The sequence below is a fragment of the Podarcis pityusensis genome (genome assembly GCF_964106645.2).
Source record: "Podarcis pityusensis genome assembly, chromosome: 10".
Lineage (NCBI taxonomy): Eukaryota > Metazoa > Chordata > Lepidosauria > Squamata > Lacertidae > Podarcis > Podarcis pityusensis.
In genome coordinates this window covers 6,572,040-6,713,313 of record NC_138035.1, presented here as the reverse complement: position 1 = coordinate 6,713,313, position 141,274 = coordinate 6,572,040, and the positions used below count along the sequence as shown (strand labels likewise).

General features: G+C 46.9%; 5 protein-coding genes and 1 long non-coding RNA gene across 8 annotated transcripts; 3 read left to right on the top strand and 3 right to left on the bottom strand.

The window, feature by feature from the left end:
• Positions 1 to 1,914: 1,914 nt before the first annotated feature.
• Positions 1,915 to 18,048, bottom strand: LOC308486431 (carboxypeptidase A1-like; the record flags this gene model as incomplete). Its single annotated transcript, XM_081023275.1, has 11 exons — positions 1,915 to 2,216; positions 3,358 to 3,442; positions 4,994 to 5,193; positions 7,074 to 7,164; positions 7,295 to 7,405; positions 9,293 to 9,394; positions 11,115 to 11,216; positions 13,085 to 13,183; positions 13,921 to 14,055; positions 17,012 to 17,093; positions 17,984 to 18,048. The coding sequence occupies 11 exons, from the start codon at positions 18,046 to 18,048 to the stop codon at positions 2,029 to 2,031; spliced, it is 1,260 nt and encodes a 419-aa protein (XP_080879401.1). The 3' UTR covers positions 1,915 to 2,028.
• A 6,571-nt stretch (positions 18,049 to 24,619) lies between these two features.
• On the bottom strand, positions 24,620 to 47,088 carry LOC308486393 (carboxypeptidase A2-like). The gene is made up of 11 exons (XM_081023210.1): positions 46,921 to 47,088; positions 43,671 to 43,752; positions 35,300 to 35,434; positions 34,378 to 34,476; positions 32,902 to 33,003; positions 30,772 to 30,873; positions 29,041 to 29,151; positions 28,801 to 28,891; positions 27,878 to 28,080; positions 25,920 to 26,004; positions 24,620 to 24,851 (listed from the first exon to the last, which is right to left on the bottom strand). The coding sequence occupies exons 4-11, from the start codon at positions 34,447 to 34,449 to the stop codon at positions 24,664 to 24,666; spliced, it is 954 nt and encodes a 317-aa protein (XP_080879336.1). The 5' UTR covers positions 34,450 to 34,476; positions 35,300 to 35,434; positions 43,671 to 43,752; positions 46,921 to 47,088; the 3' UTR covers positions 24,620 to 24,663.
• Positions 47,089 to 50,829: 3,741 nt separating this feature from the next.
• Positions 50,830 to 55,675, bottom strand: SSMEM1 (serine rich single-pass membrane protein 1). Its single transcript, XM_081023272.1, has 3 exons — positions 55,355 to 55,675; positions 53,882 to 53,939; positions 50,830 to 51,427 (listed from the first exon to the last, which is right to left on the bottom strand). Exons 1-3 carry the CDS (start codon positions 55,550 to 55,552, stop codon positions 51,000 to 51,002), a joined length of 684 nt encoding a protein of 227 aa, XP_080879398.1. The 5' UTR covers positions 55,553 to 55,675; the 3' UTR covers positions 50,830 to 50,999.
• A 36-nt stretch (positions 55,676 to 55,711) lies between these two features.
• On the top strand, positions 55,712 to 57,883 carry LOC308486515. Its single transcript, XR_013991116.1, has 3 exons — positions 55,712 to 55,802; positions 57,502 to 57,544; positions 57,640 to 57,883. It is a non-coding gene; the product is annotated as an uncharacterized lncRNA (long non-coding RNA).
• Positions 57,884 to 58,614: 731 nt separating this feature from the next.
• TMEM209 (transmembrane protein 209) lies at positions 58,615 to 79,552 on the top strand. Of its 3 annotated transcripts, none has more exons than XM_081023002.1 (15): positions 58,615 to 58,678; positions 61,852 to 61,991; positions 62,532 to 62,590; positions 66,134 to 66,265; positions 67,535 to 67,776; positions 69,120 to 69,324; positions 70,086 to 70,261; positions 71,469 to 71,540; positions 71,743 to 71,839; positions 72,139 to 72,264; positions 73,298 to 73,395; positions 74,284 to 74,398; positions 75,255 to 75,352; positions 76,432 to 76,505; positions 77,551 to 79,552. In XM_081023002.1, exons 2-15 carry the CDS (start codon positions 61,855 to 61,857, stop codon positions 77,603 to 77,605), a joined length of 1,686 nt encoding a protein of 561 aa, XP_080879128.1. In that variant the 5' UTR covers positions 58,615 to 58,678; positions 61,852 to 61,854; the 3' UTR covers positions 77,606 to 79,552. The 3 variants fall into 3 exon arrangements, with proteins under 3 accessions (XP_080879128.1, XP_080879127.1, XP_080879126.1); XM_081023001.1 differs by lacking the exon at positions 58,615 to 58,678 and adding an exon at positions 61,507 to 61,755; XM_081023000.1 differs by lacking the exon at positions 58,615 to 58,678 and adding an exon at positions 61,507 to 61,769.
• A 5,926-nt stretch (positions 79,553 to 85,478) lies between these two features.
• On the top strand, positions 85,479 to 138,722 carry LOC308486231 (uncharacterized protein). The gene is made up of 20 exons (XM_081022792.1): positions 85,479 to 85,601; positions 93,414 to 93,575; positions 94,652 to 94,779; positions 98,251 to 98,359; positions 104,821 to 104,937; positions 107,001 to 107,062; positions 109,210 to 109,344; positions 110,530 to 110,715; positions 112,588 to 112,690; positions 113,880 to 114,021; positions 115,547 to 115,730; positions 119,083 to 119,182; positions 122,016 to 122,134; positions 125,511 to 125,548; positions 127,972 to 128,084; positions 131,328 to 131,476; positions 134,106 to 134,200; positions 135,119 to 135,197; positions 136,069 to 136,177; positions 138,155 to 138,722. The coding sequence occupies exons 1-20, from the start codon at positions 85,547 to 85,549 to the stop codon at positions 138,226 to 138,228; spliced, it is 2,259 nt and encodes a 752-aa protein (XP_080878918.1). The 5' UTR covers positions 85,479 to 85,546; the 3' UTR covers positions 138,229 to 138,722.
• The last annotated feature ends 2,552 nt before the right edge of the window (positions 138,723 to 141,274 follow it).

Below are 141,274 nucleotides of genomic sequence, written 5' to 3'. Positions count from 1 at the left end.
CAAGCCTAGGCAGTGTGTATGGAGGTCCTGGGCTGCCCAGATGACAAGACCCCACCCTCGATTTCACTGATGTGGTCCAAAATATCTCTTGAGATGCATTTGTGTTTGGTAATATATAAGAAAAAATTAAAAATTGTCCAGTAGCACCTTAGAGACCAACCAAGTTTGTTCTTAGCTTTCGTGTGCATGCACACTTCTTCAGATACACACTTCTTCAGATACACACTTCTTCAGATCTGAAGAGGTGTGCATGCACACAAAAGCTTATACAGTGGTACCTCGGTGTCAGGGAACTGCCATCAGTGCCGGAGGGAGAGAGAGAGCTCCAAAGGGATCCCAGAGAGCGTCACGGGATTGGGAGAGGCAGCCCATCTTCTGGGGAAGGGAATCAGCCCAGCTCCAGTAGAGAAGGGGGGCAGATGGAGGAATCTGAGAGGGAGTCACAGGACTCCTTGCCTGGGACCAGCGGGGGGAGGAAGGGTCCTCCGCTGCCTACGCCTTCCTTGCACAGAAGGCTTCCGCGCAGGGAAAGTAGGAGGCGACTGGGCATGAAAGAACTTCTTTGCTGGAAGAAGTTTAAGAAACGCCCGCTGACGGATTCTGCCAGCGATTGAGACAGCCACGGGTGAGTGGCTGTCCGGACAGAAAAGGTTCACTTAGGCAACCCAGCCAGGTGTGGGCACCGGCTTACGCACGAGCAACCCCTTGAACCACTACACTCGGGTAAAGAACTTAATTCGTTCTGGAGGTCCGTTCTTAACCTGAAACTGTTCTTAACCTGAAGCACCACTTTAGCTAATGGGGCCTCCCGCTGCTGCCGCGCCAAGATTTCTGTTCTCATCCTGAAGCAAAGTTCTTAACCCGAGGTACTATTTCTGGGTTAGCAAAGTCTGTAACCTGAAGCGTCTGTAACCTGAAGTGTCTGTAACCCGAGGTACCACTGTACCAAGAACAAACTTAGTTGGTCTCTAAGGTGCTTCTGGACTATTTTTTTATTTTTTATTTTTTATATATTTCAACTGCGTCAGACCAACATGGCTACCTGCCTTGTGTTTGGTAAAATAGGGATAGGGGTCCTCTTTGAATGACATCCACTCTTACATAATCTGATAACAAAATGGTGCCTAAGTGTTGAGTGTTTGCAGACAGGAAACGCCCACCCTCCATTTGCAAGTTTTCCCAACAGTGACCACACACAGGTAGTCATGTAAAGGACTCCTGAGCCACTAGCCTGAAGTGAAGCATCCTTTGGAGTTATCTAAGGCTGCTCTGAGTGAGGAGCCTTGCTAGCACAATAGCAAGGAAACTCTTCCATGGAAAAGTTCAAAAGGACATTCCTTTCTTGGCTATGATTCCTGCATTGCAGGGGGTTGAACTAGATGACTCTGGGTCCCTTCCAGCTCTACGATTCTGTGATCACTCGAATTCTTTTGATTGAGAAAAGTGAGCATTCAGGGCATGTGTGTAAATTGGAAGGGCTTATTTGTGAGAGTAAGGCAGTTATTTGTGAGAGAAGGCTGATCGCCGAAGAATTGATGCTTTTGAATTCTGGTGCTGGAGGAGAATCTTCAGAGTCCCATGGACTGCAAGAAGGTCAGACCTCTCCATTCTGAAGGAAATCAGCCCTGAGTGCTCACTGGAAGGACAGATCCTGAAGCTGAGGCTCCAATACTTTGGCCACCTCATGAGAAGAGAAGACTCCCTGGAAAAGACCCTGATGTTGGGAAAGATGGAGGGCACAAGGAGAAGGGGGCGACAGGACGAGATGGTTGGACAGTGTTCTCGAAGAGACCAGCATGAGTTTGACCAAACTGCGGGAGGCAGTGGAAGACAGGAGGGCCTGGCGTTCTCTGGTCCAGGGGGTCACGAAGAGTCGGACGCGACTAAATGACTAAACAACAACAACAACAAGGCAATGGAAAAGCTACTTCTGTACTCATTCCAAGTGTTTATTATGTATTACCAAGGAGGCTCCTGTGTGTTAGTTGCAAAGTTGTCTCCTGAGACGACAGCCTCCTACTTTTGGTTCTAATAGGGGTGATCTCGTGTGTGTTCCATGATGACCATCAGGGCCAGCCATGTCTCCTCAGCGGTGGGGATGATTTGGCTGGCAGGGAGCATGAACCCGTAACGGCCCGTGTCTCGCAGCTCAAAAGTGTACGAGTATTTGATGCCTTGTTCGTAGGTCCAGTCGACGGTTCCACCACTTGCTTGGTCTAGATCAAGGAAATGGGTACACAAAAGAAAGCAACCGCATCACATCTCTTCTATACAACTCTTGCTACTCTTCCCGTCTGGAAAAGTTTAATTTCCGTCCTGTGCATGCTTTGAAACTCAGCGTTACTGCTGAGGTTCTGGTTGAAAGTAAAGGGTAGACTCTGTTAATCCTCTTTAATAGGCAGCTTGGCATCCAAGCTGTTCACAGCTGACATAAGGCTTGGACCCAGTTCAGCACACCTGCTTAGAGGGGGGACTCTGGGTTGTTTGCTATCTCATCTAGGAATACATTTGACTTCAGAAATAATAAAAGTGTGATGCCTTAAGAAGCACATTCAACATTCTAAAAAGCAAGTGGGTTTCTAGTCTTCATGGTTATGAATCAAACCTGGATCGTGTAGGAGAGACTTTTAAGAGAAGCTTTTCAAAGCCAGAGAAAGTCAGATGTTTCTGGTATCCAGAGGATGGGAATTTCTCTCTTGGGTCTTCTGTAATCCATCTCTCCCCAACCAAGTCCCTTCCACACGCTCCTTCTAACCTCTTTTCTCCTAGCAAAATGTCAGCAAATTAAGCGTTACACAGGAATCTCTAGTTTTTCACCCGTACAGAGCAGCCACATATGAATCTTGCAGGCGTAGCCTAAATGAATGCGGTTGCATTTGGCCTAAAAAAATTTGTAGAAAAGACTTATGTCCAGGAAAGCCATATTTTGTGAATAGACCATACTGTGTACTGTAAATACCAGATCTGTCCTGATTCCTGCTCATCCATACTCAACAACCGCTGCACCAACAACTGGCCCTGCCAGTCTTCAGCCAAGTAGCACAGCATATTAACGGTTCGATGGTATATCACCTGGATAGCTCAGTTGGTTAGAGCATGGTGCTGCTAATGGCAAGGTCGCAGGTTCAATTCCCGTAAGGGACAGCTGCCTATTCCTGCATTGCAGGGGGTTGAACTAGATGATTCTCAGGGTCCCTTCCAATTCTATGATTCTATGATGTGCATTGGAGCATCACCAATACTGCAACCTCCATAGAAAACTATACTCTAAGAGAAGGTAGAGTTCAATTCAAAATAGTTGACTGCCCCCTGGCGGCTTGGAGGACCACATTTGTTTTCACAAGTTTGGTCACTTACAGATGGTGGTGATGATGCTACCATATCTGTATTTGGTTCCATGGAGAGAAGTAAGGGCTTCGACTGCCTTCTGAGCAAGAGCATCCTGGAAGGGAACAAGGGGCAGAAGAAGAGGAAGAAAAAGTGAGATCTAGAAAGGTCAAACGCGTGGGATGAGAACTGCTACATAACAAAGGTGACCTAAGAGATGCAGGCTTGTGGGGAGAGAATTGACCCCCTTCAGCGGGTGGCGCTGTGGTCTAAAATCACAGAGCGTAGGGCTTGCCGATCAGAAGGTTGGCGGTTCAAATCCCCGCAGTGAGGTGAGTTCCTGTTGCTCTGTCCCAGCTCCTGCCAACCTAGCAGTTTGAAAGCACGTTGAAGTGCAAGCAGATAAATAGGTACAGCTCCGGTGGGAAGGTAAACGGTGTTTCCGTGCGCTGCTGTGGTTTGCCAGGAGCGGCTTAGTCATGCTGCCTGCATGACCCGGAAGCTGTACGCCGGCTCCCTCGGCCAGTAAAGCAAGATGAGCGCCGCAACCCCAGAGCCCTCCGCGACTGGACCTAACGGTCAGGGGTCCCTTTACCTTTACAGTGGTACCTCGGGTTACATACACTTAAGGTTACAGACACTTCAGGTTACGGACACTTCAGGTTACAGACTCCGCTAACCCAGAAATAATACCTCGGGTTAAGAACTTTGCTTCAGGATGAGAACAGAAATCGTGCGGTGGTGGCACGGTGGCAGCGGGAGGACCCATTAGCTCAGGTTAAGAACAGTTTCAGGTTAAGAACGGACCTCCAGAACGAATTAAGTTCTTAACCCAAGGTACCACTGTATTTTAATTTCTGCACTTTTTCCTTACACAGTTTTCTCCTTTCTGTGCTAGGCCAGCTCCCTCTTTCCCTACAGGAAATGTTTTCATACTTGAAGTCCCTATCTTTGTATGTCCTTCTGCTTTGGTGGTACTTCGCAAGAAAAAACACACCTTATATTCTGTCTCCCAGGTGTGCTTCTCTTTCTTCTTACCCCTCTTGTTCTAAAGAGGTCACACTAGAGACAGCCCCATCACTTTGGGTTTCATTCAGCTGCTGTCAGAAGTGACAGCTTTTTAGTACAGTGGTACCTGGGTTACATACGCTTCAGGTTACATACGCTTCAAGTTACAGACTCCGCTAACCCAGAAATAGTGCTTCAGGTTAAGAACTTTGCTTCAGGATGAGAACAGAAATCGTGCTCCGGTGGCGCGGCAGCAGCAGGAGGCCCCATTAGCTAAAGTGGTGCTTCAGGTTAAGAACAGTTTCAGGTTAAGTACGGACCTCCGGAACGAATTAAGTACTTAACCCAAGGTACCACTGTAGTTCAAAATGGCCAGCTGAGGTTTTATCAGTGATGGGAGACGGTTCCCTGATAGCTTGGGATTCCTTCTCCAGCTTTTGGAACGGGAAGTCCATTGGAGAACACCTCCAGTTGAGTGGTGAGGTGGAGGAGTGATTTGATCTTACAAAGGCTGAGCCTTTTGGGTTGGGGTGTGGAGTTAGCTGAAATGGGGATTCAGCAGGAGCGGCACAAGTTGTCCCCTCTGGGGGTCTACTGCTGGTTCATTACACACGGATACCACGTCCCTAAGGGAGGGGACTGAGCCATGGAGTCCTACCAGCTCTGCCTGATCAGCTGCTTTCTTGCTGGTGTAGCCATAAGGATAAAGGAGAAGCTGAGAGTAACTGTGGATGGAGACGAAGGCTTTGATGTTGCCATGACTCTTCACAAAGTCCACGATGGCTTTCACTTCGGGCTCAGAGTTAGGGTAGGGTCCACGGTAGGTCTCGGTGCAAGGATTCCCGCTGGATCCAGCCTCTGTAATGCACAAAAAAAGCACTGTTTCATTGGTTGCTGTAGATCAGGAACAATTCAGATAAGGCACTTTGGTGATACAACCCTTCCATAACCCGCTGGTTTGGACATTAAAAACCCATTAATTGATAAGGGCAGGTCTACGCGATAAAGTTAAATGTTGGTTTGAGACCAATATCATGGCTCACTCATCCCAAGTGCTTTTTTTCTTAAAAAATGTTTAGGGGTACTCTCATTTTGACTCAAGAAAATCACCATTTTTTAGTTCAAATCAGGAGAAATAAATACAGTAAATGGACAAAAGTACAAAGATTCACAAAATGTTTAGGGCAACCTTTCTCAACCTGTGGGTCCCCAGATGTTGTTGAACTACAACTCCCATCACCCCTAGCTAGCAAGGCCAGAGCTCAGGGATGATGGGAGTTGTAGTCCAATAACATCTGGGGACCCACAGGTTGAGAACCGCTGGTTTAGGGGTCTGCGTACCCCCCAGAAAAAAGCACTGCATCCTCCCAATCACGCACACTTCAATTTTTGGTAGAGAATCATAGAACAGCAGAGTTTGAAGGGACCCTGAGGGTCATCTAGTCCAACCCCCTGCAATGCAGGAATCTCAACTGAAACCTCCATGACAGATGGCCACCCAAGCTGGAGAACTCTAGCTCCAGTCTAGGAGTCTGTGGCTGGAAGTTTTGCATTTTGCCATAATGAGTTGACAGGAAACTGATTATGGTGAATGGTTGGACACAGAAGAATGGTGGAAGGAACCAACTGGGGAATCCCCAAGGGTGTTGGGTCCTGCTTGAGGTTTTCCAGCAGGCATCTCAGTGGCTTCCATGAGAACAGGATGCTGGACTAGATGGGCCATTGGCCTGATCCCACAAATGCTTCCTGTGTTCTTAACTGGAGGCTGGAATTGAAACAATGACCTATGTGTGCTCTACCTCCAAGTGATAGTGCTCCACCCTACATCAGCATCCCAAATTAGGCACACGTAAGGATGTATGGAGGGACACGGGTGGCGCTGTGGGTTAAACCACAGAGCCTAGGGCTTGCCAATCAGAAGGTCGGTGGTTCAAATCCCCACGACGGGGTGAGCTCCTGTTGCTCAGTCCCTGCTCCTGCCAACCTAGCAGTTCGAAAGCACAAAGTGCAAGTAGATAAATAGGTACCGCTCCGGTGGGAAGGTAAACAGCGTTTCTGTGCCCTGCCAGAAGTGGCTTAGTCATGCTGGCCACATGACCCGGAAGCTGTACGCTGGCTCCCTCAGCCAATAAAGTGAGATGAGCGCCACAACCCCAGAGTTGGTCATGACTGGACTTAATGGTCAGGGGTCCCTTTACCTTTACCTTTAATGATGTATGGAAGTGAGAACTGGACCATAAAGAAGGCTGATCGCCAAAGAATTGATGCTTTTGAATTCTGGTGCTGGAGGAGACTCTTGAGAGCCCCATGGACTGCAAGAAGATCAAACCTCTCCATTCTGAAGGAAATCAGCCCTGAAAGCTCACTGGAAGGACAGATCGTGAAGCTGAGGCTCCAAGACTTTGGCCACCTCATGAGAAGAGAAGACTCCCTTGAAAAGACCCTGATGTTGGGAAAGATGGAGGGCACAAGGAGAAGGGGACGACAGAGGACGAGATGGTGGGACAGTGTTCTCAAAAAGACCAGCATGAGTTTGACCAAACTGCGGGAGGCAGTGGAAGACAGGAGTGCCTGGTGTGCTCTGGTCCATGGGGTCATGAAGAGTCGGACACGACTAAACAACAACAAATCATTTGCCATGGCGCATTGGATCCCTTCAGACAATCATATTTCGCTCGACCTCACAAAGGTACACGCCTCCCCATCGGGGTGGGGGATGAGGAAGCAAAAGCCTTTACCTCCAAATCCTGCGTCCCAATTCCTGTTGGGGTCTACTCCGATGCAGGATGACCCGCTGTTCTTGGACCTTGTCTTCCTCCACATGCGGTTCTGCAACAGCCAGGAAAGGCCCATCAACAAAGTTCAGAACTTCCAGAGCTGCTTCTGAAGCTAAATGTTGGTGGTAATTCAATCTACCAGCTTCATTCTGAACACAGAGGCTTGAAAGGGAAAGAAATACCTTGGAGTGGGTGAAGGCAAACCCATCTGGGTTTGTGACAATTTCTAGGAAGATGTCGAAGTTGTCCAGGATGGAGGTCAGGGAGGCATCCTTGCCGTAGCCATCAAGGATCTGAACAGGATGAAAGAGAAGGGCTTAGGGACAGAGCCTTGGAGTCCGTCATCATTCGTAGACAGAGGTGTGTCTGGCTTCTTCAGACAAAGACAAAGACACACTTTGTTTCCACCCTTCCGTCCATCTTTCCTTTCTTTCATTAATAACCCACCATTTTTTTCCTCCAAGGAGCTCAAGGTGGCAGAAATGGTTCTCCACCATCTAATTTAATTCCAACAACAGCCCTGTGAGGTTGGTTAGGCTGAGAGGGAGCGACTGGCCCTAGGTCACCCAGTGAGCATCATAGCCGAGTGGGGGAATCTGAGCCCTGGTCTCCGAGTTCCCAGGCCAGTGCTCTAACCATTACACCACATTGGCCATTGACACCTGACAGGTGCATTTCAGGACCCACCCTATTCTTCTGACTGTTCTGGGGCTGTTTTTAATTCTGAATTCTACATTCTTGCGACCCACCCTGGGACCCGCTGTTGAAAGCAGGTAATAAATGCGGTAATAATAAAAATAATAAATAATATATTTTTCAATTTAGTCTGTGTTTGCTAAGTAGTGAGCATCTACTCTAGACGAGAAATGTGTTTGTTATGGTTGGGAGAAGGACAGCACAACTGCAGATGAGATTAATTTCTCCGGAAGACCTTTGATTTGATTTATTATTTTGATACTGCTTTTCTGACAGCACCACTGAGCTCAAGGGAGCTCAGAATTATAAGAAGGCGTTAAAATTAGCAATCAGCATTCCCATAAATATAATCCTATCAATAAACACCACAGTATGCAAGTAAATCAAACCATCTGTTCAAGTAGTTCAATACAAACATATAATACTATTTTCGTTATATGTTGCCTATGTATGTCAGTTGCTGTCCTGGGCTCCTTCAGGAGGAAGAATGGGATATAATCTGAATGAATGAATGAATGAATAAATACAACTAATAATTTATGAGAGATCAAACAGGTCTGGAAGCCTTGAATCCTGTGACTGGCATAAATATAAACCAACCAGGATGTATTTGCACTTTTTGATAGCCAGCTTCACTCTGGATTTCCATGTGAAGAGACCAAGGCAATGCAAGACATGGAAGCTGCACTCCTTCTCTCTCAGAATCCTGGTGCCCCCCTCTGAGATTCCACACCAAGTCTATCTCCGCAGCCTTGAGGAGTAGAAACTTCTAGCAGAAAATAATGACATTCTGAAGATGTTGGGTTCTGTGCCCCTAGTACATGAACACATTTGGGTGCATGCACACCATTTAAAACCCACCCACACCCAAGAATCTTGGGAACTGTAGTTCACGATGGTGCCAGGAATTGTAGCTCTAAGCAGGAGACTACAGTTCCCATGATTCTTTGGGAAGGGTGCTTTCAGTGGTGAATATGCAGCCACGAAGTTGTGAAATCCTTACAGCATTGGCATCTCTGAACATGGGCGGTTCATTCTTGGACGGCGGTTGCCGATGGAGCTCTGAGCCCTTCTTCCTCCATATGAAATGTGTGCCTCTGAGACTAAATTGCAGCCAATACCTTCTTTGCAAGGGACGCGGGTGGCGCTGTGGGTTAAACCACAGAGCCTAGGACTTGCCAATCAGAAGGTCGGCGGTTCGAATCCCCGCGACGGGGTAAGCTCCCGTTGCTCGGTCCCTGCTCCTGCCAACCTAACAGTTCGAAAGCACGTCAAAGTGCAAGTAGATAAATAGGTACCACTCTGGCGGGAAGGTAAACGGCGTTTCCGTGCGCTGCTCTGGTTCGCCAGAAGCGGCTTAGTCGTGCTGGCCGCATGACCTGGAAGCTGTACGCCGGCTCCCTCGGCCAGTAAAGCGAGATGAGCACCACAACCCCAGAGTCGGCCACGACTGGACCTAATGGTCAGGGGTCCCTTTACCTTACCTTCTTTGCAAAGTAGACTCCACTGGCTTGAGTGACCCATTCTCGGGAGTGGATACCGGTGTCGATCCAGATTGCTGGCCGGTTGCTTCCCCCGGTGCTGAACTGTGCGGAAAAAGGAGAAAGAGAAATCTGAATTCCTACCTTCTCCTCCACGAGGCTGTCTCCAAGTCTGATGGGCCGCACCTGAACAAGGTGACCTCTGGCAAGTCCACTACCACCCTGCCAGCTGTTGTAGCAATGCCCCAAGAAGCTGGGGAGCTGGGTCTTGGGCATCCTTTTAATGACACACAATGACCGGGAAAGTGACACTGGGATTCAGCTACGTGTGTGCCCCTCAGCCGTCCCAATTTGAACGGGGCATCCCAGAATTGCAGAAGCCATCCTGGCTTTGGACTGGATCCTGGAATGTCCCATTTTTTGATCAAGCGCTTTTTAACGGAGAAACCTGAAGGCTCCCTTGGACAAAAAAATGAGGACACCAGCCAGGAATACCAGAGCAAAACAGCAGCCAGTAGGCTTGGTCTTTATTGAAGACTGTCGCAACAGGACTCCCACCTGCCACAAGGTGGAACAAGATGGAAGCCCCGAACAAAAGAGAACCCAAACTTTTATTAGCTGCTAATCCCCATGTTACGCCCCCCCCAAACTACATCACTCATACATCACGGTTACATCATGAAAGGGGAGGTCTGGTGGCAGGAATCTGAGCATCCTGGACCCTGCCCCATGGTTCCCCTTGCCCTCCACCAAACACCCATCCAGTGTAACAAAAGAGATATTTACATTTCCCTATTTCCCAGCCAAGTTAATCACACCCTTTTGTCTTCATCTGGGTTTGTTATTTCTGGAATGGCTACCTGTCTGGCACTCAGGTATCAGGATGCCAGGGATTATCCCTCAGACAGAGGGGCTACTGAGTAGCTGAGCTCACATGTCTGTATGAATTTCTGAAGTTACTTGATTGGATTTCCTGGGGAGCCTGGCTAGTCTTTTGCAGTGATAAATTCTTAGTTCCTGGGCCAGGTCACAGCTCACACCCTATTCATATCTTAAATGAGCCCTTAAGACAGGCTTTGTGAGGAAAGAGACAATGGGGAGGTTTCCCACTTTGACCTTGCAGAGAAAACATTTGCTCAGTTTAGGAATCAAAATGGTTCCGGGTTGGTCTTCTTATGCTGATCTATATACGTGCTTGGTTATGAACATTTATGAACATTTCCGTATATCTAAGACCTCAAAATTCCTATCACAGTATGAAACTGCTCGGCTGGTGGTGTGTGAATTAAGGGAGCCAAGGGCAGCGACCGTACAGCCATGGGCCTGCAAGCTCCCTAGGAATGTCGCGTACTGAAAGTGGCATCTTAGCATCCAGGCCTATAAATCTGAGCACTTTGTTAAACCTCATAATTCCCTAAAGCAAGTTCTTTGGAGCCTGGGGGCACCTTTGAAAAATCTAAGGAAATGTTATGCATGCCACAAAATGCCCATTTCACAGAAGGAGAATCGGTGGTGCTTGAAACACACACACACTCTCGAAACAACGGGGGACACACACCCGAAAACCAACCTCCCCAAAAAAACAATTTCTCAAAACATAAAAATTAGGAGGGACAAGGGTCCCGTTGAATGCCAGAAGGAAGTATTTGAAGAAGTCGGGGTGGCCACAGGTGCCATGTTGGAGACCCAATATTTAAAGGCCGAAATATTAACACATTATATCCGTATGTGTTAGAGATGTGGGAGTTCCACCTCCTGCATGGCGTGGGAAGGTCAGGAGTGGAAATTGATGTTTGTTTGTCCAAATGCCCCAGAAGTGACTTACCTTCAAGATGTTGATTGGTCGGCCCTCGTAACTCTTCCCAATCTGGATTTTACTGACCAGTTTGGGGTTTTCTCCCACCAGGAGGTCCATGAAATCGTAGATCTAGTGGAGAGAGAGAGAGAGGGCTGGAGTGAAGTGTGTCTGTGTGTGTCTCAGTAAAAGTCTGTGTTCTGAAATTCTGTCTCAAGAAAGCAACCGTCAAGACCCCAGGGGTCCCTGAAATGAGGGCTTTATTTTTCATTGTGAAATATACTCGGAGTCAAGAGTGGATTTCATGCTCTTTATTCAGCTCATAGGGGTGAGGAGGAATCGAAGTTCCCCCAGAATGTCTGCTTTATATATATTATTTGCACAATGGGCCCCACGTGATTGGCTAATTCCGGGATTCACCTGTAGGCCAATCAGGTTGTGGATTCACTTCCACCTGGAGCTGGATTGGGTGGCTCCTGTGGACCAGTCAGACTGCTGCATTCTGGATCCTATTGTTCTAGGGCCAATCAGACTGCTGCCTTTTGGATCCTATTCAACTCAGTACATAACACATTGTGTTCTACATGGCAATGTTAGTCAATTAAATTGTGGGGTGGGCTAACTCACCTGACTTGCACATACCCTGTGCCATGGAGTGGAGAGACCATTAATATACACACACACACACACACACACACACACACACACACACACACACCATTGATGACAGCTGCTATCTCTTCTTATTTATTACATTTATATACCATTTATAGGGACGCGGGTGGCGCTGTGGGTTAAACCACAGAGCCTAGGACTTGCCGATCAGAAGGTCGGCAGTTCGAATCCCAACGATGGGGTGAGCTTCCGTTGCTCGGTCCCTGCTCCTGCCAACATAGCAGTTCGAAAGCATGTCAAAGTGCAAGTAGATAAGTAGGTACCGCTCCGGCGGGAAGGTAAACGGCGTTTCCATGTGCTGCTCTGGTTCGCCAGAAGCGGCTTAGTCATGCTGGCCACATGACCCGGAAGCTGTACGCCGGCTCCCTCGGCCAATAAAGCGAGATGAGCACCGCAACCCCAGAGTCGGCCACGACTGGACCTAATGGTCAGGGGTCCCTTTACCTTTACCTACCATTTATATACCACTTATATCTTTCAATGAGTTCAAGGTGGGTGAGCCAGTTCTGCACTCTTTCCCTCTGGACTATCCTCCGCAGCTTGAAAAGCATCCCCCTTGTTTGATGACATTTTGATAACACTTGCAAAAATTTCCACCTATCCACTACCATTGCCCTCGCTCGCTTGCTCTCTCAGTTGACTTTGCCCAAGGTGATGTCACGAAGTAACCACCCCTGATTGGCTATTTACACATCCTATTCACTGTGTGGTCTCTGATTGGCTTGGACTGGTGAAGTGATGAGCCTAGGAAGCAATGCCCTCGCTCTCAAGTGGCTTGGTTAACCCTCAGTATTTTCCCCACATTGGCAAACCTGTTTGACTATATAGCACAGGGGTCAGCTACCTTTTTCAGCCGTGGGCTGGTCCACCGTCCCTCAGACCATGTGGTGGGCCGGACTATATGGGGGGGGGGGATGAACGAATTCCTTTCCCCCACAAATAACCCAGAGATGCATTTTAAATAAAAGGACACATTCTACTCATGTAAATACACGCTGATTCCCGGACTGTCCGTGGGCCGGATTGAGAAGGCGATTGGGCCACGTCTGGCCCCCAGGCCTTAGGTTGCCTAGCCCTGATATAGCATAGTCATGATATCATCCCATCCCGTCCAATGAGATTACAAGTTCAGGAAGCAATAAACAGGAGAGGTGAAGTGTAACTAAAGTAGCAACAAAAAGTGATAGGTATTTCTGCTATCAAAGCATTAGCTGGAAAATCTTTTTACCCTCTCTCCTAAACCCATGTCTTTGCTCCCCATACAAAATAATCACACTGAAATGGGATATTTGCAGTTACAACAAGTATGCATTTATTTCACTCACCTCATCCAGATTGTGGTAAGAAGCATAGTTAAATGTCTCAATCGACCGGGGCATAAAATGTTGGCGGGACATGAAAAGCTTCTCCTCATCCACCAGTGACTGGAAGGGACAATGGGAAGAGTCAGGGAGGAGTGGGGGTTGTTGGAGAAAAGCACACTCCCTTTTCTTGAGTTTGTAGCTAATGCACATATTACTTTAAACCACATGAGCCCATGGTTTGTCTAGCAACCTAGCCAGCACTTACTTGTGAAATCTCTAAGTTAACTCTGCCCCTAAAAGCTGAGCCATTTTGTGGTTCTCTCTTATAACCTTCAAATAGTTCCTGCTCCTGCATGAATAAAGCCTTTGAACTCTCCCAGTGGAAACGGGAGTGTGTGCACAGCATATATCTGAGGTGTCAATGATTTGGACAGCATACACATAATACTTTTAAAGCACACCTGAGACACATTTCCCCCCTCAAAAAATTCTAGGCACCATAGTTTGTTAAGGGTTGCTGGTGATAGATAAACTATTGTACTCAGGATTCATTGTACTGTGTACACAGCCTAGGTTAAAGAGGTTTGTCACCAGCATGATAGTGGTGGTGAGAAGGTAGACTCAGTCAGGGAAAGGTGCCTGTGAGGGGAGACCTGCTTGAGGTCCCTCAAGAACCAGCAGCCGGCCCTGGTGTCAGGTCTCAGGGCTGACAACGCACAGGTTTATACAGCAGGGTCAACCCTACCATTAGACGGTGGTAGAAGTGAGGTCTGGAAGGACAGAACTGGGCCAGGCCTTGCTTTGCAGGCCACACGCACCTGCACCCGTTTCCCTTGTCATCTGGGCAGGTCACTGACCTGAAGGTCCTGGATCATGATGGAATAACGGATGCCATTGGATTCCAGGAACACCTTGACTCCTTGGAGGCTCTCAAATGGGACACGCACGTCTATGGGGAACTCGGAGTGAACTGGGTGGCGCCAGAAATCCAGCTGGAGGAGAAAGGTATTAGTTTAATATATGTCTATGGCCTTGTGTTTTGCAATCTCTCCTGTGGTGCAATAATGTAAGAATTGCCTTGCTGGCTTTGGAACCTGGGGAGCTGCCTTATATTGAGTCAGACATTGTTCCATCTAGGTCAGTATTGTCTGACACTGACTGGCAGCAGCTGCCCAGGGTTTCAGGCGGGATATTCCTAGCCCTTTGTGGAGATGGTACTGAACCTGGGACCTTCTACTGAATCTGGGACCTTTTGCATGCAAGCAGATGTTCTGCTCACTGAGTTACAGCCCTTATCTACCTCCCCCCCGCCCCAAATTCCGACAGTGAAAAGTTAAAGTACAGCTTAAATTCGCCACCTTACAAAAATTGGCTTTTACAATATCGCTGCTGAAACAGGCATACGGTAAAACGGAACAAAAAAATGTTTTATTGCCGATTTGCGAGATTGAGACTGTTCATTTGCTATTTGCCGGTGTGAGTGCCTGCGGAATTACAGCAATAGAATAGCGATTTGCGATTTTAGCAATTGTAAGGTAACTTTTGCGGGCTTGCAAGATCAAAGGCTTAAATTGGCTCAGAGTTACAGTTCTACCAACCGCAGCGATTTTCAGCCTGTAACCCAATTTTAAGGGAGCGGCTTATATTTGGGTATTGTCTTTTTTTATTCCACACCCCCCCTTGAATTTCAAAGGTGCGGCTTATTTGCGGGTGCGGCTTATATTCGGGCCAATATGGTATCTCTCTGTCTATCCACCCACTCCTCCATTCAGCTGCCATTCGCTGTAAAGTCCCAGGGTGGGTGTCAGGGGCAGGGAGCCAGGCAATAAATCACACGGCATCAGTGAAGCCAAGTCTTCATTCATGAACACAAGGTCTACTCAGGAGGCCAGGCCTAGTGAGCTCAGCAACTCATCCCAGTAGATCTTGCTCCATGGGGCAGTTGTGGGGACTGAAGGTCCCCTCCTTCCCACAGCTGCCTAGGTTAGGGTTACCAGACGTCCCTGGTTCCCGGAGACAGTCCCCGGATTTGCAAATCTGTCCCCGGGAAACGTGTTAGCGGCAGCCTCAGCAGCCCGGAGCCAGCCTGGTAGCGCAGTTGGCTCTGGCTGGCTTCAGGAGCTGCTCGCTGCCGTGGCACCCACCATTTTTCCTCACCAGAAGTCCCCATATGATGTGTCTTGTGCACAACACATCATATGGGGACTTCTGTAGAGGAAAAATGGCAGGCACCACGGCAGCGAGCAGCTCCTGAAGCCAGCCAGAGCCAACTACACTACCAGGCTGGCTCCCGGCTGCTAACTGCCGCTGCCACTGCCGAAGGGGAACCGGGGATGTCCGGCGGTACAGATCTCCTGCCCCATTCTCCCTTTGTTTTGACTGATCGGGGGAGGCTCGGGAGTCGCGAGAGGCCAGCCGTTGCCCAGTTTTTAAAAAACTCTGCACATTTCTATTTCACAGGGTGTGAAAGAAGGCTTTGCACCTTGCCTGGCAGAGAAACCGTGCGCCCCCCCCGGGCAACAGACACCCGCCCGCGACTCCCGAGCCTCCCCCGATCTGTCAAAACAAAGGGGGCAGGAGATTGGGGGAGGCTCAGGAGTCACGGGTGGGCAGTGTGCTGTTGCCCAGTTTTTTAAAAAACATTTATGTTTCACAGGGTGCGAAAGAAGGGTTTTGCACCTTTATACAATATGCATATGTGCTTGGGCCCAGGGTCTTTTGCCTCACCGTCCCCACTACTGGCTCCCTGTTGCTACTCAGCTTAAAAAAGAAAAAGAAAAAAAGTGTCCCCGGATTCAATGAAAAAAATCTGGTAACCATAACCTAACTCTCCTCCTCTTCCAGGTTGTTCCCAAGCAATTTGAGACTATGCCAGCATGCCTGCCTTTGCTCCTCTTACTTCATCCCTTTCCTGGTTCTGGGAGACCAGAGGTAGGGGAGCTGATCACAGCAGGAGGGGAGACTCCCTGTCTTCTTCACCAGCCTGACTCATCTCTGCCTCTCAGCCCTCCTCCTCTCCAGCCTCTGATTCTACCTCTGATTCTGGACTGCTGTCTGCCACAGCCTCTCCCAGCTCACTAAGCCCTGTTGCCTCTTCAGCTTCTGACACCTCCTCCTCACAGTCTTCTCCCTCTTCTCCCCCTGACCACTCATGGCCGTCCCACCACCACTCCCCAGGCTCTGAGCCTTCTTCGCTTGGGGTTCCCCAACTGATGTCTCCCACCGCTCCCCTCTGTGATGGCCTGGGACTTGGGCTCAGACTCGGAGCCAGAGGAGTCTCAGTCCGCACCGGATCCTTTGCCACAGGCGGCATCTGAACCAGGTCTGGGGCCTGATTCTGAAGAGCCCCAGTCTGCACAGGTTCCCCTGCAACAAGCACCAGCTGGGCCGAGTCAGGGGCCTGAGCCTGCCCTGGCTCCAGATGCAGGGATGACCTCGTTGCCTTCAGCTGGGCCATCACTTACAGCTGCTCCACTACCAGTTGGGTCAGGGGAGGCTGAGGCAGCCTCTGGGTCTAGTAACCCACCGACGTCTCCTGAGCTGCAGAGACTCAGGTCTGAAAGAAGGAGAGACCTGAGTACTCGCAGGAGGAGTGCTCGCCTTTGGGCAAGACAGGGAGGTGAGTCACCAGGGGATCAGGACCGGCCGTTACCCCGACAGAGATAAAAGGCTGTTGGATCCCGCCCCAGGTTGCGGGAGCAACGTTGCTGTTTGCCAGAACCTGCCTGTGATCCTGTGCCTGTCCTTGCCTGGTTTCCTGCCTGGTGTCCTGCCTTGGCCCTGTTGGACTGACTCCTCGTGGAACCCTTGGATTCGGGACCAGACCTGGATCACGTTTCACGGGTTACCCCCGGGCCCAGTACGCCCTGCATTCAACCAGTCCATGACGGGGTGTTACATCGAACAGAGATAAACAACCCCACCTGCATCTCTGCTCCAAGGCATTACCTGAAGATGCTCAAGAGCTTCCAACTCCTTCACCTTCTCCACTTGGAATTCATCTGCAGCAAAGATCCTCAGCACCTGGTGACTGCAGAGACAAGTTAGGTGAGCCTTTGCTGCCGTCAAATAGCACACTTGACGATGGGCTTTCGTGAAGGATAAACGTGGTTGTCATTCTGTGGCTGGCTAGCTGAATTTCCCCCACGGGCTTCTGTGCTTGCTGGTTGTCTAGTCAGGCAGCACTGGTGGAATGGGACAGAGGAATGTGTGTCTCCACGCCCCACCTCCCCAATGCCCAATATACATCCGTTAGTTCAAGCATGGCCAAAGTTGGCCCTCCAGATGTGTTAGGACTACATCATCCCTAGCTAACAGGACCATTGGTCAGGGATGATGGGAATTGTAGTTCCAAAACATCTGGAGGGCCAACTTTGGCCATGCCTGGTTTAGTTGATGATCTAAATTAGAGTTGTAATACTTGTGTTCCGTCACTAGGTTCCGCTGTAATGCTGTTTTCTTCAGTAGATGCAAAAAGAATTTCACATCAAGCTACAAAACAGAAAATCTTCCCGGCGTAGAGCACAAGATATCAAATAAATGCCTCCAACACAGCTGCTCCTTCAGTTATTACTTACGAAAGGTCAGGTGTGTCTTATGGCCAGGTGTGTTTTATGGAGCGAAAAATACAGTATAAAAAATAAACAAAAAATGAAATGAAATGTGGAAAACAAAACCTATAAAATAAAATGCAGAACTAGCTGCAGCTTGGTTCAAGTAAAAAAAAACCCCCAAAAACACACACACACACAAAAAACAAGTCAAGCATTTCCATTTCCCTGGACTATTCTATCTATCTATCTATCTATCTATCTATCTATCTATCTATCTGTCTGTGTCTGTCTCTCTTTCTGCTACCTGGAGATGGAAAGTGGAGCTAGGTAAATCACGACACGGCCCCCCGAGCTTGTGTCTACATACCCCACAAAGGTCTCGGTGCCGAGCGCAACAGCCACGAGGGCACCAAACCACAGGAGACTCTTCATTTTGGCCAAGACGGGATAGCCACTAGGAACTCGGGTGCCTCCCCAAGGCCTCTTATATTCCATCCACAGTGTGAACGCTGGCTGGAGCGTGGCCAGCAGCTACAGGGACCAGCCTTCCGCCAGCCGCCCTCCTTCCCACAGCTCCATCGGGAAAAGGGCTGACACTTCCAACCCCTTTTGCTGATTGATGTTCTGGGGAAGGTAGCAGCTGCCTTGATAAGCGAGGAGGTCGGGGACCCACAAAGTTTCCTTTTGTCTCTGCCAAGCTTTCGTGCAATGCCAAGGGGTTGTTGAATCATCCGCACCACAGAGCTCAAACAGAGCAGAGGGCTTCAGACCCTGCTGAGATCCATGCCAGGGGATATGTGAACAGGCTGTGACCCAAATTAACCCCCCAGACACACACACACCTGTAGTTGAAGGTGCTCCTAGATGGGTGTAGGATTTATTTATTATTTGGGGATTTTATGCGCTGCTTTTTTTGTGTCCCAAAAAACAACAGCAAAGGGGTTTCTGTAAAACAGACGCCAATCACAATGAAATGGACAAAAGGTGCCATTCAAACCAGAGTTTGCCAGCCTGGGACTGACTGCCCACTTCTTTTGGACTTCAACTTCTCAGCAGTTCGGCTGGGTTGGGCTGATAGTTAGGGTTGCCAGCGTCAGACCCTCCAAGTGCCCCTATTTCCCAGAGACAGTTACCAAATTTACAGAAGCCATTTCTGATTTGATCCCGGAACGTCCCGCTTTTCCTTAGGACGCCCCTATTTTCATTGGAGAAATGCTGGAGGGGATGGAGTTTTCCAACCATATGAAGCCATATGAAGACAGCTCTCTGTTTTATTATGTTTTTATATACCGTATTTTTTGCTCCATAAGATGCACTTTTTTCCTCCTAAAAAGTAAGGGGAAATGTCTGTGCGTCTTATGGAGTGAATGTGTGGTCCCTGGAGCCGAATTGCCCAGAGGCAAAAAGCAGATCGTGCTCTTTTTTTTAGAAAGAGGGAAGGGGGTGTTGAAAGGAAGCAGCTGATCGGCAAGTGATCGGGAGGGAGATAAGGGACTCTAGTGATAAAGGAGGCTGCCTGGGAGGGGGGAGGTAAAAGCCCATGGATCCTCAGGATTTTTGCATTGGGTCACCCCAAATTCACCATCAGATCACATAGCATGTCCATGGCTACAGCCTGCACCAAAAAAACCGCACCCACTGTTGTGTGGGGCCGCAATGGCGCAAAGCACAGATCCACATGGATCCTCAGGATTTTTGCATTGGGCTACCCCAAACTCCCCATCAAATCACATATCATGTCTGTGGCCACAGCATGAACCACAAAAATCATACATCCACTATTTCGTTCAGAATATTTTTTCCCTTGTTTTCCTCCTCTAAAAACTAGGTGTGTCTTATGGTCAGGTGTGTCTTATAGAGCGAAAAATACGGTATGTTGGACAGGAGGGCTGGGGAAACCCAGTCAGATGAGTGAGGTATAAATAATAGGCATATCATTATTATTTCCATCTATCTCCACTGTGGAACACAGACAAAGAATCATAATTTGGAAGGGACCCTGAATAATAATAAATAATAATAATTGTTATTATCATATCATAATTATAATAATATTAATATAATATAATGATATTATAATCGTATATCTAATATGTTGTGTTGAATAGGACGTACTTATTTTCATCAGATAAATGTTGGTGGGTATGCACATTTGGTTGGGCAAAATACAGGACAGGTCAGGGGAAAATTCTACCAAGTAATTCCATTCTTCAAGAATTTTGTCCTGTAATTTAGTTTTGTCCTCTCAGCATATTCCACCATCTACATAAGCCAGTCTTCTTCCGTTGGGATTTTAATAGTCTCTCGGGTCAAAGTGAATATGTGATGTCCTCCACAGATTATGTTTCTTCATGTTCTAGTGAGTAACTCGGCAGCTGTTGCAACCAGGGAAGGACACAGAGAGATTAGCCACTAACACTATTTTTGCCACTGTGCCAGAATAAATGTTAACCTTCGGGATTAGATCATATATACCACCTTGGACTCCTTTGAGAGAAAGTAATAATAATAATCACTGGGACGCGGGTGGTGCTGTGGTCTAAACCACTGAGCCTCTTGGGCTTGCCGATCGGAAGGTCGGCAGTTCGAATCCCCGTGACAGGGTGAGCTCCTGCTGCTCGGTCCCAGCTCCTGCCAACCTAGCAGTTCAAAAGCACCTCAAAGTTCAAGTAGATAAATAGGTACTGCTCCAGTGGGAAGGTAAACGGCGTTTCCGTGCGCTGCTCTGGTTTGCCAGAAGCGGCTTAGTCATGCTGGCCACATGACCCGGAAGCTGTACGCCGGCTCCCTCGGCCAATAAAGCGAGATGAGTGCCGCAACCCCAGAGTCGGTCATGACTGGACCTAACAGTCAGGGGTCCCTTTACCTTTACCCTTTACCTAATAATAATAATAATATTAATAATATTAATAATAATAAATGTCCTGAGCTATTTTCCTTTGAGTAGCCTGCCTTGGACCCTCTCTTAAAAACAATCATTTTACAGCCGACACTTTTCCCGGCACTGTATCTCCATCCTAGAAAAAGCTACAGCTTTTTAATGTTGACGATCCAAGCTGCTAGTTCACAAGCATCCGAGCCTCACCAGAAGGCTGTGGTGTGTGGCCAACCCTCAGTCTTGGTTGTCAGGTACCCCAGGAGACCACGGACTTCGTACACTGATACAGAGGCCTACAGAGCTCAGAGCCGGGACGAACGGCAGCCCCCCCGCACTCTAGAGACAAAGGCGATCGCAACCCTTTGCCACAAGTCTGTGTGGTGAACGTGCAAAAGCTGGAGCACGAGAGTTTCCAGAGTTCAGCCCCATTCCATGGAATCGATTGCCTTCCTGCCTTGCTTTGTGGCATCTGGCTAGTCGCTGTTGATTTGTTGATTCCCGAACAAATCGGCTCCCGAACGCCGCAAAAACGTTTGCAAACGTTTTTCGGAAGCCAAAAAGTCCAACGCAGCTTCTGCAGATTCTGATTGAGTGCAGGAAGCTCCTGCAGCCAATTGGAAGCCGCGCCTTGGTTTTTGAACAGTTTCAGGAGTCGAATGGACTCCCGGAACGGATTAAGTTTGAGAACCAAAGTACCACTGTACAGGGTTGTCCCTTATTTGAGTGTAAAATGCTGTGACCTGTGTTGATGCAATACAGGACGCAGTTTGTCCCAGATCTCCCCTATTCATCTCTCTCCTGTCCTGGATTAAACTGTACGGAGCCCCCTAGGCAGTCAAAATCAGGGGAGGGGCCTCACCTCTCAAATTATCTCCTAATACATGTTTTTATTTTACCAACAAACCATTTTAATAAACCAATTTTATTACACAAAACACTGGACGAAGAAAGCTTGGTTGTCATGTACTTCCAAGATCAAATCAATATTAAATCAATATTGTATTGATCCGTTGTCGCGGGGCCCCTAAAAGGCGTGGGGCCCAATAAACCGGTGTAATCTGGAAAACTCCCCTCTCTCTTTCTCCACGCTTCACTTCTTTCCTTTTCTTTTTTCTCCTCGCTGCCTCTTTTCATCCTGCTCCCAAGGAGCAGCAAAGCAGGGCAAGGCTTTTGTGTCAGTGCAGCCCAGAAGTCCCTATTCTGAATCTATGGTAGTTATCTGCATTCTATTTGGGAGTGGGGCGGGAGAGAAGCAGCTCCCCACAAGGCTTATCTTGAGCTGGCCCCGACCGCAGGGGTCCCACATCTTTGCACTAGACCAGGGGTCAGCAAACTTTTTCAGCAGGGGGCCAGTCCACTGTCCCTCAGACCTTGTGGGGGGCCGGACTATATTTTGAAAAAAAATATGAACAAATTCCTATGTCCCACAAATAACCCAGAGACACATTTTAAATAAAAGGACACATTCTACTCATGTTAAAAATCGCTGATTTCCAGACCGTCCGCGGGCTGGATTTAGAAGGCGGTTGGGCCGGATCCAGCCACCAGGCCTTAGTCTGCCTACCCATGGACTAGACCAGCGGTTCTCAAACTGTGGGTCCCCAGGTGTTGTTGGACTACAACTCCCATCAACCCTGAGCTCTGGCCTTGCTAGCTAGGGGTGATGGGAGTTGTAGTTCAACAACATCTGGGGACCCACAGGTTGAGAAAGGCTGCCCTAGACCAAAAGCTTCAGACACTGGAAGTTTGTGAGACACCTCAAAACTTGCACCGCTTTTGAAAGACAAGAAAGACCCTAAAATCTGGCATGGCTCCATGCTTTGTGGGGCCCTGGGAGCAAATTGTGGAGCAGCGTAGTTTGTTTTCTGTGTGTTCTTCTGCTTTGAATGCATTATAATTCTATCCATTGCTTTATGATTAAATATGCCCTGCGACTGTCCTTCAGTAATGAACAGAGTGAAGGATTCTGAGTCATGGGGATGGCGAGTGTGTGTGCTTAGTTTATTATTTGGTTCCTATTTTGCTCTTGTTGTTAATATTGTTTTATAGATTATAAAGGTACTCATTTGTTAATCATATAATAGGATTTTTGCTGTAATTGTGAGGTTTAGCTTATTTTTTAGTTATAGTTTTGCTAACAATGTTTTACAGATTGTAATTGTTTTACTGATGATTTGTTCATTATTCTCTAGGCTGTATTTGTGATGATCCATTATGTTCTATCATATTTATTATTATTATTATTATTATTATTATTATTATTATTATTAGTGATTCAGCTGAATGAAAAACAGCATAGAAATATAATTACCAATCAAATCAAATATTGCATTTGAGTCCAAATTCAGACCTCAGTGCCCATAATATTGCATTCACTGGATTAATTTACAAGTCCCTTAACAGCTGGGGTCCAGGATACTTTAAGAAATGTCTGCTTCTTTATATCCCTGAGGACTTTTGGGGGGGGTCACTATTAAAGATCCCCCACAGCCCAGTTGCACAGAAGCCATTCATTCAGTACTGGGCGCCCAGTTCTGTGGAACTCCCTCCCACTTGAGACCAGACAAGCAGCCGCACTCCCTGTTGAACCTGCAATACTTGCTTCTTTTTCTTTCAACAGGTGTTTTTAAAAGCTTTCTGATGGTGTGGTTAACTATTTTGTTTCTATCTATCGCAACTTTACTGTACCCTGCTTAGAAACTGTGGCTGTGTACACACCTATTGAAATATACTTGGAGTTGAGTGTGAATTTCATGCTCTTTATTCAGCTTATAGTAGCAATGAATGAATCTTTTCCCCAAAACTTCTAGCTATATATATATATATTATTTACACAATGGGCCGCGCGTGATTGGCTAATTCCGGGCTGCTCCTGTAGGCCAATCAGGTTGCGGATTCACCTCCTCCAGAAGCCTGATTGGCTGCTCCTGCAGGCCAATCAGGTTGCTGATTCACTTCCACCTGGAGCTGGATTGGGTGGCTCCTGCAGACCAATCAGACTGCTGCATTCTGGATCCTATTGTTCTAGGATTCAGCTCAGTACATAACACCTATATTTAAAGCACGCCCCTGCTCCCAAGGAATCTTGGGAACTGTCATTTGTTAAGGGTATTGGGAACTCTAGTTCGAAGGGCTAAACTGTAATTTCCAGGGTTCTGGGTGGGCAGAGGAGTGCTTTAAATGTATGGTGCGTTTGTCAGGCTGTTGAGCTTTTATTATTCACTCATTTATCGCATCCTTTCTCCCAAAGGAACCTAAGGCGATGATAAATGGCTGAAATAAATATACAGTGGTACCTCTGGATAGGAACGGGATCCGTTCCGGAGCCCTGTTCGCATCCTGAAGCAAACGTAACCCGTGTCTGTGTGTCTGCGCATGCGCAGATCATGATTCACCGCTTCCGCGCATGCGTGTGATGTCATTTTGACTGCGCATGCGCGAGAGGCGAAACCAGGAAGTAACGCGTTCCGTTACTTCAGGCTCACCTCAGAGTGAAACCCGAAAGCACTCAACCTGAAGCAACTTCAACCCGAGGTATGACTGTACAGTGGTACCTTGGTTCTCAAATGCCTTGGTTCCCAAATGCCGAAAACCCAGAAGTAAGTGTTCCAGTTTTCGAACGTTTTTCGGAAGCCAAACATCTGATGCGGCTGTTGGCTATTATTTCCTGGGCGCCTGCACCAATCAGAAGCTGTGCCTTGGTTTTCGAACATTTCAGAAGTCAAACAGACTTCCGGAACGGATTCATTTCGGCGCTTTTAGGGGTTGTTTTTAAAAGTCCGGAACGGATTAATTCGTTTTGCATTACTTTCTATGGGAAAGTGCGCCTTGGTTTTGGAATGGACTTCCGGAACAGATTAAGTTTGAGAACCAAGGCACCACTGTAATTCATATCCAGGCTAAATTTGGGGCAGGTTTTCTGTGTAAAATGAAATGACCTGGAAAATTTGAAAGTTCCCTTGCTATTTTGTGGCATTTCAAGCCGGTCCCATTTAAAAAATATCACCCAACCGTGGCGTTTAGTTTTTCCCCACTGCACCCTTTTTCTTATGAGACAACACAGCTCCTTTGTTTTTTTTGTTTTTTTTTAAGACGTCTTTATTCATCTTTAAACGGAAGCGTGTGGTTGATTTCTCTCCCTGTCCCTCTAGGCTCCAAAATCCCTCTTCTCAGTATGGATGGTCCCTCACGTGCTCCATGATGGTTTTCAGAGCCAGCCAGGTCTCTTGCGCTGTCGGAATAATCTGGTTGGCGGGCAAGAGGAATCCATACCGGCCGGTGTCTCTGAGTTCGAGACCAAAGGAGTATTTGATGCCTTGGTCGTAAGTCCAGTCGATGCTGCCTCCACTGGCTTGGTCTGGAAGGAAGAAAAATGCTTAGGATGGAACTCTGGCTTGACAATCTGTACGAATAATAATAATAATAATAATAATAATAATAATAATAATAATAATAAAATTTTATTTATACCCTGCTCTCCCCGGCCAGAGCTGGGCTCAGGGCGGCTAACACCAGTAAAATTACAATAAAAACATAATAGGGGGGGAAACAATTTAAAATACAGGTTAAAAATACAATTTAAAATGCAGCCTCCTTTTAATAATAGCCCATAGATCAGCAGTTCTCAACCTGTGGGTCCCCAGATGTTGTTGGACTACAACTCCCATCATCCCTTAGCTCTGGCCTATTCCACAAAGTATTTAACGTTTGTCATGGTGAGGTGTCAAATAATATTGCTAAGCATGTAAGCAGTTTATTGTGCAACCGAAAAGCTGAAATATTTATCAGTGCTGGTAGCGAAACTTTGTTGTTGTTGTTCTTTAGTCGTGTCCGACTCTTCGTGACCCCCTGGACCAGAGCACGCCAGGTCCTCCTGTCTTCCACTGCCTTCTGCAGTTTGGTCAAACTCATGCTGGTCGCTTCGAGAACACTGTCCAGCCATCTTGTCCTCTGTCGTCCCCTTCTCCTTGAGCCCTCCATCTTTCCCAACATCAGGGTCTTTTCCAGGGAGTCTTCTCTTCTCATGAGGTGGCCAAAGTATTGGAGCCTCAGCTTCAGGATCTGTCCTTCCAGTGAGCACTCAGGGCTGATTTCCTTAAGAATGGATAGGTTTGATCTTCTTGCAGTCCATGGGACTCTCAAGAGTCTCCTCCAGCACCAGAATTCAAAAGCATCCATTCTTCGGCGATCAGCCTTCTTTATGGTCCAGCTCTCACTTCCATACATCGCTACTGGGAAAACCATAGCTTTAACTATACGGACCTTAGTTTTAACTATACAGACCTTGGTAGCGAAACTACAAAAAGCAATTAAGGTGGGTGCGGCCTCTGTGGCTCCGCCCTCTTTCGCCTCAGGCTGAAAAGCCGCCCCCATCCTGAGCTGAGGAAGACCTCTGATGACCACAGTATCAGGCATATATACTCACAGATAATGTTGCAAATGGGGCCAACTTTATATACGGTGCCGTAGAGAGAAGCGAGAGCATCGGCCGCCTTTTTTCCTAGCGCATCCTAGAAGGAAATCAAAAGTCAATCGAGGAGAATCACAAAACAACCTTTGGATCCTTGGAACATCTCCTGCCAAAGGATGGATAAAACAAAGCTAGAGGTGTGGTTGGTTGGTTGGGTTTATTCTATGCATCGCTGGATGGTAAAACAACATTGACAACAACAACAACCTTGCAGCAGTTTGCAAGAGATAAAAACAGGAAAATCGAGAAAGCTTTACAACCCTGCTTTAAAACATACAAAAGTAAGAAAGAATGGGAAAAGCTTATAATATATTTAGAAGACCACTGTAAGCAGATGAAAACATTAGCAGGGTTTTAATCTCACCTGTAATGTAGCAAATGATATGGGCAATATGGATTGATATAAAATATAGATTGTGAAACAATATGCGGTTGAAAATGTTGACAATAGGATCCATCGAGGGGATGGGGATGGGGGGAAGTCACGAGATTCAGAGTAATCTCTATATATGGATGTGTATTTGGTTTGGTGATAAGCTTATATTTGTAAAATCAAATCAAAAGGATTTCGAAAAAACAAAACAAAACATGCAAAGGTAATGTGCTAAAACAGTTTAAAATCGCCTCGACTTTCTACAGATCTATGACAGATTCCTTCGTCCATTGCTTAGAAACGATGATATTAACTGAGTAAGTAAAGTATTAAAACGAATGGATTCTTAAAACAAATAAAGAATACAGTAAATAAATTCAGGTAGGTAGCTGTGTTGGTCTGATGCAGTAGAAATATATATATATAATTTTTTTAAAAAGGTCCATTAGCACCTCAGAGACCAACTAAGTTTGTTCTTTGTATGAGCTTTCGTGTGGATTCACAAAATATCTGAAGAAGTGTGCATGCACACGAAAGCTCACACCAAGAACAAACTTAGTTGGTCTCTAAGGTGCTACATATATATATATATATATATATATATATATATATATATATATGGCGTCACGTCTACCTACCTGAATTTATTTATTGTATTCTTTATTTGTTTTAAGAATCCATCTGTTTGAATACTTTACTTACCCGACTAATATCATCGTTTCTAAGCAATGGACAAAGGAATCTGTCATAGATCTGTAGAAAGTCGAGGCAATTTTGAACTGTTTTAGCGCATTAACTTTGCATGTTTTGTTTTGTTTTATTTTTTCAAAATCGAAAAAGGTGCTACTGGATAAATAACTTGGGACCTAAGAGGAGTCTGGCTATGCTTATCTCTGAGCTGCAGGTCCTATCGAGTCCAGCATCCTTTTCTCACTGTGGCCAACCAGATACCTATGGAAACCCAAAGAAGGACCTGGGTGCAAGGACAAGAGTCTTCCAGACCTGTGATTCGCAGCAACTGGTATACAGTGGCACAATTGCCTCCACCAGCGGAAGCAAACACTTCCATTGCGGCTAGGAGCGTTCTCCTCCGTGATTTTCACCTAATCCTTTTTCTTTTTTTAGCTATCTGAGTTGGTGGCTGTCCTGTGGCAATGAGTTCCACCTCTGCCTCTGGCCGCTGGAGTCATAACCTTCGCCGCTGTCATCGAGCAGCCGGCCAGCAGTGGGTGTTGTTAAGTTGTGGGTGAACGTATCAGACGACACAGTGATTCTTCAGACAGCTCTTGTTTATTCACAGGCCAGAACAGAACTGAACTGAAGGGTTCAGCCAGCCTGCTTATATAGAGCTCCACTACAACGCAACAGTAACAACTTTCTGTAACAATCCAATCACTGAACGTCACTTTCAATCCCTTATTTGCATATGCGGACCTGAGTGAAAACTATCCACAGTATACCCCCTGCTCGCCCAGGGTGAGAACTTCAGTACATAACAGGCGTCTCTGCCAGGACAGCCACGTCCAGCCTGGGGCCTTACCAGTTCTTCGTAATCCTTGATGGCAGCGGTGCAATTGTAGCCGTAGGGGAACATCAGGAGTTGGGAGTAGCTGTGGATGCTGATGAAAGCCTTGAGGTTTCCGTGGCTCCTCACGAAATCCACGACGGACCTCACTTCCACCTCGGAGTTGGCGCTGGGACCGTGGTAGGAGTCGGAGCAGGGGTTGTTGCTGGCTCCGGGTCCTGCCAACGTGGAAAGTCCAAAGAACAAGGTGTCAGTCAGTTTTATTGCACATAGCCAAAGGCTGCCGCAATGTACACAGAATCCTTCAACAATTTAAAGAAACTATACTGGATTGAGACAAAAAACCTTAAAACGTTTATATTATCAAGACATTGCCTACTCTAAACAGAGCTATAGAAGTACCTTAATATACAAGTTAAGACATGAAACAATAAAAGTTATAAGCTAAAATTATCACATGGCCACTAATATATTAAAAAATAATGTTAATTAATACAATGTGCAATTATATTCAGAGTTTGGTGATAAAGACAGAATATAGCTTGATGTAGATAGGGTCAAATAAATTCATCTCCTTTGCAGTTGGTGGCTACCTTGGCTATATAATTTGCTCTATTTTTCCTAGCGGCAGTTGCAAAGAGTGCTACACGCCAGGTCACATACCGTATTTTTCGCTCAATAAGACGCACTTTTTCCCTCTTAAAATCTAAGGGGAAATGTCTGTGCGTCTTATGGAGCGAATGTGTGGTCCCTGGGGCTGGGGGGGGGGGGCCGGGCTTCCCCTGCCAGCCCCGACCTGTTCTTTGGGGCTGGCGATGTTGATATTTTGCCCCGTGCAATGGCTTCAAGATATTTTATGGAGGATGATTCATAAATGGAATCAGTCGGGGAAAGCATCACCCCCTGTTGCGTGAGATTAAATCCCTTTGCCTACCTACCTCCAAAGCCGGCATCCCAGTTCCTGTTTGGATCAGCCCCAAAACATAAGCTGCCACGAATCTTGGAGCGGGTCTTCCTCCACATACGATTCTGAAAGTCAGAAAGAAGAACGGCGCCGTTGGAAAAACCCTCCACAGAACAATAGGAGAGCAGCGAGAAAGGTGGATAAAGGACCGCAATGGCTGAAAAGCTTCCCAGTTTGAATGAGAAGAGAGGGTGGTAAGTTTTCAAGGACTCACTTTGGTCTGAGAGAAGACGTATCCATCCGGATTTGCAACAGGCATCAGAAAAACATCCACTGTGTTTAACAGGGAAGTTACTGACGGATCATTCCCATAGTCGCTGGCAATCTGCAGAGGGCAGAAGTCGTCTTAGGGCTATTTTTGTCTCAATCTGTATATTATTATTATTATTATTATTATTATTATTATTAATACAGTGGTACCTCGGGTTACAGATGCTTCAGGTTACAGACTCCGCTAACCCAGAAATAGTACCTCAGGTTAAGAACTTTGCTTCAGGATGAGAACAGAAATCGCGCGGCGGCAGCGGGAGGCCCCATTAGCTAAAGTCGTACCTCAGGTTAAGAACAGTTTCAGGTTAAGAATGGACCTCCGGAACGAATTAAGTACTTAACCTGAGGTACCACTGTATTCTTATTTGTATACCACCCTTCATTCACACAGACCTCAGGGCAGTTCAGAACATAAAAATCACAATAGAAAAACCACAAAATACCTAGTGAAAATAAGAACAGCAGACCAATACAGAGGACGCTCGGGTTGCGAATGTGGTTTGTGCAGGAGGCACGTTCGCAACCCGCAGCGTTCGCAACCCACAGCGCCGCGTCTGCGCAGGCGTGGGTTGTAACCTGTTCCTGTACTTCCGGGTTCGGCGCTGTGTGCAACCCGAAAATGCACAACCCAAAGCGTCTGTAACCCAAGGTATGACTGTAATCACCCCCTCCCACAACACATTTAAAAGGGCATTGGGTGTCTTTCAGCCGAAGAGGAACATTTTTACCCTGGTGCGTAAAGATGTATAATGAAGGTGCCAGGCAAACCTCCCTGGGGAGAGCATGCTACAGGCGGGGAGCCACCACAGAAAAGGCCCTGCTTTCGTGTTGCTGCCCTCTGTACATCTCATGGGAGGAGGCACACAAAGAAGGGCCTCAGATAATGATCACAGGGTCCAGTTCTGTCAGTTCATACCAAGAGCAGTGGTCCTGGGGGTATCATGGTCCTGAACCATTTAAGCCTTTATAGTATGTGCACATACTCCTATTTGCAGCACACTCTCACGGCTGGTGTGGGAAGTGATGCAGACACAGTGTTGGCCACAATCCATATTTATCCTGTCTCTCTCGTGTTGTATCTAACCCAAGGGATAGCTCAGTCGGTAGAGCACGAGACTTAATCTCAGGGTCATGAGTTCAAGTCTCACGTTGGGTGAAGAATTCCTACATTGCAGGGGGTTGGACTAGATGACCCTTGGGTTCCCTTCCAACTTTGCAATTCTATGATTCTTAGGGAAAACTTTGCTTAGATGCATTTTCCCCCAAACCAGCTTTGAGCATAGCTGTCAACTTTTCCCTTTTCTTGCGAGGAATCCTATTCGGAATAAGGGAATTTCCCTTAAAAAAAGGGAAAAGTTGACAGCTATGGCTTTGAGAGGAGGGAAAACAGCCGTTCTGTGTTTTCAGCTGGTAATCCTCTTCACCTACAGATGGCCAGCTTGAGTCGGACCTAAGTTTTGGTGGAACTCCAGGCCAAAAGGGCTGCAGTGGAACCTCTTTCTGAGAAGTAGTTCTGCTCCCTTTTATTCTCCAGCGGTATGTTCATGAGCATGGGTCCCACTCATTTTGGCCATGCTCACCGCTGGCATGCGGCCCTCAGAGGCATGCCGAAGGCTCAATGCGGCCCTTAGGCGAAAAGGGATTAGCCATAGTTCAGTCGGAAAGAACAGCCAACCTTCTTCGCAGTCCAAAGGGCAGTAGCTTGGGTGACCCATTCTCGAGCGTGGATGCCGGCATCGATCCAGATCGCAGGGCGGCTCCTTCCTCCGGTGCTGAACTATTGGACGGAAAGGGATGTTTCAGGGATGTTTACTTGCTGGATCCGCACCCTGCCTTTCCACCAAAATGTGTGCAGGGTGGCTAACAGTGAAGCAGGGTCTGGAGGAATTTCACCTTTGTGCTATTCATATAATCAGTTATCCATGTAATCAGTTATCAGTTATCAATATATTCACATATGCTCACACATAACCAGAGTTTTACAGTGATTTTATAATCCATTTGAATCATAAAAAGCTTTTTGCCTAGCCTAACAGCAAAACTGCTTGAAACTGTAAGTTTCCAGAGATGAACCTTGCCCCAGTCCCTTTTTGAGTCCCTACAAAAGAGGAAGCTATAAATCAGGAGATGCTGGTATATCTCTCCCCCCTCTTGTCAAGACTAATTCTGTACATGAAACAGGAAGGACTGACCACAATGTCCTTACATGAACAGATGTTGCAGGGGAGTTAGAGTCAGGAGCTCCTCTTAGCTTAAGTTTCTATTCTCCTTTCAATCAAACTGGGGAAAAGGTCAGACTGTTTGTGCAGACAAAGAAAGCAGAAGTTGGGAGTAGTACTCTGCACACGGTCAGGAGCCTGGCTGAATGTGCTTATTGGCTATTTTTTGCTGGCGTTCATGATTGTCTCATGATCTGTGATGCTGTACTCATTTATATAGCCCCAGACCTTCAATGCTCTGGGTCCCAGTCTTTTGGAAAGGATTCCAACTGGGTCCATTATTGCTCAGCAATAAAACCTCACCTTCTTTTTCTCCAATTGCTGTGTCTGTCAATCCTTTGTCTCCATTTAAGTGGGTACCATTGCTAAAATATTTGCAACAACAGAAGCAAAATACAACCATTGAAACTGTTGAGATACTGCCAGGGAGACAGTCATCTCCCGACGATCCATCGGTCTCTCGTAGAACAGTGTCAGCCAGTTAGCGACACGAGCCTCAGACACATTCCAGGACTCGTGCACGCCCTTGCAGCAGACTCCGCAACAGAAGATGCACCCAGAAGAGCATATTTACAACATTATTCAGCGTTGGTCAGAACAAAGGAAAAACACGACTGCCTGCCTTCGTGTCGAGGCAACAGACAGAAAACGAAAGCTATATACAAAACGAAAGCATCCTATGAGCAGGAAGTACGCAGGCTTGTGACACACAACAGCCTGCTCCCTTTTTAAGGAGGAACGGAAATATCCTAACATCCTCCCCCTTTCCGTGTAACCTGTAGTACCTGTGGTTCAACCCAATTGCAACCTCTGTACATAAACCTTAAGTTGTTCTCTGTTAACAACCTTAGATAACAGATCAGCAGGAATTTCATTTCCTGGCATGTAGGACACCTGAATGAGTCCTTTCTGAATACACTCTCTTGCACGATGTAGCTTAATCGGCAAGTACTTGGTTCTTTGCTTGCAACTCTCTGAGTTCAGCAAAGCCAAACAGGATCTATTGTCTTGATACACTTGTATAGGACACTTCACAGAAACTCTGATGTCCTGAAATAGTTGCATCAACCATTCACAATCCATGAGTGAAAACGATAGAGCATTCTGTTAGGAAATATCCTAACAGAAACATGGCAGCAGGCTGATTAAATTGTTGGGATACTGCCAGGAAGACGGGGGCATCAGGCAGGCCCCCAGCTGGCTCCAGCCACCGGCCGGCAGCCGGTCTCCCTAGGAACAGCATCAAATAGCAACACAAGCCTCTGATACATTTAGAGACTGATACATTTAGAGAGATGTGCAAGCATAATGTACAGCATTTTATTCAGCATAGGTCAGGAACAGAGGAAAACATGTCAGCTTCCCTTCGTCTCCAGCAAAACAGCAGTAACACAAAAGCTATATACAAACGGAAGTTCCCAGCAGATCTGTGCTGGAAGTAAACAGGCATGTGACACACATGTTCCCTTTTAAGGTGGAACGGAACTATATCCTAACATAAATAGGCAAGAAGCAGCTAGCTGGGGGAGAAATTGCACCATTTGCAGTTAGCTAATGATGTGGTAGTTAACATGAAATTGGCGTACCTTGAGGACGAAGAGGGGTCGTTTTTCATAAGACTCCCCAATCTGATGTTTGCTCACAAGCTGGGGGTATTCAGCCACAATATCATCCATAGCGCTGTAAATCTAAGATACAACATTGTGTGTTTTATACTGCTGTCGGAGAGAGGAATGTTTATGAGAGAGAGAGAGAGAGAGAGAGAGGGAGGGAGGGAGAGGGAGAGAAGGAGAGGGAATGTATCTGGGGACAAGTGTTGGGTGTAAAGCAACAATGCTTGCAGTAAGTATTTTTCCTGTATTATCCTGACTGCTGCATGGAACAATGCATGACTGAGACCTTGAATCTGTAAGTAAAGCATGTTTAACTTACTTCGCAGTATGTGGTCTGTTCCTCGCAAAAGAGGGGAGTGTTGTAACGGGATAAGAAAGGTCTAACAAATTATATTCCTAATGCTACACCATTGGGCAACTTTTATGAGTTTAATTCTCTGCTACTGGGGCTCTCTGTGTGCTAGCCCAACCTTTCAAATCCAGGTGCCCAGCCGTTTCTTTTTGCTGTCGGTCCACTCACACGAGTCCATTCAATTATTTAATTCCCCACAAATATCGACTTAGGCGGGCCAACAATCTGGTTCAGCATGAGGCATCTTCCTAACGTCTCTTCATCTTAAGGATGAGTGACAGCACGTCGCCCTCGCTGTAACTGCGCGGCAGATTTGGCACGCCAGGCCATGGCACAGGACTGGCTCTCTGGGGCTTCTGATTGCCAGGATCAACTACCTGCACTTGAAACGGGCATTTGGTGCAAGAGCAGGTCCATAGGTCTCTGCCTGTGATGGCCTGGGAATCGATTCATAGGCTGAACCTGAGGAATCCCAGCCTGCACAGGAGTCCCCGCCTCCAGGGCCGGCTGAGCCGGGGCAGGGGCTTGAACGTGAAGGGCCCTCACCTGTGCCGGATCCTCAGGAGCAGACACCAGATGAATCCACTCTGGCTCCGGAGGTGATGGAGGACCCATTGCCTGCAGGTGCTCCTCTCCCAGCCCTGTCAGGGGAAGGTGAGGTTGCCTCTGGGTCCGGTAACCCTCCAGCCTCTCCTGAGCTGCAGAGGCTCAGGGCAGAGAGGCGGAGGGAACTAAGTTCCCGCAGGAGGAGTGCTCGCCTCCAGGCCAGGAGAGGCAAGTCACCTGTGGACTGGGGCCGCCCTATGCCTCGGAGCAGATAAAAGCCAGTCAGCCCCAGTCCCAGGTTGCGGGAGCAACATCGTTGGTTACCTGTTCCTGCCGGCACCCTGTCCTGCTTTCTGCCAGAGTTCCTGACCACGCCCGACTCCCTGCCTTGGACCCCGCTTCACCCTTGGACCAGACACAGACCACACCGCACGGTAACCCCCCCCCCCCCAGGACCAGCACACTGCCTCTCCTCCATCTCCATCTTGAGTTTGAAGAGAAAGACAAAAGCGGCAGGTTAGAGGAGGTGATCAAATCTTTATCCCACTTACGGATTCCAAGGGGTGATATGCGGCGTAGTTGAAACTGTCGCTGCCACGCTCCTTCCGTGCGTTGAGGTTCATCTCTCGGGCTTCTTCATCCACAATAGCCTAGGGCAAGAACCAGTGCTGGATTTACGTATAAGCTAAACAAGCTATAGCTTAGGGCCCCACTCTCTTGGGGGCCCCAAAAAAATTTGAAGGAAAAAACTGGATGTGCATTTCCAAGATATAAGATAAAAAAGAAATAAAATAAAACCTACATACAGCAACAGTGTTTTGTGTTGTGTAGGCTCCTATTAGGTCCATCAATTACCATATAGCATATATTCAACATGAAAAACAGTGACAATTTGTTGTTGACAAAGGACAGCTGGACATATCAAGGGCTCCATTACCTTCAGTAGCTGAGGGCCTCATTAAACCTAAATAAAACCTACATATAGCAACAGTGTTTTGTGTTGTATATGGACCTAGGCTCCTGTGGCGCTGTGGTTTAAACCACAGAGCCTAGGACTTGCCGATCAGAAGGTCGGCGGTTCGAATCCCCGCGACGGGGTGAGCTCCCGTTGCTCAGTCCCTGCTCCTGCCAACCTAGCAGTTCGAAAGCACCTCAAAGTGCAAGTGGATAAATAGGTACTGCTCCGGCAGTAAGGTAAACGGCGTTTCCGTGTGCTGCTCTGGTTCGCCAGAAGCAGCTTAGTCATGCTGGCCACATGACCCGGAAGCTGTACACCGGCTCCCTCGGCCACTAAAGCGAGATGAGTGCCGCAACCCCAGAGTCGTTCACGACTGGACTTAACTGTCAGGGGTCCTTTACCCTTTTTTTTAAAGGTCAAATCCACACCATACTTTTAAAGCATTCTCAACAGCCTTAACAGACATAAGGCTTCATGGTAGATTTCCTCCCAGCTCTTTCCCCCCCTTTTCCTACCTGGACATCCTCAATCAGGACGGAATACTTGATTTGATGGGACTCCAGGAAGGCTTTGACATCTTGCAAGCAGGCAAAGGGGACCTGGACATCTGCCGGGCGACCAGGATATGAAGGGAAACGCCAGAAATCCAGCTGACAAGCAAAGATAAGCAAAAAAACATGAGTCAATGAATCGTCGAAAGAGATGGCATAGGCTCCGATGCCCCTGAAAATGCCGGGAACGTCGCAAAACCCTGAGGCCATCGCAGCGTCTCACAGCCACAGAAAACCCCAAATCCCCATCTTTGTTGAGTACGCTAGCCAGAAACAGTGCCGTGATGATGGGGAAGCATGGGGTGGGGGCAGGGAGAGAGTTGCCTCCTTTGCCGCCACTCCTGGGAGTCAGAGAAGCCAGTCAAGTCGAACCCAACATGGGAGGGACATTTGGACCTGCAGGGACTGTGTACCTGCTTGTAATAAACAGAAATATGCCCTTATTCCCTTATGAGGGACACAAGAGCCCTTACACAGTCCTTTGCAGGTTCTCCATCGGTTGGAGAAAAGAACAGAGGCCAACCAGAGAATATTGAGAAGCAAAGCAGCTGGTAAGCCTGATCTTTATTGAACTGTTGCAACAGGGTGCTCCCCTCACACGTAGGAGAAGGAGGAGGAACCCAGAACCCAGGTGTGTCTGCCCTTATATAGACATTTTAAATTGCCTGCCCTGGAGTCCAAGACCACCCCCAGACACATCATACCTACATCACAGAAAGGGCGGTCTACAACAGAAATCTGAGTGTGTTGTTTACCTCCTGTCTGGCAGGTTACCTGTTAATGCTCACTTGACTGGATACCCTGGGGAGCCTGGCCATTCTTTTGTAATGATAAATACTTAGTTCCTGAGCCAGGTCACAGGCTCACCCTATTCAAACACAGACATACCCTTAAGACAGGATTTGTGAAAGAAAAGACAGTGGGGAGGCTTTTCCATTTCCTTCGACCTTGCAGAGAAAACATTTGGTCAGTTTGGGAGTCAAAATGGTTTCATGGCTGTTTTCCTGTGCTGCTTCAGACATGTGGTTTATATATTTATGTACGTGTTTGGTTGGTACATTTATGAACATTTATTTTATATATATAAGACCTTAATTTTTTTTTTATTATTTCATGCTGATTTCAGATCCAGTATAATCAGGACTCTGAGCAGGAACCGGGCGATCGGGACTGCCGTACGCACCTAAGCATCTCCCTAATAACAGCCTCCCTCTTTGCGTGGAGCTTGTGAATGCTTTGGAGAGGCAGCCCAAGCTGGAAATGAAGTATAACAAGCAAAGGAAGAAACAGACGCTCCTCTGTGGAAGCTGGTGCAATTATAGGCATTATTACTTGTGCAACTTTTAAAGAACTGCAGTTGTGCAAAGCGTAGCCTGAGCTTCTGAGCTGAGCTTCCAGGGTATTCTTTTCCCAGAGGCTCTGTCAGTCTCCGAACAAGCTGTCTCCAAATGGGTCCGAACTTCAATGTCTAAAACTCCTGGTACAGGACAAGGATCTAGAGATCACGCTAAGGGTGGCCAAATTCTGTGCGACTGCCATAAAACCTGGGGAATAAGCTGTACTACCAAAATGATTAAGGTTTTAAATGACAATTTTAGGTTATATTTTAGGGATCAAGATAGATAGATATATAATTTTTTATTTTCCATTTTAATAATCCAATCAAATCACATCAAATACTCCAAATTATACAAATACATATCATATAGTCCAAATATTCTGCCAAATTATAAATTTTTGTTGGGGCTTCCCATGCTTCAAGTTCAGTGGGGCTCTAATCATCTTATGCTTCTACTGCCTTGAGTTTCCAATAGTTCCTTCTTTAAATCTTCCTGTTGTTATCCTTCCTTCTAGTGATCAAGATTTAATATATATTTTTAACTGCCGCTAAAGGGAGATGGGAAAAGGTTTCTCTCAATATTTTCTGTGCTTAGAACTCTGTACCTAAGAAAGGTTGCTCTCAAATATTATCTGCAGTAAATTCCTGTGCTAATCCTGTGCTAATCTTACTTCTGCAAATTTTGGCCAGACAGTTAGCACACCGCCAGTGACTGCTTGCAAAATTTGGCTGACAGGTCAAAAGTTCGTTTCCTGCCTAGCCAGCTAGCAAGAAACCGCTGCTGTTAGCAATAACTAACCAGACCTACTAAATTTGGCTGGCGGGTCAAAAGTGCAGATTTAACCAGGCCTGCTAAAGAGGCCCCTTTTCCTGTCTTATGCTTACTAATGCAAAGATGAGAAAAGACACGTGTACGAAGGAAAGGGGAGGAATGTTTAGCAAGCAATAAAATGTGTTTAGCAAGCAAAATAGAAAGACAGGAATGTTTAGCAAGCAATAAAATGTGTTTAGCAAGCAATATAGATGTGCCACGTAAGGGAATAATTTGAGAAGGTATGGGAGGGGGGAAGAGTGCTCAGAGAGTATAAGAAAGTTTGCTGAAGTGTCTTGCTTTACAGCCAGTATATTTTCAGGAGCTATCCAGCTGGTTGTCTCTCTGTACAGATATTGTCTCTGTGCACAGATTTCAATAAACTTTTTCTCCAAAGAAGATTTTGCTTTCCTGGTACTTTTGTTCCCTCCAAGGTCCGGGGATGGCGTGGCTGATGGATCCCTAGGTAAATAAGGCTTCATTTCTTTGGGGGCTCGTCCGGGATAAGCCCTCTCCCCAATACGGACCGGAGGGCCAGGCTCAACCAAGGTGAACAGCTCAGCAGCGTTTGCAGGCTTCCGTGCGCACCCCACCTGTTTCGTGGGGGGAGCCAGCCACACTGTTCTGGAGTGGAGACATCTTGTTGAGGGAGAAAAACAAAGAGGACGGCGCCGAGGGGACAGGTCCGCAGCGGAAAAAGGTAAGCCCAAGGGAAAGGGCGTGGGCCCCCAAGGAAAAGGGGGGCGAGGTCTGATCAGCCTCACCTGGTTGGGCAGTAGAGTGCCAGCCACCAGGAATAAGGGGATTGGTTGGGCAGTAGAGTGCCAGCCACCAGGAATAAGGGGATTGGTTGTGCAGTAAAGTGCCACCAGCAAAAATTTGGAACAGAAGAAGGAGGGAAAATTATTTTGGTGTGTTTTGAGTATTGCATGCTGAAATTATTTTGGTGTGTTTTGTGTGTTACATGTTGAAATTATATTGGTGTGTTTTGTATGTTGTATGTTGCATGTCAAGATACTCTAGTGGCTGAATTGTCAAGTGTGGGCCAGGGCTTAGTGTCCCCTTGGCCGAGCGATTGTAGGTCTGTTGTGTGTGAAGTATCTGGAAGAAATGGGTTCTGGCCAAAGTAAAAGTACCCCTTTGAAATGCTTTTGGGGATTCAAGCTGATGAGAGGGGAGGATGAGGACATTGTGTAAATTAGATTGGCCCACCCCAAAATAACAAATTGGCCGTCCATCAGGACCCTTGATTTGCAACTCATTAATCCATTATATCAGAACATTTTGAATGTCCACCCTGATCAAATCCCCTACATTTCCACATGGAAGACCAATGTGGAACAGAACCCCCCCCCCCCCCCTGGCTGAAGTCATGCTGCCAAAAAGTCTCAGGCAGCCGTATCTGCTCAGTCAGGAAGACAGGAGGACAACCCCCCAGTCCTCCAGGATTCAGAGAGGGAAGAAGATAAAAGTTTTGATGCCCCACCACCTCATGCCCCGGCAACAGCCCTGGCACCACCCCCGCCACAGGGAACAGATGGCCCAGCCCCCAATCCCGTGGACAATGCATTGGTAGACCTGGGCGAGGATGGAGAAAGGGAGGAACGAGAAGAGGATGGTGAGGATGATGAATTTGTAAAAAGATTAGTTAAGTTGATAGGTGATAATAAGAACAGGCAGAACGTTTGAGAAAGTATGTGGAACCTTATGCAGGAGAAGTGGACGTCAGTCCCCATATGTTAAAAACAGCGGGATGTGTAGGGGAACAGAGAAGAAAGTGGCAGAAAGAGTGGGGAAGGCAGTGAAAAGAGTGACCCTCCATAGGGCACATAAAACACAGGAGGAGGGCGCGGCCAGAGTGATGCCTCTCCATAGAGTGTATGACCCTCCAGCCCCCACGGGACCTAACGGGGTGGTGCCCAATAGAACTTATACAGTTCAACATGTCCCCTTCTCTAGTGCAGATGTTTGTAATTGGAAGAACCAAAACCCTTCATTTGAAGGAAACCCTGCCAAAAATAATTAAGCTGTTTGAGGGAATTTTATTTTTTAAAACATACAACCCCACTTTTTATGATGTGCAATATTTGATGGATGCCCTGCTAGCTACAGAGGAGGAGGATAGGCGAATTCATGCTGAAGCCCGAGCACACATGAGAGCGCAGGGGGCAGGAGATCAAGCTGTTGCAACAGGATATCCTGAAACTACACTGAATTGGGATTATCAGACCATTGAAGGGCAAAATACCCTCACCACTTATCGCCAGAATGTCTTAAATGGCATGAGGAGGGCAGCCAGAAAACCCACCAACTTTGTGGAGGCCAGAGAAATAGTGCAAGGAACAGAGGAGGCCCCTGGAGCCTACTTAAAGAAGCTGAAGGAAGCCTACCGCCAGTATATCCATGCCCCTATCATAAAAACTGCCTTTGTAGCCCAAGCAGCGCCCGATATTTGCCGAAAAATCCAGATGGGCCACACCCTGAAATGGATGTTAGAAAATAGCCCAAACCACTTATAATCAGAGAGAGGAAGAGGCCCAGAAGAAAAAAGGAGAAGTACCAGGCAAAGAAGTTGATGGCCCTGAAGACGGGAGGTCCACCATTAGAAGAAGAAGAGGAGGGCGAGGCCGCTTAGGAAAGAGTCAGCGTGCCATCTGCCGAAAGGCACCTATTTCCTCTCCCAGGCTAAAATGAGGAAATGTCAGATGCTACTACATCCGCGTTAGAAATTCCAAGTCACCACAACCCTCAACCCAGCTGCCCTATTACCGGTAGGAGTAGGTGAGGAGCCCACGCATGACTGCATTGAAGTAATGGATGAGGTGTATTCTAGCAGGCCTGACCTTAAAGATGAAGCAGACCCCCAGTGGCCATCATGGTTTATGGATGGAAGCAGCTTCATTGAGGCTGGACACCGGAAGGCAGGTTATGCAGTGGTAGCCCTGGAAGACCAGGTGATCGAAGCAAAGTCACTCCCGCCTGGAACATCGGCCCAGCTGGCAGAGCTAACTGCGCTTACCAGAGCCCTGAGCCTGGCAAAGGGACAGAAGATAAACATTTATACAGATTCTAAGTATGCATTCCTGACTTTACATGCCCATGGAGCCTTATGGAAAGAAAGAGGTTTGCTTACCTCCAGAGGAAGCCAGGTGGCCCACCCACAAGCCTTGTTGAACCTTCTGGATGCTGTATGGGAGCCCGAGGCAGTGGCAGTTATCCATTGTTATGGACACAAGACTGGACCAGGAGAAGTGGCCAGAGGAAACCGATTGGCAGACAGAGTGGCCAAGGAAGCAGCCCAAGAACTGGCCCCCGCCTCGGTTATTGGAGCACTGGTCCCAGAAGAAAATTTTAAGCACCACTGACAAGCCAGCTTATACGAAGCAGGAAAGGGACACTGCAGACGCTCAGGAGCTGACATTGTCCAAAGAAGGATGGTACCTTACCCCTGATGACAGGATATGGATTCCAGAGTCCCTTTCTCGGCAGGTTACTCAGAGATACCATGATTCAACCCACATAGGACCAGATGCTACAACCAAGCAGCTGGAGAAATGCTTCTATATAGCCCACCTCTACCAACTGGCAGCCCAGGTTTCCAGGAAATGCCTGCTATGTCAAAAGAATAATCCCAGAGCCGGACCACTAGCTCCCCCAGGAGTTCAGCACAGTGGAACTGCACCTATGGAAGATCTTGTCGTGGACTTTACTGAATTACCCCATTGTGGACTACACCGCTACCTGCTGGTGGCAGTGTGCACCTACACCGGATGGGCCGAAGCATGGCCAACAAAGACTGAAAAGGCATTTGAAGTAACCAGGTGCCTGCTTAGGGAAATCATCCCTCGCTATGGATTGCCAAGGTCCATAGGATCTGACAATGGACCAGCATTTGTTCATGCAGTCCTACAGGGACTGGCAAAAGCGCTCCAGATCAACTGGAAGCTGCATACTGCTTATAGACCCCAGAGTTCTGGAAAGGTAGAGAGAATGAACAGGACTCTAAAGAATCAGCTGTCCAAGCTGACACAGGAAACCGGGTCTAATTGGGTGACCATGTTGCCCTTGGCATTACTCAGGGTCCGCAGTCTCCCGTCAAAGCGAACCCACCTGTCACCCTTTGAAATTGTGCTTGGGAGACCGGTCCCATATGTCAGAATGTTGTCCCCACATGCTGGTCAGGATATGCAATTGAATAATTAAGTCCAGATATTCTTCCGAGTTTTCTTTTGTCTCGACAGGTGGACCCAGGCTCGCAACCCCTGTGTGTTGGCTGCATCAGTTCGAGCCAGGTGATGAAGTGTGGGTAAACGATTGGGCACGGACGCAGCTACACCCGTGCTGGAACCTTATACCGTCCTGCTCTCCACACCCACCGCCGTGAAACTCGCCGGCATCACCCCTTGGGTCCACCACACCAGAGTGACCACTATAGATTGAACTGTGCAGTTAAATCCTGATTGACCCCTTCGGCTGACCATCTCCAGACCCTCCGCTGATGACCGCTCTGCTGATATATCTCAACGCACAGCTGAAGAAATGGATGGGAGGGACGCCCGCGGGCAGCGTCCCCAACGTGAAAACCCGTGCCGGGACTGATCCAGGAAGTCCACCAGGACATTTAATACTTTCATAAGGACTTTCTCTTTTCCTTTTTTTCTGTTATATTCTGTATTGATTTGCTCTATGCCCCACAGCCCTGACCCTACCGAGCCATACCGCCCTTACTGGCCTGCTGGCCTCTGCTACGACTGGTTCGTCTTGCCGGTGGTAAGAGATGGCGTGCTCATTGACTACTGGAAACAGGGGTTTGATGAGGTTACTATACCAACCTCATCTGATGGACCAGGTTCTAATCTTAATCCAGGCGTTAGATGGGACGGAACCTATCTTAATGCAAGTATTGCAGGGGTGGGAGCCTTAACCAGGTGTGCATTGAAATTGCTAAACAAGTGCCAGTAAGAATTGCCACCCCAAGATTTCAGCTTCCATATGCTCTGGTCAGTAGGGAGGCAGCACGAGAGTTCAATCCACCCAACAGGGTTAGTATGGTGATAGGCCCAATAATGCTTCTATTGCTTTTTTTGCTTTTGTATTCCCTGCTTGATGCAATGCTTGCAGAATATGATGGGAAAGATGATGTCTCGCATGATGGGACCTCGCGTGATTGCTGTAATGAGAGAATATAGACCCCTACCCCAGAACGAATCTAAGTAATAGATTGTTCAAAAGAAGAGGAGGGAGTAAAGGGAGATGGGAAAAGGTTTCTCTCAATATTTTCTGTGCTTAGAACTCTGTACCTAAGAAAGGTTGCTCTCAAATATTATCTGCAGTAAATTCCTGTGCTAATCCTGTGCTAATCTTACTTCTGCAAATTTTGGCCAGACAGTTAGCACACCGCCAGTGACTGCTTGCAAAATTTGGCTGACAGGTCAAAAGTTCGTTTCCTGCCTAGCCAGCTAGCAAGAAACCGCTGCTGTTAGCAATAACTAACCAGACCTACTAAATTTGGCTGGCGGGTCAAAAGTGCAGATTTAACCAGGCCTGCTAAAGAGGCCCCTTTTCCTGTCTTATGCTTACTAATGCAAAGATGAGAAAAGACACGTGTACGAAGGAAAGGGGAGGAATGTTTAGCAAGCAATAAAATGTGTTTAGCAAGCAAAATAGAAAGACAGGAATGTTTAGCAAGCAATAAAATGTGTTTAGCAAGCAATATAGATGTGCCACGTAAGGGAATAATTTGAGAAGGTATGGGAGGGGGGAAGAGTGCTCAGAGAGTATAAGAAAGTTTGCTGAAGTGTCTTGCTTTACAGCCAGTATATTTTCAGGAGCTATCCAGCTGGTTGTCTCTCTGTACAGATATTGTCTCTGTGCACAGATTTCAATAAACTTTTTCTCCAAAGAAGATTTTGCTTTCCTGGTACTTTTGTTCCCTCCAAGGTCCGGGGATGGCGTGGCTGATGGATCCCTAGGTAAATAAGGCTTCACCGCTATATCTGAATTGTCTGTCATACCCAATTGCAATTCAATGTGTTCCTGTTGTGTTTTATGATTTTTCTGATATTGTCAGTGAGCTGGAAGTGGTCTGTGACCGTAATAATAAAATTCAATTCAGCTGTCACCCCCAACCATTCACATTCAGGACGAATAATTAGCCAACACCCCCAAGAGGAAAAACCACACACCTGGAGGGCTTCCAGAGTTTAAAACTGCTTCAGAAGGCGAACCTGTTCGTCGTTGCTTGGCTCCAGCCGAAGAACTTGATCCCTACAATATTTTAAAAATGGTACTTAGCTCAGCTCTCTGCTGCACTGCAATTTTATCCAGGGTAGATTTACCGCACAGGGAAACCAATGTGAGCTTTGGGACGGGAGGAGACATTTTGAGGTGAACCTACCAAGTCTGATACAGTGGTACCTCAGGTTACAGATGCTTCAGGTTACAGACTCCGCTAACCCAGAAATATTACCTCGGCTTAAGAACTTTGCTTCAGGATGAGAACAGAAAACGTGCGGCAGCAGCGGGAGGCCCCATTAGCTAAAGTGGTACCTCAGGTTAAGAACAGTTTCAGGTTAAGAACGGACCTCTGGAACGAATTAAGTTCTTTACCTGAGGTACCACTGTATTCTCAAAACATGATCTGGGCCAAAATGCAGATCTCCCCCAAAATTTGCAGTTCTCTGAATTCTGCGGTGAAGTTCCCTGACCAGGCAATATGTACAAAAATGTCTGTCTTCCTGTGCTATTTTTCTAGAAAACGAGGTGCTGGAACTCAGTGTGAACGCCTCCCTTGTTCTCTTATAATGACACCTGATAAGTGCCGGAACTGAGCTCCCGTGAGTTTTGGCTGAAAAAAAGCCCGGTTGTGTGGTGTGCTGAAAAATGTGCGTGGCTGAGAAAATCACACAGACCAATGCATTATATTAGGGAACCTTCCTCTAAACGTGTTGTGTTTTAGGAGAAATGCGCGGAAAGACGCTGACCTATTTCCATGGGGCCTTGTCAAAAAAACAGTCACGAACAACTTGCAAACTGGAATGCTTTTTTGCTGGTTTTCAAACAGACAGAGCAGGAGATCCTCCGAGAGAGAGAGAGAGAGAGAGGGAGGGAGATCTGCCCTTGGAAGTTTACCCATGAGATCGCCCACTTCATTTGGCGGAACTGGCACTCCTCCAGGCGCATAACCCCTGTGCCACATTTGTAAGAACTACCGTATTTTTCGCTCCATAGGACGCACTTTTTCCCTCTTAAAAACTAAGGGGGAAAGTCTGTGCGTCCTATGGAGCGAATGCAGGGGGGAGGCAGGCAGGAAAAGCCCCCAAGAGCCGCACACAAGCTTCGCGTGGCTCTTGCGGGCTTTTCCCCAGGAGGGAGAAGGGACTGACGCGGCCAGTCAGTCAGGGATGGATCGCGCTCGCTGTCTTGGCTTCTTTGCTCTTTGGGGCTGGGGGGGGGTTAATATTTTTTTCCTTGATTTCCCCCTCTAAAAACTAGGTGTGTCCTGTGGTCCGGTGCGTCCTATAGAGCGAAAAATACGGTATTTTAATATGGTGGCACCTGCACTTTGGAAATCCCTGCCTCTTGACAACCAGGCAGGCGCCTTCGCTGTGCTCTTTTCGGAGCTTGCTGAAACCATTTTTTATTCAGACAGGCCTACTCAGGAGTTTACAAAGCTGATGCGAGTTTTATTCCTTTTTCATTCTCTTGCTATCTTAGCTTTTTGAAAGGTTGTTGATTCTTCTCATCGATAATTTTTCTCGTTTTGAGGTTTGTTTGCTGAAATCGAGCTGCATATAAACCTTACAAACTAAATAAGTATCAGAGGCAGCTTTGACTCTCCTGGATCCCTGAACCCTCCTGATCCTTTGACATGCAACAAGAGCGGAGGGTAAACTGTGCACTGGCCAGGGGAAGGAAAATCTCTTAATTATTTTGTTTGTGTGTTTATGGAAATGCTGACTGTTAAGTTGTCCGTGAACATATCAGACGACACAACGATTCTTCAAACAGCTCTTGTTTATTCACAGGCCAGAACAGAACTGAACTGAAGGGTTCAGTCAGCCTGCTTATATAAAGCTCCAGTACCACGTTACTGTAACAACTTTCTAAAACTATCCAATCACTGAACGTCACTTTCGATCCTTCATTTGCATAACTATCTACAGTATCCATCCAATCACTGAACATCACTTTGGATCCTTCATTTGCATAACTATCTACAGTATCCATCCAATCACTGAACGGCACTTTCGATCCTTCATTTGCATAACTATCTACAGTATCCATCCAATCACTGAACGGCACTTTCGATCCTTCATTTGCATAACTATCTACAGTATCCCCCTGCTGGCCCAGGGTGAGAACTTCAGTACATAACACTGACGGGGAGTTGTCTTTCCACCCTTCTAGCCTGCAGGTCTTTGGACCGGTTCTGCTGCCCCACCAACACTTGCTCCAGATGTGGTAGGATTGCTCTGCCAAAACCAGCTGCTCTCTTTGCCCCTTAATTTCCCGTTGGCAAAATAGGACAACCAACCAACCTCACCAAATTGATATGGTTCATCTAAGTTGGCAGTGTAATAAACAAAAATCTGCCCTTATTCCCTTATGGGGAACACGAGCCCATATAGAGTCCTTTGTAGGTTCTCCATCAGTCAGAGAAAAGAACAGAGGCCAACCAGAGAATATTGAGAAGCAAAGCAGCTCGTAAGCCTGATCTTTATTGAACTGTTGCAACAGGGTGCTCCCCTCACATGCAGGAAACGAGGAGGACCCAGAACAAAGGTGTGCCTGCCCTTATATAGACATTTTAAATTGCCCGCCCTCCATACATCATACCTACATCACAGAAAGGGCAGTCTGCAACAGAAATTTGAGTGCGTTGTTTACCTCCTGTCTGGCAGGTTACCTGTTAATGGTCACTTGATTGGATACCCTGGGGAGCCTGGCCAGTCTTTTGTAATCAGGACGGATGCTTGCCGAACCTAGAAGCAAACTTCCTGAGGGCATAGGTAGGTATTTTGAGGTTGCCCCAAACACAAACATACCCTAAAGGAGCAGCTTACCCCAATCTCTAGACGAGTTACAAAACTGCCATCAGCCAGCAGGGGAAGCCTGAGCCCCAGAGTCTGCTGGTATTGCAATGTTTGAGAAGCACATACCCTCCAACATTCCTCGGATGAAAACTAGGAGGCGCGCATCTTTTGGTGCTGCGCAAGTCAGCTGGCTTGCATGGAAGAGCGTGACCAAAAGACACATGTCTTTTGCAAGCACCAGAGCCAACACTGGTTCATTGCAGGACATTGCAGGATCAAATCAGAAGCTGGGATGGCTTCTGTGATTCCAGGAATTTCTTGGGAAAATAGGGGCAGTTGGAGGATGCGAAAGCAGCAAAAAAAGCGTTCCAGAAACAGTGGGGTCCAAAGGAGAACTCACCCAGCAAATGTTTGCAGTCCCTGGGAAGCCCCAACAAGGGCCGCAAGAAGCAGAAACAGCCTCATATTTGGAAAGTTGTTCAGAAGCTGGAGAACGACGATTCAACGAGGCTGTATTTAAGCTGCGCCTAAGCCTTTCCAAAGAGGCTGCATGTGTTTAAATTCCCATGTCACGTCCGAAAGGTTCGAAGCACCTTGGCAGATAAGGGAGTATCTTTCCCTTGGAAAGTCTTGCTTGCCTTGATGTAATCATATAATTAATGGGTGGACCTTGATCAGCAAGGCTGGGACGCAGGAGCCCTCGGGGCACGGTAGTAAACAGCAAAATTGCAGAATTATCCAAGTGACTGGATGTGGCCCAGATATTCCAGAGACAGCCTATTCACAGGTGAGTCAGAGTGCTGGGGCAGGTAAGCCAGGCGCGGGGAATTCAAACGTTCCTGAACTACAACCAGCTCCATCTCATACACAGGATAAGACCCTCCCTGCCCGCGGACTGTCTTGCCAGAGTGGTGCATGCTCTGGTTATCTCTCGCATGGATTACTGCAATGCGCTCTACGTGGGGCTACCTTTGAAGGTGACCCGGAAACTACAACTAATCCAGAATGTGGCAGCTAGACTAGTGACTGGGAGCGGCTGCCGAGACCACATAACACCAGTCCTGAAAGACGTGCATTGGCTCCCAGTATGTTTCCGAGCACAATTGGTGCTGACCTTTAAAGCCCTAAATGGCCTCGGCCCAGTATACCTGAAGGAGCGTCACCACCCCCATCGTTCAGCCCGGACACTGAGGTCCAGCTCCGAGGGCCTTCTGGCGGTTCCCTTGCTGAGAGAAGTGAGGTTACAGGGAACCAGGCAGAGGGCCTTCTCGGTGGTGGCGCCCGCCCTATGGAACGCCCTCCCACCAGATGTGAAAGAGAAAAATACCATAACTACCAAACTTTTAGAAGACATCTGAAGGCAGCCCTGTTCAGGGAAGTTTTTAATGTGTGACATTTTAATGTATTTTTAATCTTTGTTGGAAGCTGCCCGGAGTTGCTGGGGAAACCCAGCCACATGGGCGGGGTACAAATAATTATTATTATTATTATTATTATTATTATTATTATTATTATTATTACAACACCCATCATCCCTAGCCACTGGTCATTATTGGGGCTGATAGGAGGTGTAGTTCTGCAACCTCTGGAGGTTCCCCACACAGAGGTAGCTCCAAATTGTCTACACTGACTGGCAGCAGATATCTGGGGCTTTGGGCAGGAATCTGTACCAGCCCTACCTGGCAATGCCAGGGATTTGAACCCGGGACCTTCTGCAGTCAAAATACTGATGCTTTGCGCACCCATGTCTAGTCTTCCTCCTATCTAAAATTTATTATTGGTGTGCGTTGTCCTTTCTGTAAATCTACCAAAGAATAAAATAAAATCGGAATTAAGGGGTTTTCTCAGGACGGTGGGGGCACTTGCCCTTATTCTGCCAGGCGCCCTCCAGAACTTGGTGTGATGGCCTGGGGTTCGGATTCAGATGCTGAACCTGAGGGATCCCAGTCTGCAGAGGATTCCCTGTCTCCAGAACCAGCTGAGCCGGGGCTGGGGCATGAGCCTGAAGGGTCCTCACCTGTGCTGGGTCCTCAGGTGCAGGCACAAGCTGAGTCTGCTCTGGCTCCTGAGGGGATGGAGGACCCATTGCCTGCAGGTGCTCCACTCTCAGCCCCGTCAGGGGAAGCTGAGGTTGCCTCTGGGTCCGGTAACCCTCCAGCCTCTCCTGAGCTGCAGAGGCTCAGGGCAGAGAGGCGGAGGGAACTAAGTTCTCGCAAGAGGAGGGCTCGCCTCCAGGCCAGGAGAGGTGAGTCACCTGTGGACCGGGGCCACCCTATGCCTTGGGGCAGATAAAAGCCAGCCAGCCCCAGTCCCAAGCTGCAGGAGCAATATTGGTGGTTGTCAGTCTCTGCCTGAACCCTGCCCTGCACCCAGCCTCAGCTTTTACGGACTGCCTTCATATTGCTTCTTTGACCATGGACTGGACTTGGACCTTGCCTCTTGATTAACCCCCGGGACCAGCACACTTGGCGCCCCGTGCCACTAGCCTCTATGGGTAAGACGCCCCTGAGGGGACCCTCCCTCCCCAAGAACTAGGAAACCCATCCGTATTAGAGAACAAAGAATGCAGAGAGGAGAAGGAACTTCCCATTGGCGCCCAGGATGTTGCTGGAGACAGAAGGGGGAGGATTTAGAATAACCAACTCTAAATGTGGAGAGATGTCGATTTTTGCTTGCAACCAGATGACTGAATCAAAAAGGCTCTTGTCAGGGAACTGCCATGGGAACAGGGGAGGGAGGTGTTAGTTTCTGTTTGCCACTGAGCAGTGCTTTGGAGTCACAAGACTCTGTTTACATTCCGCACAGTCCAGGCTATTGGAAGTCTCACAGGAGACGGGAGACGGATGTGACGTACTGGTTTCCTGTTCTTTGTTCCTTTCTTTCAGTTGCTCTCTGCTCTCACAGGGAGTGGATGTGTTTTCTGTCTGCGTAGTTAGGAAAATAAAACTCTTTGCATTGTAGCCATAAATCTCATCACTTCCACGTGCTGTTTTGGATTCTCTGCTGAATGGGATGTGGCTGGAGCCTTATCAGAGGCTCAGGTCGTCAATCTCGTCGGGGGCGATTCCGAAGGACTCGGAGGCCGGAGGAAGATGAGCTTTATCAGCTCGGTCGAACGCAGATCCTGACAGGAGGCGGGGGTTACAGAGAGCCTCCGACGCTTCTGAGGAGCAGCGTCTAGTCTAGCGGTGGTGAAAGCCACACCTCCAGTGGAGCAGAGGGGGAAAGGCCAAGCGAGGGGAGGGCTTGAAGATGCTACTGAGAGCCCAAGCGCCTCACCTAGTCCGGCTGACCAGGAGGCAGACACGCTGTTTCCGTCACCCAGCTTACGCAGAGGGGTTAAACGTAAGGAGATTTGGGGTGTCTAAGTTCTTATGTTGGGGAGAAACCGGAAGGGGCCACTCCCGGAATCTGCAAGTGACTGAGACGGACATGAAATTTGTGGTTCTGCACTGTAAATAGTTTGCACCAAATAAAACCTGTTAAAGACAGGTCGGAGTCCTGCCTGGTTACTCACGAGCAACCACCACCAGCACCTGACAACTATAAAATATAAACCACTCGTTAATTCTTGTCTGTGAAGTTACCGAAGCGAGGGGAGGACTCTCCACACCTGACACAGCGCGGCTTCTCACGGACGGCACCATTCAGTTGGCAAACGGTGTTTCAACAAGCTGGCCGCCTTCGTAGCACGTTGCAAAGAGGAGAACGTTATGTGGTATGTTGTTGTTGTTTAGTCATTTAGTCGTGTCCGACTCTTTGTGACCCCCTGGACCAGAGCACGCCAGGGAGTCTTCCACTGCCTCCCGCAGTTTGATCAAACTCGTGCTGGTAGCTTCGAGAACACTGTCCAACCATCTCGTCCTCTGTCGTCCCCTTCTCCTTGTGCCCTCCATCTTTCCCAGCCTCAGGGTCTTTTCCAGGGAGTCTTCTCTTCTCATGAGGTGGCCAAAGTCTTGGAGCCTCAGCTTCAGGATCTGTCCTTCCAGTGAGCACTCAGGGCTGATTTCCTTCAGAATGGAGAGGTTTGATCTCCTTGCAGTCCATGGGACTCTCAAGAGTCTCCACCAGCACCAGAATACAAAAGCATCATAATTCTTCATAATTCTCCTTCATGGATCACTGCCTTGTCGTGGCGAAGGGGCTTGAATAACTCAGAGAAGCTATGAGCTATGCTATGCAGGGCCACCCAAGATGGAAAGGTCATAGTGGAGAGTTTTGACCAAACGTGATCCACCTGGAGCAGGAACCGGGAAGCCACTCCAGTATCGCTGCCAAGAAAACTCCATGGACAAAGACAACAGGCATATGTGGTATAGGAGCTTTATTGACACGACTCAGGCCTCAGCCACCTCTCAGAGGTGCGAGTCGCCCATCTCACCCTCCTCACCCAGGCCAACAACCCTTGAAGGAAGCCTGGCTGAAAGCGGGTTGTGTGTGGACATTGTCTCCCTTCCCCGGAAGGGACTCCCCTCAGGATCAGTTGCGCTTCCCTGGAGAACACCACTCTGGGTCAAAGAAGTGCTGGGCCAGCCATTCTCTGGTCCTCTTGGCTTTGCAGCGGGGACACGGTTCCTCGGGCATCCAGGGCACGCGCCTGGGGCTCCTCTGCCTCACCGCCATCTTCCTCCCTTTCGTGCTGGAGGCGCTGCCGTCCGTATCGCCCGTCTGGCTGCCTTTCCACGAGGACACCTGCGATTCTGAGGTGCCCACGGAGTCGCTGTCACAGAAGGTTTGCTGGCTGAGCTTGGAGAGGCGCTCCTTTGTCTCCTTCCTGGGAGGAGGAGAACTGGGGGACGCCTCGTCCTCGGCGACGTCCCTGTCACACTCTCCTGTAAACAGCTTCCTCAGGCACCCCAGGATGCCACACGCGCTGTCTTGACACCTGTCGGTGGGGTCCTGGCAACCTAGCAGGTATCAGGTGTGAGAGAGAGAGAGAGACACGAGGGGGTTATTTTTGCGGTGGATAAATAGCAAGGCTGCCATCATTTTCACCTGAGCTCAGTGGTTCTCAAAGAGCATTGCGACCATGCTGCCATACCCTCCAGCCTATCTCCAATGAAAAGAGGGACATCCTATATATTTACACAAAGGCATCCATTTACAACATACCATGTTATTATTTGTGGGGCAAAAATTTTTAAGAAAAATTCTAGCCCCAAAGGGGGGGTATTGTGATAGAAATGTTGAGGTCTTAGATATATGGTAACGTTCATAACCGCACGTACATAGATCAGCACAGGAAGACTGACCTGAAGCCATTTTGATTCCTAAACTGAGCAAATGTTTTCTCTGCAAGGTGAAAGTGGAAAAGCCTCCCCATTGTCTTTCCCTTCACAAATCCTGTCTTAAGGGTATGTCTGTGTTCGAATAGGGTGTGAGCCTGTGGCCTGGCCCAGGAACTAAGTATTTATCACTACAAAAGACTGGCCAGGCTCCCCAGGCAATCCAATCAAGTAACCTGCCAGACAGGAGATAAACAACGACAGGAGAAAAACAACATTCAAATTTCTGTTTAGACCGCCTTTTCTGTGATGTCGGTGTGATGTATCTGAGGGGTGGTCTTAGGTTACACCCCTTCTGTGATGTATGTATGATGTTTCTGGGGGTGGTCTTGATCTACAGGGTGGCAATTTCAAAAGTCTTTATAAGGCCTTGCACACCATTTTTCTAGGTCCCTCCTCTCTCCTGCGTGTGAGGGGAGCACCCTGTTGCAACAGATCAATAAAGATCAAGCTTACTAGCTGCTTTGCTTCTCAATATTCTCTGGTTGGCCTCTGTTATCTTCTCCTACCAATAGGAAACCTATGTAAGGACTGTATATGGGCTCTTGGATACCCAATAAGGGAAAAGGGCAATTTTTGTTTACAACACTAGCAGGCATCAGGTGAGAGAGAGAGAGAGAGGTGAGGGGGTTACTTTTGCAGTGAAGAAATAGCAAGGCTACCATCCATTTTCGCCTGAGTTCAGTGGCTCTCAAAGAGCATTGCCACCATGCTGCCATACCCTCCAACGTAACTCCAATGAAAAGAGGGACATCCTATTCCGTGCCCTCCACCATTTCTCCAGTGAAAACAGGGACGCCCCAGCAGGGGACGTTCTGGGATCAAATCAGAAACTGGTTCAATCAATCGACCGGTTGGACATCCCTAAAATAACTCAAAAACATCAAACAACTTTGGCCTAAACTAAAAAAAAAAAAGTTCTAGAATTTTGGCAAAAAAATTAAAAACAAATCGGAACAGCTTTGCCCAAAAAAAAAGTTCAACAACTTTTCTGTCTGGATATGGCAACCCTAGTTTAATCCACCTATTAAATAGATCACTGTTTTGTACTTGATCCCCAGCCAACTATAAACTCACTGGGTGACAGTGAAGAGCGACACGCACTCACAGGGTACCCCTACCTTCACTGAGATTTAGGGTGCGGACAAAAGATTTGCAAGTTCTTACAGAACTTTAATGCAAATCTATCTCCGAAGGGGGGACTGATACGGAAGGGGGGGGGCATGTATTCTTCACCTTCTTCTTCGCTACAATATATCAATTTATTTCCAATTGTCAATGTCAAAAGGGACTAAAATCTATAAAATTCATAGAAAATCAACGTGCCAATTTGCTCAATTTCTCTAGGACTCCATGACACCTCCCCTGTCCTCCATAATCCTTCAAGCAAGGTGTCAAGACCCTAATCCTGTCAAATCACTCTGCCAAGCCTTTCCTCCGGGCAATGCCAGGTGGCAGACCATGCATACATGGACCATTGTCTTCTCATCACCGTACTCAGGATGTGCTTATCTGCGCATATCTCCAGCTCTGCATATTCCCCCCTCCCTCCTCCATATGTTAATCCTGTGTGACCCAACCTCTTCTTAATGTATTCATGATGTAACTGGGATGTATTTTGCACTGTATTCTGGGACATGGAGGGAAGTTTCAAAAGTTTATGTCACCCCTTTCTGGCTGTTCAATCTCGTCTTGAACCTGTTGCGCAATAAACTTGGATCTTGCAGTTTGGAAAAAAAAAAAAAAAGAGCGACACGCTCTCAGTCATTGCCTCACAACTTGATCTATTCTTATTTAGTATATTTCTTACAGCTTACACACCATTTGATGGTAAAAAAACAACCCTCAAAGCAGTTTACAAAAGAACAAAGCAATAATGGGTTAAAAGAATTATTTTGAACATTCAAGATAGGATTCTGTGATTCTGGGATGTCCTGCTTAAAACAGGACAGTTGGGTATGTGGCAATTGTCTCCTCCAAAGCAAACAGCAGGTTGTTTTTAAACTTCCAGTTACTCCTTGACTTTTGCTTAATAAGAAATGCTTTTTTTTTTGCAGCAAATGAATTAAAATTTACCTTTTGTATATCTAACCTTCTTGCATGGCTGAATTCCACCACCACATTTCGGGACGATCTGTTCTCGGAAAATATGGGATTTTATTGTTATTCATGTTTTTATACCATATTTTATGCTGCTCTTATAATTAAGTGTTTTAAAGTGTTTTAAATTTGTTGTTAGCTGCCCTGAGCCCGGTTTTTGAATCAGGAAGGGTGGGGTATAAATAAAAAAATATTATTATTATTATTATTATTATTATTATTATTATTATTATTATAGAAGGGTGTCTCGTCACCACCGGCACTCGAATTGTTGCTACTCTGCAACTGGTATCCTGCGCTGCACTGTGCCTGGATATGGAGGTTCCACCTGGCTAGAATAATTTAGGAACCATTGACAAATATATAAAAGGATGTGACATAGAGGAGGGAGAAAGGTTGTTTTCTGCTGCTCCAGAGAAGCGGACACGGAGCAATGGATCCAAACTACAAGAAAGAAGATTCCACCTAAACATTAGGAAGAACTTCCTGACAGTAAGAGCTGTTTGACAGTGGAATTGGCTGCCAAGAAGTGTGGTGGAGTCTCCTTCTTTGGAGGTCTTTAAGCAGAGGCTTGACAACCATATGTCAGGAGTGCTCTGATGGTGTTTCCTGCTTGGCAGGGGGTTGGACTTGATGGCCCTTGTGGTCTCTTCCAACTCTATGATTCTATGACAGAACTATCCTCCATTATTGATATGTGTACAGTGGATGCTCGGATTGCGAACGTAATCCGTGTGGGAGGCATTCAGGACCAGGGAGTCCTCCACACCCGCCCGCCTCCTGTCCCCCCAAAACAATACTTCTTGAACCTTGTCAGGATTCAACCTCAATCCATCCTCCAACCGCCTCCAGATACTCACACTCAAAAATCAATCAGATAATCCCCAGGGCTAGCTGGCTGAATTGGTTCTACTAATTGGGACGCGGGTGGCGCTGTGGGTTAAACCACAGAGCCTAGGACTTGCTGATCAGAACATCAGGGGTTCAAATCCCTGCGACAGGGAGAGCTCCCATTGCTCAGTCCCTGCTCCTGTCAACCTAGCAGTTCGAAAGCACGTCAAGTGCAATTAGATAAATAGGTACCACTCCGGCGGGAAGGTAAACAGCGTTTCCATGCACTGCTCTGGTTTGCCAGAAGCGGCTTAGTCCTGCTGGCCACATGACCCAGAAGCTGTACACCGGCTCCCTCAGCCAGTAAAGCGAGATGAGCGCCACAACCCCAGAGTCGGCCACGACTGGACCTAATGGTCAGGGGTCCCTTTACCTATTACCTCAGAGCGGGTGATCTTCATAAAAAGGGGAGGGGAAGGGAAGAGAAGGGAAATAAAAGTTCTGGACATCCAGCTGGCCACTGTTGGAAGCCAAAGGCTCAACAAGACAGCGCTTTGGGCTCCCCTTCTGTCCTCCAGCCGCACACAAGAGGAATACGGCTAATAAAAGACTTATTACCCAGTCTGCACCAATGTAGATGATCCTTATAGCAGCTACAGCCAGGCAGTAATAAAGCAGAATTTCTCCCAGGGCCCAGCAGACATCGTCTTCCTCGGGCACCTCCTCCTCGCACTCAAATTCCTCCAGGGAGCCGGTGTCGACGGGGTCTCTGGTACGTGAATAAATCCACCACAAGAATGGGAAGGGGAATGCCATGGACCACGAAGGGCCAAAATGTCAGGTGAGGAAGTGAAGAGTTTGAATAGGCAGCGGCAACATGGTACCCTGGCAACTGATTGTTGACCAGAGTTTGCTCACAAGCCGTGGGCCAGGACCCAACAGAACCTTTTTCTCGCATCATTCTCAGAACCGTGGCGATAGGAAATGGGAGAAGGGTGCCGCTGCCCAGAGAAACTCTCATTTGGACCATTGCTGTTGGCACGTCATCGAGAACGCTTGCTTGCTTGTCTGTCGCATTTATTTTTTAATAATAATAATAATAATTTATTATTTATACCCCGCCCATCTGGCTGAGTTTCCCCAGCCACTCTGGGCAGCTCCCAATTGAGTGTTAAAAACAATACAGCATTAAATATTAAAAACTTCCCTAAGCAGGGCTGCCTTCAGATCTCTTTGAAAGACAATATAGCTGCTTATTTCCTTCACATCTGAAGGGAGAGTGCCACCACCAAGAAGGCCCTCTGCCTGGTTCCCTGTAACCTCACTTCTCACAGGGAGGGAACTGCCAGAAGACCCTTGGCGCTGGACCTCAGTGTCCAGGCAGAACAATGAGGGTGGAGACGCTCCTTCAGGGATACTGAGCCGAGGCCGTTGAGGGCTTTAAAGGTCAGCACCAACACTTTGAATTGTGCTCGGAAACGTACTGGGAGCCAGTGTAGGTCTTTCAGGACCGGTGTTATGTGGTCTTGGCGGCCGCTCCCAGTCACCAGTCTAGCTGCCGCATTCTGGATTAGTTGTAGTTTCTGGGTCACCTTCAAAGGTAGCCCCACGTAGAGCGCATTGCAGTAGTCCAAGCGGAAGATAACCAGAGCATGCACCACTCTGGCGAGGCAGTCCACGGGCAGGGAGGGTCTCATCCTGCGTACCAGATGGAGCTGATAAACAGCTGCCCTGGACACAGAATTGACCTGAGCCTCCATGGACAGCTGTGAGTCCAGAATGACTCCCAGGCTTTGCACCTGGTCCTTCAGGGACACAGTTACCCCATTCAGGACCAGGGAGTCCCCCACACCTGCCCGCCCCCTGTCCCCCCAAAACAGTACTTTTGTCTTGTCAGGATTCAACCTCAATCTGTTAGCCGCCATCCATCCTCCAACCGCCTCCAGGCACTCACAGGCTCGCGGAGCTCTTCAGATGTTGTTAGGCCCCCAAGTCCCAGCATGACACGCTGTTAAGAATGATGGGAACCTTTTTACCATATGTGGTGGGAATGTAGAGAAGTTTTTAAAAATTCGAAAATGATATACAGTGGTGCCTTGCAAGACGAAAAGAATCCGTTCCGCGAGTCTCTTCGTTTTGCGGGTTTTTTCGTCTTGCGAAGCAAGCCCATTAGCGGTTTAGCGGATTAGCGCTACAGTATTAGCGGCTTAGCGGGCTTAGCGGATCAGCTGATAAGCGGCTTAAAGATCAGCTGATAAGCGGCTTAACGATCAGCTGATAAGCGGCTTAGCGATCAGCTGTTAAGCGGCTTAGCCGATCAGCTGATAAGCGGTTTAGCGGCTTGGGAAAAAGGGGGGGGGGAAGGAAAAAAACCCCGCAGGAACTCGCAAGACATTTTCGTCTTGCGAAGCAAGCACATAGGAAATTCGTTTTGCGAAGCACCTCCAAAACGGAAAACCCTTTCGTCTAGCGGGTTTTCCATCTTGCGAGGCATTCGTCTTGCGGGGCACCACTGTATAATGAATTGAAAAAAATGTTTAAATTGACATACCGTTTTTTTTGCTCTAGAAGACTCACTTTTTCTCTCCTAAAAAGTAGGGGGAAATGTGTGTGCGTCTTATGGAGCAAATGCAGGCTGCACAGCTATACCAGAAGCCAGAACAGCAAGAGGGATTGTTGCTTTCACTGCGCAACGATCCCTCTTGCTGTTCTGGCTTCTGAGATTCAGAATATTTTTTTTCTTGTTTTCCTCCTCCAAAAACTAGGTGCGTCTTGTGGTCTGGTGCATCTTATAGAGCGAAAGATACGGTATGTAAAAAAAAAACCAGAAGCATTTTTGCTAGGGATTGTAGGACAAGACCTGCCAAGAAAAATAAAGAGCTTATTTATGTTTGCTACAACAGCGGCAAGAGTCTTGTTAGCACAAGGATGGAAGAATGAGGAAACTCCAACGAAAGAACAGCGGCAAGAAAAATTGATGAGTTATGCAGAACTGGCCAAATTGATATACAAACTGCGTGAAAAGCACAACTGTGACTTCAGGGAAGAATGGGAACTTTTTGGAAACGATCTCAAAAGACAACAAAATGAACTGGGCTCTTTGGCAGGTTTTGAATAAACATTCACAAATTGATTAGTTGAACATATGATAGATATGGTTAATAAAAATACTTTAAAAAAAAAAAATGATGGGAGCCACCACAAAAGATTCCTGCATTTTCAGGGGGTTGGGCTAGAGGATCTTTGTGGTCCAGTCGGCGGACTAGACGGGAACAAAATTAAAGAATACAAAACTGTGAAAAAACCAGCAGTATAAACAGTACAATGAGAATGATTGGAAGACTCGTTTTGTCAGAAGTCTTTTTTATTTAAGTGTTTATTTAAGTATTAATTAGGAAGATTAAGTTTTTTTTATGCACGTAAATCTGCTTTTTCTTCTTTCTTTTTTCTGTATTTTCTTCTATATTTCTTAATTTTTTTTTCTTTATTTTTCTTTTTGTAGTATGAGATTTTTAAATTCTTTGTAAATTCTTCGTATATGTGTGTAATTTAAATTAATAAAAAATTTTTTTAAAAGTAATAATAATATAATGAGAGGCGTCTAGAGAGAACTTTGCTCCGCCTCAGCGGTTTCTCCCGCCAAAACTTGAAAGCGACCGGCCGGCTTAATAGAGGAGGGGAGGGGCCAAGTCGTGACGAAATGGGAGCGGGGAGGGAAACAGATGCGACCCAATCGGAGCCGAGCGCGAGAGCAACCGCCGACCGTCGCCTTCACCCTTCCGTCGCCCCGGCGACAGCTCCCGCCTCCGCCGTCTTCTCCCTCCTCCAATTGGTGCGAGCCAATTCTGCTGTCGTCAGAGGTTTGGCTTTTTTAAAAAAAACCGAGCCTGCCCCGCTGCGCATGCGCGCTTTAAAAACGAAGCCGCGTGAGGAGCTGCCGGGGTGAGTGAAGGGAGACGAGGTGGTTGGTCTGCTTGCCTTTGAATTGGGGGGTGAGTGAGTGGTGCGCATGCGCTCCCTGGGGCCCCGTTTACCGTTGGGCCCCAGAGGCGGGGGCGGTTAACCCTGGGGCCCTAGAGGCTGCTGGACTCCAACTCCCATGAGCCTCAGCCAGCACGGCCAGTAGCTAGGCATGATGGGAGTTGTAGTCCAGCAGCGCCTGGAGTGCCTCAGGCTGCCCCTGCCCCAGGGGGGAGCGCGTGGGGCGCCCCGTTTCTCACTGCCCGGGTCGCAGCCCGTGTCAGGATCAGTCCCTGGCACCTCCTTGTAGCTGGACCAGGAAGTGTGGGCCCGGCTGGCCCTCTGGCATTAGGAGGCAGCTTGGGCTAATAAGGCTTAGGTTGCCTGAGGGACTGTGTTCCCCTCATGGGAATCCAACCAGGGGAGGCCCTGGTCTCAATCCTGCCACCCTCCCAGGCACATTCAGTGGGGACGCGGGAGAGGGCCTTCTCGGTGGTGGCTTCTCCCAGGCGGCTGTGGAACTCCCTGCCAAGAGAAGCCAGCCTGGCTCCCTCCTTGTCGTCCCTCCGCGTTGCAGGTGGAGGAGATCTTCCTGTTCCAACGTTCTTCCCTCCCCCCAATCTTTTTTATTGGTTTTCACAACATTATAAACAAATACATAAGAGAAACAAACATAAATCATAGCCTTATTAAAAATTACACTTGTTAACATTGTTAAGTGACTTCCTCGCTTCCCCTTGGTTGAATTTCATTGCATGTCCTTTTAATGGTTTTCCAAATCACAGTTCTTAGAAAATTTAACTTAAACATTAACATCCTTAGATCTTCACATTATGAAATTAAACATATTAATTCGACACTTAACATAAATAAAACCCTAAGCCAATTAAGTATTCTCAAGCTGTTTTCAGTTAATTTAACTTAACATATTTAACTAAGTAATCATTAAATTTAATCCACTCTTCCTGATACTCCACCTCCTTCTGGTCACGGACTCTTCCGGTTAGGTTGGCTAGCTCCGAAAAATCCATCATCTTCATCTGCCATTCTTCTATCGTTGGTAATACTTGGGTTTTCCCCTTTTTAGCTAACAAAATACGCGTAGCAGTTGTGGCATACAAAAATAATTTAACGTGTTCCAACGTTCTTTTGGGAACCGACTGTTTTAATGAGGGGACTGGCGGCATGCTGTTTTTATTGTAATTATTTGAATCGTGGAATTGTAGAGTTGGAAGGGACCCTGGAGATCATCTAGGGTAGGCAAACTAAGACCCGGGGGCTGAATCCAGCCCAATCGCCTTCTCAATCCAGCCGCGGACGGTCCAGGAATCAGCGTGTTATTGAGTAGAATGTGTGCTTTTACTTCAAATGCATCTCTGGGTTCTTTGTGGGGCCTGCCTGGTGTTTTGACATGAGCAGAATGTGTGCTTTTATTGAAAATGCACCTCTAGGTTATTTATGGGGCATAGGAATTTGTTCATTAATTTTTTTCAAAATATAGTCCGGCCCCCCACAAGGTCTGAGGGACAGAGGACCGGCCCCCTGCTGAAAAAGTTTGCTGACCCCTGATCTAGTCCAATCCCCTGCAATTCAGGAATAGGCAACTGTCCCATACGAGGACTGAACCTGCAACCTTGATGCTATCAGCATCACACTCTAACCAACTCAGCTATGTTTTAATAGAACTTGTGTATGTCTTCAATTGTATTTTAATTATTGACACCCCCCATGTTTTTAGCTGTTCTTATCTGTAAATTTCCGGGGGGGGGGGAGCAGAGTATAAATAACTATATAATGATCACAAGAGTGTATGATTTGCATGGAACTGTGCCCCAAGATTCCAGTTGAAAGCATCTTTCTGTCTTTTAAAACTCCCCTGGTTTTAAATTGCTTGTATTTTTTACTGTTCCATGGTGTTTCAATGCTTTTTCCCTTCTGTAAAGCAACTAATAATAATAATACTTTATGTGTTCATTAGCTGCCCAATAACTTAATGTTGTTATTGTTATTTATTAAATTTGCATGCCACCTGAAGATCACAGGGCGGTGTGGTGTTCAATAGAAACAAAATTTAATCCATGAATGTGTTTCTGTAAATGGCATTAAGACATTTGGGATAAGACAAAGGGACAAAATTAACACTGGGTGCAGAACAGAGACCCTTGTAATGTTGGTGGGAAAAATTGCTTTGCAGCTATGCGGCCCAAAGGAAGGTCACTGGTGGGCTAAGGCTCTTTTAAGTCCCTGACGACAAACAACTGAAGTGCACCTATAATGTTTACTTACTGTGAAAAGGAGCTTCAGATGTAGTTAGTTCAGTGTGTTCTCTTTACCACTTATTTATATGGCTTCATCAGTGTGCAGAATGCAGGGAGAGGAGCTTGCAGTATAAAATTTGGCTCAAGGTAAAGGTAAAGGACGCTGGTGGCACTGTAGCTAAACCCCTGAGCCTAGGGCTTGCCGATCAGAAGGTCGGCGGTTCGAATCCCCACAACAGGGTGAGCTCCCGTTGCTCAGTCCCTGCTCCTGCCAACCTAGCAGTTCGAAAGCACGTCAAAGTGCAAGTAGATAAATAGGTACTGCTCCGGCAGGAAGGTAAACAGCATTTCCATGCACTGCTCTGGTTCGCCAGAAGCGGCTTAGTCATGCTGGCCACATGACCCGGAAGCTGTCTGCGGACAAACGCTGGCTCCCTTGGCCTGTAAAGCAAGATGAGCGCCGCAATCCCAGAGTCGTCCGTGACTGGACTTAACGGTCAGGGATCCCTTTACCTTTACCTTTTAAAGGAAGCACAACTGATATCCCGCAGTGCCCATCTGCAAGTGTAATAGCTGTGATTCCTGCATTGCAAGGGGTTGGACTAAGTGAGCCTTGGAGGTCCTTTCCAACTCTACAATTCTATGAAAGCAATTTCTGCTTGTATAGTCGGACTTTCCCCTTCCTCTCCCAGCATCCCCCATTGCCCCCCCCATCTGCTGTAGAAGGCTGAGAGACCATCTTGAGAAGATTTTGAGGGAAGAAGGGGACATCTGGTCGCACAGCTTTGGGCAACACCCGGGGTAAACAGGAGAAGGTGCACTTGAATTAGCACTGAAATTTCTTTGAACGTTAAGTAAATGTTCTCATATAACTAACTGTCCCTCTGCTCTTTCCAGACGATGAAGGGGGAACAAGGTCCAGCTGCTTCCCTCATTGACAGAACCATCGAGATGAGGAAAGAAACTGAAGCAAAGAAAGTTGTCTTGGCATGGGGACTTCTGAACTTGTCCATAGCTGGCATGATTTATACTGAAATGTAAGAGAGGCAAACACCCCAACTTCATTCTGCAACCTTGCTGATGGTTTCTTGTGGCCCATAGTCATCAGTGAGATAAATGTTCACCGCTTCTCCCATGAATTCATCGTTCATCATCCCATGAATTCATCAAGGATTTCAAGACACTTTCTCTTGGTGTCAGCCATATAGGGGATGGCTGTATCTGGCTGTTTTAAAAATGACAGAGAGAATGTTCGTGGAAGTGCTTTCTGACACTCAAAAATGCTATTAAATTTTAAAGGGGTTATTAATGAGTAAACGTGTCTGCTCTGCTTTGGCAGATGACTGTTGGGTGGAAGACACAAATCTCTCATAGCTCAGATTTGGAGGAGAGAATCGGGGAGGCCACTGTGAGGTGCTGGAAATCTGGCCATAAAGTTCATCCTGGGGGAAATTGTTGTATCTTCATCGTGGGGAGTGAGCTATTTATTGTGAATCACTGAAAAGTAGTTGGTGCTTCCATGCTGTGGGGCTATGAATGACCTTTGTCTCCCTCTTCCCTCCTGCCCCCCACCCCAGGTCTGGAAAACTAATCAGTTCCTATTATAACATTTCGTGCTGGTTACTGTGGTATGTTGGTAAGTACTTTGAAACTCCAGAAGAATGTAGAAGTTGTTTGAATGGACTGGGGATGTCTCTGCATTTATGCCTTTAGGGAGATAAAAAGGAAGTGAGGAGGTGATCCTCTGGGTTTCGTTTTTTCACAGAATTTTAGAGTTTCAAGGGTCATTTAGCCCAACCCTCTACAGTGTTGTCATCACAGCTGAAGAATCCCTGGCAGACGGCCATTCAACCTCCTTTTGAGAACCTCAGAAGGAAGGAGAGTCCCCCACCTTTCGAGGGAGTCCATTCCACTGTCGAACAACTTTTACTGTCTGAAAGTTTTAAGAATAATAATAATAATTTATTTATACCCCCCCCCCATCTGGCTGGGCTTCCCCAGACACTCTGGGTGGCTTCCAGCAAAATATTAAAATACTGTAATGCATCAAACATTAAAAGCTTCCCTAAACAGGACTGCCTTCAGATGTCTTCTAAAAGTCTAGTAGTTGTTGTTCTCTTTGAGATCTGGTGGGAAGGCATTCCACAGGGCGGGCACCACTATCTAGAAGGCCCTCTGCCTAGTTCCCTGTAACTTGGCTTCTCGCAGGGAGGGAACCGCCAGAAGGCCCTTGGTGCTGGACCTCAGTGTCTGGGTAAAATGATGGGGGTGGAGACGCTTCTTAGGATATACTGGACCGAGGCCTTTTAGGGCTTTAAAGGTCAGCACCAACACTTTGAATTGTGCTCGGAAACGTACTGGGAGCCAATGTAGGTCTTTCAAGACCAGTGTTATGTGGTCTCGGCGGCCGCTCCCAGTCACCAGTCTAGCTGCCGCATTCTGAATTAGGTGTAGTTTCCGGGTCACCTTCAAAGGTAGCCCCACGTACAGCACATTGCAGTAGTCCAAGCGAGAGATAACCAGAGCATGCACCACTCTGTCAAGTCAGTCTGCGGGCAGGAAGGGTCTCATCCTGTGCACCAGATGGAGCTGGTAGACAGCTGCCCTGGACACAGAATTGACCTGCGCCTTCATGGACAGTTGTGAGTCCAAAATGACTCCCAGGCTGTGCACCTGGTCCTTCAGGGGCACAGTTACCCCATTCAGGACCAGGGAATCCCCCATACCCGCCCACCCCCTGTCCCCCCAAAACAGTACTTCTGTCTTTTTTTTTTTTAATGATTTTTATTAAGATTTCAGTAGAAGATTAAACAGAAAAACATAAAAAAGAAATACACAAATACACAATACATAATCCGAAGAAGAAGAAAAAACACAGAGAGCAAAAAACAAAAAAAGAAACAGAACAATTAAAAACAATATCACCTTTTCATTTCCGTTTTTAAATTTACTTATTTTCTGGACCTCCTCATACCTCCCTCATTTGTATTCCAGTCCAAATTGTTTGTCCAGCAATTTCTTTTCCACTTTTTTAATCCCAATCTTTAATCTTAATGTAATATAGCATTAAAATTTTACCTCTTAAATACCAAATTTCCATTTCCTTAAACTTCTTTAATCCTAATCTTTAATCTTAGTCTATCTATAACTTTAAATCCTGTACAGCTGGAAACCACTTATTTTCAATCCAACATCACTCTAACATTCTTTAATTTTGCAGTGTTTCTGTAGATAATATTTGAATTTCTTCCAATCTTCCTCCACCGACTCTTCTCCCTGGTCACGGATTCTGCCAGTCATTTCCGCCAGTTCCATATAGTCCATCAGTTTCATCTGCCATTCCTCCAGCGTGGGAAGTTCTTGTGTCTTCCAGTACTTTGCGATGAGTATCTTCCAATACTTTGCGATGAAGACAGTACTTCTGTCTTGTCAGGATACAACCTCAATCTGTTAGCAGCCATTCATCCTCTAGTCGCCTCCTGACACTCACACAGGACCTTCACTGGTTCTGATTTAAAAGAGAGGTAGAGCTGAGTATCATCTGCATATTGATGGACACCCAGCCCAAACCCCCTGATGATCTCTCCCAGCAGCTGCATGTAGATATTGAAAAGTTTTTCCTAATGTTCAGCTGAAACCTTTCTTGTAGTTTGTGTCCACTGGTTTGAGTCCTCCTCTCTGGAGCAGGAGAAAAGCTTGCTTCATTTGACATCCCTGCAGATAGATGGGCTTCTATTACCTCTCAGTCTTCTCTTCTCCAAGCTAAACATGCCCAGCTCCCTCAACCATTCCTCATAAGGGTATAAAGCCATATTGTAGGGTTTAATGCCACCTTGCTGTCCCCATGCTTGCTTATTCCTCCGTCTAGGTTCCATCCATACAGTGGTACCTCGCAAGACGAATGCCTCGCAAGACAAAAAACTCGCTAGATGAAAGGGTTTTTTGTTTTTTGAGCTGCTTCGCAAGACGATTTTCGCTATGGGCTTGCTTCGCAAGACGGAAACGTCTAGCAAGTTTGTTTCCTTTTTCTTAACACCGTTAATACAGTTGCGACTTGACTTCGAGGAGCAACTCATAGAACGCGGTGTGGTAGCCTTTTTTGAGGTTTTTACTTTGGTGATTTTTGAAGCTTTTCCAAAACTTTCCCGACACCGTGCTTCGCAAGACGAAAAAAATCGCAAGACGACAAAACTCACGGAATGAATTAATTTCGTCTTGCGAGGCACCACTGTACTGGGTAAACATGGTCAGGTGCAGACACAACACTAGCTTCCTGCAAACTCTGGTCTGTGTTTCAGGAGTTAGCTTCAGGGCTGCACCTCTCCTCCCTCCAGCCTCCCCCCCCCACCTCGGTGGTGCAAATTTCTTCCCTTTCGTTCCCTTAAAAATAGTTCAGCATTACAAGTGCCATCATCTGTGACTGGTGCTACCTCTGGTTAGACCATTTCTGTGAGTTGCTAAGTGCATATAGGTAAAGGTAAAGGTACCCCTGCCCATACGGGCCAGTCTTGACAGACTCTAGGGTTGTGCGCTCATCTCACTCTAGAGGCCGGGAGCCAGCGCTGTCCGCAGACACTTCCGGGTCACGTGGCCAGCGTGACGAAGCTGCTCTGGCGAACCGGCACCAGAGCAGCACACGGAACGCTGTTTACCTTCCCGCTGGTAAGCGGTCCCTATTTATCTACTTGCACCCGGGGGTGCTTTCGAACTGCTAGGTTGGCAGGCGCTGGGACCGAGTGACGGGAGCGCACCCCGCTGCGGGGATTCGAACCACCGACCTTTCGATCGGCAAGTCCTAGGCGCTGAGGCTTTTACCCACAGCGCCACCCATATCCCTGTAAGTGCATATATATGTGACAAATTATAAAGGATTAATTGCCCTTGACTGCTCTGGTTGCCAGGCAACTGCATAAATTCAGTGAGACTGGAATTTCCATGTACCTGTGGCTTGCCGTAAGTCAATTAAGAATTGTCTGAATTCTACCCACCCTCCTTTTCTGCTATGGACCAACACTTTTCATACTAAATTTCTTGATTGTTCTGATATTTTGATAATCCCGATTACTTGGTGAAACCAGCATCTTTCGTACGATAAAACCGATGAGTGGCTGGCTGTGTAAATTGTTACCTGTCTCATGCCGTTCACAAACTCTTATTGTAATCTTTTGTTTTGTTCTAGAACTTGCATTTGCGTCTTTGTTCAGCCTTAATGCCTTATTTGACTTCTGGAGGTATTTTAAATATACTATGGCCCCAACCAGCTTGGTGATGAGTCCTGGACAGCAGACACTCCTGGGGTTGCAGAATGCAGGTAGGAATGCAGATTTAAAAACAACTCTGCAATTCAAGTAACTTATTCAAAACATTTGGAGCACCCATGCAAATACTGACACAATGGAAGTGGTGTGTAGTTGATATTTTCTATGGGGAAAGTCATGTATTTGACAGATCATCTTGTTGAGGAGAGCAAGGGGAAGGCAATAGGGTGGGAGTACCTAATCTTACGGGACACGGGTGGCGCTGTGGGTTAAACCACAGAGCCTAGGACTTGCCGATCAGAAGGTCGGCAGTTCGAATCCCCGCGACGGGGTGAGCTCCCGTTGCTCGGTCCCTGCTCCTGCCAACCTAGCAGTTCGAAAGCACGTCAAAGTGCAAGTAGATAAATAGGTACCGCTCCAGCGGGAAGGTAAACGGCGTTTCCGTGCGCTGCTCTGGTTCTCCAGAAGCGGCTTAGTCATGCTGGCCACACGACCCGGAAGCTGTACACCGGCTCCCTCGGCCAGTAAAGCAAGATGAGTGCCGCAACCCCAGAGTCGGCCATGACTGGACCTAATGGTCAGGGGTCCCTTTACCTTTTTACCTGATCTTACATGTAGCTGTGCTTGGTGTGCCGCCAGGAGCCTGTTGTCGCCCGCCAAGCTTTTCTCTGCAACGCACACCACAAAGAGCAGAAAATTTAAAAAGCAAATAAAATGGCTGAGTTCCTTGACATATATATACGATCCTGTGGGATGTGCAGAAGCTTTCTTTCTTTTCTTTTTTTTATTAGGTTTTATAAATAAGAATAATGTTTTACCAATAAACATAACAAGTTTTCTCATGTTATTTGTATATCACAAAAATAGCATAATAAATGTGGGAAAATATCTACAACATACCGTATATTTCATTATTAATGGTGAGTGTATAAGTTCTTGGTTTATGAATTGGTTTAAATAATTAGGAAGATGAAGAAGAAAGGGGCGAGTGGTGTAGTATGGTTATCCTTCTATTATTTTACTTAGTGTGTGTGAGGGGTTGTGTCAGGGTTACTTGTATGGGTTCTCTTACTGTTCACTTGTTGTATTTCCTTGGTGGTGAGAGAGGTTGGGTATGGCTTAGGGTGTGATTGGTTGTCTTTGGTTGGCTGTAGTGAGAATTGTATTTGTGTGTGAGCGGAGTGTGAGTGTGTATTTTTGAATCAGGTTAGCCAGCTTGATTCATATGCTGTCGGGGGATTCTTGTTGTTTTCCTGTTGGGCTGTGTAAAGGTGCAGAAACTTTCTAAAGCTTAAAAATATATTTAAAAATTTCAATTTCAGCTGTCCAGACTACTCCACCCCGTGAGCTGACGCCAAAGAAAACTCCTCCTTCGACGCCTTCTCCTCCCATCCAGGGGCAGAGTGTGCTGAGTTACAGCCCTTCCCGCTCGCCTAGTGCCAGCCCAAAATTTGCCTCCAGCTGCATGTCCGGCTACAGCCCTCAGCTCCAGGCTCTGTCGGGTAGCAGCTCTGGTTCTTACAGTGCTGCTATGAGCTACTCCCCAGGCAGCTGCTATAGCAAGGTACAGAGCTTTCTCAATAGTCTCTTCTCCTATAATACTTTTGTTGTTGTTTAGTCGTGTCCGACTCTTCGTGACCCCCTGGACCAGAGCACGCCAGGCACTCCTGTCTTCCACTGCCTCCCGCAGTTTGGTCAAACTCATGCTGGTAGCTTCGAGAACACTGTCCAACCATCTCGTCCTCTGTGGTCCCCTTCTCCTTGTGCCCTCCATCTTTCCCAACATCTGGGTCTTTTCCAGGGAGTCTTCTCTTCTCATGAGGTGGCCAAAGTCTTGGAGCCTCAGCTTCAGGATCTGTCCTTCCAGTGAGCACTCAGGGCCCCTGCCCTGCTCCAACTTGGCTTTGATTTCAACTGCCTCAGATGACATGAGCTTATCCTGTTGCAACGCAGAGGTGGAATCCTTTCCAGATTTCCCCTGCTTTTGTACCCCCTTTGGGCCAAGTGCCAGAGGCATGAACAAAAGTCACTGTCTCTTCGAGCTCTTGCCGTCGGGACGGAGATACAGGACGATGAAGACAAGAACGAGCCGTCTTAAGAACAGCTTCTTCTCCAGAGCGATCTCGGCCCTGAATGGGAAGCCCGGACTTTGAAAGTCATCTAATCTCCCTTGCTGTATTATACTGTATTGATTAATTAGTGTTTTTATGGAGCAGTCAAATAATTTCGTTGTCCCCGAAAGGGGCAATGACAATAAAGATATTATTATTATTATTATTATTATTATTATTATTATTTATTATTATTAATGTTTCTTTTTTAAAAAAACAACAACAACTTTGCAGCTCTCTGATGGAAAATAAATGGGGAGAGATCACTCATCCACGTGTTGGGATTCCCAGTATATTCCAGGGAGATAGGAAGCCCAGAGCACTTGTTCTTTAGATGTCCCTTTTATGTATAGGCACATAGTAAGACCATTGATCCCCTACTGGTGAGGCTTGCTGACCTCCCAGAAAAGCAAAAAATCGACCTTTTCCTGTTTGGCAAAGATCAGAAGACGACCCGGATGGTCGGCAGATTCTGTGTACAGATCTGTAGGCGCAGACCATCTCCCGACTCAAACTAGTTCGTTAAGAAAATCCCCAAACATTGTTCCATGGGTAACTCTGGGTCAGCTCTCTGCGGTAGTTTATCTTAAAGTTTTAAGTGTCTATACGCTTGTCGCATTTATAAATTTTAAATTTATTGTTGTACATTGTTTTAATTGTTTGTTTTTCTTTCTGGGACTGTACCCCCAAGTGTGTTTTATAAGCTGGTCTCCGACCATAATAATCTATCTATCTATCTATCTATCTATCTATCTATCTATCTATCTATTAGTATATTCCATTTTGTTTTGCCCAGGTCCCCCCTTTTAGCCCTTCCCCAAGCACTTCACCATACCCCACCAGCATCGGCCCAATGGATAGCAGTGGAATGAGGTCACGGTATCGCTCTTCGCCAACTGTATACAACTCCCCTACTGGCAAGGAAGACTATATGACGGACCTCAGGTCTCTGGACAATTTCCTTCGAAGCGAGGAGGAGAAGCTGCACAGAGTTCAGCTGGGTAAGCAATTCTCCACGTAAATAATGTCTTTGGCCCCACCTGATGGAGTATTCGTGTATGTCCATAGCTATGAAAGCCTTGCCAGCCAGTTCCCGTAGATTTGTAGATTCCCGTAGCCAGTAGATTTGTAATCTGGGGGACTGAGTTCGCTTCCCCGCTCCTCCACATGCAGCTGCTGGGTGACCTTGGGCCAGTCACACTTCTCTGATGTCTCTCAGCCCCACTCACCTCACAGAGTGTTTGTTGGGGGGAGGAAGGGAAAGGAGAATGTTAGCTGCTTTGAGACTCCTTTGGGTAGTGATAAAGTGGGATATCAAATCCAAACTCTTCTTCTTCCCATAATTTCTTTTGCATGCTTGTGGTTGGATAATTACAGGGAGCACACGGTGGCGCTGTGGTCTAAACCACTGAGCCTCTTGAGCTTGCTGATCAGAAGGTTGGTGGTTCGAATCCCTGTGACGGAGTGAGCTTCTGTTGCTCTGTCCCAGCTTCTGCCAACCTAGCAGTTCAAAAGCACACCAGTGCAAGTAGATAAATAGGTACCGCTCCAGCAGGAAGGTAAAAACGGCATTTCTGTGTAGTCTGGTTTCTGTCACGGGGTTCCATTGCACCAGAAGAGGTTTAGTCATGCTGGCCACATGACCCGGAAAGCTGTCTGTGGACAAACGCTGGCTCCCTCAGCCTGAAAGCCAGATGAGCGCCGCAACCCCATAGTTGCCTTTGACTGAATTAACTGTCTAGGGGTCCTTTACCTTTTACAGGGAGCACAGATTCCAGTTCTCCTTCTAGCAGCCCAACCTTTTGGAACTACAGCCGGTCCATGGCAGACTATGCCCAGATGCTCAGGAAATTCCAGTACCAACCTGCCTGCAGGTCCCAAGCCCCATCGGCCCACAAAGATGAAGCTGAGTTGAGCTCCAAGCAGGTCGCTGAAGAGGTAAACGGAAATTGGCATCAGGGCAGTAGGGAATTGTTTCCTTCTGAATGGCACCTCCAGAACATCAGTCTTCAACCTTTTCACATCCAGGCCCACATTTAACCCAAACATGCTTTTGGGGACCCCCCTACTTCCCCCAATATATTTATATGGTGTTAGTGCTATGCGGGTGGCGCTGTGGGTTAAACCACAGAGCCTAGGACTTGCTGATCAGAAGGTCGGCAGTTCGAATCACCGCAAAGGGTGAGCTCCCGTTGCTCGGTCCCTGCTCCTGCCAACCTAGCAGTTCGAAAGCACATCAAAGTGCAAGTAGATAAATAGGTACCGCTCCGACGGGAAGGTAAACGGCGTTTCCGTGCGCTATTCTGGTTCACCAGAAGCGGCTTAGTCATGCTGGCCACATGACCCGGAAGCTGTACGCCGGCTCCCTTGGCCAGTAAAGCGAGATGAGCGCCGCAACCCCAGAGTCGGCCACGACTGGACCTAATGGTCAGGGGTCCCTTTACCTTTAGTGCTATTCACCTTAGTTCAGGTCCCAACCCACCAGCTGAAGACCAGTGCTCTAGAGTCATTACAGTGGTACCTCGGGTTAAGTACTTAATTCGTTCCGGAGGTCCGTTCTTAACCTGAAACTGTTCTTAACCTGAAGCACCACTTTAGCTAATGGAGACTCCTGCTGCTGCCACTGCACCGCCGCTGCATAATTTCTGTTCGCATCCTGAAGCAAAGTACTATTTCTGGGTTAGCGGAGTCTGTAACCTGAAGCGTATGTAACCTGAAGTGTATGTAACCCGAGGTACCACTGTACATGTTAGTGGCAAATCACTACAAGTGCATGTACTTAATAGTGAACTCCATTGGGACTGGAAGACTGAATTCAGAGTAAAATTGCATTGGAGCGTGCATTTGGGAGTAGTAATAGTTGTTTACTATTAGACTCTAATGGGTTATTGATACTGCTTTGTTTGATATAAGTTGTTTATTTTAAAGCGATTGTGACTTTTTTGTATTTGATCTGGTTATTATTGTTTGATGGTTTATTTTGTTTTTAAATGGGCGGGGTATAGATAAAATAAAAAGTTTAAAAGACTTGCGACTTTATAACTTGCTTACTATGTTTCAAGAAGATAGGAGGATGTAAATAATAATAATCATACAATGACTGGACTGAGTTGACATACTGAGACCATCTTGTTTTCCCATTCAGGTTTGGGCAAGAGTGTCAATGAGTAGGCAACTTCTGGATCACATGGACTCCTGGACTGCTAAATTCAGAAACGTGAGTTCTGCCACTGGCCTTTGAAATCAAACAGGTGACTTGTTTGATTTGGGGGATAAATAGTCAAATTAAGCTAAGGAGGGATGGCTGACAGATTGCTGTGTGGGACAAACTGAAATGGCTTGAAAGCCCAAGACGCAGTTCAGCTTACCTTTCTTTCTTTCTTTCTTTCTTTCTTTCTTTCTTTCTTTCTGCCATTTAGTGGATCAATGAAACAATTTTAGTGCCCCTCGTTCAGGAGATTGAGTCCGTGAGCACTCAGATGCGGAGAATGGGGTGCCCAGAGTTGCAAATTGGAGGTACGTTGACTTACATAAAACTTGTGGCCTGTTGAAGGGGAAATAGCCCACTATTTTTACCACTTGGTAATATCTGGGAAAACCCTTTGGACGCCACATTTGTTTATATTTAGAGGCAGAGTCGGGTCAGGTTGTTGTGATCTACTGGGACACTGTACAGATAAATTTGCATGTTTGTGGGTAGCAGAACATAACCTTGTAGATTAAATAAAAGGAAGTGAGCAGCCCTTATCATGACTTATCTTAGAGCTTTTGGGGCTTTTCCTGTCTGGCGGGCTCATGGCCTTTTGTTTTTGCAGATGCCAGCATCAGCAGTCTGAAGCAAGCAGCCCTGGTTAAAGCTCCACTCATTCCCACACTGAACACAATAGTGCAATACCTGGACCTTACACCAAACCAGGAATATTTGGTTGAAAGGATCAAAGGTAAAGAGTCAAGGTGCTGGTGTGCATTTTGGGGCTTTTTTACGCTAGGTATAAATAGCATTGGTTTTCAGCAAGCTGCTATTGCATCAGCAAGGCCTCTGCACTTTGGCCTCTGCTAAGGCAGAGGTGTGGTAGTAGAAGGAGGGTCTTGAGTTTCAAACAACAATATTACAGATTGGCAGTATAGCACTTAATGGTGATCCCGATGAAGGTTTCCACAGGCTGAAATCAAATGAAATAATAATAATAATAATAATAATAATAATAATAATAATAAATGTATTTATTATTTATACCCCACCCATTTGGCTGGGTTTCCCCAGCCACTCTGGGCGGCTTCCAACCGAATATTAAAATACAATAGTCTATTAAACATTAAAAGCTTCCCTCAACATGGCTGCCTTCAGATGTCTTCAAATAAATCAAGGGCTGTCACATGGAAGTAATAATAATAATAATAATTTATACCCCGCCCATCTGGTTGGGTTTCCCCAGCCACTCTGGGCGGCTTCCAACAGAATATTAAAATACAAAAACCTATTAAACATTAAAAGCTTCCCTAAACAGGGCTGCCTTCAGATGTCTTCTAAAAGTCTGATAGTTGTTTTTCTATTTCACATCTGGTGGGAGGGCGTTCCACAGGGTGGGTGCCACCACCAAGAAGGCCCTCTGCCTGGTTCCCTGTAACTTGGCTTCTCGCAGCAAGGGAACCGCCAGAAGGCCCTCGGCACTGGACCTCAGTGTCCGGGCAGAACGATGGGGGTGGAGATGCTCCTTCAGGTATATCATTCTAAACCAGCTTTTGCCAACTTGGCTCCCTACAACTCCCGTCAGCACCATCGTTCAAAACATCTGGAGGGCACCAGGTTGATGAACGCTGGACAAACAGGTGTTGAAGGGAACAGCCCTCTTTTAGAACTGCCTCTTTCAGTCATTGAATAGTACTGAAGCTCCAGGAATGGATTCTCTTTTGTTAAACCTTCCTCCAGTTCTGCCCTCAAATAACGTCCTGTACAATTCTGCCAACCCACAGAGCTTTCTCAAGGAGGGTGCATGAGCTCTTTCCGGTGGAATCGGGGCGGAGACTTCAAAGCACGGAAATGGGATACTGATTTGCCCACAGACTCTGCAGTAAGTCTTGTGTGTTGTCTGCCCTAAATATATTCCATTAATGTTCTGTGGCTCAGCAACAGTGCTAAGAATTAGATGGGAACGTAGATTGCAGTACTTGGAAGCAGGGGTTATATGCCATTAATTTTAGTCCTCTTGTGCTTAAACGAGGTTACATGAAATGTATGACATTTGTACGAACTTTTCTGTTTGGATCTAAGCTGATTGCTAGGTTGCCTGTATTGGACTGACCTTGAAATTTTTTAACTAGTTCTACACTTTCTCAAAGCACTAGAATAAAATTGTTTTGAAGTGACGCAAACACAGTAAGTCGTTAGCAGACATTAAGGAGTTTGTTTGGCTCTGTCCCAGCTTGGTTGAATGTGGATTTCATTTCCCTCCGCCTCCTTCAGTGCATCCCAGCAAGCTGAGAGAGAGAGAGAGAGAGAGATGCACGTACCATATTTTTTGGTCTATAAGACTCACTTTTTCCCTCCCCAAAATTAAGGGGAGATGTGTATGCGTCTTATGGAGCGAATGTAGGCGTCGCAGCTATCCCAGAAGCCAGAACAGCAAGAGGGATTGCTGTTCTCACTGCGCAGCGATCCCTCTTGCTGTTCTGGCTTCTGAGATTCAGAATATTTTTTTTCTTGTTTTCCTCCTCCAAAAACTAGGTGCGTCTTGTGGTCTGGTGCGTCTTATAGAGCGAAAAAAATGGTAATTGCTTAGTATACTTTTGCTTCTATATAAGTATTTGCTAGTAATGGTCATATTCATGTCATTCTTTATTCAGTTGCCTGGGAACAGGGTTGTGTTTTGTATTAAGAAGAAGAGTGAATTCATGGCTTATTCTGGGGATATTTTCTTGCCAATGATGGTGAGGAAACGCATTTCTTTCTCTTTCTTCAGATTATCATGCACGTGTTCTGCACATACCTTGACTCCAGGCTACCACCTCATCCAAAATATCCCGATGGCAAAACATTCACCTCCCAACATTTCATCCAAATGCCTGATAAGCCAGGTAATGGGGCTGTTACAGCATTTTATGAACTGGGTGGGGCGGTGTTTTGCCCTCACTCATTGGTGATGGTTGATCATGAGAACAGAGGAAACTCCACACAAGCAGGGATGCCTTTGTGGACATGGAGCTCTGCATGTATATTGGAGCCTCATGAAACTTTTTGAGTATGGCCTTTAGATACATCCAGCAGTCTCCCACAAGCTATGGGTTGAGTAGCATTATCTTACTTTATATAAACAAACACACAGGATTGTATCCAGTGGTGATGCTCAGCTGACAGTAAGGCCTCCATCAGTGGACCGGGGAGAGAAGTCATTTTCAGCCATTCTCCCCCGCCCCCAAAGCCTACCCCCATCTGCTCCTGAGGTTTTGCAGAGTTGTTTCGGGGGGGGGGGCGGCGAAGGGGAAATGGCTGGATATTATTTCCCTCCCTCTACCACTTGTCATCAAGGGACGTGGGTGGCTTGACCACAGAGCCTAGGACTTGCTGATCAGAAGGTCGGCGGTTCAAATCCCCGCGACGGGGTGAACTCCCGCTGCTCGGTCCCTGCTCCTGCCAACCTAGCAGTTCGAAAGCACGTCAAAGTGCAAGTAGATAAATAGGTACTGCTCAGGCGGGAAGGTAAACGGCGTTTCCGTGCGCTGCTCTGGTTCGCCAGAAGCGGCTTAGTCATGCTGGCCACATGACCCGGAAGCTGTACGTCGGCTCTCTTGGCCAATAAAGCGAGATGAGCGCCACAACCCCAGAATCGGTCATGACTGGACCTAATGGTCAGGGGTCCCTTTACCTTTTACCACTTGTCATCAGCCAAATAACTCCGTTAATCAAGGCAAAATATGAACTTGTTGTTCACAGACGTCTCCAACGAGAACTTGTTTTGCATCTACCAGAGCAGCGTCAACCCTCCCCACTATGAACTTATTTACCAGCGACAAGTCTACAGTCTACCAAAGGTAGGAATGCAGCAACTTTCCCATTGACGCCTCCAGGACAGCGGAGCAGCGCAGAAGAAATTGGGTGGTGTTCCAAAACTGCTAGGGAGGCGTCCAGTGGGTGGGGATATGAGCCGCCTGCTGTAGAGGATATTTCCGTGGCATCAGTCTCCACACACCTGTTGAGCCGTCACCTGTCTTCCTCGCAGCATGGTCATGCATCTGTGGCTGGGAGAAGGGAGCAAAGTACAGTGGTAACTCAGGTTAAGTACTTAATTCGTTCCGGAGGTCCGTTCTTAACCTGAAATTGTTCTTAACCTGAAGCACCACTTTAGCTAATGGGGCCTCCTGCTGCTGCCGTGCCGCCGGAGCCCGATTTGTGTTCTTATCCTGAAGCAAAGTTCTTAATCTGAAGCACTATTTCTGAGTTAGTGGAGTCTGTAACCTGAAGCGTATGTAATCCGAGGTACCACTGTACTGGTCGTCTCCATTAACGAGGCTTGCCAGTTACCCTTCCTTATAAGTGACAATCCCTGCAACAAAATGTTGTGGTATGGAGTACTGCTGTTCAGGATTCCCTTTTCTAAGCTACTACATGACATTTCCCGCCCCCCTCCTGAATTTGCTGTTTCTTTCCCCTAATTGTCAACCAGCATGCAGTCGCTGAGTCTGCTTAGTCCCCATTGGTGTGTTTTCAGCCTCATCGGTCTGTTTTCAGCTTTTGGGCTTCCCTGAGGGAACCTGCTGAACCCTCCGTCTTGGATGTGGATGGTGCAGCCTTAACTTCATAAGGGCCCACAGTCCTGGGAATGAGCTCACATTTAACGTATAGGATACTTAGGAAGCTTCAGGGGGTGAAAACAGTTCACGTCTGAGCTATCCAAAAGTATAGCCGCTTTCGGGTCTGGGAGATGCTGTATTGTGCACTAGATTCTCAGTTGACCCAACCAGGTGTGTGCATAGTGGTCTTACAGAGGTGCAAGCGATTCCAGTATTGCAATCCGACAATATAGAGGGCAACAGCCCCTCATGCTTAGTCTAAGTCTTTGTCACGTGACCCCCCTCCTGTTCACTCGGACCCCTTTTGTCTTTCAATTTAGGGCAGAAACAACTTGTTCCACACCTTGCTAATGTTCCTGTACATCATAAAGACTAAAGAATCTGGGATGCTTGGGTAGGTATGGCATTCTGCATATTGCTGAACCCAACACTGGGCTGGGAATGTCCACTGAATAGCTTCTCTCGGTCAGTGTGGACAGTACCAAGATACAGTGGTACTTCTGGTTACGTACTTAATTCGTTCCGGAGGTCCGTTCTTAACCTGAAACTGTTCTTAACCTGAAGCACCACTTTAGCTAATGGGGCCTCCCGCTGCTGCCGCGCAATTTCTGTTCTCATACTGAAGCAAAGTTCTTAACCTGAAGCACTATTTCTGGGTTAGCAGAGCCTGTAACCTGAAGCATATGTAACCCGAGGTACCACTGTATATGGACCCAATAGTCTGGCAGCAATAGCATAAGGCATCTTCCTATGTCCCTAAACAAGGAGAGGTGAACTGCTCCCTGCCCAGAAGAGAGCTTATCACATCACATTGAGGATGGAGGGGGAGAGTGGTGGTGGAATAATAATAATAATGATAAAATTTTATTTATATCCCGCCTTCCCCAGCTAAAGCTGGGCTCAGAATGGCTAACAACAGTAAAAATAGCACAGTTTATATAAAATCACAGTCAATTAATTGAAATACATTCTAAAATCAATTCATTCTAAAATCAATTCAAAATCAAATTAATGGGAAGAGAACAAATTCTAGCCAATAGAGTGTGGAGGGATGGCAGGTGGAAATATTTAGCAAGAAGGACTGAAAATGAGCTGGATTTGCCCCCATTTATTATTATTATTGCTGGCATGTGCACATATTGGGGTGGAGGCTTGACGAACGAAACTCCCTAATGAGGGACTTAGGCTGTGGCCACATACGGTAAGTGGGAGTATGAGAATGAAGCCCAGTTAATCAAATAAGCACGGACATTAGAATTGGCTTCTGTGTATCAGTAGCAATATTTCTATAGAGTGGTTATCGAATGGAGGGGTTTAGCTTAACCCCGCTCCTGGTGCACCAGCTTCAAATGAGACTTTAACATTTTAAATTTCTTATTTTATGATGAATGGTATAACTTGCATGTCTTGATATGAAATGCATCAACTATTTTTTGCAGGCGGGTCAATCTTGGCTTATCTGGTGTGAACGTTTTGTGGATTTTTGGAGACTAGCTTCCAGTCCCTGTCGCAGGACACGTGGGGATAAACACCCCGACTTGTGTTTGGGAAGAGAACTCAGCAGCTTGCTGAACTTACTACCTTGAAAGCATGGTTTGGATATATAAAACAAGACATTTGTTTTTTAAAAACTGTATTTGGAATAATAATGAGAAACTTTCAGCATCAAAACCAAATGGTTTCTGTGAATGACTTGACTTGAGGATCACAGTGGGAAAGTTACATCATTTCTAGATGGACTGAATTACCTTTTTGGATATCATTTTGTTGAATGCGACTGCTGCTTTTAGACAACAACAGGAGGCCTGTTTGCCACACAAACCATCTGCCTCTGGAGATTCATATAAGCATGACACCAAGTCGATAATGCATTGCTGAATTGGATCCAAACTATTCAAGTGAGGCTGTGTATTCTTGGAGGCTGCTTCATTTTGCCATGTCAGAAAAAAAGGTCACATCAGTATATCTTAAGTACAAGGCCCCAAACCACAGAAATACATCAAATCAGGTTTCTTTTGAGTCTTGGTTACAAAGCTATGTGCCTTTCATCTCTAATGCACGAGTGACTTTGTATGATCTACGTTGCCTTTTTTCTTTTTTGAAGTGACAGTACTCCAGCTCCTCTACCAACGGCAGGCAAAACAGCAGGCAAACTTCATTTTGACACGGCCTTTTCTCAGGGCCCTTGGGAGATGTAGTATTTTGGGTTGGTTGGGGTTCAGATTTCATGTTTCTATGGGATTCTGCGAAGTGAACTGCATCTAAAGCGTAGGGGTTTCCAATAGTTCATGGCATGGACGTGCTGCTGCCTTTCTTCCCCAATGCAGTCCGATAAGCAGAGAGCTACAAGAATGGAACATCACCCTGCCATTCCAGCAAAACTGCCCCATGAGTCCTGTTGCCAAATAAACCAGTACAGTGGTACCTCTACTTACGAGCACCTCTGGTTATGTATCCTTCGGGATACGCATGCAGCAAACCCAGAAGTATTTTTCCGGGTTTCGCCGCATGCGCAGAAGTGCTCTACCGCGCGCATGCGCAGAACAGGCACCTCCGGTTGCGAAAACCTCAGGATCCAACCGGAGCTCCGGAACGGATCCCATCCACAACTAGAGGTACCACTGTAGTTTATTTTTCCTCCTAAGTTAAGACTGTGTGGTGGGTGGGAGAAGGATTGGCATGGATTGGACGTTGCAGGTCTTTGGATAATCTGGTATATATATATATTTTTAATGAGCGAATTCTGCTTCCAGTCACGTCACTGGGGCCTTTCCAGTCTGCAAACATCTTGGCTGCAGTTGTACTTCTCTTTCCTTGCAAGGGAACAATTTTGCTGCTCTGTGTGCCTGATTGTTTTGGAAAGGAAGTAGCGGCTGGAACAATCGCCGCACCTTTTTAAAATTAGGCTTCCCCTGCGAAAAGCTCCCCAACCTTAGCATGTACATCTTGGTGCCCAGGCATTTGACAAACAAAGCTATTTCAGAAAACTGCACCCTCTTTTAAAGAATAGGGTGTTCCAAAACAAACTCTCAGCATAAAATATAATTCATTTGCCTTGCAATCACAGCACACAGAACAATTTGTAGGTCTAATTTAATTAATTTACCGCTAGAGGTCTGTAGCCCTGCATCTCTTAATTCAGTTCTGTGAAACCCAAACATATCAATAGATCTTGTTGTGACCCAGAGCAGCATATTTTGTAAGCAAAGCTTCTTTTGTTGCCTTGACAAAGTGTGTTTGTACTGGATTTTGCAGGAGTGAACAGGCTGGTGAGATGGCAGGGGGTGGCTGCTGCTGCTTCCGTAGCCACTGGTCTTAAGACCTATTGCTGTGACAGCAGCTTGTGTGTTACGTTTTTCTGATCCGAGTCATGCTTTCCTCAGGGAGCTGAAACCTTTGTTGACACCTGTCTTGGTGCTGCCATTAAAACGTCTGTTTTGATTTGTCTCTGTGTGACTCTTTTCTGGGTCCCTTCTCTTCCCTCTTTTTTGCCTGTCCTCTCACACCACAAAACCTGTGGTCCTTCGGATAATGTTGTACTACAGTTCCCATCATCACGCTGACCATTGGCAGTGCTGGCCAGAGCAGATGGCAGCTGCATCCCAGGAAGCCCATTCCTGCCTTATACCTTTAGCTTCTTAGGCAGCCATTCTATTTACAGGTGAAACTCAGAAAATTAGAATATCATGGAAAAGTTCATTTATTTCAGTAATTCAACTTAAAAGGTGAAACTAATATATGAGATAGACTCATGACATGCAAAGCGAGATATGTCAAGCCTTTATATGTTATAATTGTGATGATCATGGTGTACAGCTGATGAAAACCCCAAATTAACAATCTCAGAAAATTAGAATATTAAATGAAATCAGCAAAACCTCTGAGAAGCAGAAGCATACATATGTACTCAGTGCTTCGTTTGGGCCCCTTTTGCATCAATTACTGCCTCAATGTCGCGTGGCGTGGATGCTATCATCCTGTGGCACTGCTGAGGTGTTATGGAAGACCAGGATGCTTCAATAGCAGCCTTCAGCTCTTCTGCATTGCTCGGTCTCATGTCTCTCATCTTTCTCTTGGCAATGCCCCATAGATTCTCTATGGGGTTCAGGTCAGGTAAGTTTGCTGGCCAATCAAGCACAGTAATCCCATGGGCATTGAACCAGGTTTTGGTACTTTTGGCAGTGTGGGCAGGTGCCAAAGTCCTGCTGGAAAATGAAGTCAGCATCCCCATAAAGCTCGTCTGCGGAAGGAAGCATGAAATGCTCCAAAATCTCCTGGTAGATGGCTGTGTTGACCCTGGACTCAATGAAGCAGAGTGGACCAACACCAGCTGATGACATGGCTCCCCAAATCAACACAGACTTTGGAAACTTCACACTGGACTTCAAGCATCTGGCAATGTGTGCCTCCCCATTCTTCCTCCAGACTCTGGGTCCTTGGTTTCCAAATGAGATGAAAAAGCTGCTCTCATCAGAAAAGAGATTTGGGGATGATCATCACAATTATAACAAATAAAGGCTTGACATATCTCACTTTACATGTCATCAGTCTATCTCATATACTAGTTTCACCTTTTAAGTTGAATTACTGAAATAAATGAACTTTTCTACGATATTCTAATTTTCCAAGTTTCACCTGTAAGGTATCAAGGGAATCCTTTTACAGCCTTCAGCTAGCTAGCTAGCTATCAGTCTCCCATCATTCTGTCTTTCTGCATAATTCCGTGTTACTAAGTGGTTTATATCTATTGCACATCCATTAAAAACGCAAGAGCCCTGTGGGATCAAAGGCTCCTTTAGCTGGTGGTCGTCACTGCCTCTTGTGGGAATAAACTCCAGAGTTCCTTCTGAACCCTACACAAAGTCGCTAGCTGCAGGGATGACTGGACAACTACCAGCTCTGTTTTACTATACAATGGTACCTTGGTTCTCAAACGCCTTGTTACTCAAGCAACTTGGAACCCAAACACTGCAAACTCGGAAGTAAGTGTTCCGGTTTTTTCGGAAGCTGAATGTACTCCGTTTTGAGTCTTACACTTCTGATTTGAGTGCCATGTTTCCGTTTTGAGGCTGTTTTTGCTATTTATTTTGCGTTTTTGTGGCACTTGTTTTGTTTTTGTGACTGTGGGGAACCCAGTTCAGCTACTGATTGACTGCAGTACATTGTTTATTGCTTTCATTTTATGGATCAATGGTCTCGTTAGATAGTAAAATTCATGTTAAAATGCTTTTTTAGGGGTTGTTTGTAAAAGTCTGGAACGGATTAATCCATTTTGCATTACTATGGTGCACGTTGGTCTTGGAACAGACTTCCGGAATGGATTAAGTTTGAGAACCAAGTTACCACTGTACTCAGAAGAGCTGTTAACTTCAGCCTCCTCAAGCACAGCTTGTCTAGATCGTAAAGGCAGCCGGAAGCCCACATGATATGCCCACCAATTGGGTAGTCCCTAGGCAGCTGGTTTTGGCAAGGACCTCTGTGGTTCTTGGTCCCTCCTGGTGGCTGCCCAGTTCCTTTGGGCCAGTAGTTTTACAATACAACAGATGTTCTGAGGGGCTGAAAGCTAAATTTGAATGCTCTTCATATACACCTATGAAGATATTTCAGGGGTTGACTTGAGGCTTGGTGTTTTTTTTAAGTATGGGTAATAATTGCAGGATGGAAACCCTATGTAAAGTGCAGCCTTTCTCGGTGTAATTTGCCAGCTTCAATCTTGGTAAAAATGAACCCCAGACTGGGCAGATTGACCCTTAAGAGAAAAATGTGCTCCTCTTCTCTGGCTTAAAACAAATATTCCCTCTGCCTTTTCCTGCTTCAATACATTACCTGCTGCTTTTTTAAAGGCTGCTACCTGTCCACAAACCTTTTGAAAATCATCCAGGCTTCCTCTTTGGGAACTGCAGAGGAAAATGACCATTCAGTCTGGCTGCCAGAGTCTTTTGTCTCACTGTTTTGGTATCCTGGTACGGATTTGTACAGGGTTGTCAGCCCTTGAAAGCTCAGCCCCAGCAGATACAGTCTTGCTGGCTATACAGAAGAAGGAATTCACTGGTGAGCTCTTGGAACGTATTCTATTTTGATGATTTTTCACATCAACTTAAGATTTAGAACATGTTAGCGAGACCTACATGTAGCAGCAACAAGCAAAATGAGAGATAGGTGTATGAGTTTGGACAAATACGGAAATTGGAAAACTACAGAAGCAGAAAACACATTGAGGTCGAAAGTGTCTGTATAGCAGGGCCCACATACTGGTAGATTATTTGTTGGCCTCAGTACCTCTTGAGTTTGCACAGGGTGGGGAGGTCTTTGGTTCACTGATCATGTCTGTACAAGATTTTTGGTGACCACTGCTGTCAGCCAGATCCATTTTGATTGCTCAGGTGTGAGATTCCATCTAACAGGAATCTAGCTCAGTAAGAGATTCACACCTGTAAAAGTGTGGTGATACTTCACTTCCCTAAATTAATGTGAGCTCAAAACCTGAACTAGCAGAAGACCTGTGGGTTATGCCAACACAGCAGAGATACCCACAAAGTGACGATATCGACAACGTAAACTTCCACCCCATCGTTCTACCCGGACACTGAGGTCCAGCAATGAGGGCCTTCTGGCAGTTCCCTCACTGCGAGAAGCCAAGTTACAGGGAACCAGGCAGAGGGCCTTCTCGGTAGTGGCGCCCTCCTTGTGGAATACCCTCCCACCAGATGTCAAAGAGAACAACAACTACCAGACTTTTAGAAGACATCTGAAGGCAGCCCTGTTTAGGGAAGCTTTTAATGTTTGATGTATTACAGTATTTTAATATATTTTGTTTGGAAGCCGCCCAGAGTGGCTGGGGAAGCCCAGCCAGATGGGCGGGGTATAAATAATAAATTATTATTATTATTATTATTATTATTATTATTATTATTATTTGGTCATATGGTTTTGACCAACTTGTCAGTGCTTATTACTCTTCTCCTGTGTATGAATGTCCAACACGTATCAGGGTTCAATTTGTGGGTTATGGGAAGCCCTTGTTTTATACCCCAAAAGGAATTGCTGATGGAACCAGAGCACATGAGTCTCCCCAGTTTGTGAGGAACTTGAAAGCTTGCTTGCTATTTTTCTGGCACCTCAGCCAGCCCTAATGAAAAAAAATACTACTCTGCTGTGGTTTTTGAACTCTCATTTTATGACTTCCCAAAAGCCGAAATGTGCCCCAGCCCTATGGAGGTGTGGGGTGACTTGATAACATGGATTTTGCCCACAGTTCTAGCTTCAGCCAAAGGGGTCGTCATAGTTGACAGTATAAAACAACACACAATACCCTACCAAAAACCCAGCTGAAACATCACTCCCCATTTTGAAGTTTAGCATTAGTGAGGAGAAGCATGTTCACAGCGGAAAATTTTCTTGCAACGCTTGCAGGGGCTCCGGGTGTCTCTGTAGGAAGTATAAAAGAGAGCCTTGTAGAGACTTAACGGATTTAAAAGGAGATAAGCTTTAGTTGATTAGTCCACATTTCATCAGCTGCATGAAATGTTATCCCTGAAGCGCAGATATACATACATTTTTTAAAAAAACCACATGGTAGACAGTGGGTGATGTGCTGCCTGTGACAATGCCAGGTCAGTTGTGACCATTGAGAATAACTGGGTGATTAATGCAACCTTCCTAGCTTTGCAGCCCTAACTGCGCCTTTAGCAGGAGAGAAAATCGCAGTCTGGAGAGAGGGAGTCCTAAATGGATATAGCATCAGACTTGCTGATACACATGATTGCATGCTGGAGTCTCCCCTTTGTGGAAGAATTGTGACTTTTGTGTTAGCAGCTGAACGCTCCAGCTTGCTCTCCTGACATCATTGCTACGCAGAACTATAAAGCCCCACCAACAGTCAAAGGTATAAAGCGAGAACGTAAATAGCTGGTTCCCTTATCCAGTACAGCATCTCTTGCCAGGCCTAATCAGATTCAATAAATCATTCACCATCAATTGGATTTGCACTACTGGCTAATCAGTTCAGAATTATCTCTTTGCTACAAACCTAGCCTAGTCCTAGTTCTTGAGAGTTAACTGTTGCAGCTTGAATTGGGAGATACCTTTTTCAGAAGTAAACAATAAAATAACCACAGCACTGACAAGATCATTTCTGGTGAACAAAAAACAAAACAAAACTCATCTGTTACAAAACGGAGCGGAACCCCTATTACATATTACAGCGGGGGTTGGAGAATAAGAATGAAAATATAAATGTCACAGTACCCTTGGAATTGAAACAGGCTTGGAAGCAACACAACTCCAAGCATGTCTGCTCAAAAATAAGTCCCATCAAGTTAAATGGGATTGCTGCCAGAGATCGTATCCACTGCAGAAGGAGCAGTTTGGGATCTGCTTATAGATCCCTGGGATCTGCTTGTAGATCTGCCTGGGCCACTTTTTTGCACTTGGCTATAGTTTGGGAATATTGGGGAGCTAGTAAAAGAAATGCCCAAAAGTAGATCCTGTAAGCCTGAAGTCTGCACACACCCCATAGCCTACAGGAAGGAAAGCTTGCTTGTGCCATTGTTGCTATTTAATGCCATGCAGAATGCTACCATTCCTTAAAAAGGTAAAGGGACCGCTGACCATTAAGTCCAGTCGTGGCCGACTCTGGGGTTGCGGCGCTCGATTTATTGGACGAGGGACCCGGCGTACAGCTTCCGGGTCATGTGGCCAGCATGACTAAGCCACTTCTGGCGAACCAGAGCAGCCCATGGAAACGCCGTTTACCTTCCCGCCGGAGTGGTACCTATTTATCTACTTGCACTTTGACGTGCTTTTGAACTGCTAGGTTGGCAGGAGCAGGGACTGAGCAACGGGAGCTCACCCCATCGTGGGGATTCGAACCGCCGACCTTCTGATCGGCAAGCCCTAGGCTCAGTGGGTTAACCCACAGCGCCACCCGCATCCCTATTATGCAGTATAGAAATTAAGTAATCCATAATCAGGTTAGCAGAAGACAAGAATTAACTCTGTCCTAGCTACCAGGGGAATGCACAACCCACCGCGCTCCGCTCCTTTGCAGCGCCTCCCTCCTCCCATGAAAGCTTCGCAGCCCCTTCGGCCAGGTCTCGGCGGCGGCGGAGCTCGCTCCCGCGCGTAAGAGCCGCCCTGAGGACTGGCGCCTTTAAAAAGCCAAGCGCGCGCCGAGGAGAGCGCACGCTTTGCGCAGCGAGAAAAAGGAGAGGCGGCGCTCGCTGCCCCACCGCGCCGCCTGCCTGCCTGCCTGCCTGCCCCTCCCGACCCCCCGACCCCCAGCCCCACCTCCTCCTTGGGGCTGGACCCAGACCCACCCCCGGCACGTGCTGGACTCGCCCGGGGAAGCGGAGCTCGGAGAGGCGCCCGCGGTCAGTTGCGCGCCGGAGCGCAGCGCTGGAGGCGGTGGCGAACCCGGAGCCGGTTTGCGCGGCGATGTCGGCGGACGCGGATCACGCGCGCAGGCGGCGGCACACGCACGACAACTGCGGTGAGGGGTCGCTTATCTTCCGTGGGGAAGGGGCGAAGTAGGGGCCGGGCAGGAGCATCTCTCCTGGAGGAGGAGGAGGAACAGCTCTCCAGATTTTTTAAATAGTTATCCTTTATTACGCATAGCTCTCCAGATTTTCATGGGCTTTTTTGGAGAGGTCTTTTTTCCAGCCCCACCCGGGGATCGAACTGGCGACCTTTGGCATGCAAAGCAAGGGGTTGCACACTGCTGGAGCGATGACCCTCGAGTAGCAGAGCTGTGGATAATATAGAATTGGAAGGGACCCCGAGGGTCATCTAGTCCAACCCCCTGCGACGCAGGAATCATTTGCCCAAAGTCGGGCTCGAACCCACAACCCTGAGATTAATATTGTGCACGTGTGTATGTCTATATTGCTGGTTTAGGTTTCGCAAAGCACCTTGAGAAGGTGTTTAGCTTTAAAGGTGGTATAAAAATATTTTTAAAGTCTTCTTCTTCTGCGATCACTCCTAGCCGAGTAAGATTGTCTTCCATAAACACGGTTTTAACAGTGAGTCCGTAAGTGACTGTGGAGACCAATTCTGGACCCACAGGTCCTTCCACAGTGGGGACATAGGTTTCCGGGCGGGATTTGATCACGGTGAGGGTTTGCCAAACGTAGCTTCCTCTTAGCACGTTTCTCCCTTGCGTCCTGAGTTCAAGTGTCTTTAAAGCCATGACACCTTTGGTCAAGGCTGTTCTCCAACTGGAGCGCTCGCAGGCCAGTGTTTCCCAATTATTGGTGTTTATACTACATTTTTTAAAGATTTGCCTTGAGACAGTCTTTATACCTCTTTTGTTGACCACCAGCATTACACTTTCCATTTTTAAGTTTGGAAGAGTGTAGTGTAATAATTCTAAATGCAGCTTTTAAAATAAATTTGCATTGTGAAGCTAGAACGGACTCCCTCTGGAGATTGTGGACTCTCTTTCCTTGGTGGTTTTAAAGTAGAGTTTGGATGGCAAGCTGTCATGGATGCTTTAGCCGAGAGGTGGACTGGATGACCCTTGTAAGGTTACCAGATTTTTTCTATGAATCCGGGGACACTTAGAATCATAGAATCATAGAGTTGGAAGAGACCACAAGGGCCATCAAGTCCAACCCCCTGCCAAGCAGGAAACACCATCAGAGCACTCCTGACATATGGTTGTCAAGCCTCTGCTTAAAGACCTCCAAAGAAGGAGACTCCACCACACTCCTTGGCAGCAAATTCCACTGTCGAACAGCTCTTACTGTCAGGAAGTTCTTCCTAATGTTTAGGTGGAATCTTCTTTCTTGTAGTTTGGATCCATTGCTCCGTGTCCGCTTCTCTGGAGCAGCAGAAAGCAACCTTTCTCCCTCCTCTATATGACATCCTTTTATATATTTGAACATGGCTATCATATCACCCCTTAACCTCCTCTTCTCCAGGCTAAACATGCCCAGCTCCCTTAGCCGTTCCTCATAAGGCATCGTTTCCAGGCCTTTGACCATTTTGGTTGCCCTCCTCTGGACACGTTCCAGTTTGTCAGTGTCCTTCTTGAACTGTGGTGCCCAGAACTGGACACAGTACTCCAGGTGAGGTCTGACCAGAGCAGAATACCGTGGCACTATTACTTCCCTTGATCTAGATGCTATACTCCTATTGATGCAGCCCAGAATTGCATTGGCTTTTTTAGCTGCCGCGTCACACTGTTGGCTCATGTCAAGTTTGTGGTCAACCAAGACTCCTAGATCCTTTTCACATGTACTGCTCTCAAGCCAGGTGTCACCCATCTTGTATTTGTGCCTCTCATTTTTTTTGCCCAAGTGCAATACTTTACATTTCTCCCTGTTAAAATTCATCTTGTTTAAATAGATAGATAGATAGATAGATAGATAGATAGATAGATAGTTCGGGACGTTGATGCTGCAGCGATGGTGGTGGCAGAGGGGCGGCTGCCGCCTTGACCTCAACCGCCATGTTTCCCCTTCCTCCGAGGCTTCTGTCTCCTTTCTCCCTGAGCCTGGGCATTCCCTGAGTTGTGGGTTTTTTGGTGGTGGTGGTGGGGAAGTGATGTGCGGTGGGTCAGGCATGGAAGGCGGAGAAGGAGAGCCGAGAGCGGAGGCTGTGGCGAGGTTCGGGCAGCGCGATGCCTCCCTTCCCATCGGAGCAGCCCCAATCCCATTCCTACTTGTGTGCAAACAGGAAAGAGCAGTGAACCCTCAGCTGGCTTCACACTGGATTTTGGAGCAGCCCCATCCTAACTCCTACTTGTGTGCAAGCAGGAGGGGGCAGGGATCTCTCAGGCAGTGCAATGCCTCCCTTTTCAACGGAGCAGCCCCAATCCCATTCCTACTTTCGTGCAAGCAGGAGGGGGCAGGGATCCCTCAGCTGGGAAGCAAGACTTCACACTGCCTTTTGGAGCTGAGGGCCTCATCAAACCGAAATCCGGTCCTGCCTTTATCCCATCTTAAAATGGGGCATGCGAGTGTCAAACGATGCTAGCCGGGCCAGAGAACGAGGGTCCTCTTAAGGCAGGCTTCCTCAACCTCGGCCCTCCAGGTGTTTTGAGACTACAATTCCCATCATCCCTGACCACTGGTCCTGTTAGCTAGGGAGCATCGGAGTTGTAAGCCAAAAACATCTGGAGGACTGAGGTTGAGGAAGCCTGTCTTAAGGGATGGGTAGGCAAACTAAGGCCCGGGGGCCGGATGCGACCGAATTGCCTTCTAAATCTGGCCCACGGGACGGTCTGGGAATCAGCGTGTTTTTACATGAGTAGAATGTGTCCTTTATTTAAAATGCATCTTTGGGTTATTTGTAGGGCATAGGAATTCATTCATTCCCCCCCACAAAATATAGTCCAGCCCCCCACAAGGTCTGAGGGACAGTGGACTGTGCCCCTGCTGAAAAAGTTTACTGACCCCTGTCTTAAGGCATTTTGTGCAAAGTCCCTCACCTGCTGCTCTTTCTGTCCGTAGCGGTCCGGAGGATTGAAGGGTAATTAAGATTTCAGATTTGAAATGCTGGAAAGATGAGATCACCCTGCTGCCCATTGATCCAGCCAATCGCCCTGAATTCTTGGGGATTAGCGGACCTTGGCATTTCAAAAAGGGCGAGATAAATGGATGGAGGATAACGCTATCACTGTGGCTACTGGCCACAGGCGGTAGGGCTCTGAAAAATACTATTTGCTGGGAATTCCTAGTGGGGAAAGTGAGCTGTTGCGGTCAGATCCTGCCCATTGAGGCATCTGGTTGGCCGCTGTGAGAACAGGATGCTGGGCTAGACAGGCCTGATCCAGCTTGTAGGATTCTCCTTCTGTTCTCATTTAAAGCAGAGCATCCATGAGGTTTAGCTCGGTCGATAGAGCATGAGACTCTTAACTTGCAGGTTGTGGGTTCGAATCCCACATTGGGCGAAAGATTCCTGCATCGCAGGGGGTTGGGCTAGATGACCCTCGTGGCCCCGTCTTCCATTCTGTGATTCTGTATCCTGCTTCTAGAAGCCAGACAGCACAGGGAATTAAGGGAGAAGTTGCATTCGTTGCTTCACAACAGAGCCCAAGCGCTTGGAGCCAAAAGCACTCGTTTTTTCCCCATCTTCCAGAGTTGCCAGATAAAATCAGGTTTTATCTTGATAGCCTTTGACCCTAAATTCTTCCATTGTCTTGTCTCCTCCTGCACCTCCTTAAAAAGAAAATTCTGGGTCACCAACAGGGCCTCTTTCACGGCCTTGGTGGATAAGATCGTGTTTGCGTTGCGATTGCGTGGGGCTCTGCACGTCTCTGCCTCAAACCCTCACCTTGCGGGGGAAGCAAGTTCCCACCCATTTCAAGCTGAAACTACAACTCATTGGGCAGAAAACTCGGAGGCTGACAGTAGGGGGCGCTAAAGCCAATAGCACCATCTACGTCAGGCATAGGCAAACTCGGCCCTCCAGAGGTTTTGGGACTACAACTCCCATCATCCCTGACCACTGGACCTGTTAGCTAGGGATGATGGGAGTTGTAGTCCCAAAATGTCTGGAGGGCTGAGTTTGCCTATGCCTGATCTATGTCGTGCATTGAAAGCAGCATCTTACCACTTTAAACAGCCATGGCTCTCCCCGCAAGCATTCTGGGAACGGTAGTTTTCTAAGAGTGGTTAGGAGAACCCATTTTCTCCCTCTTAGCAGACCTGAGATTTCCAGAGTGCTTTAGCAACCAATCCCTCTTCCCAGGGCACTCTGGGAGTTGTAGTTCTGCGAAGGGAGTAGGGGTCTTGTGTTAACGCTCGGCAGCTTTTTAACAAACTACAGCTCCCAGGATTCCTTGGGGGAAGCCATGGCAGTGATGGGATGATACTTTCAATGTATGGTTCAGATGGGAGCCTTAGTTGCGTTCATTCATTTCAGCTCACCTACTCCTAGTGAAAAAGGGATGCGGGTGGCGCTGTGGGTTAAACCACAGAGCCTAGGGCTTGCTGATCAGAAGGTCGGTGGTTTGAATCCCTGCGACAGGGTGAGCTCCTGTTTCTCGGTCCCTGCTCCTGCCAACCAAGCAGTTCGAAAGCATGTCAAAGTGCAAGTAGATAAGTAGGTACCGCTCTGGCAGAAAGGTAAACGGCGTTTCCATGCGCTGCTCTGGTTTGCCAGAAGCGGCTTAGTCCTGCTGGCCACATGACCCGGAAGCTGTACGCCGGCTCCCTCGGCCAGGAAAGTGAGATGAACGCCGCAACCCCAGAGTCATCCGCGACTGGACCTAATGATCAGGAGTCCCTTTACCTTTACCTTACTCCTAGTGAAACTTAGTTGAATATGACCTGATGTTTTCATTTCTGTTCCTGGGATGTGTTTTTCTATTCTCTGCAATGGCTGGCAGCAGCTGTCCTGGGTTCCAAACGAGGGTCTCTCTCCCAGACCTACCCTTTGATCGAAGCTGGGGCCTTCTGCATGTGGGGCACACGCTCTGGGTCAGGAGCGAGCCCCACCCCTGCTGGGAGACCAGGGAGAAGACATTCCAGGTTGCTGTGACTCCCAGCAGCCTCGTTTCACATGGCTGATGGCCAGGGATGCTGTGAGCTGTAGTGCAAACACTTCTGGAGGGCATCAGGTTGGGAAAGGCTGCTCTAGGCTTCGGGGCAGGGAGCTAATGCATGGATAGGCAAACTTGTTGTTGTTTAGTTGTTTAGTTGTGTCCGACTCTTCGTGACCCCCTGGACCAGAGCACACCAGGCACTCCTGTCTTCCACTGCCTCCCGCAGTTTGGTCAAACTCATGTTCGTAGCTTCGAGAACACTGTCCCACCATCTCGTCCTCTGTCGTCCCTTCTCCTTGTGCCCTCCATCTTTCCCAACATCAGGGTCTTTTCCAGGGAGTCTTCTCTTCTCATGAGGTGACCAAAGTATTGGAGCCTCAGCTTCAGGATCTGTCCTTCCAGTGAGCACTCTGGGCTGATTCCCTTCAGAATGGATAGGTCTGATCTTCTTGCAGTCCATGGGACTCTCAAGAGTCTCCTCCAGCACCAGAATTCAAAAGCATCCATTCTTTGGCAATCAGCCTTCTTTATGGTCCAGCTCTCACTTCCATACAACACTACTGGGAAAACCATAGCTTGAGCTAGACGGACCTTTGTTGGCAAGGTGATGTGTCTGCTTTTTAAGATGCTGTTTAGGTAGGCAAACTAAGGCCTTCTAAATCTGGCCTGTGGACAGTCTGGGAATCAGCATGTTTTTACATGAGTAGAATGTGTCCTTTTATTTCAAATGCATCTCTGGGTTATTTGTGGGGCATAGGAATTGGTTCATTTCCACCCCAGAATTAGAGTCCGGCCCCCCACGAGGTCTGAGGGACAGTGGACCGGCCCCCTGCTTAAAAAGTTTGCTGACCCCTGAGCTAACGCACCACGTCCCTTGGTTTCCCTGTGGGGGTGTGGGGGTGGTGATGATTTCCTCTCTCCTCCCTCCTTCCTTTGTTGATGTTCATCCCAAGACGTCTTAAGGCTCCGAGACGGTTAAGCTGCCCTTAATCTCTCAGTGGTGTCTAATTGATTGCCTTGGTGCGCATCATGTGAGCCCCGCACCCCACGGGCTGCGCATAATTCTCCTCGCCATCATCTGATGATTGCGCCAGGCCCTTGGTGGCAAGTCCGTTAGCTTTCCGTGGGGCTGTGATTTCACGGCACCGCAAGCATTTTGCTCGCTAAAGGCCTTACAACTCCCTGGTCCTGAATGGGGTAACTGTGCCCCTGAAGGACCAGGTGCGCAGCCTGGGAGTCATTTTGGACTCACAGATGTCCATGGAGACGCAGGTCAATTCTGTGTCCAGGGCAGCTGTCTACCAGCTCCATCTGGAATGCAGGGTGAGACCCTCCCTGCCCGCAGACTGTCTGGCCAGAGTGGTGCATGCTCTGGTTATCTCCTGCTTGCACTACCGCAATGCGCTCTATGTGGGGCTACCTTTGAAGGTGACCCGGAAACTACAACTAATCTAGAATGTGGCAGCTAGACTGGTGACTGGGAGCGGCCGCCGGGACCACATACACCAGTCCTGAAAGACCTACATTGGCTCCCAGTACATTTTCGAGCGCAATTCAAAGTGTTGATGCTGACCTTGAAAGCCCTAAAAGGCGTTTTTGTTTTCGAGGCTTTTTCGGTTAATTTGTTTTTGTGACTGTGTGGAACCCAGTTCAGCTACTGATTGATTGTGTGACTGCAGTACATTGTTTATTGCTTTCATTTTATGGATCAGTGGTTTCGTTAGATAGTAAAATTCATGTTAACTTGCTGTTTTAGGGGTTGTTTTTAAAAGTCTGGAACGGATAAATCCATTTTGCATTGCTTTCTATGGGGAAGCGCGCCTTGGTTTTGGAACGCTTTGGTTTTGGAACTGGCTTCTGGAACGGATTAAGTTTGAGAACCAAGGTACCACTGTATATCTAACGTCCGAAAGGTATCTTTTTAAAGGACAGGGCCAGTCCTTCGTTGCAACCTGGGAAACTGCGATTTCCCAAAGCTCCCTGTTCTTGTGTACACACAGCAGTGCAGAGAAACCTCTGTGGAGCTATTCTGATCCCTTTGGAGGAATGTTCTGTACATAGCAGAGTGGTGTCAAATTCCTAGGGGCTCACCATATTAGCAGATTTTTAATCCCCCCCCCCAAGAGTTGTGGGCCACTTTCAAGGCTGAGTTACAGGGTTATCAAGACAAGGATTAGCCGCCTGAGAAACAGTTTCTATCCAAATGCGATTTTGGTTTTAAATGCAATGTAAGGAGTCTCTATGGGAGTATATTGTATTTTAAAAATATCAGAGTTTTTAGGGGGCTAACCAGGTTGGGATAGCTGGGATAGCAGGCTTGTTGGTTTTGAAGGCCTTATGTAGATTTTTTTTTCCAGTTTCGTTGTTCTGTATGGGACAATGATAATAAAGATTATCTTTTTCAACCAATTTTTTTTATTAATTTCCAAATTTTTAACAACTACAACATAACACATAAAACAAAACATATGAAAAACAAACATAGAAAATTTCTTCCAATCAAAATCCAAGCTGATTTCCATTGTTAAGTGACTTCCTCAAATCCTTCCTAACTGATTTTCATTAAATCTCATTTTAGCAATTTTCCAATATTCATTTTCTAATATAATTAACTAGTTCAAATTACTAACTTCCTTTCTTTTCATCATAGTCTCAGTGACAATAAAGATTATCGAATCGTATCGTATTTTTCCGTGTATAAGACTAGGTTTTCCCCCCTTAAAAATAATGTCAAAAATGTGGGGGCGTCTTATAGATGGGAAAATACGGTAACTTCCAGCATTTATCTGACAGCCATTCTGTCTCCCTTTCCAGACTTCCCCAAAGAACTGGAGCCCAAGGCTGACCCACATCGGAGGGGGTCTCTCTGCGACCGGCACTGCGCTGCCGTCAGCAACACCCACGGGGACGTGGGCGACCTCCATTCGGGGTCCCACCAACTCATGCATGGCATCCTGACCCCCAGGATACTGCCAGGTAAGGTGTGGGGGTGGAAACGGGAGCTTCTATTGTAAAAGGTAAAGGGACCCCTGACCATTAGGTCCAGTCGTGGCCGACTCTGGGGTTGCGGTGCTCATCTCGCTTTATTGGCCGAGGGAGCCGGCGTACAGCTTCTGGGTCATGTGGCCACCATGACTAAGCCGCTTCTGGTGAACCAGAGCAGCGCACGGAAACGCCGTTTACCTTCCCGCCAGAGTGGTACCTATTTATCTACTTGCACTTTGAGGTGCTTTTGAACTGCTAGGTTGGCAGGAGCAGGGACCGAGCAATGGGAGCTCACCCCGTCGCGGAGATTCGAACCGCCAACCTTCTGATCGGCAAGCCCTGGGCTCTGTTGTGGATTTCATGCTCTTTATTCAGCTCATCGTAGTGAGGAATGAAAGTTTCCCCGAAATGTCTGCTTTATATACATTGTTTACACAATGGGCCCCACGTGATTGGCTAATTCTGGGATTCTCCCGTAGGCCAATCAGGCTGCGGATTCACTTCCACCCGGAGTTGGATTGGGTGGCTCCTGTGGACCAATCAGACTGCTGCATTCTGGATCCCATTGTTCTAGGACCAATCAGACTGCTGCATTCTGGATCCTATCGTTCTTGGACCAACCAGACTGCTGCATTCTGGATCCTATTGCTCTAAGACAAATCAGACTGCTGCATTCTGGATCCTATTGTTCTGGGGCCAACCAGACTGCTGCATTCTGGATCCTATCATTCTAGGACCAACCAGACTGCTGCATTCTGGATCTTTTCGTTCTAGGACCAACCAGACTGCTGCATTCTGGATCCTTTGTTCTAGGACCAACCAGACTGCTGCATTCTGGATCCTATTGTTCTAGGACCAATCAGACTGCTGCATTCTGGATCCTTTCCTTCTAGGACCAATCAGATTGCTGCATTCTGGACCCTATTGTTCTAGTACCAACCAGACTGCTGCATTCTGGATCCTATTGTTCTAGGACCAATCAGACTGCTGCATTCTGGATCCTATTCAACTCAGTACATAACAATACCCCTGACATGTCCTGATGCCTCTGCCCGCTTCCTCCCTAGTGTTTTCGAACCCTTCCTGCTGCCCCCACCACTCTGAGGAAGTGCCGACATGCGATGGCTGCCTGGTCAAGACCACCCTCACCGCAGAGAATGAGGTCGAGGCTCACAAGCTCTCCAACAATTACAAGGTGAGTTCCTGGCAGGGAGAGGAGGGCGGGCGATGGCAGGGGGGGGGCAGAGAGGAACGGAGCCCTGTGTGCCCATTTCAATTCCTGGCAATGGAGTTGAGAGATGCCCTAACCTGGGGAGAAAACAGCAAAGACCTGATGAAGAGAGCACAGCACAGGTTATATTTCCTGAGAATCCTCCGGGAAAACAATCTCTCAAAGGACCTGTTGATGGCATTTTACCATTGTACTGTGGAGAGTGTATTAACTTATGGTCTGTGTGTGTGGTTTGGGAGCTTCACGGTCAGGAGAAAAACAACGCTGTCCAGGGTTGCAAAGACTGTGGAGAGAATAATTGGGTGCCCTCTTCCCACCTTGGATCAAATCTATGCTTCCAGGTGCCATAAGAAAGCTGCAGAGATAGCGCAGGATAGTGCACACCCCGGAAATGATCTCTTTCAGCTTCTGCCGTCTGGAAGAAGGTCCAGGGTTATAAAGACTAGGACTAGCCGCCTGAGAAACAGTTTCTACCCAAATGCGATTTTGGTTTTAAACGCAGTGTAAGGTAGTCTCTGTGGGAGTATGTTGTATTTAATTATGACGTATCAGAGTTTCTTAGGGGATTAACCAGGCTGGGATAGCAGGCTAGTTGGGTTTTGAATGTCTTAGGTAGATTTTTCAATTTCGTTGTTCTGTATGGGACGATGGCAATAAAGATGATCGTATCATAGATCCGGCACAACCGCGAGGTGAGGTGTGGCAGTTGCCTCAGGCGGCAGATCCAGTGTCCAGGGACCACACTGCTCCTGCCCCCCTTCTCTCTAGCCTCCTTTTTCTCCCTCTGTCGCCTTGAGCTTGCATGGGGGGGTGGGGCTGCAGAAAAAGAGGAGAAGTTGAGGGGGGTGGCATTTTTTGTTTCGCCTCCAGCGGCAAAATGTCCTTGCTGCCATTGTTTCTGTCCGATCCCGCAAGCTCTTCTTATTAATTTATTTCTCAAAATATATACACCACTTGGTTGCAAACAGCAACAGCAGCAGCAATCCTCAAGGTGGTTTGCATAATGATCAAGCAGGAAGGTTGAGGGGAAATGGCAACAGCATAATAATAATAATAATAATAATAATAATAATAATTTTATTATTTATACCCCTGCCCATCTTACAGCACATATAAAAAATGGTAAAACTTCAGACATTAAAAACGTCCCAGTACAGGGCTGCCTTCAGATGTCTACTAAAAGTCAAAGACAGTGGTACCTCGGGATGCGAACAGAATCCGTTCCGGAGCCCCGTTCGCATCCTGAATAGAACGTAAGACACGTCTGCGGGTCACATTTTGCCACTTCCGCGCATGCGTGCGACGTCATTTTGAGCGTCTGCATGAGCAGCGAAACCTGGAAGTAACGCACTCCGTTATGCCACGGAGCATAACTTGAAAACGCTCAACCTGAAGCACATTCAACCCGAAGTCTGACTGTAGTTTTTCCCCCCTTGACATCTGGTGGGAGGGCGTTCCACAGGGCAGGCGCCACCACCAAGAAGGCCCTCTGTCTGGTTCCCTGAAACCTCACTTCTCGCAGGGAGGGAACCGCCAGAAGGCCCTCAGTGCTGGACCTCAGTGTCCGGGCAGAACGATGGGGGTGGAGACGCTCCTTCAGGTCTACTGGGCCGAGGCCGTTTAGGGCTTTCAAGGTCAGCACCAACACTTTGAATTGTGCTCGGAAACGTACTGGGAGCCAGTGTAGGTCTTTCAAGTGTTATATGGTCTCGGTTGCCACTCCCAGTCACCAGTCCAGCTGCCGCATTCTGGATTAGTTGTAGTTTCCTGGTCACCTTCAAAGGTAGCCCCACATAGAGTGCATTGCAGTGGTCCAAGCAGGAGATAACCAGAGCATGCACCACTCTGGGGAAACAGGTGTGGTCTCAGCCTGCTTACCACATGGAGCTGCTAGACAAACATGGACTAAAATGACCTCTACTTTTCTGCGCAGCGGGGTAGGTTTTTGGTTTTCTGCTCTTTCCTGGAGGCCCCACCCAAGTCTGCTGAGTGGTCCAGGGTCCAGTTTGAGTAGATTGAGAACAATGGGGTGCAGTTTAAGTAAGGCGAAAACTGAGAGGGACCAGAGACCCAGATAATTGAGTTTTTGGATTCTGTAGGTTAGCAGTGGGGAACTCTCAGCTCATGCACCTGGTGACTTTGAGACTGGATTACTGCAATGGACCTGGTGGGTTCAGCTGCCCTTGGGTCTGGTTCAGACGCTCCAGCTGGTGCAGAATGCTGCGTCCAAATTGCTGACAGAAGCTTCTTGTTGAGAACAGCTGACACGATTGTTAAAACAGCTGCATTGACCGTCCATCTGCTACCCAGCTGGATTCAAGGTTCATGTATTAATTCAGAGACTGCCAGAACCCTGATATCCTAGCCTGATTATCTGCAAGAGCATCTCGGGTTATTCCCCTACATTGGTGAGGCTCTTTTAACAACAACGACAACAAGAAACTGAGCCTTTAGCGTCGCTGGCCCGGTCCTGTGGAACTCTCTGCCACTGGAGATTCAGCAGACGCCGTCTGTGCCAACTTTTAAACGCCCGCTGAAACCTTTTCTGTTTCTCAAGGCCTACGTAGGCAATTAAGAGTGCACACCCCACAGTGGTCTTACTGCTGTTTGCTTTTGCTTTTAACTTGTTTTTAAGCTTTTACTCTGTTGTGAACAATGTTGCTATATTTCTTTGATACGGCGGTACATAAATATTTTTTATAAATAAATAAATGAGGTTTTTTTGGGGGGAGCAGGTTAGTTTCCCCTGCTTGCCTCATATCTTGGGTTCTACAAATGCTAGAAACTTAACTCTTTATTTGAAAAAAATAAAGCCGGGGTTCTCGAGATCACGATTCATCAACCGGGGGGCGGGGGGCAGGGCAGTATCTCCCTTTGGCTTCCTGCAGACATTCATGGGAACATCACTTTCAAACAGCCGTGGCTTCCCCGCTCAAGAGTCCCAGAAATTGTAGTTTGAGAACCTAGAACCTAGAACTATGGTTCCTAGAAAGGGCTTGGTGATGCAACGTAGCTTTAAAAGGTAAAGGGACCCCTGACCATTAGGTCCAGTCGTGACCGACTCTGGTGTTGTGGCGCTCATCTCACTTTACTGGCCAAGGGAGCCGGCGTACAGCTTCCGGGTCATGTGGCCAGCATGACCAAGCCGCTTCTGGCGAACCAGAGCAGCACACAGAAACGTCGTTTACTTTCCCGCCGGAGTGGTACCTATTTATCTACTTGCACTTTGACGTACTTTCGAACTGCTAGGTTGGCAGGAGCAGGGACCAAGCAACAGGAGCTCACCCTGTCGCGGGGATTCAAACCGCCGACCTTCTGATCGGCAAGTCCTAGGCTCTGTGGTTTAACCCACAGTGCCCCCCGTGTCCCTAACGGAGCTTTAAGTACCTTTAATAGATGCCCCTGTAACAGACGACCTCTTTCTCCCTCTTGCAGTTTGGCTTTAAGAAATGGAAGAGCCACGTCACAGCCAGGCCCTGGGAAGACCGCTCGGAAATCGTGAAGGAGCTGTACTCTGACCTGAACATAATTAAAAGCCCTGCAGGTAAAAAATAGAAATAAATACCTTGCCTAACAATCAGCTGGACATAAACATCAAGAAGGGCTTGGTGTTTTTTAAAGAGGCCAATGCTTCTGTATCTTGCTGAAGGACGGACTTCTTGGATGAAACTTTTACCCCACTTTCTCCATTGAACGCTCCCATTTAAAAAAATACGTGGGGAAAAGTGCAAATAAAACTCTGCTGAAAGATCTCAAATGCTAGTAGAATTGTGAAGGTACAACATCATCAACAACAACAATAATAATATTTATACACCACTCATCTAGCTAAGTTTCCCCAGCTGCTCTGGGTGGCTTCTAGCAAAATATTAAAATACAATAATTCATCAAATATTAAAAGCTTCCATAAATAGGGCTGCCTTAAAATGGCTACTAAAAGTCAGATAGTTGTTTATTTCCTTGACATCTAATGGGAGGGTGTTCCACAGGGCAGGCGCCACCACCGAGAAGGCCCTCTGCCTGATTCCCTGCAACCTCGCTTCTCGTAGGGAGGGAACCGCCAGAAGGCCCTCGGCGCTGGACCTCAGTGTCCAGCCTGGACGATGTGGGTGGAGACACTCCTTCAGGTCTACTGTTCTGAGGCCATTTAGGGCTTTCAAGGTCAGCACCAACACTTTGAATTGTGCTTGGAAACGTACTGGGAGCCAGTGAAGATCTTTCAGGACCGGTGTTATATGGTCTCGGCGGCTGCTCCCAGTCACCAGTCTAGCTGCCGCATTCTGGATTAGTTGTAGTTTCCGGGTCACCTTCAAAGGTAGCCCCACATAGAGCGCACTGCAGTAGTCCAAGCGGGAGATAACCAGAGCATGCACCACTCTGGCGAGACAGTCTGCGGGCAGGGAGGGTCTCAGCCTGCGTACCAGATGGAGCTGGTACACAGCTGCCCTGGACACAGAATTGACCTGCTCCTCCATGGACAGCTGTGAGTCCAAAGATCATCCACTCTGCCCCTCTGCCAATGCAGAGAATCCACAGCTATATCTACCCTCATAGGTTGGCCATCTGGCCTCTGCTTCAAATCCTTGACTGATGAAGAGTCCACCTCGTCCCAAGGCAACCTCTTCCTCCAAACTGCTAGGAAGCTCTTCCTAGTGCTTAGTTGAAATCCTCAAACATGAGTTAAGCACTGGGCAAATGTTCTCTGGAGAGTTTTAATTATTTGAGGGCCAGTACTGGAAAATTCCACTGTCCTGTAGCAACCCGAAAAGGTCTCTACCTGCATATATAGTTAAAAGTAGTATCCTACAACTTTAAACAGTCATGGTTTCCCCCAAAGAACCCTGGGAACTGTTCATGCTTTCCTTGAAGACCCAATTCTGCCCACAGAATTACAATTGCTGTAATAAGTCAAATGTGAAAGAAGTATTTCACCAGTACAGTGGTACCTCGGGTTACATACGCTTCAGGTTACATACGCTTCAGGTTACAGACTCCGCTAACCCAGAAATAGTGAAAATAAAAAAATCCTTCCAGTAGCACCTTTAAGACCAACTAAGTTAGTTCTTGGTATGAGCTTTCGTGTGCAAGCACACTTCTTCAGATACACTGAAACAGAAGTTGCCAGATCCTTCTATATAGTGAGAAGGTGGGGAGGGGTATTACTCAGAAGGGTGGTAGGAATGGGAGATAGCTGAGATGAGCCTGCTGACGACTCTTAACGACTGTAATAGGTCTTACAGGAAAAGGCAAGGGGTGAGAAGGTGAGAAATGGCTTAGTCATGTATAATGGGATAAGAATCCAATGTCTTTGTTCAAACCAGGTGTCTCCATGGTTTTAAGTTTGGTAATGAGTTGCAATTCAGCAGCTTCTCTTTCCAGTCTATTTCTGAAATTCCTTTGTAGTAAAACAGCTACTTTGAGATCTTGTATAGAATGTCCTGGGAGATTGAAGTGTTCTCCTACTGGTTTCTCTGTTTTGTGATTCTTGATGTCAGATTTATGTCCATTTATTCTTTGGCGTAAGGTTTGGCCTGTTTGTCCAATATAGAGAGCTGAAGGACACTGTTGGCATTTGATGCCATTCACAATGTTAGATGATGAGCAATTGAATAGTCCCGAGATGGTATGTGTGATGTTGTTGGGGCCAGTAATGGTGTTGTCCGGGTGTATGTGGCAGCAAAGTTGGCATCTGGGTTTATTGCAGGCTCTGGTGCCAGTGTCCGTGTTAAGTCTGGTTGTAGTATTATTGTGGGTTAGGAGTTGTTTAAGATTGGGTGGCTGTCTGTAGGCAATGAAAGGTCTTCCTCCCAGAGCTTGAGAAAGAGAACTGTCATTGTCCAGGAGAGGTTGTAGATCTCTGATGATGCGTTGTACTGTTTTAACTTGGGAGCTGTATGTGATGACTAGAGGTGTTCTGTTATTTTCTTTTTTGGGTCTGTCTTGCAGCAAGTTCTCTCTGGGTATAAGTCTGGCTCTGTTGATCTGTTGTCTAACTTCATCTGCTGGGTATAAAAAATACAGGATGGGCGCATAGACACCACCTTATACCGTAAACCAACTGACCGACAAACATATCTACATGCCTCTAGCTACCATCCCAAACATACCAAACAGTCCATTGTATATAGCCAGGCACTACGTTACAGCCGCATCTGTTCCAATTCTACAGACAGAGACTCCCACCTAAGAGATCTACAGCAAACCTTTTCAGAACTAAAATACCCAGCAGATGAAGTTAGACAACAGATCAACAGAGCCAGACTTATACCCAGAGAGAACTTGCTGCAAGACAGACCCAAAAAAGAAAATAACAGAACACCTCTAGTCATCACATACAGCTCCCAAGTTAAAACAGTACAACGCATCATCAGAGATCTACAACCTCTCCTGGACAATGACAGTTCTCTTTCTCAAGCTCTGGGAGGAAGACCTTTCATTGCCTACAGACAGCCACCCAATCTTAAACAACTCCTAACCCACAATAATACTACAACCAGACTTAACACGGACACTGGCACCAGAGCCTGCAATAAACCCAGATGCCAACTTTGCTGCCACATACACCCGGACAACACCATTACTGGCCCCAACAACATCACACATACCATCTCGGGACTATTCAATTGCTCATCATCTAACATTGTGTATGGCATCAAATGCCAACAGTGTCCTTCAGCTCTCTATATTGGACAAACAGGCCAAACCTTACGCCAAAGAATAAATGGACATAAATCTGACATCAAGAATCACAAAACAGAGAAACCAGTAGGAGAACACTTCAATCTCCCAGGACATTCTATACAAGATCTCAAAGTAGCTGTTTTACTACAAAGGAATTTCAGAAATAGACTGGAAAGAGAAGCTGCTGAATTGCAACTCATTACCAAACTTAAAACCATGGAGACACCTGGTTTGAACAAAGACATTGGATTCTTATCCCATTATACATGACTAAGCCATTTCTCACCTTCTCACCCCTTGCCTTTTCCTGTAAGACCTATTACAGTCGTTAAGAGTCGTCAGCAGGCTCATCTCAGCTATCTCCCATTCCCACCACCCTTCTGAGTAATACCCCTCCCCACCTTCTCACTATATAGAAGGATCTGGCAACTTCTGTTTCAGTGTATCTGAAGAAGTGTGCTTGCACACGAAAGCTCATACCAAGAACTAACTTAGTTGGTCTTAAAGGTGCTACTGGAAGGATTTTTTTATTTTGACTATGGCAGACCAACACGGCTACCTATCTGTAACTGGAACCAGAAATAGTGCTTCAGGTTAAGAACTTTGCTTCAGGATGAGAACAGAAATTGCGCGGTGGTGGCAGCAGTGGGAGGCCCCATTAGCTAAAGTGGTGCTTCAGGTTAAGAACGAATTAAGTACTTAACCTGAGGTACCACTGTATTATTCTAAGTTGATTAAAGGTCAAGTAATCTCTTTTTTCAAAAAACAAAACAAAGCACACACACAGATGAATACTTACAGAGATAGCGTTTACCAAAGATTAAGACTCTCAAAGACAAATAATGAATGACCCTGTAGCTGTTCAATAATTATGTGATGCCATCAAAAAAGTTCAGAATGGAAAGGTACTGGACCAGAAGGACTGTTGACTTCTTACCATAAGTCTTTTGAAGATGTACTTTTACAACCCTTTCAATGGACAATGGACAATATTTTACAGAGCGGTAAGATTCCAGATTGTCAGAGAGAGGTCAACTTGCAGCTGCTGGGAGAGATCATCAGGGGGTTTGGGCTGGGTGTTCATCAGTATGCAGATGATACCCAGCTCCACCTCTCCTTTAAATCAGACCCAGTGAAGGCAGTGAAGGTCCTGTGTGAGTGTCTGGAGGCGGTTGGAGGATGGATGGCGGCTAACAGATTGAGGTTGAATCCTGACAAGACAAAAGTACTGTTTTTGGGGGACAGGGGGCAGGCAGGTGTGGAGGATTCCCTGGTCCTGAATGGGGTAACTGTGTCCCTGAAGGACCAGGTGCACAGCCTGGGAGTCATTTTGGACTCACAGCTGTCCATGGAGGCACAGGTCAAATCTGTGCCCAGGGCAGCTGTTTACCAGCTCCATCTGGTATGCAGGATGAGACCCTCCCTGCCCGCGGACTGTCTCGCCAGAGTGGTGCATGCTCTGGTTATCTCCCGCTTGGACTACTGCAATGCGCTCTACGTGGGGCTACCTTCTTGGTAGCAGCACCCGTCCTGTGGAACTCCCTCCCACCAGATGTCAAAGAGAACAACAACTACCAGAGTTTTAGCAGACATCTGAAGGCAGCCCTGTTTAGTGAAGCTTTTAATGTTTGATGTATTACAGTATTTTAATATTTTTTGGGAAGCCGCCCAGAGTGGCTGGGGAAGCCCAGCCAGATGGGCGGGATATAAATAATAAATTATTATTATATTATTATAATTATTACACTTATACCTATAGAGTCTCAGGACTTGACTTTTTCCTTACTGAACAATGATTATAAGTTACTTACATCAATTTTGTCAGAAAGGTTAAAAAAGATTTTGGAGGATTCAAGTCATCATGATCACTGTGAATTCCTGCCTAAAAGACAGTTAAGATATAATGTCAGAAATATATTGGATGCTTTGGAATATCTGAATTGCCACAAGAAACGAGCTGCTTTGATTTTTTTGGATGCAGAAAAAGCCTTTGACAAGGTGAATTGGGTATTTTTGTTTAAAGCACTGCAGGAAATGAACTTTGGTGATAACTTTATTAAATGGGTAAAAATGATTTACAAATCACAGATAGCCCAGATAATTGTTAATGGGAGATTGACAAAACCCTGTGAGATAACAGAAGGGGACAAAGCAAAAGTGTCCATTGGCCCCATTACCTTTCATTCTGGTCTTGGAAGTCTTGGAAGATGCGAGAATTATGGGAATAAAGATTGAAAAAGAAAGTTATGGGCCTTTGCTGATGACCTGATATTAGTTCTGGGAAATTTGCTGCAGGGAATGGAGATTCTTATGAAGTAAATGATTTTGGTATGTTAGCAGGCTTAAAGGTTAATGACCAGAAAACAAAAATATTAACAAAGAATATGACAACAGAAGATCAGAACGTTTTGATGGAGAAAAGAGGGTTTCCAAATCAAAAATTAAAATACTTGGGTACTACTATGACAAGTATGAATTGTGTGTTGTTTCAAAATAGCTATGTTAAGACATGGGCCGAAATCAAAAAGAGATACGTCAAGATGGGAGATGCTAAAATTATCGTTGTTGGGTAGAATCTCAGTGATAAAGATGAATGTTCTGCCTAGAATGACGTTTTTATTTCCAACAATACCTACTTCGACTATTCACCGTTTCAACAATGGCAAAAAGATTTATCTAAAATTCTATGGCCGTGGGGGCGGGGATGACCGAGAGTCAAAATTAAAGCATTGCAGGATTCAAAGAAAAGGGGAGGGTTGGGTTTACCTGACCTGAAATTGTATTTTGTGGCTTCTTGTTTGGTGTGGATGAAGGAGGGGGTGACACTGAAAAACAAGAGACTCTAGAACTTAGAAGCACATGATTTAAGGTTTGAATGGCGTGGATATTTGTGGGGCAGTAAAGTCAAAGCTGATGTGGATTTCAAAAATCTGATTAAGAATTTGGAATAAATATGAACCTAGAATATGTCCAAAGACACCCGAATGGATTTCGCCACAAGAAGCTTTTCATAGAAAAGAGGAGGTTGGTAAAGAGAAACCGCTAACTTATCAAGAGTTATTAGAGTGGAGTCAAGAAGGTTGTAAAATTAAAACAAGGGGAAAGTTAACAGTGGAAGGTTATCGTTTCCAGCGGTTTTCTCATTTACGACTAGCGAGAGATTTAAGTTGGATGAAAAGACTTTTTGGTGAAGGTCCCCTCCTCTCTCCTGTGCGTCCTTGATGCCTTAACCTCCAAAGTTCTCTGCGTCTGAAGGAAGGGGACGTGGGAAATGCGAGTCTGGGATAGCCTTTGTGTGTTTTAAAAAACGAATCTTCTACCTAGGCTCTATGCTGACATGTGGAAACCTTTTCTACCTCCTCTGTTTCGGATGGTGGCTGTCCTTGCTCTACGTCCTGGTCTCCGTCCTGATGTTCCTCACCATCCTGGGGGTACCCTACGGTGAGTTCAGGGGCCTTAGCATAAAATTGTAGAATTGGGACCTCAGGGTCATCTAGTCCAACCCCAGGAATCTCAGAGCATACGAAAAGCAGTTGCGGCTGCGCTCATGTTCAAGATCCAGTTTCGGGGGGAGGGAGGGACTGAAGAGGCAAAAGCAATGGATGAGTGGAAAATTCAGGACAGGTATGTTTGTAAGAACTCATTTGTCTAGTGGGGAAGCGTTTGGACTTTGGAACTACCTGCCAATTGATACAACGCAGGCACATATGTTGGATGTTGATGTCTGTTTTAACTGATTTGAATATTTTAACATTTTGGCCAATGATTGTACAGTGGTACCTCTCGTTGCGGACACGATCTGTTCTGGGGTGCCATTCGCACCCTGGAAAGTCCGCAACTAGAGCGGCGCTTCTGCGCAAGCGAGGAGAGCAACTGAGCGCTTCTGCACATGTGCAAAGCGCACAGAACGCTTCTGTGCGTGTGTGCAAGGCGAAATCCGGATTATACACTTCTGGGTTTGCCGTGTGCGCAAGGCGAAAAGACGCAACATGAACCTAACGCAACACAAGGCATGACTGTATTCTTTTATTCTTTTTCTAAACAGCTTCGAGGTTTTTTTTTTAATTTAAAAAATATCTATCAAGAAGTACATACATTTTATGAAATAGGTAATTTTTTAAAAAAGGAAATCTGCCCCAGAAAGCCAGAGCTAATGTGACTAGTAGCCTAATTTTTGCCTTAGTGGCTGGGAATAGTCAGGCTAACCTAATGCGATGTAGCTGATTTTTCTGTGAGGAAAAGCCTGAGACTTGCATGCACCACGCCCATTATCCCAGATGGGATCTTGCCAGTGGCGGCTAGTGGCTGTTGGGAGTCGTAGTATGGAAGGCAGAGCGCCCGGTCAGGGACAGATCTACTGTGAAACAAATCAAGCTGAACTGTCTGGTCGACCCAATTTGAATCGCAGAACTCAAATGGATTAATTTTGGGTGGTATGAATTCTGTCAATCCCGGAGTTTGAGATTGTCGGAATATTTTGTAAAATGTGCTTCGCTTAGTAGGTGTTTCAGCTGAAAGATTCTATCGACTGTGGTCTTTTCTCAGTTTCATTTCATCATTCTAGGATACATCCTGCATGTCTAGAACATTCCCCACATTTTCATCCCACCAACATAACTCAAAAACTATAAATCACAGGACGTTTTTATTCAACCCAGTGACTTCGGCACATGAGATAATTCAGTACAGTGGATGCTCAGGTTGCGAACATGATCCATGCGGGAGGCACGTTCGCAACCCGCAGCGCACGCGTGGGTTGCGATTCAGCGCTTCTGCGCATGCACAAAGCATGATTTAGCGCTTATGCGCATGCGCAAGCGCCAAAACCGGGAAGTAACCCTTTCCAGTACTTCCGGGTTTGGTGCCGTGTGCAACCCGAAATCGCACAACCCGAAGCGTCTGTAACCCAAGATATGACTGTACAGCCATTTTAATCAAAATCTGAGATGTAGTTGTTAATTTTCTGAAAAATAAACATGCTGATCCCTTGTGGGGCAACCCCAGTGAAGAAGGTCAAAGGGTTCCCCAGACCACATTGCTGGTTGAGAAGGGGGGGCGGGTCATGACCGTTGGAGCTCCAGGGACCCCCCCAAAACTTAGAATAATAGGCGGAGCCAGCAAATTCTGATTTTTGTCCCTGTCCTCTTCCTTGATGCATTCTGCAAGGGGCAACCCTGAGATTTAAGGAGAAGAGGAAGATGGCAACAAGAACCATCCCCTGGGCTGGTTTAAATTAAGAAGGAAAGTGGGGGGCACGGGGTTGCTGGCCGAAGGCAGAGGACCGAGGTTGGTGGGGGGCAGTGCCCCATTTGCCTAATGGATCTTGCCCCAGCCTACAGAAAGGGGTAGCTTCGGCTGGGGAGGGCGGGATATAAATAAAATTTATTATTATTTATTCTTATTCTTATTCTTATTCTTATTCTTATTCTTATTCTTATTCTTATTCTTATTCTTATTCTTATTTCTTTGCTCCGGGACCTCACCTGTCTTTCTCCCCTCTGCAGGTAAGCTGTGTTGGAAACTTGCGGGATATTTCCTCTGGCCGTTTGGGAAAGTCATTCAAAAGGTAGGAGACCCAAACGGAAGCTGGCAGCCGTCTGTCCAGGACACAGCCTGCAGCCGTTGATTTTTGCAGAACAGCGACTTCGGGCATTTTTGAGAGGTGCCGGCCAATAATGGCGGCTGAGGAAGCTGCGTGTCTTTAGGGCAGAGGTTGAGGGAAGAGGGGGGCCGTGGCTTGTGAGATGAAACCTGCCTGCTCCTCTGGGGTGGGGGGTGATTTCGGTCCTCGCCTTACGGTCACTTCTGGAAAGAATATGCAGGACGAAATGCAGCCGGCCTTTGAATAATAATAATAATTTATTATTTATACCCTGCCCATCTGGCTGAGTTCCCCAGCCACTCTGGGCGGCTTCCAATCAAGTGTTAAAAACAATACAGCATTAAATATTAAAAACTTCCCTAAACAGGGCTGCTTTCAGATGTCTTTTAAAGAGAAGATAGCTGCTTATTTCCTTCACATCTGAAGGGAGGGCGTTCCACAGGGCGGGTGCCACCACCGAGAAGGCCCTCTGTCTGGTTCCCTGTAACCTCACTTCTCGCAGGAAGGAAACCGCCAGAAGGCCCTCGGTTCTGGATCTCAGTGTCCGGGCAATATGATGGGGGTGGAGACGCTCCTTCAGGTATACAGGACCGAGGCCATTTGAAATGATGTTCACTTCTCCGAATTCTGTACTGCTGTTTAAAAAATTGCTTAGCCATGTGAAGATAGCAGTAGAAAAATACATGCGAGTGGAGGGGGGAGAGAATTGCTTACAAAAATACCGTATGTTCCGGCGTACAAGACGACTTTTTAGCCCTGGAAAATCACCCCAAAAGTCGGGGGTCGTCTTATACACCAGGAATACACATTGGGAAGTGAGCAGAGGTGCCCCTTCTGCTGTCGCTCCTCCTCCCTCCCCACAGAAGGGGACAGAAAATCCTTCCGAGCGCGGCGCTCGCCCGCCCGCCCACCAAACGCCTTGCCTTGGGCTGCTGCGATAGCAGAGGCAGCTGAGGGGTGCGCGATCTGCCCCTGGCGGCTCTCAAACTCTATAACTCTAAAACTCTAAAATTGAACAGCAAAAGTTGGGGGTCGTCTTATACTCCCAGTCACCTAATATGCCAGAATCTACGGTATGTTTATTAGAAGAAATGTGCAATGATAGCACATCTTTGTGAGGACTCTACCACCTCCAGCACAGACCACCTCGGATGCGGTTTTAAAACCTATACAGCTGTACCTTGGGAGTCAAACGGAATCCGTCCCGGAAGTCCGTTCGACTTCCAAAGGGTTCAGAAACCAAAACATGGCTTCCGATTGGCCGCAGGAAGCTCCTGCAGCCAATCGGAAGCCCCGTTGGACATTTGGCTTCCAAAACTACATTCAGAAACTGGAACACTCACTTCTGGGATTGCGGCATTTGGGAGCCAAAACGTTTGAGAACTAAGCTGTTGGAAAACAAAGATACGGCTGTGTTTAGTTTTGTTGTGCGTTGGCAAATCGCATTAAGTCTACAGTGGACGCTTGGGTTGCGAACGTGATCCATGTGGGATGCACGTTCGCAACCCACAGCAGTGCGTCTGCGCACACGTGGGTTGCGACCCGGCGCTTCTGCGCATGCACAACGCACAATTTAGTGCTTCTGCGCATGCGTGACCGCCAAAACCCAGAAGTAACCCATTCCGGTACTTCCAGGTTTTGGCGCATCCGTAACCCAAAAAAACACAACCTGAAGTGTCTGTAACCCGAGGTATGACTGTACAGTGGTACCTCGGGTTACATACGCTTCAGGTTACATACACTTCAGGTTACAGACTCCTCTAACCCAGAAATAGTGCTTCAGGTTAAGAACTTTGCTTCAGGATTAGAACAGAAATTGTGCTGCGGCGGCAGGAGGCCCCATTAGCTAAAGTGGTGCTTCAGGTTAAGAACAGTTTCAGGTTAAGTACGGACCTCTGGAACGAATTAAGTACTTAACCCAAGGTACCACTGTAATGTGAAAGGTGATTCATAATCTATTGTTGTTGTTGTTATTTTATTATTATAATATTTTCCCTAATGTATACATTTTTTGCAAACCGTTTCCCGCAGTAAAAATAATGTCTTGGGCTTTGATTTGGGAAGCACCCTTTCCCTCCCCTGACTTCTTTCTCAACTCCTGCATCTCGCAGACGAAAACTTACCACCGGAACTGCAACATGAAGTTCAGCAAATACGATGCCATTGCAGAAGTGAACGAGGTGAAGGAGACGACTCCCCTCGTCGCCCGCCAGGAGTCGGCTTGCGAGGATAGTGCAGCACACTGGGTAAGGTGGGGTGCTGCTTTCCTAGAATTGTAGAGTTCGAAGGGACCCCCCAAAGGCCATTTACTCCAGCCCCCTGGAATGCAGGAATCACAGCTCAAGAATCCTTAAAGGAGAGGGGGCAGACTCCCCCCCCCCACTGGAGGTTTTAAAACAGAGGTTGGAGAAAACGAGTGAGGTCCCAACTAAAAAAGAATGGCAACTGAAGCTGACGGAATATGCGCAGCTTGCAGACTTAACGTATAGAATAAGAGAACAAGAAAAAAACATAGGTTTAAAGAAGATTGGAAAACATTTGTTGAATATATGGGGGGAAATTGTTTAAAGTGGAGCCTCTGGATATGAATTTAATTTGTTCTGGAGGTCCATGCACACCCAGAAAATTTTTTAACCAGAGGCGCCGCTTTCGCGCATGTGCGTGGCACGATAAAGCGTTTCTGCGCATGCGTGAGTGGTGAAAGCCGGAAAAATACTTCTGGGTTTGCCACTTACGCAACCCAAAGTTTATATGACTCGAGAGTAACGTAACCTGAGGGTCTACTGTACATTTGAAAACGTTGGCAGCGTAAAGTTAAATTTAATAGTGTAAACAAGTTTGGATGGATGTAGTAATGGAATACAGTGGTACCTCGGGTTAAGAACTTAATTCATTCCAGAGGTCCGTTCTTAACCTGAAACTGTTCTTAACCTGAAGCACCACTTTAGCTAATGGGGCCTCCCACTGCCGCCATGCGATTTCTGTTCTCATCCTGAAGCAAAGTTATTAAACCAAGGTGCTATTTCTGGGTTAGCAGAGTCTGTTACCTGAAGCATCTGTAACCCGAGGTACCACTGTGCTGAATGGTTTAATTTACCTAAAATATGCAGGGATTTATGATATGTAAAATGAACCGTGGAAAGAGAAGACGGGAAGTCATTGATATTTTAAGGATGTTTAGGTGAGCATTCTAAATTGTAAAACAGAAAATTTAATAGAATTATATTTTAAAAAATAAAACAGAGGTTGGGTGCCCATCTGCCAAGGAGTCTTTAGCTGTGATTCCCGTCATGTGTGAGGGCTGGACTAGATGGCTCTTGGTGTCCCTTCCGCCTCTACAGTTTTGTGGTTCCACCCCTGTGTGTTTTTGATCTGCCGTGGGGAAGCTCTCCCCCCTGACTGATCCATCCCATTCCCCATTTCTCCCCCAGCGGCGTCCCAGCACCTACGTCTGGCTCCTTTTGGGCTACCCGCTCCTCTCTCTCGCCCACGGGCTGATCTGCTTCGTCTGCTGGCTCCTCGTCTTCATCATCCCCGTGGCCAAGATGAACGGCCGCACCATCACCAAGCTCCTCCTCCTGCCCCCGGAGCAGGTCCACGTCCAGCGGCTGCGGAAGGTAAAGGTGAAGGCGGGGCGGGGGCCGCGGAGGTTGCAGAGGGCCGGGCCCCCGTGGAGAAAGGCTTGTGGCTTTTTAGCCAAGCAAGCAAGAGACGGCACGGGGAGAATTATCCGAACAGATAAACAAAGATATTTCGTCACACAGTTCGTTGTTAGCCTGTGGAACTGCCTGCCACAGGAGACAGGGATGACCACCAGCTGGGATGGATATAAAAGAGGATCACAGATGAGGAGAGGGCAAAGCTTCTCGATCCCACTTGCAGGAAACCCCAGAAGGAGAGAGTTGCTCTCGCGCTCGGATCCTGTTCGCAGGTTTCCCTTCGGAGCATCGGGTCGTCCCCTGCGAGAACAGGGTGCTGGACTGTATGGGCTATTAGCCTGATCCAGCTGGCTTTTGTGTGTGTGTTGTAACACAGGTGGCGCTGTGGGTTAAACCACTGAGCCTAGGACTTGCCAATCGGAAGGTCGGCGGTTCGAATCCCTGCAACAGGGCGAGCTCCCATTGCTCAGTCCCTGCTCCTGTCACCTAGCAGTTTGAAAGGACGTCAAAGTGCAAGTAGATAAATAGGTACCGCTCCGGCGGGAAGGTAAACGGTGTTTCCATGCGCTGCTGTGGTTCGCCAGAAGCGGCTTAGTCATGCTGGCCACATGACCCGGAAGCTGTATGCCGGCTCCCTCGGCCAGTAAAGCGAAATGAGCGCCGCAACTCCAGAGTCGTCCGCAACTGGACCTCATGGTCAGGGGTCCCTTTATCTTTTTATGTTATAACATCCCAGGGCAAACACACGCAATTCACACAGTCCCTACCCCTGAACTGAAGCTTTAGCACAGGTGTCGGCAACGTTTTTGTGGCTTGGGCCGGTTCACGTTCCCGCAGACGCCGCTGTGGACCGGCGTGTGTGCGCACGCTATTTTCGACGCGGCGGAGGCGTGCGCAGCTTCTCATGGGCTTCAGGAGCATCCCGCAGCCAATGGGAAGCTGGCTAGTGTCGCAGAAGGCAGTCCCTGCTCTGCTCTGCCCTGGTTTAGCGCGGCGCACGGGAGCTGACTGAGCTGGCAGTGGGGGTCCATGCGCCGGTTAAACGACCACCGTGGGCCGCCTGTGGCCCATGGGCCTTAGGATGCTGACCCATTTTAGCAGCATTGTGCATTGACTGGCGTCAATTCTGTGTCCAGGGCAGCTGTCTGCCAGCTCCATCTGGTACGCAGGATGAAACCCTCCCTGCCCGCAGACTGTCTCTCCAGAGTGGTGCATGCTCTGGTTATCTCCCGCTTGGACTACTGCAATGCGCTCTACGTGGGGCTACCTTTGAAGGTGACCCGGAAACTACAATTAATCCAGAATGCGGCAGCTAGACTGGGGACTGGGAGCGGCCGCCAAGACCACATAACACCGGTCTTCAAAGACCTACACTGGCTCCCAGTACGTTTCTGAGCTCAATTCAAAGTGTTGCTGCTGACCTTTAAAGGCCTAAACGGCCTCGGCCCAGTATACCCGAAGGAGCGTCTCCACCCCCATCATTCAGCCCGGACACTGAGGTCCAGCTCTGAGGGCCTTCTGGCGGTTCCCTCCCTGCAAGAAGCCAAGTTACAGGGAACCAGGCAGAGGGCCTTCTTGGTGGTGGCGCCCGCCCTGTGGAGCGCCCTCCCACCAGATGTCAAAATGATAAACAACTACCTGACATTCAGAAGACATCTTAAGGCAGCCCTGTTCAGGGAAGTTTTTAATGTGTGACATTTTAGTGTATTTTTGGTCTCTGTGGAAGCCGCCCAGAGTGTCTGGGGAAACCCAGCCAGATGGGCGGGGTACAAATAATAAATTATTATTATTATTATTATTTTATTATTTATTATAACTGATGGTCCGCAGACAGAAGTTCCCCTCGATGCTGAAGTGCTCCTTTGCTGCTACCGGGCTGTGAACGCTTATTACTACAAATACGCCGTGGATGGGATCAATGTATTTGCCGTCAGTATCCTTTCGGTGTTGTTGCTTTGGGCTTTGCTTCCTTGGGAGTGGGGTTTGCGCGAGAGCTTTGGATCGGGGTCTCTCTTAGCAGAGTAGGATCTCTTGAATGCAGTGATGCCCCTCCTTGATTTATAAACCTCAACTACGTTGCATTAAAAAAATAAAAAATTGAGCAGACTGAATCGGTTAAGCAAAACAGATGGGTTTTCTGCGCAGTTGCTTCTGCAGATGTAGCGAGCGCTGAGGAGCAAAACCTGGACAGAGCTGAACACATCTACTTGTCCAATGTTGTAAAGACTGCGGAGAGAATAATTGGGTGCCCTCTTCCCACCTTGGATCAAATCTATGCTTCCAGGTGCCATAAGAAAGCTGCAGAGATAGCGCAGGATAGTGCCCACCCCGGAAATGATCTCCTTCAGCTCCTGCCTTCTGGAAGAAGCTCCAGGGTTATAAAGACCAGGACTAGCTGCCTGAGAAACAGTTTCTACCCAAATGCGATTTTGGTTTTAAACGCAGTGTAAAGTAGTCTCTATGGGAGTATATTATATTTAATTATGGGGTATCAGAGTTTTATGGGGCTAACCAGGCTGGGATAGCTGGGATAGCAGGCTTGTTGGTTTTTGAATGCCTGATGTAGATTTTTTCAATTTCGTTGTTCTATATGGGACAATGACAATAAAGATTATCATAGTGTATCAACCGTTCTGAAAAACCTCCTTGCCCATCTTTAAACAAAGAGGTTGCACACTCTGCACATGCTTAAGAGAACTCTTGACTTTGCAACGGGCCTCCAGAGGAGCCTTGGCTCAGATCAGGCCCCAGGTGCAGCCCCAACGTTTTGAAGTTTTAATGTCCTCCATAAGGCCTAGAAACCTGTTTTGGTAAAGCAGGAGCGTTGATAGGGAGAGCATCAAAACTCTGGCTCTGCTGTCTAATTCAACGCTTGCACACGGCAGCTCAGCCGGTCCTTGTATTCCTAGCACCTCCTTGGCTTCATCTTCCCAGGAGGAATAGTAATAATAATAATAATAATAATAATAATAATAATAATAATTTATTATTTGTACCTCGCCCATCTGGTTGGGTTTCCCTGCCACTCTGGGCGGCTGTTTCTCAGCGAAACCTCCTGCGCCGTTGATGCCACTCAAAAGAAAATACACACGTGTGTTTTTCCTTTCAATACCTCTTGTCAGATCTACTCCCTTTGGTTATTGTGACTCTAGTTCTGGGCTACGCAGATAAGCACAACCATTACACCAGCTCTGTGGTTAAGTTCACCTTGGCGCTGCTCTCCATCATGCCCCTCTCGTACTACATAGGCATGGCAATTGCCAGGTAAGAGGCGTTAAGAAAGAATTAACCATGAGATTTAGAATCATGGAATCATACAAGGTGTGACCGGAAAGTTCGGTGAACGGCCACAGAAATCGGTAAGCGGGAAACAAGTCGAACGTACAACCTTACAGGCCTTCAAATTAGGCCCCCTCTGATACAACGCACCGTTGACAACGTTTGTAGAACTGTTGGAAACTTCTGGAGAAGTCCTCTTTTCGTACGGCTTTCAGTTCCCTCGTCACAGTAGCTTGGACGTGTGAAATGCTGGGAAATCTGTGCCCTTTCAGTGCAGATTTCAGTTTTGGAAAAAGAAAGATATCCGGTGGGGCCAGATTGGGAGAATATGGAGGGTGGGACAACTCAATAACCTCAGTAACGATTTCACACGGAATATGCAATTCTTCCGCCATCATTCGGACAAACGCCGATCCCTCATCAATAACTCACAATCTCGTACAGTGGTGCCTCGCAAGACGAAAAGAATCCGTTCCGCGAGTCTCTTCGTCTTGCGGTTTTTTCGTCTTGCGAAGCAAGCCCATTAGCGGTTTAGTGGATTAGTGCTATTAGCGGCTTAGCGGGCTTAGCGGATCAGCTGATAAGCGTCTTAGTGGCTTAACAGATCAGCTGTTAAGCAGCTTAGCGGATCAGCTGTTAAGCGGCTTAGCGGCTTAGCAGATCAGCTGATAAGCGGCTTAGCGGCTTGGGAAAAGGGGGGGGAGGGAAAAAACCCCGCAGGAACTCGCAAGACATTTTCGTCTTGCGAAGCAAGCCCATAGGAAATTCGTTTTGCGAAGCACCTCCAAAACGGAAAACCCTTTCGTCTAGCGGGTTTTCCGTCTTGCGAGGCATTCGTCTTGCGGGGCACCACTGTATCGACATTTGCTGCCGTTCTGCTCGCTGACGGTTTGCCAAACTGAGGGTAATCTTTGATGGTTTGCCGCCTTTCACAAAACTGCTTCAACCACTCACACACTTTCAGCTTCATCTCTGTACACAATTGTGAGCATTTTGGGTGGCACTGTGGGTTAAACCACAGAGCCTAGGGCTTGCTGATCAGAAGGTCAGCGGTTTGAATCTCTCCCACAGGTTGAGCTCTCATTGCTCAGTCCCTGCTCCTGCCCACCTAGCAGTTTGAAAGCACGTCAAAGTGCAAGTGTATGAATAGGTACCACTCTGGCGGGAAGGTAAACGGCGTTTCCGTGCGCTGCTCTGGTTCGCCAGAAGCGGCTTAGTCATGCTGGCCACATGACCCGGAAGCTGTACGCCGGCTCCCTCGGCCAGTAAAGCGAGATGAGCGCCGCAACCCCAGAGTCGGCCACGACTGGACCTAACGGTCAGGGGTCCCTTTACCTTTAATGCCAATTGTGTGTTCGAATATTTCTCGCTGTCCGATTTCTGTGACCATTCACTGAACTTTCCAGTCACACCTTGTAGAATGGCTGAGTTGTGAGGGACCCCAAGGCAATTCTGATGATGCTAAGTGCCAGCGACTTCACCTCGTGGACCTTCTCTGTTTCTCCTGCAGCATCTCAGCCCAGAGCAACTTTGCGGTGGGGGCCGTGGTCAACGCCACATTCGGCTCCATCACGGAGCTCACTTTCTACATCACGGCCCTCATCAAAGGCGCCCGAGAGAAGAACAAGTGCTACGAGGAAATCGTCAAGTCCGCCTTGACGGGGACCCTGCTGGGCTGTGTCCTTTTCATCCCGGTGAGTCCTGCCCTCGAGTGGCCATACAAACACTCTAAATAAATAACTACCTGACTTTTAGAAAACATCTGAAGGCAGCCCTGTTTAGGGGAGTTTTTAATGTTTGATGTATTTATTGTGTTTTGAATGTTCTATTGGGAGCCACCCAGAGTAGCTGGGGAAGCCCAGCCAGATGGGCGGGGTATAAATAAAAAATAAATAAATAAATATTATTATTATTAATAACAATATATTTATTTATTATCTTCCTTCTGGGAATTTGTGGCTTCTCTGTCCCTCCACGCTTCCCAATCCCCTCGTATCTGTCAGGACTGTTCCTTCCGGCCTGAAATTCTGCGACCGAATTCTGCAAGCGGAACAGGGGAGCTTTTGGCCGCGTTTGGAAGGGATTTGTTTTTACTTTATCGGTTTCGTAACGTTTACATGTCGCTTTGATTTAATTGATTAATTGGTGAATTTACTGGACTCCTCCTCTCGCCGCGTTAGCTTGGGGAAGGCTGTGCTAGAATAAGGGCTCCCCTTTTCTGCGTGCTGAATGGAGTCCCCAGCCTGGTTCCACAGTGGTCCCGTCCCCGACCTCGTGACACGTTATTCCCTGATCATAACGGATCTGCAAAACAACAACAGACTTGCGGCGAAGTCGCACAATGAGAAACCGGAGGGGAGGTGCTGCAATGTGCTCTACACGGGGCTTCCCTTGTGCTTGATCCAGAGGCTGCATTGAGTGCAGAATGCTGCAACACGATTGCTGACAGTAATGAGGCCTTCCCGGCGTATGACACCTCTGCTCAGAGATCAAAGAAGTAACTTACAGGGTCCCATGGGGGGGGGGGTCAAACTGGGCCCGGACCAAAGGCTAGGTGGAACAGCTCCGTCTTGCAGGCCCTGCGGAAAGCTGTCAAGTCCCGCAGGGCCCTAGTCTCCTGCGAAAGAGCGTTCCACCAGGCTGGGGCCAAAGCAGAAAAGGCCTTGGCCCTGGTTGAGGCCAGTCTAACCTCCTTGAGGCCCAGGACCTCCAAGATATTATTATTTGCGGACCGTAAGGTCCTCCGCGGGGCATACCAGGATGTCTTAAACATTCTTTTCATTTCACTGTATTTTTAAAAATATATCTTTATTAATTTAGAATAAATACATTTGTGAAAAACAGACGTACATACAAGTAAACAAACATACAATCAAACAAACAAATAACAGAAAAATCAAACAAACCACCACACTATAAGATATAAGAAGATTAATATAATTTTCATCATATATACTCCTGGCATTGAACACAATTATAAAATTTATAGAACAGAAATTTAAAACTGACTTATCTCACTGTACTTTGTCTATCCATTACTTTATACCGCACAGTTACATATTTCTTATATAATTTCTTTTTCCCTCCCTACAAACTTACATTTATACAATACAGTGATCAGTCTAATTCTGCCAAGATGTTTCCTTTCATTCCATAGTTTTCTAAATATTCTTTAAAGATTCTCCAATTCTCATAGACTGTTTGTTTTGGTTGGCCTCTTGCTCTTCCTGTCGCTTTCGCTAGATGCAGATATTCTACCATTAGGATTTGCCAATCTTCCGTGTTGGGTATTGTTGATGTTTTTCCAATTTCTTGCTACTAAAATTCTGGCCGCTGTTATTCCATGAACAATGTTCTTTTCGATTTCCCTATTTCTTTTGGCGAAATGCTTAATAAAAATATAAATTATCTTTTCATTTCATTGTAAATTACCCCCCAATAACTTTTAGTTATTTTGCAACCCCGCCATTCTTCTTTTGCTGGTATCTTGTCGTCCTTCCATCTTTGGGCTAGTAACATCCTAGCTGCCGTTGTGGCATACATAAATAGTTTTTTACATCCTTTTGGCAAGTCTTGACCTGTAATACCTAACAGAAATAATAATAATAATTTTATTATTTTGGTTACAGACCAGTTCCAGCTCAAATACAGTATCAGGGAAGTCATAAAACACGATAAGGATACATTTTAATTTACAATTGGGTATAACAGGGACAATACAGATATAGCAGCAGTTAAAAATATATAATTTAAATCACTAAAATACAACCTGAAATTGTCATTCAAGGCCTGAGGGAACAAGCTGTGCTACCATATAGCTGTCAACGTTTCCCTTTTTGAAAGGGAAATTCCCTTATTCCGAATAGGATTCCTCACAAGAAAAGGGAAAAGTTGACAGCTATGATAATGATTAAGTTTTATGGCAGTTGCACAGAATTTGGCCAACCTAATAGAAAAGCTTCTGGTCTTTTAACAAAAGATGTCTTAAACATTCTTTTCATTTCATTGTAAATCGTTCCCCAATAACTTTCAGTTATTTTGCAATCCTGCCACTAATAATAATAATAAATAATAATAAATAATACCCCGCCCATCTGGCTGGGCTTCCCCAGCCACTCTGGGCGGCTTCCAACAAAATATTAAAATACAGTCATGCATGAAACAATAAAAGCTTCCCTAAACAGGTCCTCCTTCTCTTTGCATTTCCAACACTTATTGGAGCTTGTCCTATCCATTTTTGCCATTTTTTCAGGGGTAATGTACCATCTCTCAGGGGTGGGCAGTGTTAAGTTGTGGGTGACCATATCAGACAACACAGCAATTCTTCAAACAGCTCTTGTTTATTCACAGGCCAGGACAGAACTGAACTGAAGGGTTCAGTCAGCCTGCTTATATAGAGCTCCACTACAACGCAACAGTAACAACTTTCTGTAACTATCCAATCACTGAACGTCACTTTCAATCCCTTATTTGCATAACTATCTACAGCATCCCCCTGCTGGCCCAGGGTGAGAACTTCAGTACAGTGGTGCCTCGCAAGACGAAAAGAATCAGTTCCGCGAGTCTCTTCGTCTTGCGGTTTTTTCGTCTTGCGAAGCAAGCCCATTAGCAGATTAGCGGATTAGCGCTATTAGCGGCTTAGCGGGCTTAGCGGATCAGCTGATAAGCGGCTTAGCGGATCAGCTGATAGGCGGCTTAGTGATCAGCTGTTTAGCGGCTTAGCGGATCAGCTGATAAGCGGCTTAGCGGCTTGGGGAAAAGGGGGGGGGAAGGAAAAAAACCCCGCAGGAACTCGCAAGACATTTTCGTCTTGCAAAGCAAGCCCATAGGAAATTCGTTTTGCGAAGCACCTCCAAAACGGAAAACCCTTTCGTCTAGCGGGTTTTCCGTCTTGCGAGGCATTCGTCTTGCGGGGCACCACTGTACATAACAGGCAGTTTGGAGAATTCTGAGCTAGGTCTTCCTGCTTCCTCGCTGCCTCTTCCAAAGCCAGGCTGGCGGACGCAGGGATGGAGCCACTATCCTTCTCTCTCTTTCTCCTTCTAGGGGCTGTGCATGGTGATTGGCGGCATTCGGCACCAAGAGCAGAGATTCAACAGCCGGTCAGCCGGGGTCAGCTCTGCCCTCCTCTTCCTCTCTGTGGGAGGTAAGTTGCAGAGGTAGGTAGGAGGGAGCTATTGAGAGATAGCCTTATCCAACTTGCAATCATTTATTGCGTTTGACTAGAAGCCACTACAGATTAGTTTTTACAGATCCAGCAAGTCAATTAAAACCTAATGAAAGAAAACCAGAGACGCGCACCCGTTTACAATGAGTCAAAATAATGAATCGCCTACAAAGTTTGCGGCATTGTCTTTTATATAGCTTTTATTTATTTAGTGTATTTAGCAAATGGGGCCGTTTTTTATTTTTATACACACACCCCCACACTAATTTTTTAACATATCATTTCCAACAGTCATTTAACATATTTTCTTATCTTATACAATGTTTTGGACTTCCATCAACCGCATATGAAGATTTTTCAGTCTTTATCACTTAGTCTACATTTCTTATTTTCTCTATTACTTTTAATTGTCCTTAACTAATAACTCTCTTCATTGTCTTCATTGCAATATTTCGCATAATCCTCCTTACAAAACTTCTCGCAGTCCTACTAGCGTAATCTGTTTATTACAATTGCTTTTCAAATAATTCAAATATTTACTCCAGTCCTCTAAGAATCTCCGGTCCTGCAGGTTTCGAATCCTTCCTGTCATCTTATCTAATTCTATATAGTCCATTAATTTCATTTGCTGTTTTGTATGTGACAAGCAGGTCGGCAGTCAGATAATAGCCAACGTATTTTCACTTCAGGGTTCTGACAGCATCTGTTCCAAAAAATCTCTTTCTGGGGTTTTGATAGAGCTTATTATAGAGCATAGGGACGTGGGTGGCACTATGGGTTAAACCACAGAGCCTAGGGCTTGCCCATCAGAAGGTCGGCGGTTCGAATCCCTGCGACAGGGTGAGCTCCCGTTGCTCGGTCCCTGCTCCTGCCAACCTAGCAGTTCAAAAGCACGTCAAAGTGCAAGTAGATAAATAGGTACCGCTCCAGCGGGAAGGTAAACAGCATTTCCGTGCGCTGCTCTGGTTCGCCAGAAGTGGCTTAGTCATTCTGGCCACATGACCCGGAAGCTGTCTGCGGATAAACGCCAGCTCCCTTGGCCTATAGAGCGAGATGAGCGTGCAACCCCAGAGTCGGTCACGACTGGACCTAATGGTCAGGGGTCCCTTTACCTTTACCTTTATAATAGAGCATATCACAGGGGAGATCTTCTACCTCACCTACAAATACATAGTCTTAAATGCCTTGGAACATTTCTGTATCTTCCGTCTAAGACTGATGTAGGGATTGTTTGAAAACGGAGAGCAGTTCTCAGGGAGGCAAAGGGCAGTGACAGCAAATTTTGTGCTCCTGGTATGACTAGATTTCAGTAAATAGTACCAATAGAAGAATTTTGACATATGGATTAGAGATAAATCATCCTTGTTATCCTGTTTATAAATCCAACCCCTGAGCAGTCTTGTAACACCAGGGAATACAAAAATATCTGTTGTCATGTTTTTTGAGGCTAGCAGGTCTAACTGTCAGGAGTTCAGCCTACTCTCAAGTAGGACCCTGGCAGAGACACATGCCCAACTGGCATGTTTCCTCCCTCCTGGTCTTTCGTTTGGGAGCTTCAAAAGCTTTCTTCTGCCCGAACATCACAGCGACCAATTCCAACTGACACCGGCACACTTAGGGATCCGCAGAGTTTGCGCATCATGAGCGTAACAGACCTCAGCAACTCAGCACTTTGGCTAATCTACTTTATTTACATATAAACACACACGGAGCACTGCAACATGGCTCCCTCTCTCTCCACCATCAGACAGCAAAGAGAAAGAAGAAAGGACAATAGTCCCGCTTCATGGAACACAGTAACACAAACATCCTGTCTCCGTCACTTCCCACTCTGTGGAGTCAAAACATACACCGTCATGTGATAGACAAAAATTCCATGACTGCAATCATGGAGCAGGAATTCTAACATCCTCCCCCAATTCATGATATGTCTTGCAGACATCAGTGTAACTGCAACAACCATACAGATGTCATACAGTATACAGTATACGCCTGTTCCGCCCTTGGAACTACCTGCAACCAGATTGGCCTTGGGCCTCACCATCCTGCCCTTCTGACTAGTCTTGGCGTCATAACCCTTCTAACACTAACTTGGCCCAACTCAAGCTTCTTCCTTGAACAGAGTCTAGGCAAGTGGTCCTCTGGCCTATCCAGGACAGAAAAGCAGCCAGAATTGCCTTAACCCTCCACAATAAGGCTGAACATCCATATTAAAATGTGCTATAAAATGATCCCGTTAAAACAACACAGTAGAGTGATACCTTGGTTCTCAAACGTCTTGGTACTCAAACAACTTGGAACCCAAACACTGCAAACCCGGTTTGCAAACTTTCTTTGGAAGCTGAACATGCTCCGTTTTGAGTGTTACGCTGAGGTCTGTATGTTTTTGCTATTTATTTTGCGCTTTTGTTTTCGCAGCCCTTTTCGTTTTGTTTTTGCGACTGTGTGGAACCCAGTTCAGCTCCTGACGGATTGATTGTGTGTGTGACTGCAGTACACTGTTTATTGCTTTCCTTTTATGGATCAACTGTCTCGTTAGATAGTAAAATTCATGTTAAACTGCTGTTTTAGGGATTGGTTTTTTAAAAAAATCTGGAACGGATTAATCCGTTTTGCATGACTTTCTGTGGGAAAGCGCGCCTCGGTTTTGCAACGCTTTGGTTACGGAACAGACTTCTGGAACGGATTAAGTTTGAGAACTGAGGTACCCCTGCAATGAAAATGGGGAACTCGGCTCAGGGGGGAAGATGTGGGCTGGACGGATCCTGGGAGGCGATGGGGCTGATCTTCTCTCGCTCTCCTTTCCCCCCAGGTGTGTTCGCTCCAACCCTCTTCTCCAAAGTCTACGGGAGGCTGGTCTGCGGGGAATGCCAGAACGTCACCCAAGAGCCACCAGGGCACTACATCTGCCAGAGCTGCTACTTTGACTTGGTGAGCAGCAGCTTCTGGGCCCCACATGGGGCTGGGATTTCACCAACCAGTCCCAGCCGCGTTGGCTATGTTGTTGTGGTTTAGTCATTTAGTCGTGTCCGACTCTTCGTGACCCCCTGGACCAGAGCACGCCAGGCACTCCTGTCTTCCACTGCCTCCTGCAGTTTGGTCAAACTCATGCTGGTAGCTTCGAGAACAGTGTCCCACCATCTTGTCCTCTGTCGTCCCCTTCTCCTTGTGCCCTCCATCTTTCCCAGCATCAGGGTCTTTTCCAGGGAGTCTTCTCTTCTCATGAGGTGGCCAAAGTCTTGGAGCCTCAGCTTCAGAATCTGTCCTTCCAGTGAGCACTCAGGGCTAATTTCCTTCAGAATGGAGAGGTTGGATCTTCTTGCAGCACATGGGACTCTCAAGAGTCTCCTCCAGCCACCAGAATTCAAAAGCATCCATTCTTTGGTTGATCAGCCTTCTTTCTGGTCCAGCTCTCACTTCCATACATCGCTACTGGGAAAACCAGAGCTTTAACTATACGGACCTTTGTCAGCAAGGTGATGTCTCTGCTTTTTAAGATGCTGTCTAGGTTTGTCATTGCTCTTCTCCCAAGAAGCAGGCGTCTTTTAATTTCGTGACTGCTGTCATCATCTGCAGTGATCATGGAACCCAAGAAGCAGGCGTCTTTTAATTTCGTGACTGCTGTCATCATCTGCAGTGATCATGGAACCCAAGAAAGTAAAATCTTTCACTGCCTCCATTTCTTCCCCTTCTATTTGCCAGGAGGTGATGGGACCAGTGGCCATGATCATAAATCAGGCATAATCTCTTTGCTGCTCTGCAGTGGATCTCAGCCCCAAAAACCAGCCCAGATGCATTCTGAGTTGCTGGTTTCTTCACACACCGCAGGGGATTTTGGCTTCTTAAGGTTCCAAGTTGTTGGCGATTACCGTATTTTTTGCTCTATAAGACTCACTTTTTCCCTCCTAAAAAGTAAGGGGAAATGTGTGTGCGTCTTATGGACCGAATGCAGGCTGCGCAGCTATCCCAGAAGCCAGAACAGCGAGAGGGATTGCTGCTTTCACTGCGTAGTGATCCCTCTTGCTGTTCTGGCTTCTGAGATTCAGAATATTTTTTTTCTTGTTTTCCTCCTCCAAAAACTAGGTGCGTCTTGTGGTCTGGTGCGTCTTATAGAGCGAAAAATACGGTAAATTTCTATACCGCTTAAAGCCAAAATACAGTCATACCTTGGGTTACAGCCACTTCAGGTTGCATTTTTTTGGGTTATGGCCCCGCTGAAACCTGGAAGTACCGGAACGGGTTGCTTCCAGGTTTCGGCGGTCGCGCATGCGCAGAAGCGCTAAATCGCGCTTTGCACATGCGCAGAAGCGCTGAATTGCAACCCGCATGTGAGCAGACGGGCCGCTGCGGTTTGCGAACGTGCATCCCACACGGATCACATCCGCAACCCGAGCGTCCGCTGTAACTCACTGAGCTGTTTACCAAGTATAAAAACAGTTGCTTTTATTATCAATTAACATTTCATATTGCCCTTCATGAAGAGACCTCGGGGCAGATTACAGCTTAAATCGCAAAGCAGGTAACATAAGAGCAAAAAGGGGGCAGGGAAAAAATTGCTCAGGGGTCATAATGTAAATACCCCTAATTAAATTATTATTATTATTTATTAAAATTATTAGTTGCTCTCTTTTTTTTTTGCAATGGCAACTCAAAGCAGCTTCGCGACTTACAATAAAAGAACAACATATATTGAAACAACCCATCTGCTCTAAAAGGTTGTAGATGGTTCAATCAGCCTTGTTAAAGAGAAAGTTTAAATGAAGGCATCGGACAAGCATCCACAAACAGGGAGCTGATGCAGAAAAGGCCCCGTCCTCGTTTTGCCACCATCTGGATGTCCCACGAAGATGATCTCAGGGTCTGGTGCTATACCAGCTGCACTGGCTCCCGGTGGAGTACAGGGTCAGGATTAAGGTGCTGGTTTTGACCTTTAAAGCCCTATGCGGCCTGGGACCCTCGTACCTACGGGACCGCCCCTCCTGGTATGTCCCGCAGAGGACCTTAAGGTCCACAAATGACAACATTTTGGAGGTCCCAAGTCGCAAGGGGGTTAGATTGGCCTCAACCAGGGCCAGGGCCTTTTCAGCACTGGCCCCAACTTGGTGGAACGCTCTGTCCCAAGAGACTAGGGCCCTGTGGGACTTGACATCTTTCCGCAGGGCCTGCAAGACAGAGCTGTTCTGCCTGGCCTTTGGTTTGGACTCAGTCTGACCCTTATGTTTCCCTCCCCTTATGATCTATGGGCTACTTTAAAAATGAGGCTGCATTTAAAATTGCATTTTAACCTGTATTTTAAATTGGTTCCTGCCCCCCCCCCTTATGTTTTTACTGTAATTTTACTGGTGTTAGCCGCCCTGAGCCCGGCTCTGGCCAGGGAGGGTGGGGGTATAAATAATAATAATAATAATAATAATTATTATTATTATTATTATTATTTTCAGTTCATATGGGGAGAGGCTTTCCTTGAGGGCTGCGGTCTTAAAACTTTATAGGTCAAACCCAGCTCTTTGAATTGGATCCAGAAACTACCGTATTTTTCGCTCCATAAGGCGCACCGGACCATAGAGCGTACCTAGTTTTTTTTTTGGGGGGGGGGAATAAAGAAAAATAAAGAAAAAAAAGACAGCCCACTGGCTGTCTTGGCTTCCTCTTTAGCCACGCACAACCTCTCCAGCCGGGAGAGGCTGTGCACGGCTTTGTTTTTAGCCGTGGGGTTGGGGCGGGGGAAGCCCGAACAGGTCCGGGAGCGGAGGCAAGGTTGCACAGCCCTGCCGCTGCTCCCGGAGCTTGCGGGCTGGGGGAGCGCTCCAAAGGTTTGCGGATAGCTGCCTGAAGCCCGGGGAGCGCAGCAAGAGATGGCACTGCACTCCCTGGGCTTCAGGCTGCAAGCTGCAATCCGCAAGCCTTTGGAGCCCGGCGGGAACTCCCGCTGCACTCCGAAGGTGTGCGGATAGCTTTCTGAAGCCTGGAGAGGGAGAGGGGTCAGTGCGCACCGACCCCTCTCACTCTCCAGGCTTCAGCGAAAGCCTGTATTCGCTCCATAGGACGCACACACATTTCCCCTTCATTTTTGGAGGGGAAAAAGTGCGTCCTATAGAGCGAAAACTACGGTAATCGGCAGCCTGTTGAGCCAGGATTGGTCTTATGTGCTAAAGACAGTCTTGCCTCGGTGAGCAAACTGGCTGCCGAATTCTGCACCGGCCGAAGTTTCCGAACCATCTTCAAAGGCAGCCCCACGAATAACAATATTTGCAAATGGATAACTTCTGGCACTGCAAGGTCTGATAATTCTATTATCTCTTGGTAGATGGAGAACAATGGAACCCTTTACTACAGCCATGTTGAGTAAGTACCTAATCATTCATCCTTTTTATTTGCTTGTCCTGTTTAACTGCTTCTGGTCATGGGAAACCTCGCTGGCTGGAGCTGTTGTGAGCCACAAAATTCCATTCCGTCATGTGCCAGAGGCGCATAACATGCTCTCTGTCTTCCTCATCCTTGACTGTGGCAGATCGATTTTTCTAACGCAGCCCCATGCATGAGTCGTTCATCATCTGATCGGATCACCAGTTCCCTGGTAGCTTCTGAAAATAATAATAATAATAAAAAACTCTGCACAAGGCTTGAGGAAGTGACTCCTGCGACTCAATGGAGCTTCTCAAAGAAACCTGTTTATTGAGCGTTTATCCAGATTTGCATGCACAAAGCTTACGGGGAGGTTAGATGGTATCTGGGCTTTAATGAGCTTTTGCTCTGATTTGTTTGTGGGGAGATTGAGTGATGATGAGCATTCATTCGCATTTGATTTTTCTCATTAATCAGTGGTTCGTTCCACTTTTCGTTGCACTTCCTCATAATATTCCTAACAAGTCCGCTTCTTTTCTTTCGTTTTTTTCACTAGCACAGCAGAGCCCTCTGTTCCGTGTTAATTTTTATTTACATGAAGAATTTCAAAACCATTTGGCAGAGAATGTCACGGCCATTTGCTATAGAACAGGCATAGGCAAACTGGGCCCTCCAGATGTTTTGGGACTACAGCTCCCATCATCCCTGACCACTGGTCCTGTTAGCTAGGGATGATGGGAGTTGTAGTCCCAAAACATCTGGAGAGCCCAGCTTGCCTATGCCTGCTATAGAAGCATTAAAGCCAAATGTATAAAATCACGAAATCCAGAAGACTCAGCACGGAACCAAATGAATTCCCTGTAGACACCTGAAAGGCTTTGAAATGGCGCAAACTTAAATTTCCCAGTTTGCAGCTGAATTCCTCCCATAAAATAATGACTGCCTAGAACCATAGAATTGTAAGGGGCCCCCTTGCTGTGCAGGAATCTCAACATGCGGTCCCCCATCCCATTTGAAACCAAAGTGGACCCTGCTTAGCTCTGCAAATGTCCTAGCAGTTTTATTGCTGCACTACCAGGAAGATAGGGGACGTGGGTGGCGCTGTGGGTTAAACCACAGAGCCTAGGACTTGCTGATCAGAAGGTCGGCGGTTCGAATCCCCACGACGGGGTGAGCTCCCGCTGCTCGGTCCCAGCTCCTGCCCACCTAGCAGTTCGAAAGCACATCATAGTGCAAGTAGATAAATAGGTACCACTCTGGCGGGAAGGTAAACGGCGTTTCCGTGCGCTGCTCTGGTTCGCCAGAAGCGGCTTAGTCATGCTGGCCACATGACCTGGAAGCTGTACGCGGGCTCCCTCGGCCAGTAAAGCGAGATGAGCGCCGCAACCCCAGAGTCGGCCACAACTGGACCTAATGGTCAGGGCTCCCTTTACCTTTACTTTACCGGGAAGATAGAAGCACCTGGCCTATCTTAACTTGGTATATATCAGCTTCCCTTTTTAAAAAAAATATTTTTTATTAATTTTCCATTTAAACGTATATAATCACATCATTATTATCCACTTTACCTCTTTTGGCTCTTTAGATTCTGTCGACTGCCTTCCCTCCCACCTCCTGGTTTCAACAGTAACCTTTTTATCACAGCATTTTATATATTTCCCCATTCTAATATAACTCGTTACAAAATACCTCAAAGTTTAAATAAATGTAGAAAGGTAAAAAAATTCTCATAACAAGTCTTCGGATAACCCTACTGGTGTTGTTAATTGCTTACAACGGTCTTTCAGATATTGTATAAATGTACTCCAGTCTTTTTTGGAATATTGATCGTGCTGGTTTGGGATTTTTCCCGTCAGTTTCGCCAGTTCCGCAAAGTCCATCATCTTCATCTGCCACTCTTCTTTCGTTGAAACAAAATAAAAATAAAAATTCCTTCCAGTAGCACCTGTTCTTTCGTTGGTACTTCTTGTTGCTTCCATTTTGGGGCTAAGAGGATTCTTGCTGCTGTTGTTGCGTACATGAACAGTCTTTTATCTTCCCTTCACCTACTATACCCAGTAAAAAGTCTTCTGGTTTTTTTAACAAAAGTGTTTTTAAACGTTGTCTTTAACGCATTATATATCATTTCCCAGAAAGCCTTTACCATTTTACAGGTCCACCACATAAAATATACCTTCCTTTTCTTTATATTTCCAACACTTGTTAGATCTTGTGTTACACATTTCAGCAAGTTTTGATGGTGTAAAATACCATCTATACATCATTTTCATCCCATTTTCTTTAAGTGCACTGCATGCATAGATCAGCTTCTCTGCGCTCATCTCTGCCTCTTAAGGTTTGGTCCTGGGGCTGCCCTGGCATGTGGGCCAGGCGTAAAGGCTAAAAACACCCCCCTGCATATTTTAACCCTTTGTGTGCGGCAGGCCCCTTGTGTATACAGTGTCCCTGTTGCTCCCTGCGGCATACATCATCGGCCTCCTCTTCACCCTGAAGACTCACTCGCACATCTACGACATCCATGTCAGCGACTGCCACAGTAAGTACCTTCCTGAGCTTTGCTTTTGTCAGGTGGGGAATAATTTATTATTTATACCCCACCCGTCTGGCTGGGTTTCCCCAGCCACTCTGGGCGGCTTCCAGCAAAATGTTAAAATACAATAATTCATCAGATATTAAAAGCTTCCCTAAAAAGGGCAGCCTTCAGATGTCTTCTAAAAGTCAGATAGTTGTTTATTTCCTTGACATCTGGTGGGAGGGCATTCCACAGGGCAGGTGCCACCACCGAGAAGGCCCTCTGCCTGGTTCCCTGTAACTTCGCTTCTCGCAGGGAGGGAACTGCCAGAAGGCCCTCGGAGCTGGACCTCAGTGTCGGGGCAGAACGATGGGGGTGGAGACGCTCCTTCTGGGCCGAGGCCATTTAGGGCTTGAAAGGTCAACACCAACACTTTGAATTGTGCTCAGAAATGTAAAGGTAAAGGGACCCCTGACCATTAGGTCCAGTCGTGGCTGACTCTGGGGTTGCAGCGCACATCTTGCTTTATTGGCCGAGGGAGCCGGCGTACAGCTTCTGGGTCATGTGGCCAGCATGACTAAGCCTCTTCTGGCGAACCAGAGCAGCGCACGGAAACGCCGTTTACCTTCCCGCCAGAGTGGTACCTATTTATCTACTTGCACTGTGATGTGCTTTCGAACTGCTAGGTTGGCAGGAGCAGGAACCGAGCAGCGGGAGCTCACCCTGTCGCGAGGATTCAAACCGCCGACCTTCTGATCGGCAAGTCCTAGTCTCTGTGGTTTAACCCACAGCGCCACCCACGTCCCTGCTCCGAAACATACTGGGAGCTAATGTAGGTCTTTCAGGACCACGGTTATATGGTCTGGCTAGTCACCAGTCTAGCGGCCGCATTCCGGATTAATTGCAGTTTCTGAGTCACCTTCAAAGGTAGCCCCACGGAGAGCGCGTTGCAGTAGGAAGTTGGCCTCTCTTAATGCCTTGAGGCGGGTTGTGCGCCACCATGTTGAAGTCCCAGAGCGCTGTATACAATTTCTCACAGAGCAGAGTTAATCTGCGAAACTCGCTGCAGCAGGAAGCAGGGATGGCCCGTCTTGAAAAAGATTAGACAAAACCGTGGCAAAAGCTTTCCTTAGGTGGTCTTTTAGAAGCGGGTCGGATGCCAGGCAAGACTTCCTTCTCCCAGGCCTTTGGCCAATTAAACAATCTACAGTGGTACCTCAGGTTAAGAACTTAATTCGTTCCAGAGGTCCGTTCTTAACCAGAAACGGTTCTTAACCTGAAGTGTGCTTCTGCTAATGGGGCCTCCTGCCGCCGCCGTGCGATTTCTGTTCTTATCCTGGGACAAAGTTCTTAACCTGGAGCAACCACTTCCTGGTTAGCGGAGTTTGTAACCCGAAGCGTCTGTAACCTGAGGTACCACTGTATAGGCTATTAAACTGAATTGGGTGGTGGTGTATTTTTTTCCGTTTGTTACTATGCTCTCTCTCTCTCTCTGTGTGTGTGTGTGTGTGTGTGTGGTAAAGGTTAAGGTTAATAGCGACGCATGTGGCGCTGTGGTCTAAACCACTGAGCCTCTTGGGCTTGCTGATCAGAAGGTTGGCGGTCCGAATCCCTGCGACAGGGTGAGTTCCCGTTGCTCGGTCCCTGCTCCCGCCAACCTAGCAGTTTGAAAGCACACCAGTGCAAGTAGATAAATAGGTACTGCTCCGGCGGGAAGGTAAACGGCGTTCTGTGTGCTCTGGCACTCATCACGGTCCTCTGTGTGCCAGTAGCGGTTTAGTCATGCTGGCCACATGACCCGGAAAACTGTGGACAAACGCCAGCTCCCTTGGCCTGAAAGTGAGATGAGCGCCACAACCCCATAGTCACCTTAGACTGGACTTAACCACCCAGGGGTCCTTTACCTAATATATATACACATATATATATACAGTGAACGTTCAGGTTTCGAACGTGATCCGTGTGGGATGCATGTTCGCAACCTGCAGTGTTTGCAACCCTTAGCGGCGCGTCTGCGCACGTGCAGGTTGTCATTCAGCGCTTCTGCGCATGTGCAAAGCGTGATTTAGTGCTTCTGCGCATGCGTATCCCCCGAAACCCTAAAGTAACCCATTCCAGTACTTCTGGGTTTCGGTGCTTCCGTAACCCGAAAACGCGCAACCTGAAGCGTCTGTAACCCGAGGTTACATATAAAACCGCCCTGTTATCTTTGGATGAAAGCTGCATAGAAATTTAATAAATAACAAATAAATACCCCTTGTAGTTTAAGGGTGAATTCTGGATGCAATGGAGATGTAAAAGATTTGGATCATCATCACCAGGAGGAAATGATTAATAATAGGACCCACAAAGTCGAGGAAGGAAGTCCAGGAGATTCCTTGGAATCTTGTTGTCATGATTTATGTTGAAAAACCAAATAAATAAATAAATAAATAATGACTGGTAATTATAGTTGCCTGCAAAAAAGGGGGATAAATTTAATAAATAACAACTATGGTAATGTTGCTGGATGTTTTGTTGCATTCTTTTATATTCTGTTGGAACCCACCCAGAGTGGCTGGTGCAACGCAGGTGGGTGGGCAGAGGAGTGCAAGCAATATTTTTTTCCTTTTTTTAAATAAAATTTATTTAACATAAATGTTACAAAATATAAGCAAAATATTGCAAATGCATACATACATACATATATATTTCAAATAAGCACATCTACAGTGGTACCTCGGGTTAAGTACTTAATTCGTTCCGGAGGTCTGTTCTTAACCTGAAACTGTTCTTAACCTGAAGCACCACTTTATCTAATGGGGCCTCCTGCTGCTGCCGTGCTGCTGGAGCCTGATTTCTGTTCTTATCCTGAAGCAAAGTTCTTAACCTGAAGCACTATTTCTGGGTTAGCGGAGTGTGTAACCTGAAGCGTCTGTAACCTGAAGCGTATGTAACCCGAGGTACCACTGCATATGAAAAAAGGAACAAAAGGAACGAGTAAAGAAGAAGAAAAGTTGGAAGAATTTGTTCCAAGTTTATTCTACAAATTCCTCAATATGAAAGTAATAATAATAATTCATTGATTGACTTCCATAACTTAAAGTGCACTTCCCCATACAATCTCTCACAAATATTCTAATCAATAAGTTTTCTAAATCTTTCATAAATCTATTCTAAACAAGTAATCAATTATGATCGTCCTTATCGACTCCTGACTCCCAGCCTCCCCGGCTGCTGCTTCCACGCCACCCGCTTACAGATGTACGTGTCTCTCCTGTTCTCTAGTGCCCGGCCACCATCACAGCGCGGTGGTCCACTGGTCTCGCTGGAGAGCTTTGCTCATCTTGCTGGTCGCCACTCTGGGCATGTCCGCCTGCGCGGACCTGGCCACGGAGCACATCAGCCCCATCTTGAACAACTCGGCAGTGTCTCAGGTGAGGAGGAGGCAGGGCCAGGGCTGGCGCAGGTGGGGGCCGCAGTGGGGCGATGGCATCCTTGGCGTGAAGACTTTATCTCCTTCTCCATGTCTCCCACCCCATCTAAGGAGGTGGTTTCTACCGGGGCCTTTTCGGTGGTGGCCCCTCAACCGTGGCTTGCTGCGTCCAGAGAGGCTCTCCTGGCCATCACAGGAGCATCTCTTAAGCCTCTCTGTTCTCCCAAGCCTTTCAATATGATTTTTAGTTTTTAGGATTATTTTGGTTCAATTTCTTTTTAAGGTTATGTGAGATGCCATTGGGGGAGTGTCTTCTCATGATAAATAACACTGCACAGTCCTATATACAGGCGAATAAATTCTGTTGGCTAAGTGGATGGCAGGGTTTTGAGGTTGGCTGTGGGCAGAAAAGGCGGGATACGTTGGGAGCTTAGATTTGTTCTGCAATGTTGCTGTTAAGCTTCTGAAGTTCTGATAACCGAACCACCTGTAACATACAATGCCTAGTAACTAGGTATTGCAACTTTAAAAAGTGGAATATTTAAACATCCTATTCAAAGTTCTGGGGTGTTGATGTTTAGTCTTTTTATATACGGTAAAAAGGATTCTAAATTCCACACTTAAAATAGATTAGAATCTACCATAAGTCTATTGTACTAATGCAGTTTTGCATGTACTCTGGAAGTATCTGGAAATAAAAGTGTTCAAAATGTTCAAAATGGGGGGGGGGGGGGAGAAACGGTGTTGTCGTTGGGCCATTAGCATTGTTTTATGGGTCTTTAAGAATTTGATCAAGTCTTTGAATGATATATCAGTAATGCAAGGAGGTGTTTTTATTTTTTTAAGTACCGTATCTTTCGCTCTATAAGGCGGACCAGACCACAAGACGCACCTAGTTTTTGGAGGAGGAAAACAAGAAAAAAAATATTCTGAATCTCAGAAGCCAGAAAAAGCAAGAGGGATCGTTGTGCAGTGAAAGCAGCAATCCCTCTTGCTGTTCTGGCTCCTGGGATAGCTGTGCAGCCTGCATTTGCTCCATAAGACGCACACACATTTCCCCTTACTTTTTAGGAGGGAAAAAGTGAGTCTTATAGAGCAAAAAAAACACGGTATTTCTTCATAGCCTCATGACATTCTCCCCTAAATTGCCACTTTCCCACACTTTCTGCTCCCTTGGTCTGGATTTTCTCTGAACCGGGTTAACTCAGAAAAGGAGAGGGGTGTGAGGAAATAATAATAATAATAATAATAATAATAATAATAATAATAATATTGGTGCGAGGAAATAATAAATAAATAAATAGGAACTTCGGTTGTCAAACATAATCCGTTCTGGAAGACTGTTTGACTTCCGAAACGTTCGACAGCTGAGGCGCAATAGACTGTCAGCAAACGCAATGGGGGAAATTGAGAAACGCGCCTCGGAAGCCATTTGAAAACAGAAGCAATTACTTCTGGGTTTTCGCCGTTCGGGTTCTGAATCGTTTGGCTTCCGACATGCTAGAAAACCGTGGTTCCACTGTAATAATAATTTATATGCCACCTATCTGACTGGGTTTCCCCAGCCACTCTGGGTGACTCCGAACAAATCCAAGCTGATCCTAGGAGGGGAAAGTCAGTGATTTGGAGGAGAACGTCATGAAGTGTTGACTATCCTACAACATGGATAGGCAAACTAAGGCCCGGGGGCTGGATCCGGCCCAATCGCCTTCTAAATCTGGCCTGCAGACGGTCCAGGAATCAGCGTGTTTTTACACGAGTAGAATGTGTGCTTTTGTTTAAAATGCATCTCTGGGTTATTTGTGGGGCATAGGAATTCGTTCATTTTTTTTTTTCAAAATATAGTCCGGCCCCCCACAAGGTCTGAGGGACAGTAGACCAGCCCCCTGCTGAAAAAGTTAGCTGACCCCTGATCTACACTAAACGACGGCGTGGGTTTGACTTCCGAGGCACGTTTGAAAACGGAAGCAATTACTTCCGGTTTTTTGGCATTCGGGTTTCGAATCATTTGGCTTCCGAGATGCTAGAAAACTGCGGTTCCACCGGGAGCCCGGCTCTGGCCAGGGAGGGTTGGGTATAAATAAAATTTATTATTATTATTATTATTAATAATAATAATAATAATAATAATAATAATAAAATAATAATAATAATAATAATAATAATAATAATAATAATAATTTATATGCCACCTATCTGCCTGGGTTTTCCCAGCCACTCTGCGTGACTCCCAGCAAATCCAGGCTGATCCTAGGAGGGGAAAGTCATGAAGTGTTGACTAAACGACGGCGTGGGTGAACCCTATTTTAGTCCCGTTGTGTATATATATACAGTGGTACCTCAGGTTAAGTACTTAATTTGTTCCGGAGGTCTGTACTTAACCTGAAACTGTTCTTAACCTAAGGTACCACTTTAGCTAATGGGGCCGCCTGCTGCCGCCGCGCGATTTCTGTTCTCATCCTGAAGCAAAGTTCTTAACCTGAAGCACTATTTCTGGGTTGGCGGAGTCTGTAACCTGAAGCGTCTGTAACCTGAGGTACCACTGTATTGAAGCTCTGCGCTGCTCGGAGTGAGGAGCTTATAAATCGGCTAAAGAACCAAATAACCAGGCCGCCTCTCCCTGCCCTCAGCACTTCATTGGCGTGACCATCCTTGCCATGGTGCCAGAGCTCCCTGAGATCGTCAACGGGATCCAGTTTGCCCTGCAGAACAACCTCAGCCTCAGGTGGGTCTGCGGAAGGCTAGCTTGGAGGGTTTCCCAAGAAATATTCCTTAAATATGCCCTCCTCCTGTGCCAAACCTCTTTAGGGGTGCAGGTCACAGCGGATGTGAAGAAAGAAAACCCTATTTTTTCAGCCCAATATATATAAATCTCAAAACAGTTTACAGCAATAAAAGCATGCAACAAAGACCATTTAAAAGGTTAAAAGCAGACACCCATTTTCAGCTGAAGCTACAACTCATTTGGCAGAAAACTCGGAGGCTGACAGTAGAGGGCACTAAAGCCAATGGCACCATCTATGTCAGGCATAGGCAAACTCGACCCTCCAGAGGTTTTGGGACTACAATTCCCACCATCCCTGACCACTGGTCCTGTTAGCTAGGGATGATGGGAGTTGTAGTCCCAAAACATCTGGAGGGCCGAGTTTGCCTATGCCTGAATTTACCATTTTGGAAGGATGTAGTTGTCTTGAGTCGGCTCCCAGTGGAGCGGGAAAGCTTTCAGGAGGTATTTGAAAGCTGAATCTCCAGTGGCATAGAGTTCCACAGGACTGTTCCGACAACATCAGTTTTTTGTTGTCGAACGAGCTTTTGCCAACTTGGTGTGCGTGCGTGTGTGTGTGTGTGTCCAGCAACACTCCTGCAGATGATCTCGTCGACCAAGCTAGGATAGGATAAGGGTTCAGGTGATCCCTGAGGAACCGTGGAACCGTGTGGGGATTGTAAACAGCCCCTCCTGCGTTGTGGCAGATGCCCTTGCCATCCTGACAGAGAGGGACCTTTGGAACTCTGTGCTACAGGAGGCGATTTCTAACCGGGTAGCGGGAAACAGCAAGGCGGTGGGGGTCCTTATGTATCCGGGGAGGGGAATTTTGACGGCTGCATTCACCTCCCCTCCCTCCTGTCTCTTTCTCTCTTCTAGCATTGAGATTGGGAACTGCATCGCGGTCCAGGTCTGCATGCTCCAAATACCCATCCTAGTGCTTTTCACAGTCTTCTATGTAAGTCATGGGCTCCCCAACCACCTTGTATCATCATGTCATAGCGTTGAAAGGGACCCCCAAGCAGGGCCAGATTTAGGTTAATAATAATAATTATTATTATTTATACCCTGCTGTCAGAGGGTTTCCCCAGCCACTCTGAGCGGCTTCCAACAAAGATTAAAAATACATTAAATGATGAGGCCCTCAGCTACTGAAGGTAATGGGGCCCTTTCTATGTCCAGCTGTCCTTTGTCAACAACAATTGGTCGCTGTTTTTTGTGTGGAATATATGCTATATGGTAATTTATGGACCTAATAGGTATCTCAAGCCATTTGCACGTGTTGCCATGCGCCCAGTCCATGCAGAATGTAGGCACCCTGTATATAGAAAGGAGCAAACCAGGGCCTTTTCAGCACTGGCCCCGACTTGGTGGAACGCTCTGCCTCATGAGACCAGGGCCCAGCAGGATCTGATTTCTTTCCGCAGGGCCTGTAGGACAGAGTTGTTCTGCCTGGCTTGTTGCTTGGAATCAACTTGATTCCCTCCCCCTCTTTCTTTTTTCCTTTCTCCTTCTGTGTTGGAATTCCTATTTGGGGACTTCCCTGGCTTTTTCCTGGCCCATGTAGGACCAGTCTGGATAGTTAGCCTTGGTGAAGACTTGACGTTTCCATCCCAAAAAAGTTTTTGATTTGAGTTTCTACTGAAATGAGGCTGCGTTTTAATGTTTTAATGTTGTATTTTAATCTTGTTTTTAAGCTGTATTTCAATTAATTGTTTTTATATTTGGTGTTAGCTGCCCTGAGCCCGGTCTTAGCTGGGAAGGGCGGGGTATAAATCAAACATTATTATTATTATTATTATTATTATTATTATTATTATTATTTCCAGCCCACGGACTTCATCCTGGTTTTCAGTGACCTTCATGTCTATGCAAGCATGTTCAGCGTGGTCCTGATGAATTACATCTTTATGGACGGCAAGTGCGACTACTTCCAAGGTAAAGGTGGCTTTCGAGCTGCGAGTTCCAGTCCTGCCTGCTGGGGGGGCTACTCAGACCCAGAAGACCACCGTCTCTGAGCTAACTTGGGCTGTGTACTTGCTGGAACCTTTAAAGGGCATTCAAAACGTAATCTCCACCCCACCCGTCTCCGGTAGATTTAAGCAATCTAAGGGTGTGTTCACATCAGCAGCTTAAAACTCAGCGAAGTCATTTCAAGCCAGTTTTGCATTGAGTTTTCACCATCCGTGGGCGAAGTTTTTCGCCTTCCAAGGGATGCCTTCACCAATGCACAGGACCTTTTGGGTTTCCCCTGCCCGTGAACCTGTCATCTGCGCATGCGCAGCGGCCGTCTCAAATGTTCACACAGTGCAAAGTGAAGTTTTCTACTTAAGTTTTCTAGTTGGATTGAAGCTGGGGTTTTTTGGGGGGCGGGGGGGTGGAATACATCCAACAGCAGGATTTGTTCAGAAACAGCACGGTCGGTATAGATTGTGGGTCGTGCATCATGTGTGCAGCATTAAAAAAAATCTAGCAGTGGGAGCACACTGGATGTTGTTGAATTTATTGCCTGCCCTTCAGCAGATCCTAAGTTACAAGAAAGTGCAATCTAGAATTAAAAACAGTTAAAATCATCTTGGGCTACATACTGGCTTATAGAAAATACAGTCGTACCTTGGATTTCAAACAGCTTCGTTCTCAAACATTTTGGCTCCCGAATGCCACAAACCCAGAAGCGAGTGGTCCGGTTTGCGAACTGTTTCTGGAAGCCGAACGTCCAACGGCCAATTGGCCTCCAGCCAATCAGAAGCTGTGCTTTGGTTTCCAAATGTTTTGGAAGCCGAATTCCATTCGACTTCCAAGGGACGGCTGTAGAATAGCTGGATGTGTGAATACTTTGAACAAGTTACGACGTTTAGCTGGCAGAGAATCAGAAGTCGTTTTTATCTTTTTCTAATTTTCTCTTTTTGGATTGTATTTTTAAAATATTTACTTTTTTCTGGTGTATTATAAAAAAATAAAATACATACTTTGCCTTGGGTATGGATTTTTGATAAGTATCAGTAAGAAGAAAAAAGTAAAAGAAAACCCAAGGTGAGCCAAGTTTGTCTCCCAGTGAACTGGGACGGCCTTCAGATTGCCAAAAAAAGTTGTCTCATGATGACTTGGTCTCACTGGTTGATGATCTCCGGCGGGCAAGGGACAAAGGTGAGAGCTGTTTCCTAGTTCTGCTGGATCTCTGTGGCTTTTGACACCATCGACCATAACATCCTTCTGGACCTCCTAGAGGGGCTGGGAGCTGGGGGCACTGTTATATGGTGGTTCTGCTCCTTTCTCCTGGGCCATGTTCAGAAAGTAGTGTTGGGGGATGAGTGTTCAGACCTCTGGGCTCTCACTTGTGGGGTGCCTCAGGGTTCCGTCCTCTCCCCCATGCTTTTTAATATCTATATGAAGCCGCTGGGGGTTTGGGCTGGGTGTTCACCCTGTGGAACTCTGAGATAATTTATTGCTCAGAGATATAAGGTCTGGCACGCTTCTGTTGCGGCAGACGTCTGTTGCGCAGCACGCATTCCAAAAGCTCTGAGCAAAAGCAGAGTCTCACAGCGGTCAGAAATAAAGCCTTCTATCTTCTGTGCGTCGGGGTGCATAAATCAAGCCCTCACGCAGAGTTACTAAAACTAAAAGCACTTTATTTACAGCTCAAACTATCCTCACAGGAACGCCCTCCCTTCAGATGTGAAGGAAATAAGCAGCTATCCTATCTTTAAAAGACAACTGAAGGCAGCCCTGTTTAGGGAAGTTTTTAATATTTAATGCTGTATTGTTTTTAACACTCGATTGGGAGCTGCCCAGAGTGGCTGGGGAAACTCAGCCAGATGGGCGGGGTATAAATAATAAATTATTATTATTATTATTATTATTATTATTATTAGACCCGCCAATCTTTCCATGCTGATCTGCTCTCTCCCCCCGCAGGCACCGTGCTGGTGATGGTTTACTTCATCCTCCTCGCAGTATACTTTTTTGCTCCTTCTCCCGCCGGGTGCTGATGCCTCACACCCTGCTGGACCCCATCCTCCCGCCGCGGAATGTGCCTTTCGCTCAGGGACTTTAAAAACCGCCGCCACTACCAAGGAAGGTTTCCTGCTGCGTCTTGTCAAGGTGGTGGTGGTGGGAAGCCTCTCTCAGATTCCTGCCAGCTTCAAAGCTTGTTCCCCGACACGTTGGGTGTTTTTAAATTGAAGAGGCTGAGCTGGGAACGGCAGAAGGATGTTGTTGGAAGTTGGATGGACGGGAGCAAGCAAGCAAGCTCCTTGCTCCTTTCCACGCTCCAAAAAACTGTCCGAGATTCCCGACAGCTCCGACGTCTGCTGTTTTCTCGAAGGCTCTCGCTGTGTTCGTGACTTTCTGGGGTTCTGTTTGCTCAAAACGGCTAGCTACCTCGTGTCCCGGTGGCGGTGGTCGAGGTGGTGATGGCAGGGTGCTCCCAAGCAAAGCTGCCTCTGGCCTTGACACAATAAAAGATGCCTCTTCTGAATACGTCTCCCAGTTGGCCCTTGAACTTCTTTTCAGTAGCTCTGAGTCGCCGTCTTATCTCAATAGGGAGGCTGTGTAGTCATGAAATACCGTATTTTTTGCTCCATAAGACGCACTTTTTTCCTCCTAAAAAGTAAGGGGAAATGTCTGTGTGTCTTATGGAGCGAATGCATGGTCCCTGGAGCCAAATTGCCCAGGGGCGAAAAGCAGATTGTGCTTTCTTTTTTTGAAAGAGGGAAGGGGGTGTTGAAACAAAGCCGCTGAGCAGCTGATCGGCAAGCGATCGGGAGGGGGATAAGGGACTCTAGCGATAAAGGAGGCTGCCTGGGAGGGAAGAGGTAAAGACAGCGAACTTGCAAGGAGAGGAGACAGGAATACTAAAACAAGCAATGAGGAGAGAAATTAGAAGAAAAGGAGGAGCAAAAATTTGCTCCAGCTAAGGAAAAGACACTAAGGCAAACAAGAGGGAAGGGAGTGTTGAAAGGAAGCAGCTGATCGGCAAGTGATTGGGAGGGAGATAAGGGACGCAATAAAGAAGGCTGCCTGGGAGGGGGGAGGTAAAAGCCAAGGATCCTCAGGATTTTTGCATTGGGTCACCCCAAATTCTCCATCAGATCACATAGCATGTCCATGGCTACAGCCGGCCCCCCAAAAACACACATCCACTGTTTTGTGGGGCCGCAATGGCACAAAAACGTGGTTACAAAGCACAGATCCACTTGGATCCTCAGGATTTTTGCATTGGGCTACCCCAAACTCACCGTCAAATCCCATGTCTGTGGCCACAGCATGAACCACAAAAATCATACATCCACTGTTTCATTCAGAATATTTTTTTCTTGTTTTCCTCCTCTAAAAACTAGGTGCGTCTTATGGTCAGGTGTGTCTTTTGGAGCGAAAAGGTCTTATGATACCTTTCCCCCCCTGGGCTGGTCCACCCAACCTCTGAGAGAGGGAAAAAGTTGTGTGGTGTGGTGGTTTTTTTGGGGTGTGTGTGTGTGTTTTGTGAATGATCATGGAAAGTCTAGTGCAGTTTCCAAAACTTAATACAGGGCCATCAGAAACCACCACTGGGCAGCCGCTTTGTTCATCAATCTCGTCCGCCGTTACTTGACATTGGCTTGCAGGATTTCGGATATTTGCAGCCCTAACTGCATATGAGTTTGTTTTTTACCGTATTGGCCCGAATATAAGCCACACTTCTTTTTTCCAAATTCCGACCGTGAGAAGTTATAAGTGCGGCTTAAATTTACAACCTTACAAAAATTGGCTTTTACGGTATCACTGCTGAAACAGACATACGGTAAAATGGAATGGGTGTGAGTGCCTGCAGAATTTTAAGGGAGCGGCTTATATCCGGGTGTTGTCTCCCACCCCCCTTGAATTTTAAAGGTGCGGGTTATGTGTGGGTGCAGCTTATATCCGGGCCAATACGGTATTTGTTTTATTTATATCCCTCTTTCCTCCCCAAGGAGCCCAATGTAGCAAACGGATATGCAATATAACAACAGAAAAGAAAGCGAAAACATTTTGAAATGGATTAAAGCATTCTAGAAGCTGTTAAAAGAGCATTATCCCATTCAGTGATCTCAGGGTGGCCAGGAAATGTATTTTTCAGAGACCCAATTGCCTGGCTAAACAGGAATGTGTTCAAACTCCTCCTAAATGTTAGTAATGATGGAGACAGGCACGCCTCTCCAGATCTGAATGACTGGCTTACGTTACTTGTTAGCGGCTCCCAATGGGTGGTTCGTGGACCACCTGGGGGTCTGCGTAACCCACCCAGGAGGTCTGTGACACATACTCATCAGCTGTCCCAGACTTCACATTTCGGGGGGCTGTGCTCCCACAAAGGTCACATGACTGGTGTCGGAGTGCGGCGCTGAAGATGTGCACCCCATTTTTGTGCTGGGACAAGTTGGAGGGTACGGTGGCACCGTTCGCAAGACGAAAACTGCCACAGAGGTGTCAATGTTCTCAAAAGTAGGGGATCTACGGCTTGGCTTTTGAAAAATGGGGGGTCCACAGTACTTAAGAGCATATATTCATCAGAATTCCACCTGTGGGTCCTGCCAGGAAGGTAAGACAGTAAAATAAAATAAAAAACCTTTTCCCTGCTACTGGGTTAGACTTCCTCTAGCTGGGGTTTCTCTCTCTCTGCACCTGGGGAAGTACAGATTGAAAGCCATGCTGCTTCTCAGCTGAGCTTGCATCCTGCATGTCTAAATGATGCCAGAACACAGCCATTTGATAGAGGCAGTAGAGTCACAGGAAAACTTCCTGCCCCTTCAGGCAGGAAGAAGGGGGTTCCACACTTGAATACTCCAGCATAAAGAACACAAACAGCAAAGCAAAGGTATGTGCTATTTGCCTTGATCACAGAGGACTATTCAAACATGTCAGGCAGGGTTTGGAAAACCAGTGGCTATCCAGACATCGCTGGAACCAATCTCTCATAAATCCTAGGCAGCGTGATCATGAATGATGGAACCGTTATCCAGCTGTTACGCTGTTTTGTTTTCATTATTTACTTGCTTTTGCCCTATATTTTATTCTCTG

What these genes read in the sequence shown, in the direction of transcription:
- SSMEM1 (XM_081023272.1), bottom strand. Translation starts at nt 55,552, where the DNA reads ATGGCATTCCCCTTCCCATTCTTGTGGTGGATTTATTCACGTACCAGA. An exon ending in TCTACATTGGTGCAGACTGG is followed by an intron (nt 53,940 to 55,354) that starts GTAATAAGTCTT and finishes TTCCGAGAACAG; the next exon opens with ATCGTCCCGAAATGTGGTGG. An exon ending in GAAGGTTAGATATACAAAAG is followed by an intron (nt 51,428 to 53,881) that starts GTAAATTTTAAT and finishes GATACCTGCTAG; the next exon opens with GTTGCCAGGACCCCACCGAC.
- LOC308486393 (XM_081023210.1), bottom strand. Translation starts at nt 34,449, where the DNA reads ATGAACCTCAACGCACGGAAGGAGCGTGGCAGCGACAGTTTCAACTAC. An exon ending in CCCTTTGGACTGCGAAGAAG is followed by an intron (nt 29,152 to 30,771) that starts GTTGGCTGTTCT and finishes TGCCCTCTGCAG; the next exon opens with ATTGCCAGCGACTATGGGAA. An exon ending in CCCCATTTGCAACATTATCT is followed by an intron (nt 24,852 to 25,919) that starts GTGAGTATATAT and finishes TCTTCCTTCCAG; the next exon opens with ACCAAGCCAGTGGAGGCAGC.
- TMEM209 (XM_081023002.1), top strand. Translation starts at nt 61,855, where the DNA reads ATGAAGGGGGAACAAGGTCCAGCTGCTTCCCTCATTGACAGAACCATC. An exon ending in CCTGGGGTTGCAGAATGCAG is followed by an intron (nt 66,266 to 67,534) that starts GTAGGAATGCAG and finishes TTTCAATTTCAG; the next exon opens with CTGTCCAGACTACTCCACCC. An exon ending in CCAAATGCCTGATAAGCCAG is followed by an intron (nt 74,399 to 75,254) that starts GTAATGGGGCTG and finishes TGTTGTTCACAG; the next exon opens with ACGTCTCCAACGAGAACTTG.
- LOC308486231 (XM_081022792.1), top strand. Translation starts at nt 85,547, where the DNA reads ATGTCGGCGGACGCGGATCACGCGCGCAGGCGGCGGCACACGCACGAC. An exon ending in CATCCTGGGGGTACCCTACG is followed by an intron (nt 104,938 to 107,000) that starts GTGAGTTCAGGG and finishes TCCCCTCTGCAG; the next exon opens with GTAAGCTGTGTTGGAAACTT. An exon ending in CCTCTTCCTCTCTGTGGGAG is followed by an intron (nt 119,183 to 122,015) that starts GTAAGTTGCAGA and finishes CTTTCCCCCCAG; the next exon opens with GTGTGTTCGCTCCAACCCTC.